At 39.6% G+C, this 105,329-nt stretch overlaps 3 protein-coding genes across 4 annotated transcripts; all 3 read right to left on the bottom strand.

The window, feature by feature from the left end:
- Positions 1-700: 700 nt before the first annotated feature.
- kcnk4b (potassium channel, subfamily K, member 4b) lies at positions 701-14,301 on the bottom strand. Its single transcript, XM_088321683.1, has 7 exons — positions 14,186-14,301; positions 13,724-13,991; positions 8,854-8,968; positions 6,987-7,147; positions 6,723-6,909; positions 2,607-2,749; positions 701-1,237 (listed from the first exon to the last, which is right to left on the bottom strand). Exons 2-7 carry the CDS (start codon positions 13,910-13,912, stop codon positions 701-703), a joined length of 1,332 nt encoding a protein of 443 aa, XP_088177809.1. The 5' UTR covers positions 13,913-13,991; positions 14,186-14,301.
- A 24,382-nt stretch (positions 14,302-38,683) lies between these two features.
- adss2l (adenylosuccinate synthase 2, like) lies at positions 38,684-58,720 on the bottom strand. The gene is made up of 13 exons (XM_088321406.1): positions 58,452-58,720; positions 54,293-54,395; positions 52,330-52,398; positions 51,274-51,324; positions 51,133-51,199; positions 50,930-51,037; positions 49,041-49,122; positions 46,183-46,309; positions 45,943-46,097; positions 41,916-42,040; positions 41,754-41,851; positions 40,630-40,779; positions 38,684-39,309 (listed from the first exon to the last, which is right to left on the bottom strand). Exons 1-13 carry the CDS (start codon positions 58,653-58,655, stop codon positions 39,257-39,259), a joined length of 1,392 nt encoding a protein of 463 aa, XP_088177532.1. The 5' UTR covers positions 58,656-58,720; the 3' UTR covers positions 38,684-39,256.
- A 19,724-nt stretch (positions 58,721-78,444) lies between these two features.
- Positions 78,445-104,423, bottom strand: kif4 (kinesin family member 4). Of its 2 annotated transcripts, XM_088320851.1 has the most exons (31): positions 104,311-104,423; positions 104,167-104,197; positions 101,940-102,088; positions 99,388-99,502; positions 99,109-99,299; positions 98,937-99,026; positions 98,664-98,830; positions 97,032-97,126; positions 96,798-96,917; positions 95,512-95,687; positions 95,341-95,402; positions 95,127-95,259; positions 94,972-95,021; positions 94,728-94,833; positions 93,480-93,581; positions 93,204-93,386; positions 92,946-93,049; positions 92,682-92,826; positions 91,760-91,870; positions 91,582-91,665; positions 91,350-91,463; positions 89,354-89,509; positions 89,176-89,273; positions 88,902-89,031; positions 87,463-87,633; positions 87,309-87,392; positions 87,111-87,179; positions 84,263-84,334; positions 82,397-82,522; positions 80,748-80,837; positions 78,445-78,987 (listed from the first exon to the last, which is right to left on the bottom strand). In XM_088320851.1, the coding sequence occupies exons 3-31, from the start codon at positions 102,060-102,062 to the stop codon at positions 78,772-78,774; spliced, it is 3,483 nt and encodes a 1,160-aa protein (XP_088176977.1). In that variant the 5' UTR covers positions 102,063-102,088; positions 104,167-104,197; positions 104,311-104,423; the 3' UTR covers positions 78,445-78,771. The 2 variants fall into 2 exon arrangements, with proteins under 2 accessions (XP_088176977.1, XP_088176976.1); XM_088320850.1 differs by having other exon boundaries at positions 104,167-104,332.
- Between the last annotated feature and the right edge of the window lie 906 nt (positions 104,424-105,329).

Here is a 105,329-nt window from a genome sequence, read left to right as displayed (position 1 = left end):
ATAGAAAGAAAGAAAGAACAACAAAGAGATATAGATATAAAGAAAAGATATAGAGCAAAAAAGATAGAAAGAAAGAAAAAAAGAAAGATGGAAAGAAAGTTAGAAAGAAAGAAAGAAAGAAAGAACAACAAATAAATAAAAAAATATAGAGAAAAAGAGACAGAAAGAAAGAAAAAAGAAAGAAAAACAAAGACATAGATATAGAGAAAAGATATAGAGAAAATGAGATAGAAAGAAAGAAAAGAAAAAAGAAAAAAAGAAAGAAAGATAGAAAGAACAACAAAGATATATATATATATATATAGAGAGAGAATAGATATAGAAAAAAAGAGATAGACAGAAAGAAAGAAAGAAAGAAGAAAGAAAGAAAGAACAACAAAGAGATACTGATATAAAGAAAAGAAAAAGAGAAAAAGAGACAAAAAGAAAGAAAGAACAACAAAGAGATATAGATATAAAGAAAAGAAAAAGAGAAAAAGAGATAGAATAAAAGAAAGAAAGAAAGAAAGAAAGATAGAAAGATAGAAAGATAGAAAGATAGAAAGATAGAAAGATAGATAGATAGAAAGATAGAAAGATAGAAAGATAGAAAGATAGAAAGATAGAAAGAAAGATAGAAAGAACAACAAAGAGATAAAAAGATATGGAAAGAAAGAAAGAAAGAATTATTGTGCTAATAAAAGGCTTAATATTTTCCCTTTTATGCCGAAGGCTCCTGTGGGATTTCCGGAACCGGGTCGGAGGTTCCGTTGTGCTGCTTCGCGTCAAAAGTGGAGGCTTTACGCCGATCCCTTCTGCGACTCCGGCGGCGCCGCCTCCGTTTGTGCGGTCGGACGGGTTGGGGACGGAATTTTTGGGGATCCGACCTCGTTTCTAGAGGAGCGCTGTGAGCGTCGGACGACTCGTCGATGTACGCTAAGTTCTCCCCGAAATAATCGAGAGGTTGAGAAAAGAGGGGATCGGGCTTTTCCTCCGGCTCGGACGCAGTGCTTTCGGACTCGGTTTCCGACTCGGTTTCCGACTCGGACGTATAAGAAGACTCGGTGTAAGATTCCGAGTCCGTTCGGTCCTGGTTAGGATCTTCCCCCTCGGGAGCCGGAACGGCGTGACCGCGCCCTCGCCGGCGCCGCCTGCGCCGGCGGCGCCTGAAGGGGTCATCGATTTTTCCCGAGATGCGAAAATCCATATTCTGGATGTTTTGCGTCCAGTCGGTGGCGTGGGCTCGCAATTCTTCCATCTGAGGAGAAAAAAAGAGTCGTCGATCAGCAAGGTTAATTGCTGGGATGCTACAGTGCCTTGCAAAAGTATTGGCCCCTGAAGGATTATATACATTTGACTATAAAGGATTTTATACGATTGAATACAAGTTACATTTATTGAGTGCAATGAAGATTTTTACCGAGTAGGCTATAGTTCAATGACAGGTCACGCTGATCCGAATGCGGAATGTTTTGTCTAGTTCTGTTAATAACAGGACTCTGACGTGGGACGGCATGCGATGTTTTGAGAGCAAGGCCCTGATGAAGAAACGCCCGATGTTGTTTTGGTTCATTACAGACATCGCGGCGCTCTTCTCCGAGGTGGTGGAGCCCAGGGGGCTTCATTGGCACGCCCATGGGAGGAGTCGAAGAGGGCTTTCCAGAAACTCAAACGACACTAATTCGACTAATTCGGCCATTTTCGATGGAGTACACTTTGTTAAAATAATCATGAAATTAAATCTGCCCCCGTGTGAAAATGTCGGCTTTCTCTTGTTCATCTTTTCCGTCAAGAAATGAGCGCGCATTGTTGGGTAAATGTAGCTTGTGTTTTGTTAATAGATTCAGATAACTAATTCGAACAATTTGGTAAACGATACATTTTAATATTAATTCCCAACACCCCCTAAGAACTTTTGGACGTAATGCCATATTTCAGGCTTCAAACTTTTAGATCAAATAAATTGAGGCGAGGTGGTGGAGCCCACGTGGGGGGTTTTCCTGATGCGCCCATGGGAGGAGCCGGCACGCCGGCTTGCAGAAAAAGGCGTGGGCCGGGAGAACTGCAGAAGATCGAGGGAGAAAAGAGAAAAAAGCTCGATGGAGACTCAAGCGACACTAATTCGGCTAATTCGACTAATTTGATGGAGTACACTCAGTTCCTTTGTTTAAGAAATGAAATCTGCCTCCGTGTGGAAATGCCGGTCTCTTGTCCATATTTTCCCAAAAAGAAACAAGCACGCATTGTTAGGACAGAATGGATGTTGTGTTTGGTCAATGGAGTCAGATAACTAATTCGAACAATTCGGTAAACGATACATTTTAATATTTTTATTTCCTAGCAAGGTCATAACTGAAAAATTAAGAAGTCAATCAGGGAACTTCTGGAGTCAATTGGCATGGCTGAGGGAACAGCAGGCCGATATTTTTACAACACCTACCTTTCTTTTTTTTTGCTGTGAATATAATATAACATTTTGACAAAACTTGGTTCCACTTTACAATTGTGTTGTTGATCCTTAGAAAATATTTTCAGTTTGAAAACTAAAATCCGGCAATTAAAAGTTCTCGGAAGGGGGGGGACACTTTGTTTAGGCACCGTAAAAAACGACTGTAAGTGAAAAAAACCTCTGCTCTGGTCTTCTTGGAGAGAACTCGGAGCCAGTTTCCGATCATTGACAGTATGGAGGCAAAGTAGGCCAGGCCCAGCAAGATCCAGAACCAAACCAAAGGCTTGTACCAGTGGTCGCTGCCTTCCAGGCCGGAATCCCCTTTTCAAAAGCAGGAAGAGAAACTTCAGATCAAATCAAATCGATATAAGTATAAGCCGCAGGCTTAAATGGCCACAAAAATTAATTTATTCGCGTCGGTTTTATTGTGATTGTTAACAACAAGATTAGAAAATATGGCACTCCAGATAAAAGGAGACTATCAGTTGTTATGACCATTAATCAGCCGGTTCGCGTAGAACACATCACTAAAGTCCATCACTGAAGGCTTGATTGTGAAATGCACGGCCTCCCACTGTTTATTGACAATGTAAACTATAACAGTACAAAAATAAAATTCACAATATTTTTTTAATGTCCTTCAAAGTCCAATTCATCTTCATATACGCCGGAGAGTTGTTCCCTTGTCGTATGTTTTAGGTTTTATTGATCTTTCAGGGTGTCCCTCATCGTGCTTTTTGGGGTTTAATTTCGCTTTTAGCACGTCCCTCATCGTGCAATTTTTTTGTTTTATTTATCTTTCAGGACGTCCCTCATTGTGCTTTTTTGTTGTATTTTCTTTCAGGACGTCCATCATAATGCGGTTTTTTTGTTTTATTTATCTTTCAGGACATCCCTAATCGTGCTTTTTTTGTTTTATTTTTCTAACAGGACGTCCCTCAACGTGCTTTTTTTGGTTTTCTTTTTCTTTTAGGATGTCCCTCATAGTGCATTTTTGTTTTATATACCTTTCAAGACGTCCCTCTTCATGATTTTTTTGTTTTATTTTTCTTTCAGGGCGTCTCTCATTGTGCAATTTTTTTGTTTTATTTACCTTTCAGGACGTCCTTCATCGTCCTTTTTTTTGGTTTTCTTTTTCTTTCAGGACATCCCACATCGTGCTTTTTAAAAAAAAATTCTTTCAGGATGTCCTCATCGTGTATTTTTTGCTTTCATTTATCTTTCAGGACGTCCCTCATCGTGCCCTTTTTTGTTTTATTTTCCTTTCAAGACGTCCCTCATCGTGCAATTTTTGTTTTTTAATCTTTCAGGATGTCCCTCGTCGTCCTTTTTGGGGTTTTCTTTTTCTTTGGGGACGTCCCTTATCGTGCATTTTTGTTTTATATATCTTTCAAGATGTCCCTCATTGTGCTTTTTTATTTTCTTTTTCTTTTAGGATGTCCCTCATCGTGCAATATTTGTATTTTTTATCTTTCAGGATGTCTCTCATTGTCCCTTTTTGGTTTCATTTTTCTTTCAAGACATCCCTCATCGTCCTTTTTGGGGTTTTCTTTTTCTTTCAGGACGTCCCTCATTGTGCTTTTTTGTTGTATTTTCTTTCAGGACGTCCATCATAGTGCGTTTTTTTTTGTTTTATTTATCTTTCAGGACATCCCTAATCGTGCTTTTTTGTTTTATTTACCTTTCAGGACGTCCCTCATCATCCTTTTTTTTGGGGTTTTCTTTTTCTTTCAGGACATCCCGCATCGTGCTTTTTTAAAAAAAAAAATCTTTCAGGATGTCCTCATCGTGTATTTTTTGCTTTCATTTATCTTTCAGGACGTCCCTCATCGTGCAATTTTTGTTTTTTAATCATTCAGGATGTCCCTCGTCGTCCTTTTTGGGGTTTTCTTTTTCTTTGGGGACGTCCCTTATCGTGCATTTTTGTTTTATATATCTTTCAAGATGTCCCTCATTGTGCTTTTTTATTTTCTTTTTCTTTTAGGATGTCCCTCATCGTGCAACATTTGTATTTTTTATCTTTCAGGATGTCCCTCATTGTCCCTTTTTGTTTTCATTTTTCTTTCAAGACATCCCTCATCGTCCTTTTTGGGGTTTTCTTTTTCTTTCAGGACGTCCCTCATTGTGCTTTTTTGTTGTATTTTCTTTCAGGACGTCCATCATAGTGCGTTTTTTTTTGTTTTATTTATCTTTCAGGACATCCCTAATCGTGCTTTTTTGTTTTATTTACCTTTCAGGACGTCCCTCATCATCCTTTTTTTTTTGGGTTTTCTTTTTCTTTCAGGACATCCCGCATCGTGCTTTTTTAAAAAAAAAATCTTTCAGGATGTCCTCATCGTGTATTTTTTGCTTTCATTTATCTTTCAGGACGTCCCTCATCGTGCCCTTTTTTGTTTTATTTTTCTTTCAAGACGTCCCTCATCGTGCAGTTTTTGTTTTTTAATCTTTCAGGATGTCCCTCGTCGTCCTTTTTGGGGTTTTCTTTTTCTTCGGGGACGTCCCATATCGTGCATTTTTGTTTTATATATCTTTAAAGATGTCCCTCATCGTGCTTTTTTATTTTCTTTTTCTTTTAGGACGTCCCTCATCGTGCAACATTTGTATTTTTTATCTTTCAGGATGTCCCTCATTGTCCCTTTTTGGTTTCATTTTTTCTTTCAAGACATCCCTCATCGTCCTTTTTAGGGTTTTCTTTTTCTTTCAGGACGTCCCTCATCGTGCTTTTTTGGTTTCTTTTATCTTTCCGGACGTCCCTCATTGTCCTTTTTTGGTTTAATTTTTCTTTCAGGACGTCCCCTTATCGTGCTTTTTTAGTTTTATTTGAATATCAGGACAAGGAATAAAGAGGTGCCACGCCCTTGCGCATAAACCATCAAGAATTACAGTATTTATCGTCAAACATCCGCACAAACAATTTGGATATTGTTACTAAAAATAGTGTAAGCAGTGTTCATTTTACCTGTGAAAAGTGATGGGTCCCAGGGACTCGCATGCTCAAAAATCTATGGGTCCCAACAGAGATCTATGGCTCCCCAAAATTTAGTGTTATCGCGGTTGAAATTGTAAATCGGCGACAAATGTATAATATGAATCTATATATTCATTCAGTTTTAATCATCACAGTTAATTGGTAATACAAAGCCGTTATCACTTCAGATTTTTCAGTTCACAATATTGTACACTATACAAAATAATATTGCTGAAATATTCATTTATTCTTGCAGTTTTAATCATCACAGTTAATTAGTAATAGAAAGAAGTTATCACTTCAAATTTTTCAGTTCATATATTCTTCACGGGACACGCCATAGTTGTAATGCCTTCTCAAGGTCCAATCCATTATCATCCTCCTCATAGCGTAACCAGGAATATAATTTAGTCCATTTTGGCAGAAAAGTCCTTTCCTTGCTTGGTGTATTCTTTTGTTTATTTTCTTTGGTCGAATCGTTCGCTTCAAAACACGTGTTTTCCTCGCCTTCGCGGTCTTCTGAAGAATTTCTCTGCCGTTTTTGTCGTGCCGGAATTATTGCCGTTGTTACCACTTTCTGTGTTCTGTGTCGACTTATTACCGACACTGAAGAAATTACCAATTTTTTGTTGATTTACACCTAATACCAACTGTTTTTTCGGAGGCATATTTCTCTTTCACTCAACAACCGCCACAACAATGACGTCATCTCGAAGCAACGAGATCTTGTTTGCCGAGATCGGCGCAAGACCAAAACAACAATGGCGGATGGCGGATTAGCCTGACGAAAAGTTTGGAGTGCGGTAAATCTTTGTTAAAAAAAAAAAAAAGAAGTAATCGGGTAATAATGACAATTTGGTGTCAAAAACGTTGCGTCCCGTTGACGCACGTTGATTTGACACAATGCGTCCCCAGCAAAAATGATGCGTCCAGGACGCAGGGACGCGGGCAAACGAGAACACTGCGTAGGTGTCTTGTTGGTTGAGAGATGTGGTTGGATTCAAGGTTTTGCGATAGTGGTTGGCGATATTTTGGACTTATTAACCATTGCGCAATTACGGTAATATACTACCGTAAATCCCTATAATACGCACCCTATGTTCGAGTTGTTTTTTAGGTAAAACAATGTGCTTTATAAACAAAATACAGTAATACAGTCAGCTGTTATATATTTTTTGGGACACACTGTATCAATGGTGTACTAACAGGTAGTATCAAAGGGTATCTCAAATTTCTCATATCTCGAATACCTCGTATGTGGAGTGGCAACTTTCTATAAACTTCTCGTCTGGAAAAAAAAAATCCGACCGTTCGAGCGGCGCTTACCAGCAACGTAATCCCCGAAGCCCACCGTCGTCAAGGTGATGACAACAAAGTACGCCGACTCCAACAGGGTCCAACCTTCCACCTTTTGGAAAACCAGAATGGGCACGGCCACAAACACGAGGCAGCCCAGGAGGATGGACAAGATGGCGGAAATCACCCGTACGATGGTTTGACTGATGCGCCATTTCTGCCAACGAATAAAAAAGAAGAGGTGGCGGGTCAAAGGAAACAGACGGGCAGAACCGGCACCGTTCGAGGTCCCACCAGGAAGAGCTTCTCGATTTTGGCCACCGTTTTCCTCAGCCCGGTACCCAAGTGGTCACCGACTCCTGCGAGGAGGATGCCGAAGAACGGAATTCCCACCAAGGCGTAGAAAATGCAAAATAGTTGACCACCTTTGGTTTTGGGGGAGATGTTGCCGAATCCTGAAGAAAACAGGATAGAATCACAGATGTTAGTGTTAGATTAGGCCTCTCATATATTAAATGGAAGACTTAAGCTGACCCGCTAGGTCGCCAGCCAGTTTTGGCTCTCTAAGTACATCTGGCTCAAAGCTAAATTAAGGGCCATGGTATTTATCTCTGAATTGTTTAAATTTTAGTATAATGGAAGCTGAAACGAAGTTGAACACGATTGGTTCCTTCCAAATGTATAGCCCAATTATACCAACAGACCCTGATTTGGCTGTATGTCTATGGAATCCTGTACATCAAAGCTTATTCCACAATGAATGTTCATTGTTGAGACTTTATGATGAAAACCCACAGAACAAACTGCAAACATCCGGCAACTACCTTTAAGGCTGTGATAAAGAATTTATTTCTGTGTTCCTTAGCCAAAGAAATGTGTCTTTATAAACATGTGAGTGTGACATCTGCCTTCTACCATTTCCTGGATATTTGATCAAGGGTAGTTATGAAAAATGCTGAATGATAAGTGACACGCTCGAGGACCTTTAAATGAAATGAAAATGAAATGATCTGCATTTATATAGCGCTTTTCAAGTCAATGACTTCCCAAAGCGCTTTACAATGTGCTCCACATTTCCCAATAGCGGCCTTGCAGCCATGTGCTTATTGGGGGTATCAGGGGTTCAGTGTCTTACCCAAGGACACTTCGACATGTAACACGGACGAGCCGGGATTCGAACTGGGATCCCTTGATCCCAAGACGAGCGCTCTACCTACTGATATCAAAAAATTGCTTTGCTAAAATGGAATGGTGGATAAATAATGACCACTCGAATTCCCAGACTTACAACTGTGACCACTTGGGGGACCGACCCCTTGTTGTGTATGTAGTAGGGTTGTAGTAGGATTCAGAGACAGGCACGGACAGTACATTCATAGAGTGTTTACTTAACTTCTTCCTCGGTAGTTCTCAAGCACATGTACAAGGCTGCACATTAGTATACAGCGACACCGCAGGAAGGGGAGTGTATTACATGACACCACACCCTTGATTAAAGAAGTCAAGGAATCTGTGAATTTTGATCCTCGTTTGCAGTATTTTGTGACATTTTTACAAAATAACTCTGCTTGCACCTTGTTTCAAAACCAATATTTATGACAAAAAACGGTTAAAATGAGCCTCAATGAAGTAACTGGGGGAGAGAGAATAATTTTAAGTGGTATATTTGTTGATATACGACACAGGCTCTTGCATTATTATTATTCCATCGATTTTATCAAATCATTAAGCGTCACATAATGAATTTTGTCTTAAACTATATGGTTTATACATTTTGCTTTCATGTCTCTTTGAGTCAAACAGGTTCCCGACCCCTGCGCTAGGTTGCTGTGACTGTCCTTGCTTGGAACCTTCCTATCTAAAAGCACTCTTATACATTATCCTGTTTAAACCAGTTAAGACCATTGTGTCACACACTGATAACTTTGTGAGGCTGAGTAGACCCCACCCTTCCCTTGCGTGGGTGGGCGGCCAAGACAATATAAGACAAGAGACTATTTTAGATAAGACAGACATCTTCCGCATCATGCTTAAAAAGGCTCCCCAGCTCTGTATTTAATCGTTCTGGCATCCTATAAAATGCAAAACAAGAATATGCAGTCTTCCGGTTGTAATTTCTAGTACAGTATCGGGTCCCCCCGTTTCGAAACGCCGTACGCACCGATTGTCGTGATGATTGTCCCGGAAAAAAAAAAGGCACTGGCCAGATTCCATTGGCTGACGAAGGTGGCGTTGCTGCTGGGGTCCACACCGGCACCGATGGCCTCTGCCACTTCCTTGCATGGGATTAAAAATTGACTTTAGAAACAAGTGAGCGTTAGGAAATCATAAAAGTTTGGGGTTGCCTTGGAAATTTATTTGTTTTTTTTCAATAATGACAACAAGAAAATAATCATAAATACACCCCGTAGATTGTTAACATAGTAAATGGCTATTTTAGCAGCAAATGTCTTTGAACTCCTGTACATTCCTGTAAAATAATGCTAATATCCCAAATCCAAGACGTACACGAAGAAAATTGAAATGCTGTTCTTGAAACATTTGGAGAATATGACCGCTTTTGGTCTATTTTGAAAGGTAAAACTCTGAAGTTTGGTTCCAAACTGTAAATAACCACTTCAAGTGCTACTAACATTGAGTAATCTGAGTTAGAACACATAGAAATAGAAAGTTTTTACTCTCGTCTGAATTTGTTTTGCAATTAATGCCTGCAGATGAGTGTAGCATGGGCATCTTAGCTGGAAAACAGGTGAGACAATACCTTGTAAAATTTGATCACAATCTGAAAAACTATACATTGTATTTCAAACATTTTCCTCAGGATAGGTATAGGCGTCTACAAAGGTGGCTATTTTGAGACGACCAGTTTACAGCATTAAAATCTTTGCAACTGTACATTTTACTTTGGCCATTTTTTAGACATTTTGAAAGAATTGTAAATGTTTGACTCCTCTTTCTGCATCTCTATCCCAATTGTGGACTCTAGCGCAAAACAATAGTGGTTAAAAATGAACGATGAATGAATGTTACACATGTTTAATTTGGGGTCTAATTTAAAAACACTATGTAATCTGCCGTATTGTTCTTTTCACAATTTAATTGGGCAACCAATAAGTCGATTATCCTTTGATTCAGTTACTCCTGGCTAAAGACATTCGTAGCCAAGGGAAACGATATCTGTTTTATCAACCAAGGCCTTTATAAGCTAATGCGGGCTGTGGACCATAAAAAAATGCCTGCAATTGGCCAAGAGCCGTGTCAAATCAAAAGGTCAGAGGCTAACGGCCATATTGGAAATACTCTTCTTACGAGTCTGATTATTTGTAAATGGAAATTATTTTGCGAAACAGACAGATTGCAAAAGAAACGTCCGAGGATGCAGAAAAGCTTTTAGGCGTTTTGTTTGTATCTGTCGGCATTATCGTGTGTTATTTGACTGAACGGTCCTGGATGTAAAAAGTCCATATTTGCAAAAAAATCATCTCATGAGCTGACTAAAAGGGGACATAATTTATAAGATATACCGGCTTTATAGTATTCGGGTATCTTGTTTCAGACTGATTGTGATGTTTCTGAGATAAGTACATTTTAAAATGGTTAGAGAAGCTATAAAACTGACTTTCCTTCTATCGAGTTGAGTATCTGATGCGTCACATTTGTGGGTGTGAGTGCCAGAAAAAAGAGAACTTTAGATAACCTGACAGTCTTTTCTTGCTTTAGGAAATTAAGGCGACAAATTACTAAGAAACCAAGATCTCCTACAACGGTGTGTACTACTCCCATCCAAGAACAGCACAGAGTAAAAAGAGAAGGGGGAGAAGTACATTAGAAACTGTAGTTTGAGAAATACACGCCTTACAGAACTTGAATTAGCAGTTTAAATATTATTTGGAAAGCACAAGCGTCAGCATCTTCAGTAAAGAGGCAATTCTGAGATTCTGTCCTTCAAACCAGACTGGCAAAGAAAAAGCCATATCTGAGACTGGCCAACAAGTGCAATAGATTAATATGGGCAAAAAACATAGACCTTGGACTAGTGATTCTTAAGTTTTCTTCGTCCCACTCCCTTCAGGCATTCTGTTATAATTTAGGTTATATTTAGAATAGAATAGAATATACCTTTATTGTCATTGTTACAAAATGGGTTGAACATATTGTGACAACGAATTTGGACGTGGCACTCCAGTATCACATTTTACAGTGAGGATAAAAGAAAACAAAGAAGATAAAGGAACAAAGAAGATGTTTGTATTGTCCTTGTTGCAGGCTTTGTTTTCCTCCGTAGGGGGGTGAGGGACAGACAGAGATGGCCGGATCTAACTGGATGTTTGATATTACTGTACACACGGTCCAGTGTTTTTTCCCCTGGTTGAATGAATCTGGTAAGTACGGTCCTTAAGCATGCCTGATTAAAGTCGCCGGCGACGATAAAAAATGCGTACACAAAGAAAATAACTGCCTGAAATGAATGAATAAATGAATGAATGAAGGAACTGAAAAAACAACATTGTCTAGGTGACCCAAAACCTCTGAATGGTAGTGTATTTCAATCAAAATTTGCAATACTATAGGCGCTCCCCTACTTACGACCATTCGACTTGCGTAAAACGGTACATACAAACATTTTTTTCGAAATGTCAAAAAATATCCGGACATCTCTGTAAGTTAGATTTTGTATTGTGTGCACAGGACATCACTGTAGTGCTTCTTTCTACCACTACCGGTATGTGGCGCTGTGAGAGCTCACCCCGCATCCATCTGGAAGTAAAAAAAAATCTGCTTCCTCTTCCTAGTTCGTGTGTAAACATACTATACTGTATCTCCAGCGCGCTAAGAACTTTGACATTTTTATTGTTTAATATCTCGTGCATCCATTCAAAATGGTTGGTGTAAAGTGTTAAGAAGAGGCGAGCCGTTTCATTTGAAATGAAAGTGGAATAAGAAAGCTTGATGCGGTTGAGAAAATAGTTGGATCGCTTTTTTTCGGCTACTTTCTACCATGGAGGAGGAAGTAGCCTAACTCTTGAGGCCCATCTTCTACAAGTAAGTTAAACTTCACTTTATTTAGCTTTATAGAGCACATTATTTTATGAAATGTTTTTTTTGTACAAAACAATACAGGTTACTCATACATGCCTTAAACATACTTATATAAGCCTTAAACATACAAGATATAGCACTGAAGCAACTTACAAACAAATTCAACTTACGAACGATCGTCCGGAATCTCGTTCGTAAGTAGGGCAGCATCTGTATAAGCGATTAAACAGAAAGCTTTGTCCATGTGGAATGATTCCTCCACATTAGCTGTGGCCATAAATCAAGTTGAGAGACCATCATGTTAGGAATCCTTTGGATCTATAACAGACCTGTTGATACCCTCGCAGCCCCCTCCATTTTTTTGAAACCCAATCGCGGACGACTATAGCGCTGAGTACGGCATTAAAGGAATTGCTTTCAACAGTTGCCGGCTTCACTCAACACTTCAACCGTTGTTAGCGATGGATCATGTAGAACACATAAGACGCTCATAAGGGCTCTTTCGAATATACATCAATCTAAAGCAATGACAGCAATAACGAGGCTAGCTTGCGTGTCGAGACTACAAATTAGCCAGTGCCCCTGAGACTTTCCATGTTACACTTCATGTGAGGCTCACCTCAGCGGAAATATATTGTTTTCATTCTATAAATGATTTGGTTTTAATGTGTAAATCACAATATAAGTATAACAATAATTCATATGTGTCGGCAGATAGTTTTACTCATTTTAAGAATGACTTCATTTACGATACTCATTTGTTTTCATATTTATTTTCAAATGTCTGTTTTTAAATCACAATTGTACCGCTGTGTGTTGGCCTGGAAAGGGATGGGCGGCACCAGGCTGTACTTGCCCAAGACACACCACAGGAAATGGTGCCCCTAGTGAGGTAAAGGGATCCAAGCAACCACCAATACCGATACACTCAGAGTTGTCATCGATACCCGTCCAACATACTGATACTGTTAATACATTAACAAAAGAAAGATAGATATCTCCATCCATCCATTATCGGCACCGCTTATCCTCAGTAGGGTTGCGGGGGTGCTGGAGCCCATCCCAGCTATCTTCGGGCAGTGGGCAGGGGACACAGAGACAGACAACTCACTCGCTCATTCACACCTAGGGACAATTTGGACTGGCCAATTAAACTGACATGCATGTTTTTGGAATCTGGGAGGAAATTGGAGTGCCCGGAGGAAACCCACACAGGCACGGAAGAAAATGCAAACTTCAATCTCTCTTTTTTTTGTTCTTTCACCCTCTCTCTTTTTCTTGGTCTTTTTCTTTTTTTCTGTCTTTTCACTGTCTTTTCTCACTCTCTCTCCCTTTGTCTTTTTGTCTCTTTCTTTCTCTTTCTTCTGTCTCTTTTTCTCTTTTTTCTCTTTTTGGCTATCTCAGTTTTTTACCTCTCTCCTTCTCTTTCTCTCTCTCTTATTTTTCATCTCTCTTTTCTGTCTCTCCTTTTCTTTCTCTCTCTATATCTCTTTCTCTTCATTTTCCCTTTCTCTCTTTCTCTTTGTCTCTTTGGCTTGTTCTCTCTGTCTTTCTCTCTCTTTCTTTTGTGTCTTTCTTTCTCTTTCTCTCTTTGGCTCTCTCTCTTTTCTCTCTTATTTTTTTGTTTTTTTCTTTGTTTGCCTCTCTCTCCCTCTCTTTCTCTCTTTTTTCTCTCTCTCTCATTCTGTCTCTTTGTTTTTCTTCCCCTTTTTCTTTCTTTCTCTTTAACAAATAATAAAGGGGCAGAGAAAATAAGCATCTGCTTCTGACTACCCCTTTTCGAACATGTTATGTAACATTATTTTGTCGTTGACTCATTGTTTTTGTCCTGTTTTTCTTTTAATGTTCTAAATAAAGTTTTCATTTAGTTCAAAAACCCAACAATTCGTGCCCAGCCAGTTTTTTTCCTAACACGAGGTCCCCTATCTAATCTGACTTCGATACCCCTGTTCTACCAGGAGAAAGGAGTCAAACGAGAAGATCTGCTGTACCTCAATGAGAGCCTGCAGGTTCTCAGGGCCCACGCATGTGAAGTTTATAAGGAACTCCTGACACGTCCCCTGGAGCTGCTTGTGCTTGCTTTCTTCTCGCGGTGCCTCCAAAGCCTGGAAAACCACAGCGCCCAGCACCAGGTAGAGCAGTACCCCCGTAAGGATGGCCAACAGGGTAGAGCAGCGCATGGCGGCGCTTCCGCCTATTTCGAACGACGGCGGCGGTTTGGCTCTGCCGGGGTCGGCGTCGGGGCGGCCCGGGTCCCAGCTGAAAACAGTCCCGGGAGACCAATCTGCTTATTAGCTCTTTTATCGCCAATCCGAGTTACCCGATGGACAGCCAATATAAAGGAAAAATGTAGAATCGATGCCTGACGCCGTCGATGGCAGTGAATTTGATATTGATTTTTGACATCTATAGCGGCCATTGCCGATGAAATACAACACTGGGTGCAGCCCAACCTGTTTTTGCGACCGCGCCGTCTCCTTTTCCAGTCTTTCTTTTCTCCGGGCCTAAGGATGGATTCCCTCGATCCGTAACCACTGGGCAGCCCATCCACATCACACTCAGTTGGAGGGGACACTAGAAACACACACACAAATGTTCTTCCATATTTTTTTAGTAGTGCATTAAATTCTCGCAAGTCTTACGTTTTCTGTCCGAGTTCAAGGTACATCTTTGTCAGTCCAAAAAGCGGACTGTACTCGTATTACTTTAAATATTAGATATTGTGTAAATTATAACTGTAACCATATCCTCCTTGTTTTATAACCTTATCTTCTCTGTTCCTTTATCTTCTTGTTTTTTTTTACCTCACTGTGAATGTGTGAAACTGGAGTGTCATGCCCAATTTTTTGTCACATTATGTTAACCCATTTTGTAACAATGACAATAAAGGTATATTCTATTCTATTCTAGTACTTGATGTTCTCGATATAGTCACTGAACTAAAACAATATTTTCAAACGCACAAAAAAGGCATTTTCACAATTACATTATCATAAAATAAAAAAAATTCAGAAAATTTGCAAATTTATTGATGTATTTGCAGATAATTCAGCAGAATTTAAGAACTTTTAAAATATATGAATATAATCCCCCCCCCCAAAAAAAAAATAATATTAGATAATTCTCCTCATTTTTAGGATTATTCTTCTCAACTTTTCTCAACAAATGACATAAGAATTTGAACAAATCCTGAAAATGAGCAAAACTGCTGATATCATTGCAGATGATCCTGAAAATGTCAAGGACAATTAAAAAAAATGTATATGATTCAACATATACTTTAGATAAATCTCCTTATTTTTACAATTATTTTTCTCAATTTCTCAATTAAGTCACTAAAATAAAAAATGTTCAGAATGAGGAAAATGTCCCAATTCTACATAATACAAATTAGGAAATTGGCAAAATTATTAATATCATAGAAGATAATTCTGAAAATTTTAAGAACTTTTGAAAAAAGACATATATTTTAAAATGCATACAATTAGATCATAATCTTCATTTTTAGGATTTTTTCTCAACTTCTCAATGTTTTTACTAAAACAAAAATGATTCTAAATTCGCCCAAAAATCACCATTGCAAATCATAAAATTGAAAATAATCAAAATTGATATCATTACGGATAATTCAGATTTGTTTTTCAACAGAATTCAATTCCAAACATAATAATGAGGCCTAAAAGGATTTTCGTTGTTGGTGCTGCTGTGTAGTATTTTGTCCGAAAGAGAAATTCTTGATTAATTGAAATCCGGCACGTCTTGTCACCTCTGATTTCCTGACTACTTGAATCAGCCAGAAGGCAAAAATACATAAGAATGGCCAAAGTCTCATTAATATTAAAAGCACATAAATACTGTTAATAGCATAAACAAGTATCATACTCCTATATCTACTTTTCACCTCTGCTGGTTTCCTAACTATTTGAGTCAACGAAGAGTCAAAAACAGGATTGGCCAACGTCTTATGAAGATTAAAAACACACAAATACTTTCAATAGCATAAACAGGTATCACACTGATACATCTACGTTTCACCTCTGCTTGTTTCCTGACTACTTGAGTCAGCTACAAGGCGAAAATACACAGGATTGGCCAAAGTCATATGGAGATTAATACACACAAATACTGATAATAGCATAAACAAGTATCACACTGATATATCTACTTTTCACCCCTACTGGTTTCCTGACTACATGAGTCATCTAGAAGGAAGAAAATACACAGTATTGGCCAAATTCTTATGAAGATTAAAATCACACAAATACTGTTAATAGCATAAACAAGTATCACACTGATATATCTACTTTTCACCTCTACTGGCTTCCTGACTACATGAGTCATCTTGAAGGAAGAAAATACACAGTATTGGCCAAATTCTTATAAAGAATCAAATCACACAAATACTGTAAATAGCATAAACAAGCATCACACAACAACATCTGCTTGTCACCTCTGATGGTTTCCTGGCTACTTGAGTCAGCTACAAGGCAAAAATACACAAGAATGGCCAAAGTCGTATGAAGATCAAAAGCACATAAATACTGTTAATACCATAAACAAGTATCACACTGCTACATCTACTTTTAACCTCTGCTGGTTTCCTGACTATTTGAGTCAGCTAGAAGGAAAAAATACACAGGGTTGGCCAAATCATTTTAAAGATTAAAAGCATACAAATTGTTTTAATAGCTTTAACAGGTATCACATTGATACATCTACTTGTCATCTCTGCTGGTTTCTTAACTATCTGAGTCAGCTAAAAGGCAAAAATACACAAGAATGGCCTAAGTATTATGAAGATTAAAAGCACATAAATACTGTTAATAGCATAAACAAGTATCACACTGCTATTTCTACTTTTCACCTCTGCTGGTTTCCTGACTACTTGAGTCAGCTAGGAGTAAAAAACGAACAGGATTGGCCAACGTCTTATGAAGATTAAAAACACACAAATACTTTTAATACTGCTATATCTACTTTTCACCTCTGCTGGTTTCCTGGTTACTTGAGTCAGCTAGGAGTCAAAAACAAACTGGATTAGCCAACATCTTATGAAGATCGAAAGCACATTAATATTGTTAATAGCATAAACAAGTATCATACTACTATATCTACTATTCACCTCTGCTTGTATCTTGACTACTTGAGTCAGCTAGGAGTCAAAAACAAACAGGATTGGCCAAAGACTTATAAAGATTAAAAACACACAAATACTTTTAACACTGCTATATCTACTTTTCACTTCTGCTGGTAGGAGGCAAAAATACACAGGAAAGGCCAGAGTGTTATGAGGATTAAAAGCACAGATCAGATACACTAAGCACCTAAAAAAGTTATTAGCGTAAACAAAAACATGCAGAGCATTATAGCAAAATAATACAAACGTATCACACTGCCACAGAGCTATTATAAAAACCCTTCCCACAGATGGCACGAGGACAGTCTGCAACTGCATTCCTTGACACGAAATAAAACTCCACCAGACAGAGGGAAGAAATCACAAAGGGGTTCATATTCTGTGCCAACGATACTGCAGATATTGCTGATGGAGCGAGCCACGGGGGTGTTGTAACCCCCTGTCCCACACTTGAGCTAAACCCAGCAAGTGCCCTGCCCAAAGTACGCCTACCTTGAAAATCCAAGAAAAGGAAGAAAGACTTGCAGTAGCCTGATGCTGCAATGAACTGATGAGGCGTTCACGTATGGGGAGGGGGTCTGTGTGTATGTGTGATGATGTGTGTGGAAGGAGGCTGGCTTTTGCGTTGGAGAAAATACTCAATCAAGCTGACGTTATGAGTCTGATGAGAGCAGAACGCAAGAGGAGGAAGAAAATAGAAACACACAATCTTGTGAAATAAACCTTGAGCCATGTGCTCACTTGTTATTTTTTATGTGTGGAATCGATCATGCCAGCTCAGCAGGGAGCTGGCTAATACCGCCTGACGGAATTGCTGCGGTCCTGTCTAACCTGATGCTTAAAGGTATTTCCAAACCTTTTCTTTTTTCAATCAGGGACAGAACATTTAGCGTTCCTCCTTAAAATGATACTGCAAACTCTTCCAAGCGCCGGTGGACTCGAGAAACTAAGTCTCAAAGTTGACACCTATGGCTTGTTTGCTGTACTGCTGTGTAGCCATTGAAGGAACACAACACCTTCAAAATAGTGAAGCCCATTAGCACAGCATGTGAGGCCAGCCACCAAACAGACAGCCATTGTGGTGAACAGCGATTGCATACCACTTGTTTCTACTCGGAGGAATTGGAACTTTGAGGATCTTGTGGCTGTTTTGTCCAGGTTGCGTGTTTTATAGGGTGATGAGAGCAGAAGGCAAGAGGAGGAAGAAAAAAGCAACACACAATCTTGTGAAATAAACCTTGAGCCATGTGGTCACTTGATATCTTTTTATGTTTGGGATCGATCAAGCCAGCTCAGCAGGGAGCTGGTTTATACCGCCTGACGGAATTGCTGCAATCCTGTTTAACCTGATGCTTTCAAAATGGTGAAGCCGATTAGCACAACATGTGAGGCCAGCCACCAAACAGACAGCCATTGTATTGAACAGCGATTGTTTCTGCTTGGAGGAATTGGAACTTTGCTAAGCCCGTCTCTGAGGGTCTTGTGACTGTTTTGTCCGGGTTGTGTGTTTCGACCTCCAAAAGCCGCCGTCATAGTGTGCATTCTTTGTTTACCCTTGCCTTTTTTCAGGTAGGCGATTGTGGCATTTCCTTTGTGGTTTTTGCCGCAAATAATTGTGAACTGCTATCTCCCTGTTGCAGCACGGCGAAGCAGTGGTTAGCGCGTGTGTGGCACAGTTCTGAGGTCATGAGATCAAATCTTCCTGTGTGGAGTTTGCATGTTCTCCCCGTGCTTGCATGGGTTTCCTCCGGGCACTCTTGTTTCCTCCCACATCCTAAAAACATGCATGTCAGGTTAATGGACTGGTCCATCCCTAGGTGTGAATGAGCGAGTGGTTATCTGTCTGTGTGCCCTGTGATTGGCCGTCAACCAGTTGAGACTGAACCCTGCCCACTGCCCAAAGATAGCTGGGATGGGCTCCAGCACCCCCGCGACCCTAGTGAGGTTACGCGGTACAGATGATGGATGGATAGATCCCTGTTGGCATCAACGCCGTGTTCCTTTATTTGTTTATACCCTGCCGGCTTTGCGTTTGTCGCCATAGTAGTTGGTGCTTTTCATTGTACGTTCCACGTTAGCGTGGCTGCTTATGACGTGTTTTGGGTTCAACCATCCATCCATTCATTATCTGCACTGCATATCCTCAGTAGAGTCACGGAGATGCTGGAGCCCAACCCAGCCATCTTCGGGCAGTGGGCAGGGGACACCCTGAACTGGTTGCCAGCCAGTCGCAGGGCACACAGGGACAGATAATTCACTCGCTCATTCACACCTAGGGACAATTTGGACAGGCCAATTAACCTCTCATGCATGTTTTTGGAATGTGGGAGGAAACCAGAGTGCCCGCAACCACTAGTGGGCCCCCCGAGAGTGGTTAACTTTTGAGTGTCCACTCAAAATATTTCAACAGAAATACAACAAAAATACTACACAATAACTACAAAACAAAATATCAAATATAGTGCTTAAAACAGGGACCTCATATAATATTTTGCTTTTATTCTGAAACTAAAAGATAGAAGAGAATTACTACAAAATACTTCTAGAGTAATACTATATTACAAAAAACTATTACAGAATTATTTATTAAAGAAATACTACAAAAAGACAACTACAGTAATATGACAAATGTACTACTATGTAAATACTACAAAAGATCTACAAAAATTCTACTAAAATACTGCTTTGGAAATACATCAATTATACCTCTACTGAAATACTAAAAAATATCAATACATAATACTGTACTGTAGAGAAATATTACTACAAAAATACTATTAGAGGAGGTTTACAATTGAAATACTGCAAATTACACTTATTGTGACTCTACAAAAATTATCCTATGGAAAAATCACAAAAAAACTACAAAAATAAAACTACAGTAACATTGTACTACGAAAACACTACAGAAATAAAACAGATATACAACAAACTTTCTTATATGGAAATACTACACAAAACAACAGAGATAGTACAAAAATACTAAAAAAACTACAGTAATACTATAAAAATACTATAATCCTAAAACTACCGTAATAATACAAAAATACTACAAATATACAAAAAAAAAAATCTACTTTCGAAATACAACAAAAGTACTACAGAAAGAAAATACTACTATGGAAATACTACATAAAAAATTACTCCATAAATACTAGAAAAATAGTTTAGAAAAAATACAGTAACAATGCAAAAAAACTACAGAACTCCAATTAAAATCCCACTTCAGAAATACTAAAACAAATCTAAAAGACAGTAATACTTCAAAGCTAAATAACAAACAAAGTGCCTAAAACAGGGACCTAATATACTATTTTGCTCTAATTGTGGTCGTTTTAAAGCAACTTGATGAAACTAATCTATTTTAAAAAAAGTATAACATGTCACATGTAGCCCCCCACTCCAAAGAGTTGCCCACCCCTGGAGTAGAACATGGTATGAGTTCTAGTATGGATGCAACTTATCAAGTAATAGGGGCCCCAAATCTAATTTTGCTTAGAGCCCCATGAAGGCTTGGGCCGGTTTTGCTTCTGATTGTAGAGTACTCTTGTCAGATGTGACAAAGTCATGGCCTGCAGGTTGAATGCAGCCTGCACAAAAATATGGTCCCCGAGAGCCTAAATGTCTGAGTCTCTTTATTTAACTACAAAGTACAACAGAATACAGTTTTGGTGGCGCCGTCTCAATTTGAATTTCGATTTCTCTTTATGTATATATTCCCTATACCGTACATACTCACATCTAAGGAGGAATTACAGCTATAGAATAAAACAGTAAAATCAAAGTGTTAGCTTGTATCAAAATACATGGTTGTGTGTAACCAGAAGAGAATGGTAGGGAGTTGGTAGGTGTTGTGGCTTAGACAGGAACAACAGACTAACAGGAAATCAATGAGGAAAACAAAATTCCAGTAAAACTGTGCAGAATCAGTGTCTGAAGTTAGCGGACAGCAGTGCAGACAACTCTGAAAAGTTGCCTGCCCAGCCAGAAAGTTGCCTGTCCCATTTTTCACAACTTGAAACGCAATAAGACGACTAATCGCAAAAAAAAATATTATTGCAAATTATTAAGGAATGATAATCAGTATATATAACAGAACAACAATTTAAATTTATTATAAATCTACTTCTAACATTCATTGCATGTATATGATATCGCTGTTTTTCATCTGCCATCGGTATGTACCTGTATTTACTCATCTTCTTTCATGCAATGTTTACGTTACGTCTTCTGCTACAAGCCACGTGAAGTCCTCTTTCCACGATGCTTTAAATGTACGTTTACGTTTTGTAGCGTCATAAATTTTGTTAGCTTCTTTTTGAATCTTTCTTCTGGGACAGAGGTTTTGGCTTGATTCCTAACCACTTTTTTTTCTTGTGTTCTCTGTCCACTTTGGAAAATGATATGCAAATGCACGACATTATACACTCGGGAAAGTCCGGAAGCACGAAGTTATTCAATGCAGGCTTCTGATCGGCTGCCGAGTATGCTTATTGCCAAACGAACCGAAATTCCAAAATTTCCAAACCGAACGAAGATTTTGAAATCGGAATAAAGCAAACATTTGATTTGAAAAAAATAAAAAAATAAAGACAAAATATATATATATATTTATTTTTTTTTAAAAGTTGTCGGCCACCCGGGCAGAGACGTTGTGTGCCCAACATAACAGATGCACGCCCCCGGCGTCCGGGCAGGCGTTATTTCAGTCACTGGCAGAATTATTTTTTTTTAATGTGTAATATCATGTTTGCGATAACCATGCCTGGATAAAAAAAAAGAAAACGTCTTGGACAGTAGCCAGAAATGGAATAAATGTTTGGGTGGTTTGAAGCCCAGGAACAAAATAGATATGGAGTGTCTCGGATAAGTGTTCATTTGCAAGCTCTCAAGATTGCACAGGTATAAAATATGAACCTGTGGATGCAGTTGGTGTGCACGTGTCAGAATTAATTTCCCTCTATATTCCTGCTTTGAGCCTTCGCTTGGAAAACACTGTTCTACTCGCGAACTCAAGAGCCAAGAAGAAATCAGCAGGTTTCGAGAGCGTCCTCCATTCAGGTCCCGGTGCTGTGGAATGCTCTGCCCTCTGAGATCTGCAACCTCAGTGGAACTGTTTCACTTTCGACTTAAAACACAATTATATTCTATATCTTATGAATGATGTTGACCTCAGGAAGCTGTAAACCAGACTGTTCTTGCTTTACAAATAAATGAAATGAAATGATCTGCATTTATATAGCGCTTTTCAAGTCAAGACTTCCCAAAGCGCTTTACAGTGTCATTCACATTTCCCAATAGCAGCCTTGTATTGCAGCCATGTAAGGCACTAACCTGCTTATTGGGGGCATTAGGGGTTCAGTGTCTTACCCAAGGACACTTCGTCATGTAACACGGAGGAGCCGGGATTCGAACTGCGATCTCTTGATCCCAAGACGAGCGCTCCACCTCCTGAGCCACTGCCGCCCCCAGTGGTAAATGTGACCTGACTTTCATTATGTGGCTATTTCAAGTACGTTTTAGGTCGGATTCTATGTGAGTAAATACGGTCAATAGTAACTAAACAGTAACTTTCGGAGTAAGGTGCTACATTTTGGTATCAGTAGTATTTGGGTAACTGAATTACTTTTTAAATAAAGTAACTAATTACATTTCTGGAATAGATCGCCCAACAATGGACGTGGGTCGGTGTCTCTTCCACCCGTTCGTCTCCATCGAAGTGAAATGTTGACACGTTGCTAACGGTGATTGATCTTGTGGTGTTTTGCAGTCACTTGCAGTAATGGACGCTATTTATCACAAAGGGTTTTGTTCAACCGACAGAAACAAAGGAAAAAGATCCGGGTTGGTGATGTCGTGGCACAAGAAAAAACATAATGGGGAAACAAAGGTGGTGTTTTGGTGTCGTGTAGAAATTCAGTAGTATTACTATCACCTCTATAGTCAAGTCAAGTCATATTTATTTGAATAGCCCTTTATCACAAGGAGTCTCAAAGGGCTGCACAGACCAGATTATTGCAAATTACAGACTATTATTACACCATCCCCTGATCTAAAACCTACATGAGGGAAAGGAAAACCTTAAAGCCTCAACATGAGGTAAATAAGGAAACCTTGGGAAGGGACCACACACGAGGTCATCCCCCTTCCAGGATGGCCAGGTTGCAATGGATGAAGCATTAACAAAAAATACATAGATATTGTGAACATGAAATATAAGTCTTTCATAAGCTATACAATATAAATGTGTTTTAAGCCTAGATTATTGCAAACCACAGACTATTATTACACCATCCCCTGATCTAAAACCTACATGATGGCAAGGAAAAACTCAAAAACCTCAACATGAGGTAAATGAAGAAACCTTGAGTAGGGACTGCATATGAGGTAATCCCCTTCCTATAATTGCTGTATGTGCAGAAAGTTTAGTTGTAACATTGGGGAACGAATTCCAAGTCTTGGAATTAGAAGTGTCTTCATTGTCATTGATTACAACACTCAAGTCAAATCAAGTTTATTTGTGACGCCCTTCATAACAAGAAGTCTTAAAGGTCTGTACAGACTACAGACTATTATTACACCATTCCCTGATCTAAAACCTACATGAGGGCAAGGAAAAACTCAAAAGCCTCAACATGAGGAAAATGAAGAAACCTTGGGAAAGGACCACACAGGAGGTTATCCTCCTTCCAAGATGACCAGGCTGCAATGGATGTTGCAATAACAAATAATACACAGCTACTGTCAACATGAAATATAGGTCATTTTTTAAGCTTAGATATAAACAAATCAGATTTAAAAAGAGAAAAATAAGTTAAAAAAGAAAGTCATTTTAGTGCTTTGAGAAGGTCTTAAGTTGTAAGCTTATGTTAACAATAGTGCAATGAAACTAACATTTAGCAGCAACAAAATTACCAGTAAGTCGGTATATAAAATCTGAATATCCGTTTTTCTATTAAAAAATATAATAAAATATACTGATATATATATACACACACACACACACACACATTATATATATATATATATATATATATATATATATATATATATATATATATATATATATATATATATATATATATATATATATATATATATATATATATATAATATATATATCGTATCGTCATAATTGTTTAAGTTTTTCAGTTATGTTCTCTATCTTTAAAATCATCACATCTGTATTTTATCCAAGATAATAATTCATAGCTATTTAATAATTACTTGCATATTCCAACGTTCTTAATTATTTTATCTAGTTTTATTCACTTGTCGCCACAATACATCCGTTTTCTAGTCTTTATACGGTCTCGACATTGTTCTACGTAGTTTTCTGATTTACTGTAGGGAGGGAGGCTTTGAGTCTTATTGAAGGGTTTATAGTTTAGCAGAATTTCAATATAAGGACAAAGGACATATATTAATTTGGAACTTGCACGGCGAACAAGAAAGGACTTCAAGATGCAAATTCCGATCTGTTCTAAAGCCCTCCCCCTGAGCCCTTCCTTTTTATTGAATCACCTACAGCAAAAAGCAGATCAGCCCTAAAGGGTGTGAAATCAAAAACAGCAACATGATTCGCCAATAATGAAAATGATGAAAACAGCGCATAATAGTCTAAATGAGGAGCCACAGTGTGGAATAACAGTCAAAAATAACAAACGTCCCCGGCATCCTTGACAAACTTCGTTGCAGGTGTCCGGTCGTAAAGAAAAAATTAACAATTCTGAACAAACATTGAAAGATGAACTCATCATTATCCCCTATTTGTGTCACAGAAACAAATGATTGAATAAGTAGTTTACTTTTCAATAACAAACGTTGAATGAATAACTAAAGTACGTGCAGGATTTAGCCTGGGCGAAAGACGTATAAAGCTGGTGCCATGGTAATTTTCCACTAACTTCAGTATCCTGCCCCTTTGATATATAAATCTAAAAAAATTCTAAAGAATACTATTTTTATCTGTAGTTTGGAATATCATGTTAATATATTTGCGCCACATCTGTGTTTTCCAATAACATCCACCTGATGGCACAAAATATCATCTGGAGTGAAATTGGATTGTGTTCTGAATCAGTAATGAAACACAGCAGCAAGATTATTTTAAACAGTACAGAAGTTAGTTGTAAAAAAAAAATAATAAAAATAATAATAATAATAATAATAATTAAGTGCAGCACGGCGGCGCAGTGGTTAGCGCTTGTGCGGCACAGTTCATTTCAGTGGAACCTCCTGCGTGGGTTCAAATCCAGCTCCAGACTTCCTGTGCGGAGTTTGTATGTTCTCCCCGTGCTTGCGTGGGTTTCCTCCGGGCCTCCCACGTTCCAAAAACATGCATTTCAGGTGAATTGGCCGTTCCAAATTGTCCCTAGGTGTGAATGAGCGAGCGAGTTGTCTGTCCCTGTGTGCCCTGCGATTGGCTGGCAACCAGTTCAGGGTGTCCCCTGCCCACTGCCCGATGATTGCTGGGATGGGCTCCAGCACCCCCGCGACCCTACTGAGGATAAGCGGTGCAGCTAATGAGATGAGATGAGATGAGAATAATTAAGTGCTTTTATTTGTTAAGCAAATAATTGAGCCTGTAAACAGGGTTTGTTCTTTGGTTTTAATGTACAATAGAGTATTCAATAAATATAAAAATGAGTTTTCTACCTTTGGGAACGCAACCCCTGGAAAAAACACGAGGGATTACTCTACTTTATTCATTATTAAATGTATTGTCATTATATTCTCACCGATTTTGTTCATTGGGCTGGAGGCTGTAGTCTGCCCACCCCTGAACAAGAGTCAAATCAATTGCCAGTCAGAAACCGCTGGGAATACAAATTGAGGTTTAAAGTCAGTGTAAAATGTATTTTTTTTTCCTATTAGGATGCCAATTTGAGGCCTGGTGAGAACAATAAAAATTGTGATAAAAATTCATATCGATGACAACAAAAAATTGCTTTGCAACCCGAATACAGCTGCTCGGTTATAAAACGTTACTTTGATGACTCTAGCCGGGCGTTGTACAATTGGATTTATGTCGTACACTCAATAGATCAAGCACGAGAAAACGTTTACTACAGATGGAATCTGAGTGTCGGTCTGTCTACAGTGTAGGGCGTGTTACGGGAAAAAAGCAATTAGTTACAGTTACTTCATTTAAATAGTAATTCAGTTCAGCAAGTTACTATTACCAAAAAGTAGAGCATTACTACAAATGACCGTATCTACTGGCATAGATGCCGACCCTCTTAAGCTGCTTTTAAATTCTGAACTCAGATACAGCACCTTCATCTTTTGGTCGCCATTGTTTTTCGGTGTACGGCTGTTTACCCACTGAATAAAACAAATAAAAGAAAATGTGTATACCTATCTGTGAAAGCAGTGAAGCCTTTGTATTTCTTAGCTTGTGCTAGCATAAGATCTTGCAAACACACACTTAGCCGAGACATTCCATATCCATATTGTCTATGGGCTTCAAACCGCAAGATATTTTTCTCTATTTCTGGGTACTGAACTGGATGGGTTTTTTCCAGGCGTGTATTGCCAAACTAATTTTACAGATAAAATGACCAAAATTCAGCACCTTTTTACGTAAATTCTGTGCTCACAGTTGTTCCATTAATTTTGCACATGTAAGCTGACCCCCAGATTTCAGTCTTTAGTTTTAAAGATAGAAATTTGACTTAGACGGTAGTATAAACCATAGAGAATGTCTCCATGAGGAGAAATTTACCGTCCTCCGTAACTGTATTCAGTTGTATTTTGTAGGTAAATGTAAAGACTTTTTAGAGATGTTACCCAACCAGAACGAGATATTTGTGTAACATCGTAAGTCAAGCAAGAGTACTCAACTATTAGAGGACAGTACAATTAATGGTCTGCATTTATAAAGTAGCGTAGTAATGCATAGAGTATAAACGATGGTGCCGTCAATCCATCCAGCCATTATCTACTACTTATCCCAGGTAGGGTCACGTGGGCAGCAGCCCTGGCAGGGAAGCCCAGACCTCCCTATCTCCAACCACTCCAACCAGCTATCTGACAGAATCCTGAGGAGTTCCTAGGCCATCCTTAGAGATGTAGTCCCTCCAGCATGTCCTGGGCCTCCTGCTGGTGAGACATACCCGGAACACCTCCCGAGGGAGGCGTCCAGGAAGCATCCTTATCAGATGCCCGAACCATCTCAGCTGGCTCCTCTCAATGCGAAGGAGCAGCAGCTATACAATAAGTCCCTCCTGGATGATTGAGCTTTTCACCCTGTCACTAAAGGAGAGTCCAGCCTGCGAGGAAAGTCATTTTAGCCGCTTGTATCAAAAACCTTGTTCTTTTGGTCATGACCCACAGCTCATGACCATATATAAGGGCCAGAACGTATATCCACCAGTTAATTGAGAGCTCTGCCTTTAGGCTTAGCTCCTTCTTCACCATGACGGACCAATACAGGGTCCGCATGACTGCAGACGGTGCATCTACCTATTAGTCATTCTCCCGTTCAATCCTACCCTTGCCGGTGAAGAAGACAGAGTTATTTGAACTTGGGGCAGGATTTCATCCCTGACCGAAAAGGGTATGGCACCATTTTCTGGCCGTGAACCATGGTCTCCAACTTGGCTGATCTCCATCCCAGCCGCTTCACATTCAGCTGCGGAACTCTCCAGTGAGAGCTAAAGATTCCGGCTAGAGGAAGCCAAAATGACCACATCATGTGCAAAAAGAGAGCGATGCAACGCTGAGGCTCCCTAACCAGAACCCTTCCACGCCATGGCTGAACCTAAAGATTCTGCCCATGAGAGTTCAAATCGGTCACAAAGGGCAGCCTTTGCGGAGTCCAGCTCCCACTGGAAAAGATCCAGATGTACTACAAACAATGCGGAACAAACTCCAAGACTGGTCCTACAGGGACTGACCAGCCCTGATGAGACTGTGCTGTACCCCATACTCCCGAAGCACACTCTGTTGGGCTCCCCGAGGACCACGGTTGAATGAATTCTCCAAGTACACAAAACACACGTAGACTGAATCAACAAACTTCAATGAAGCCTCAGCGACCTTTGTGAGGATATATAGCTGGCCCACTGATTCACAGCCTGGACAAAAACCACACTGCTCCCCCTGAATCCGAGATTTGACTTCCTGATGGACCTTCCTCCCCTATACAACTGAAAGGTGTTTACTAGGGAGGCTGAGAAGTGTGATTCCCCTGTAGTTGAAACACACTCTCGAAAGTGAAGTTGCAAAATGTTTTAATGACTCATTGAAGTATCCGTTATGGAGAAAAGTAATTGCATTCCAGGAACACGTCTTCATGCAGTGAAGCAGCATTAACCTTTGCAGGCAATCGGACGAGGTGAACTCAAACAGAAAATGAGCCTAATTAGATTAGAAGAAATGTTGCAGAAAAATAACACTTCAGCAGGAATATAATGTGGGAAAGGTCTCTTTACATAGAAAATCCCAAATGTAATGATTACAATACTTACTTCTCAACTTGTTAGCTTCAGTCGCTGCTGCTCAAAGTCAATCGAGGTTCAAAAACGAAGTGACGGGGCTCCAACAGCTGTGAAGATGTGCAGGAATAAAAACAGTCGAACGATTGAAGCGAAAACGTGTCGACATTTACTAAAGGACGTAAAATCGGAGACTGAGGGAGGCAGGCACTGACGAGCAATTACGAGCACTTTATTTTCAATTAAGACATCGGCTGCAGCGCTCTTCTTTGGCTCATTTTTGATGATGCAGACTTCTTGAGGCGGAAAATGGATTACTAAGCAAACGTCTGCATGTTTGCCCATTTAAGACAAGGTGCACTATAGAAACGCTGCAAATGGGAAGAAAAAACATTTTTCCATAGTATTGGCTTACAAAAGTGCAGTGACATGCAGTCACAGGAGGAAAGTTGAGGCTGTGCCTCATCTGTCATCATGAAATTGAGGGAAAATTATAGTTTGAATGTGTCTTTGTATCATTTTATGCTCAAAAGTACCTTAACAAAGCTAAAGATTATATCTAGGTGTTTGTCTTTTATTACAATTATATCAGCTTCCAAACTTTCCCCCTCAGATACGGATATGGTGCCTCACGGTCTTTCATCCTTCCGAGATGGCGCATGGCTGTCTCACCTCCATCAAATGTACCTCTCCTCCCTATCTATGCTTCCTTAGAAATACACCAACCGTAAATATTTAGCTTTTCTCTCTTCAGGAGGGCTAATATTTTATCTTCCAAGGTCATTTGAGCAGCTGGCCGGATACTTTCGTAACTAATTTATTATAATACCAGCATTATATCGTTCCATGTAATCATGTGATCTTCTTTAAGCCAATCAGATGTGTCGTTTTAACCCGTGTTTTGAATAAATGGGCTAGTAGTTATCGGATGTGTGCGATTCCTCTCGGAGACAGATCTGAGGGACAGCTCAGGTGGGATGCGCCTCAAATGAAAGGGCTACCCCACTCAATCTCAGACTCAGAGTGTTTCTTTTTTTTTTTTAATACATTTTTAGGTTTAAACCATGACAAATATATCAAATATCATATATTAAATGGTTGATGTCAGGATCATAGAGACACTGTGTAATATTTGACCACTAGATGTCGATATTTTCTGTAGTGTAACCGAAAGGAAGTGACCATAATCATCATTTTTCTTTCGTTTTTTCCCCCAGCCTTTCACAGGCTTTTTGATTTTTGAGGATAACCGTAGCAACAAGATGCCAAAAAAATATGTTGGCTCCCTTTAGGTGAGGCTCACATTATGTGAAATGAATGCAAATTTCTGGACCTACAACTATTTTTTAATGCAAGTTTATATGATATTTAGTGTACTTTGGCTTTTAGAATCAGAATCACCTTTTTTATAATAATCGTGTGGCTACAATGAAGTTAGAGTTTCACACCAGTTTGCAAAATGTACAAATAGAAAATATAATAGAAAACTATAAAAGTATTTACCTCTAATAGAAAGTTCAATACTGGGGATATTGCACTTAAAACTGTGTTCCACGTGTCCTATGAGTGCTTGTGGTTTAGTGTGTTGAAGCTATGTTTCCATTTGTTTGTCCGGGCCTTGTGGGATCCTAACCATCAGCCTGATGGTAACAGTTCGAAAAAGCGGTTCCTGGGGTTTAAGGAGTCCTTCAGGAAATTTTTAGCCCTGTTGCGGTAGCAGAGGCTAGCAATGTCCTCCAGGCTGGGGGCAGCCGATGATCTTTTAGGCCGTGTTTACGATCATCTATAGGGCTTCCTGTCTGCTGCAGAGCATCCTGCGTACCACGCTGTGATGTAGTACGATAGGATGCTCTTTATGGTGGCGCTGTAGAATTCACCTGCAGCTTCTCCTTTAGGTTGTTCCTCTTGATCACTGCCGCGGTGTTGGCCGACCAGGAGAGTTCCTCGGAGATCTGTACACCCAGGAATCGGATGGAGCAGAACCTTTCTACACTATCTCTGTTGTTGTGAAGCAGGGCTTGTTCTGCTCTGCCCTTCCGGAAGTCCAGGATTATCTCCTTCATTTTTGTGTTCAATCGGTTGTTCATTAAACACCACACCATCTTTTGACCTCATCCCTGTAGCCTGACTCATCTTCCAGTAAAATGAGTCAAGTCATGTTTATTTGTGACGCCCTCAATCACAAGGATTCTTAAATGGCTGCACAGACCACAGATTATTGCAAGCTACGGACTATTATTACACCATCCCCTGATCCAAAACCTAGATGAGGGAAAGGAAAACCTTAAAGCCTCAACATGAGGAAAATAAAGAAACCTTGAGAAGAGACCGCACATGACGTAATCCCCCTTCCAGACTGACCAGGCTGCAGCGGATGTTGCAATAACAAATAATACAGATATTCTCATCTCATCTCATCTCATTAGCTGCACCGCGTAGCCTCAGTAGAGTCACGGGGGTGCTGGAGCCCATCCCAGCAATCATCGGGCAGTGGGCAGGGGACACCCTGAACTGGTTGCCAGCCAATCGCAGGGCACACGGGGACAGACAACTCACTCGCTCATTCACACCTAGGGAAGATTTGGACCGGCCAATTCACCTGAAATGCATGTTTTTGGAATGTGGGAGGAAACCGGAGTGCCCGGAGGAAACCCACGCAAGCACGGGGAGAACATACAAACTCCGCACAGGAAGTCTGGAGCTGGATTTGAACCCACGCAGGAGGTTCCAAAGACATGAACTGTGCCGCACATGCGCTAACCACTGCGCCGCCGTGCTGCCCTAATACAGATATTGTCAATCTAAATTATAGGTTTTCCATATGCTATAGAATAGAAATGTGTTTCAAGCCTAGATTTAAACAGTTCCACTGAGGTCCACAGTGTGACAAGTTGGGTGCAGTAAGATGTATAGAGAGTGAAGAGAAGGGGACTCAATACAGGCCCTTGTGGAAAATCGGTGCTGAGTATAATGTTAGAGAACAACTGATTTCCATCCTTGAGCGATCATGGACAATCTGTTAGGAAGTCCTTTATCCACTGAAATATGGATGTGGAGAGGCCGACATACAGCAGTTTTTGCATTCAAATCATGGTTGTTTTTCTTTGGTGAAAAAAATATTCTTTACCAATAGGAGGCGCTAAATATACAATATCCCTTTAATACTAAAAAACAGGTACTTGGTACTTGCAACAACACACTTGAAAAAAAAAACATCTTTCTTTGCCCTCATGTTGTTTCCAGATCAGGGGATGGTGTAATAAGTATGAAATAATAGTCTGTGCAATAACCTATGCAGCCCTTTGAGACTATTTGTGATTAAGGGCTATACAAATAAAAATGACTTGACTAACTCATCATAAATGTACATACTTACGACCATTCGACTTACGTAAAACGGTAGATACGAACACTTTTTTCTGGATCTCGAAAATTATCCTGACATTGCTGTAAGTTAAATTTTGTGTCTCTGCGACCTTTTCTGAGTACAGGACCGTACTGTAGTGCTTCTTTCTGACGCTACCTGCGTGTGGTAGTGCTGTGAAAGGTCACCCAGCATCCATGTCATGAATGCTAACTCTGGTCACCTGGAGCAATCATGTGGGCGCCTTCTGATTGGCTGACGCTTCGTTCTTTAGCGCGCTGCGCCCAGACTTCTTCGGCAGAGTATTGCGATTGTAACTCTGTGTGACTCTCCTGATTGCCCGTTTCGTCAAGAACTCTATTTACCTGTTTCTGCCTGCCTCCGACCCAACCTGCTTCCGTCTCACGCTACGATCTTCTCTCCAGCCCCGGTAAACTCGACCTGCTTGACTTCCGCACTCCGATTGCCTACTCGATTCAAAGCTATCTTTCCGGCTCCGCTGCTGACGTCTGACAGTCATCACGTCTCCCGCAAGCCCTGAACGCTTCCCTAATAAAAAACTGAAACGAATGCTCTGGGGTTTCCTGGTCTGTTCTAGTCTCATGATAATCCATCCCGAAGAAATACGCTTCCTTTTCGTAGTTCGTGCGTAAACATTCTGTACTGTATCTCCAGCACACTAAGAACTTTTACGGTTTTATTCAGTGTTCTCGTTTGCCCGCGTCCCTGCGTCCTAGACGCATTATTTTTGCTGGGGACGCATCGTGTCAAATCAACGTGCGTCCCCAGAGCGCAACTTATTTGACACGAAATTGTCATTATAATTTTTTAACAAAGATTTACCGCACTCCAAACCTTTCGTAAGGCAGATCCGCCATTGTTGTTTTGGTCTCGCGGTTCGAGTTTTCGTCTGCACGCCGAGCTCCAGTTCGAGTTGTGTATTGAAAGTCCGTTTCTTTTTAGAGAACCGTCTTTTTCGGCTCAACTCATAAAAGAGAGCCGTCTCTTAAACGGCTCACTTGCTTTGATGCATTATATTACGAATGCTTATGATGTTTAAAGAAGTTAAAAAAAAAGGAAGTATAGAAGGAGAAAATGAAAAAAGACAGGTTTGTGGTGATCCCTTTTAATCAGTATATTACCAACAATAATTTAATGCAGAAAATTAATTAATAATTTAAATAAGAAAGTTTATTATTCTACTTAATTATATTTGCATGTATTTTTTCCTTCTACAGTGAACGTCCAAGCGACTTCATTTTTGAACCTTTTTTTATAACAAACCTCATTCATGTCGAGCAACTCAGGGTCTCACAACAAAATGTTCATTCACAATATATATGATATAAGGAAACACATGTACAATATAACATGTTTTTTGTTTTTTAGGGAAAATATGACACTAAATTTTGGGGACCCATAGATCTCTGTTGGGACCCATAGATTTTTGAGCATGCGAGTCCCCGGGACCCATCACTTTTCACAGGTAAAATGAACACTGTTTATTGATTAAAATCTCGTGTATCCATTCAATATGGTTGGTGTAAAGTGAAAAGAAAATCCAAGACGTTTCCTTTGAAAATTAAGTGGAATAAGAAAGCTTGATGCGGAAGAGAAAATGGATCGTTTTTTTTCGGCCACTTTTTACAACGGAGGAGGAAGTCGCCTAACTCTTGAAGCTCATCTTCCAAAAGTAAGATAAACTTAACTTTAGATAGATAATAATAATAATATAATAATTTCCTTGTATTGTCATTCTGTGTAACAATGTACACAGAACGAAATGTCGATTGCACCTGACCCGTTGTAGCGAGCCGAAGCAGCCGCAGCCAACAGAGGGCGCTGCCGACCACTTTTTAAGTCTTAGGAATGACTCGACCGGGGCGCGAACCACCGACCTCCCAGTCTCAAAGCGGGCGCCTTACCATCTAGGCTACTGAGCTGGTAGATAGATAGATACTTTATTTATCCCCGTAGGGAAATTCACACTCCAGCAGTCTACCCCGTTGTTTATTAACAGATTAACATGACGCCCTAGGGGTGCTTGTAGCGGAGTGGATGACGTCACGCCAGTCCAAAAGTTCGACATCCCTGCGGCAGATGGAAATCTTTTCTTTGTAAAAATCCAATACACCACCTCGTGTTAGCAAGTCCGCCTCCTCTCCGATTCCCCCCGGCTTTCGTGTCTCTGTATAGCAGCGTTGAAGCCGGATAGCTCCGGGTAGCTCCGGGTGGCTACACGTTAGCGTCCAGAATGCTAAACGTGAGCCATGTTTCCGCAAAACACAGCAACTGCGCTCCCTGTGCGCTTCGATGTTTTCCACCAGCACTCGATGATCTTATTTGGTCGTGAGTTCGCATTTACCATGATTACGGATGGTACCGAAGACTTATAACGCCGCTAGCCGCTTCGCTAGCTCCGGCTCTTCTTCCACGATAGGCCCCTTCATCACGCCGGCACGAGAATTCTTCAGGGCAAGGAGTTGAAATTCCTTGAATACACGCATTTTTGTGCGCTAAAACCCATGTCCCATAGGATAGAAGTAATCCATAGTGTAGTTGTCAAAACGGGAAGAAAAAACACCGAAGATAGGAGAAGACAATAAAACAATAGGGCAGCGCTTTATATATTTTTATAGAGCAAATTATTTTATGAAATGTTTATTTTTTAGTAAAAAACGATACTTCTTACTTATACAAACCTTAAACATACTTATATAAACCTTAAACATACAAAATATAGCACTGAAGCAACTTACTAACAAATTCAACTTACGATCGTCCAGATTTCGTTCGTAAGTAGGGCAGCGTCTGTACTGTAGGGTAATCAAAATTCGAAAGAACCAAACTTAACTGAATTAATACATATAAAAATGGAAAATATCAGAAGCCAAGCCAAAAAGTTAGTCAAGATTGTAGATTTTTGAAGATTGAAAAATAGGCTTATAGTGTAATCCCTGTAATACGGTTTACTTATTACGCTTTTACTACTTCGTGGATGTGTATTGTGCATTGGCTGAACAGTCTCCAGGTTTATTATTATTTAAAGTTGCAGTTGTTTTTATTTTAAAGAAATGATTAAAAAAACGTTTGTACAATACTTTTATTTGTTGAACAAATGCTTGAGCCTGTAAAAATGGTTTGTTCTTTGGTTTCAATGTCTGAGAGTACCATATTTTCTAGACTAAAATACGCACCTAAAAAAACCCAAACTAGCCATAAATTTAAGAGCGCCATATAACCCGGTACGCGTTACAGAGTGGAAAATACGGGGGATAAAATTTGAAATGCATAGTCACAATAAAATGACACTGTATATGGTAAGTGTTCTGCCTTTGAGAAACACAAAGTGGTCTCTGAGTACCCTTTGTGGTTAACATGTTAATTTTTTCTATGGGGGTCCTCATAATCTGGTGTGCCTCATAGTGCTGAAAGTACAAAATTTAGTTGTATAACAATTGAAGAAAAAATTATACATTTATTTGTACTTATCTATCACAGGTTCTTTTTTGAATGTAACTCACCCGATCAATGATTACCGTATTGAAAATGTTTGTTTGGCTAGATGGAGAAAAATATTCCCTTAGTGAAGCAATTAAGAACTATGAGTACTTTCCTCTGAAATATTTCATGTAAGACTACTGTATTAGCACAGAAAACAGGCGAATGGGCGGGCGGAGTCTCTGTTACATTAGAAGGACTACATTACACCTCGAAATCGATCTCCCGAGGAAACCACTCTACAGTTTAATCTAATTCCTCCGACCACCGAAAAGCTTTTACTCACAGAAAGGTTTTAAGAGTAAAGAATACCGAAAGGCGAAATAATTTTCATTTCTTGAAAGCAAGGAACCGAATGGAATGATTAGAATGAGCCACTCAATTTGTTTTGAATCATTTGAACCAAATGAAATTAGTTTTAAATGTTTCAGTTTCAATTTAGGGAGATGATCGATCCAAAATATTGATATTATCCATACTAAGCAAGTACCGGTACTTGGATTGAATTGATTTTATTGTCCTGGGATCGATACTTCACTCCTCCACAAATTCCCTCAAAACACTGCTTTTATATTTAAATAGTGCAGCTCTTCTCTCTTTCACACACACAGTGTCCTCGAAAGCTCTCCGAGTTTAAGCCTTAATGTGTGACTGACAGGTACACTTCTAGCACTTCTCCCAACCTGGACTGCTGCATCCTGCCAGCCAGGCAGAAGAGAGACCCAAATGTGCCCACATGTTCCAGAAGCTAAAAATGACATGGGCAAACGGGATGCACAACTTTTTTTCAAACTACGGAAAACGTAGTGTGCTAAAGTGGACTCCTACTGTGGCAACACTACACCTTTACATAAACACACAACAACACCTCACATTGCAGAGGGCAAATAACCTGCAACCAAAAATGTAAACATGTCGCTGTTTCTGAACAAACTCCTGTAGATCCCTTGTTACTATGGCGTCGTTGAGAGACAATTTTTGTTCTCCGCATGACAGTTATTCAGTATTTGTATTTTTTTGGGGGGGGTTTGGCTCTTAGCTTTTGTTCGGGAACAGTTGTAAAAGAAACGTTTCTAAACATTACTAATACTACTACAGTATTACTACGATACATTAGTACTATGACAGAATTAATTTTTATACTGCTCAAGTTTGCGATGCAGTTATTTAAACAATTATGAACCAATTCGAGGTGGTAAAGGTTCATTTGTTCAATGAACTTAGCATTGCCAAGCAGAATGTTGTGTATCAGATCGGTATCTATCGATACTGCCCTGTATCTACTTGGATCGGATCGATACCAAAATTCCCAGTATTGCCGACCCCTAATGTTCACCTACACTGAAAAAACACATGGATGAAGCAGAAATTAACTTGGACCAATCCATCACCTCCACTTTAATTTCATCCAATAGTTTAAGTGTCTTTCTACAAACCCACAAACAGGGGCTATGCAATCAATTTTTGGGGGTTGTAGTTTTGTACTAGACACTATTGTTGTGGTCGTTTGAGATTAAAAAGATATCAGGGCCCTTTATGTAAGAGTTCTTAGTCCAACACTATAGTGTGACCTTATTTTTCAGTTCTGAAAGAGACATTGTAATAAGTGCAAACTTGTAAATGTATGTACTTGTAAAAAATATATATTGATTTGAATAATAAGCAATAATACATCAAACATAAAACATGCTTTCCTTTAATACTCATAGTTCGAGAAATTTGTATTTTGAATAATATGGACCTAAGCATGTTTCCACGGGCACCCACAACAAAGCTAGGCGAATAATTTTTTGCTTTTTGGTCTTCTTGAGTCTCCATAGTTTGTATTTTTCCTTTTGCTTGTTAGCCTTGTCTTATTGCTAACACTACACCAGGGGTAGGGAGCCATATATGGCTCTTTTCATGAGTACGTATGGCTCCGAAATAAAATGTAACTATTGCACATCTCTCTGTGGCGTTCCAAAGTCAAGTGATTTCATCCCGATTTTGGTCCACATAAAGCCGAAGCAACTTAATGCAGAAGTTCGATAAAAAAAACATTCAAACTGATAAATAAAAACGCTGGCAAACGAATTTGATTAGGTGAGCAGTACAGGTGGGCGGATCCCTGCACAGCGCAAGGCACTTCCTTCTCTCTCTCGCTCAGTGCAGTCTACACCGAAAGTGAATATGACCATATGCTTATAGTTTGCAATCATTTGTGACATTTTTACAAAAGAACTTTGCATGCACATTGTTTTGAAATCGTTATCAAGGACAAATTTCATGGAAAAAAAATCACCTCAACACTCTTAACTAAAGGTGGAAGACAAATTGTCAATGGCATATTTACATTGATTTGGGACACAGGATTTGGCATTATTATCATTTCATACATTTGATTCAATCATCAAATGACACACAGTGAAATAAAATTAGCTTTTTTCTAGAGAGCGTGTTTGGCAGTTTTTTCAATTTTGTCTGAAATTATATGATGGTTATCTCAATTTCTTTTTAAAAAAAATTTGCTTTTATGGCTCTTTGGGTCAAAAAGGTTCCTGACCCCTGCACTACACAATACATCTAATGGTCAAATATTACACAGTGTCCCTTTAAGACGCTAGGGGGAATTACCCAACGTTTAGATGCTTTAAAACATAAAAAAAAATCATGTCGAACAATTTGATCCCAAACTGAGTTTGTCTTTGGAAAAAAAAATATGCCAACTTCTTGGGGGAACTCATTATACACATTTTTTTTTTTTAAGCCAACAGTTTAAAGCAGGGGTAGGAAAAACTACAGCCTGTAGGCTAATCGTAAACAACGAACGAAATTGGTGAAAACATGACAACATATAATGGTGAACAAAGTACCTTGGTCCATTTCCTGTGGTGTTTCTTGGCCAAATAGAGCCTGGTGGCACCCATCCCTCCCAGGTTGTGTCTCCAATGTTCTTTTGAATTTCAACTAAAAAAATATTACTAAAGAAACACAACAGTAATGATGCATAAATTACTACAAAACTATATATTAAATTAAGTGCGTAAGTACAGGGACCTAATATATTATTTTGCTTTTATTTCGAAAAGAAAAATCACTAGAAAAATACTACTACAGTAATACTACAAAAACATTTATGGACATACTCCAAAACAGTAAAATTACTACAGAACTAAATCCTGCCTAAATACCTTGTATCAGCTTTCATTAAAAATAAAACTACTACAGTATATTATAATACACAAAATATTATAGAAATACAAACATACTACAACAGTATAACTATAAAACAGTAATACTGCAAAAATACAACAGTAATGACATAAAATCCCTACAAACCTAATATCTAATTATGGGCTTAGAAAAAGGGACATAATATATTTTGCTTTCATTCTGAAAATAAAAACACTACAGGAATACTAGTACTTATAACAGAGACTTAGTTTGTGGCTTTTTCTAAGCATTTTAAAACCAATATGATGGGGCAACCTTAAAAACAAATATAAAAAGAAATAAACATGCAGACATCTACATCTACGTCATATTTATTCATAGATGAACACAACTGCATAGGTTTACAGGACCGACCCCCTAGGCCACATTTCTGAATACATCGTGGCCCGTGACTCCAAGTTTGCCCACCCATAGTGTAGAACGTTACATCAAAATCATTTTGTAAAAATGTTAAGTGTCACAACCCATTTTTAATGAAATTTTCATTTTATCCAACAATCACTGTTACAACAACAAACACATTAATAAATCAAGCTATAGTTCTCATTTGAAGTGATTGTATTCATGTCCATTGTGTCCCGAGTTAAAAGGGACTATTAAAAACACAGTGAATGTGTAATCATTGTTAGGTGGTAAATAGACAAAGCTTTATAAGCATGAAAATAAAAAGACATGTTCATCACCGGAAAAAAAATTAGGCACACGTTAAACATGCCATTTTACAGCTTTAAAACGCTTAAAGATCATTTGTGAAGATTTTGAGGAGGGGATTACTGCAAGGCGGAAACATTTGAAAAAGATCCTTGCTGGTGAAGTCTTCCTGTGACGATAAAAGTTGAAATCCAAGACGATGGCAACGTGTCGCTGATCAGTACAATTTGATCATGCTCTCCCTGCTTTTGCCCACTCCGACCCACTTCACTGAAACGAGAGAGACATAAAGGTTATTTTTCAACTAACGACTATTCTAATACAGCATTTGCACACATTTGTAATGGCTAAATTACAGCGCTATTTAAGCACTTTCAACCAATTTTTCAACTTCTCCAGTAACCGGCATCTTTGTCTCTTCACCTGCTCTCTTGGACGCAAACCATAAGGGTTTATGGCACTTCACATAAACACGCCATATGAACTAATGCCAGCTGGCGTTACTCACGAGGGAAAAAGAAATGCAAGCCACTAGAGCAGGCATATCGGGATCAATTTTAAGCAGACTTGATTTATGTTTCTTCATTTAATGTGTGGTCTATTGAGTCAAACTGACAGAGAATGTTGCAACAATTCCAAGCATTTACAAGCACATCACTGAAAATTCTAGTGCATTTAAACCTAGGAAACACTACATTAAAATTCAAACATTTTAAACGATTTCTAGCACCTGTACACAGGATGGTTGGCCCATTATAACTATTATTATTTAGATTATTTTTTTTTTAGATCCAAATTTATAATGGAGTTGATTTAAATTAATAAATAAACCCGTCCATTTTTTGGGGACAGGAAAATAATAAATAAAAATCAAGTCAACATTTTTGTCTGTGTTAAGCAAGAACAAGCTCATTAGCATCCATGGAACAGTAAATAAAACAAATTCAGTGGTCAACTAAAAATTCTAACAAAAGTACTTAATAAAAGTACAGTTTGAACTCAAACTGTATTAACAACGGATGTTTGTCCCTATTCCAAGTTGTAGACATGGACAGTGAGATATAACCTGGACTCAGACCAGGTATAACATCATCATAAAGATCAATGTTAATCAGCTCTATTTTATAACAAAATATACTCATATGCATGTTATCAAAACCATATCAGCGTGAATGTTACCTGAATCTTGAAACTTGAGGCAAGTCAGACTCTTGAGTCCAACGTGCTTTCCCCTTTAGATGTTTGTTCATCACAGAGATACGGCAATGATACGCAAGGCCTGCTTTGCAAACTTAGCAAGTAGTCTTTGTATTGGCCATATCAAGGCTAAAATGCAACCAGACCTTGGGAGTTTGGTACGGGTACTTGATGATGAAACTCTTATTTATGTATGTTACCCCTCAAGACAGAGATGCTATTGCGCATGAGCGACTCTCAGAAGGGATTATAATTATGTATGATGCGCCACTCTGTTGAAAAAAACTTGTCTGCCGGTGAATTGTCAATTAGAGACTAATTCTGTCACCCATTTTGATCAACATCAGCGACTAAACCTTGCAGCCCTAGCGCCAACGTTGATTTTCCACAAACCTGGCACTTGCAGGAAGTCCTCGATGAAGCGGATGTAGTCTTGGGCCTGCGGTGGCAGGTCTGTAAAGCTTCGAGCTGCCTCGGTGCTCTGGCGCCAGCCGGGGAAGCTCTTGTATTCCACCGTGACACGGGTGAGGACATCCATGTTTGCTGCAATGTAAACACGTTTTGTAGGGTGATGCCCTTGCTACCGGTACGGTACAACGCCTCCAGCTACAGTCAATGCCAAGAAACCCCTTCTCTTGGATTATTGGAGTACCTACATCCATCTTTCAAGGCCCCTGAGGGACAGCTTAAAAATGCATACTAGCTGTCCACGAGTGTGCATCTGAACAACGACGTTCTAGTTCCCATCAGCCCGTGTGTATTGCTTTATAACAGCAAACACGGGATACATTAATGCATTGAATAGTCAGTCGATAAATCTCGCTGACATTGTAACAGGAATCGAACCAGAGTACTGGTGGTGAGAGCTGTGGCACTTTACCAATAGACCACACAGATGACATTCGAAATGCCTTTTCGACCATTTCTCATTATCACACTTTTTTACTTACATACAGATTTGTGTGGTGCATTCCGATAAGTTTAACAGTCGACACATGTTCACCTGTACATCAATAACCTTGACGCTTAATATGAATGGTGTATATACTGCATATATGTAGGTAAAAGAGTAGTATTTTGTTCTTTTCTTCATTCCTTAACATTTGTTGGTGAAGAAATGGAGAGACTGTATTACCTGTCAGAGTGCGCCATGCAAATCATTATTTCTGGCACCATGGGCAATATTAGTGTCATAATGTTATAACCTCCAATGCCTTTTCATATGTCAACTGTACCGCTGGTGGTCAAGTGTCATTGCGCTCAACACCACTACTTTGGTTGCACAACTATGGTAATACCAAAAGAAAACTCATAAGGTAACACATACCTATAATTACGGTGTTACCATTTTCTGCGGTACATAAAGCACACAAAGTTATATGGCGCACTTATAAATTTCAGCTGCGCCTTGTATCCCAGAAGATATGGTAATTTTGATTTCTAACAGAATAAAAATGGACACCAATCCAATTTTTAGATTACTCCTCAGGCTAAATCAAAACGGGTTCGTCACTTACCTGGGAAACTCGGCAGAGGTTCCCCATCCACGTTATAGGCCACGCCCACTTTGATTTCAGGCAAGGTATCCAAAATGTCCAGCTTGGTGAGGGCTATCCTGTAAAAGTAAGGCCTTCAGTTCCCTGGCGACAAGAAAGACGAAATGGTGACGTTTCTCTTACGCAGAAAAGCCGTTGACCATGTGAGCGTATCGGACCAGCATCAAGTCCAACCAGCCGCAGCGTCGCTTTCGGCCCGTCGTCACGCCGACCTCGTGACCCCGCGATTGCAACAAGGCCCCTGTCTCCTGGAAGATCGGAAAACTTGATCACAACAATTCGGCTTTATTTGGCAAAATGACTGTAAAATCCGGACTAAAGTGCAAACCTGATTAAAATCCTCAATCTCAAATTTTAAAATGGAAACTATTTTTTGTACAAGCTTCCTCGGATTTTAAGCCGCGGGCTTAAGCCTTGCACAGACTGCGAATGCGGAACTTGGTATGGATGCCCATGGCTGCAGAACGCCAACAGTGCCAAACCCCGCACACCTAAACCAGTTTTCAGCTATACTGCAGGTTGTTGTACATTGAGTGTTTTTGGATCTTGTGACCCTTCAAGATGGAGACTACAGGAGCGCTCACGAAAACTAGAACATATTTTCTGCTACACAGAAAGAAAACGCAAACGAGGGCTGCTTCGCTTAAAATGTGAGCCCTATATTTCTAGACGACAGCGCCAGGATTACAATACTGGAGGTCGACCCATAACCGGGCGGGCCTGTTATCGGCACGATATTTGGGAATTTGACAGATATCGGTATATATTTCATATATGTCTTCATTAATTTGACCGGACAATTGAATATATTTAAAACTGGGTTAGAGGAACAGGCGAGAGCTTTGCTTTGAAACAGTCATTCTCCTCACTCACTCCTCCTCTCCCCCCACCCCTACCTCCACGGAAACTGTAAAAAGTTTCAGGGAGCTATTAAAAGTTTTATTTAAATTTATAACAAATGTTTGTTTCATTTTGCATTATTAAAAAACTTTTACGCCTAATTTCAAACTTTTACAGCAAATGAACATCAGCTCCAAAGATCGGCTATCGGCCTACTCTCAATACCAATAGTCGGTATTTTTGGAGAGACCGTCGTTGGGCGTCGCCCCCAAAAATCCGCGGAAAAGAGATATGGCGAAAAGGGAAACGCGCTTTATTGCATTCGGGACACGTTCAAAGTTCCAGACGTTCAACATTGGCTTTTATAGTGTCCTCAAATAAAGTTAAGATATCTAGTGAAGATTGTCCGCCCCGGCTCCATCAGAATATCAGCTTGTGACCTCTTGCAACAACGTCATCCCACGACCTTCACCAGATGCCTACATATTTATCATTAGTTATTATCCACATTCCACAACAGTATCGGCCCTGAAAAAGCCATATCAGACGATCCATAAACTGTGGAGACTAGTGACAGATGGCAACACAGATGTGTTTTTGTGCTGTTGCCACAGTACTGGACAAAATCGCATTCTCTTGTCATCGTTCCTCGAGGATGAAAGGAAACTTAAAAGTCCTGACATGGACTCTGAAAAAACAGTGGGGGATGTGTAGTGTTTTTGATAAATAACTTCCACTTCTGTTCAATTCAGATGTATAAATTTAAGAGATGTTTTGTGGGTGAAACAGTTGAAATACTGTAAGTTAGTGGTGAATATTGAAAAAAGTACCGTCAAACCCCCCATTTTGCTCGTTACATATTGTATAAATAAAAGTGGCAAAAACAGACTACTTTCTCTTCTAGACGCCACTTTGAAATTGTTTTCAGACATCATGGTTGTGTTTTGTATTTCGAATGCATGTTTCGTGAAAATGGCAGCTCTCTGTTTTCCTGGGTGCCGCGCACACAAAATTGATTAAACATGTTGGATAATAGAGGTCATTGGCAACACCTTCCTCCAAGAAGTGCCCCTCGCACACATGATTGATTTACAATAACGGAAGTCGAGATCAATAACACAATTTAATTGGACCTATGTGAACTACTCATTCATTATAATGGTCTTATGATGCCAGGCAAAAGGTTTTTCCCGCCACAAAAAATATCCATAATTGTCTATGTGACAATGAGAGTCATATGTTTAAGTACACTGTAAGATAAATACCGTATTTTCCGCACTATATGGCGCACCATGTTATAAGGCGCACCTTCAATGAATGATATATTTTAAAACTTATGCCATACATAAGACGCACCCCATTATAAGGCGCTATAAGTGCATGCTGGTTTAAGATCAGGTAATTGTGCAATTTTGTAATTGTAATCCTGTGCAGTCCTTCGAGACATTTTTGGGATTAAGGGCTATTTACGGTAAATAAATGTGACGACTTGACTACAGTAGAGAATGTAGTTACTTTATGCAACCTCTAGATGTTGCCACGCTCAAGGGAATGTCAACAAAATATTCAAAAAGGTCAAACTTTATTAACAAACAAGCTTTCCACAACTCCATTCACTCCCAAAATAAATAAACAGCCGTTTTATTATTTTCTCTGAGGTAAAGCATTTTCGTGACACATCTTTGAACAACATCGACATATCATTTTATTTTTTGTCCATTTAGTCAACACGCAAAGAAAAAAACGTCTGATACTGTTATTTTAAATGAAACGTTAGTGCAATCGCAATAAAGTGACACTCGTAATGTGCAAAAACAACGAGTGCAAAGCAATAACATAATAACTGTAAAATGTAAAACGTAAACACACAAAAGAAAAACAAAGATCACTCTATAAGCTCCTCATCGACGAATCCCTCGAATTCTTCTTCTGCTGTGTTCGAATTGACCATATCTCAGTGAATGGGCCATCCAACACGTCCGGTGTTTTTGTGCCAGCGCTGTTGCCTTCATACGTATAGTTATCGTACTGACACTTCTGCTTGCCGCTCTTTGTTGAACAACCCACTGTTCAAGTGTCTCCTCTAACTCTGGCCATCTTGCTTTATTGCCACGGAAACTTTGTTGAGTTTTCCTTACTTGGCGGAGCTTATCTTCATCCTTTCTCCACTTCCGTACCATCGATTCATTTAAGTTTAACTCTCTCGCTGCCGCTCTATTGCCGTGTTGTGCTGCGTGACTGATCGCTTTGAGTTTAAACTCGGCGTTGTACGCGTGTCTCTTAACAGGAGCCATTTTTTATACAAATGCACGTATGAAAGAGAATCTCGCTCTCTCTCTCTCTCTCTCTCTCGCTCTCTCTCTCTCTCTGTCAAACGTGACATTCTGAATAATTCTGCGTTTGTTTAAGGTAAATTGTGCTTTACATCTTCACCAGTCAAAACCCTGGATTCAGACAAATACTGTATTTGTTGAATATGAATTAAGCAGTTTAATGGGGTAGCCATTTTGCCACTTAGTAAACAAATACAACACGAGCCCCGGCAACTACCAATCGTTTAATATTTCCCAGTATGCACAGCGCGAAAAATGGAGTCGGCGGCTGTTTCTCGTAGTTGCGAGACCTTGCGAATTTAATATTGAGCCATATATAAGGCGCACTGTGTTATAAGGCGCATGGTCAGCTTTTGAAAAAAAACAAGACTTTTAGGTGCGCCTTATAGTGCGGAAAATACGGTAACTAAAATAAATGATCAATCAAAGATGATTTGTCAAAAGCACAACCAACATATTTTTTTTTTTAAATAATCGAGTATCGAAAATTCCGGACTACAAGCCACTACTTTTTTTGTTACATTTAAAACACATCAATAGAAAATAAATTCCATTATATTCTACTATTCTAAACATTGCAAGTGACAAATTTATTGTAATTGTAACACGTGTGTAATGCACAACAAAGTTAACATACCTCTCTGGTACTGTGGTTAATGAAATAAAACCCTTTGCCTTTTCATATGTCATTTACACTGCTATTCCAAGAAGTGAGATTTGGTGCTTTCTTGCGACCCGGGTTCCAATCTTGTTTCAACTAAACTGTACACCCAGACATGAGTTATTTTTAGGCAAACAAAAGTGTGTGTCAAAATGCTTTCGGGTATTATTCAGGGGGCAGGACCGGGCTGTAGTTTAGGGACCACTGCTTAGAGATGATAAATGCCTGTGTGCAACATTTACCGCCATCTAGTGGCAAAATAGATAACTCCTAAACCGTCACCTCCTGACTCACACCATAAAGTGTCATGACTTACGTTATCCTGCTCCGTGGGGAAGGCGCCGACTCCCACCCGAGTGGTGTACGCCTTGACAACGCCGTAGACTCTGCCGACATGCAATGGCGGCACGCCCAGACCGGTGCACACTCCTCCCACAGTGCAGTTGGATGACGTCACAAAGGGATACGTTCCTGGAAGGGGACATATTATCTATCAGCGCCCCTAAAACATCTATTGGTCAGCACCAATGAAATACCCAACCCTATTGGAGCTCACCAAAGTCAATGTCCAACAGGGCGGCGTTGGCCCCCTCCACCAAGATTTTCTTACTGGGCCCGGTGAGAGCTTTGTGCATAAAGTAAACACCATCTGTCACTAGAGGGCGCAATCGCTCTGCATATCCCTGGAAAGATTGAGGCAAATACAAGTCAATCTAGAAACTTTGTATAGCGGTTACTCTATTTTGAAAATTTGCATAAATACAGTGAAATTCAGCCTATAAACCACAACTTTTTTTCCAAAGCTTTTAACCCAGCGGCTTATGCAATGATTCAGCTTATTTATGCATTTTTTCCTCAAACAGCGATTGGAGCAGTAATGGTAAGAGTGGAACAGGTGCAGGGTTGGGTAGGGTTACTTTATCTGGATTACTTTCAGTTACTTTTGGAATACTCCAATACCAAATATGCTAATAAAAGACAAAAGAAGCTAAATATGAATAAAATTACTAAATTTTGTGCAGGCTTGGGGAGTAACGGAATACATGGAACGGCAAAAATGATGTTGGAAAGCTGTTTGGATTTATTTTCATTTTGTTTCTGTCACATTTTATGTTAGTTTTGCCGGAGATCAAAGCCAGGAGAGAAAGCTTACCACGTGTTGTGAGTCATAATTGTATTTAGTCATAATTTTATTCATATTTAGTTTTTTTTTTTATCTGGAGGGACGAAAGCATGACCAACTTAGGTGCCGAGGTGCCTAAGTTGTTTGGGTGTTTGGGCAATTGGGTTGGCCATAGTCCAAAAATGTTTGTGTGTGTTTTTTTGCTATTTTTTCCCCTTTTATTTTCTTTGTTATTGTATGTGTTGTCTTGCTGTCGGTCACCCCTCTTGAGGGATATGACTAAGGTAGATAGATAGAATAGTTTCTTTTGTCTTTTATTAGCATTTTTGGTATTGGAGTAATCCAAAAGTAATTGAAAGTAATCCAGTTAAAGTAACCCTACCCAACCCTGAACAGGTGGAATATAATTTTAATGCAACTTCGTGCATGAATAAAACCAGCATGAACAGACCCTCATCATGGAAAAGGTGTTAATCAAAGTAGAGGGCTAACTACCATATTGTGAATAATTTCACGAGTTTTAGATTTGTAAACAGAAATAATGTAGGGAAACAAACGGATTACAAGAGGCAACGTCCAACGAAGCAGAAATGTTTTAGGTGGATTCTTATACATCTGTACCCATTATCGTGTTTTGAATAATTATTATACATGGTTGGATTCTATGGATTGTCCTTGATGTAACAAAGCCATTTTCGCGGACATTCAAAGACGTTGAAAACCAGGGTATACAATCGTGAGTTTGGCTTTAATGTTTCCGGGTATCTTGTTTCAGACTGATCATGATGTTTATTTATTTTTATATATTTTAAATGGTCATCATATCTAAAATCCTAAGAGTTGGAGCTTTCCACTGATACGTGCCATGTTGTATTTCAGTGACTGGGGGGCCGGCGGAACGTTAAGAGGTTAGGGTACCATATATTGATAAAACTCTTCCTGTGTACCGTTATAAATATCCCATGTTTCAATGTGGGCACATGCGGCTTATAATCAGGTGCGCCTTATGGTCCGAATCTTACAGTAAATAAATTAATTCCAGAGCTGCAGAGTGCACCTAATTAAAAGCCGCATGCTCAAGTTCGTTTGCTAAACGCCAACAACGCCGTGCCCTCCGCATACCGGACTTCATCCTTTTCAGTTTTGCACGGAGTTGCTTACATTACGTTTTTGGATCATGTGACCATTCAAGATGGCAATTACAAAGACAAGCCCATATCTACTACTGCGTGTAAAGAAAACACAAATGCGGGCCGCGTAACGAAGAATGTCAGCCCTATAACTCTAGACAATAGCACCAGGGCAACCACACTGTGGAGAATAGTGCCTGATAGCGCAAACACAAACGTGGACGTCGTTTTTGTGTTGGTATTGGTGGTTGTCGCAGTAAGAGACAAAATTGCATTTGCTTGTTATTGTTCCTCTGGGATTAAAGGATTTTTTGTAACCTGACATTGATGCCGATGACACAGAAGTATAGCCGATTTTGGAAAGATAACTTCCACTCCTGTTCAATTTGGATGTATAAAGTGAAGATATGAATTGTGGGTGAAAAGCTGAAATATTATGAGTGCTCTGTATATATATATATATATATATATATATATATATATATACACTCAACAAAATACTGTCAAATCTAGTTTTGCTCCTTTTATACACTATATTAATTATGTTGGTAAAAACAAACTAATTTCTACTAAAAAGCTGTCATATTTCCGACATCACCGCTGTGTTTTGTATGTAGAGCGCATGCATCGTGGATAAGAGAAGCTTGCCATTTTCCTCTCAGTCTCCACACAAAAAAAAAAAAAAAAAAAGGAAAGAAAAAGCTGAATTGTATTTGAAGCCGCATGTGGGAACATATTGGCTTGGAGAGGTATGGGCGCCACCAAGATGTACTTACCCAAAATGGAGATAATTTTGATCATTTCATTTGTTATTTTGAAAAGCATGTTAAAAATATAGTAAAAGCCAACATTACAGCAAAACTATAAACCAAATTGTTGGACCAGTTTTACTTCCTGAGCTACGGTGACCAAAATTCATACGGGCAGATTCTGCCAATTTAAGCTAAAAACTAAAAATTGTGCATTGTATCTTGGCTCGAAAAAGGTTTAGAAACACTGCCCTGGGTTTTCCTAAGTTGTCCAGAAACTATGAAAATATACAATATAATATACCACACAAACTTTAAATATCAATGTGCCCGTATAAAGTTAAAAAATCATCATTTTGAAATGTAAAATGAGACAACAACATAACTTCGTGCAAGTTACATGACAACTCACCTTCAACTGCTCCAGTTCACCCTCAATGTCCACATTTAGGTTTGGATACATTGCCAGGAAATGCTCTGCCAACTTGCGGAACCTAAAATAATAACAATGAAATTAACAATCCAGAGGGTTCAAACTAATTTTAATGCAGGAAAATTTTAACAAAGAAGGTACAGCACAAACTACATATGGAAGCGTAGATATTCTGTGTCCCTTAGTTTAATCCCGGCCGCCTTCAAGTTTAATCGCCATAGCTGCTTTTCGTTTTTCGTTCCTGGTTAGCCTGGCTGCCTACTGCGTGTTTTTTTGGGCCAGCCAGCCTTGCATTTTTACGCCGAGACTGCGTCCACCTTTTTTGATCGTTTCCTCTTAGTCCCCGATTGGAGGCCCTCCGAGTGTTGTTTTTGCCAGTTGGCCCTTTTTTGGCTGCTCACCCTTTGTTGTACCATTACTACATCCACTTGCAACACAACCCCGAGTCTTGATTCTTTACACGTGACGTCACATTGACTTTGTAACAGAATTAGATCCAAGATGGATGGCAGAAGCCCCCTAGTGGTCGGCACTTGAATTAAGATTTGAAACAAATATCAATAACGACAAAAGAATATAACCGCCACTTTTTAAGATGGTGATTTAATGCTGCGCGGTGAGAAAGGTTGTACACACGATTTTGAATTGTATCCCTTTAGACAAAAGGCGCGATGTTAATATGCAAATAAACCGAAGGGACTCATTTTATTCCGAGGCGCAACACGGGCAGTGCTGAAGTTTTCCAGGATTTGCAGCAAACATTTAAAAGGGTGCATTTCATGTATTTCTGAACAATTCTGAAAATAATAAGATAGCTACAGCTAACTAGCTATGTTAGCGTCTTATTGTTGCCATTTCTTACTACGTAACTGGGCTGCTTTCATTGCAATTAGCCAGGGATTCAAAACATTAATCTTTTAAATATCACAAACTAATGTGCTCTACCAATCAAGCTTATTACGCCAAAATAAACTGCCAAATTATCAACGGAGAAAATGAGAGACGAACGTTATGTAGAGAAAACGTCATTTCGCGAAAGTAAATATGTTCAACGTGCTCAAAAGTAGTATCAATACAAGGTGGGAAAACCTCTGTGCCTTACTGCTCAATTACATTCTCCAAAAATGTAGATACTGAGTCGAGTTTGTGCAAGGGGAATGCCAGGGATGCATTCGTTGGCAAAACGAAGCACAGTAACGCGTAACAGCTACAAAAAACTTGTAACCATCCAGACTTTTAGAATTTTTTAGATCAGCACTGGTGTTCGGGGGTACTTCGTTCACAATATAGTGGTACAGATGGTGTGGACTGAAACAGCTAGACTGGATGATTAATTTAGATGTGTGAATATTTTAGAAGAAAGACTGTACTAGCTAGCATTGCTAATTCTGTCCGCGGCTTCTCGAAATAGCGGCCTTTGTGCTTTACGACAAGGTGAGCCACCTCAACTGACAGCTGCACAATATTCGTTTATTATTCATTGACAATGGTGTTGATTAGTATAGCCGTTTTTGTTGTTGTGTAACGTTTACTGCACTCGTCCACTGTCCATCATGTTGTCGGCACGTGTGTGCAAAGGGTCAATATTCTCCATAAAGACGAACAAACTTCGCAACTTCAACTTGTTAACAAGTACAATAATATAACGCCTGGCTTGCAAACAAGCTGGTGCTACTCTGATGACGTCACAGCTCAGGACGACAAAGACAAGACAGGCTGTCTTCAAAATGCATTATGTTGGAAAATAATTGGAATATAATGAAATAAACATAGAGGTTTTATACAAAATAAATTGTACCATTTCCTCATTTAGCATTTTAAGGAATTTGGTAATATCTTTAAAAAAAGAGAAGCTGACGAAAACTCACTTGTCCTCAAAGACTTTGAAATCTGAGACAAGGTCACAGATACGTAGGCCATTTCGAGCCGCTTTGGAGGAGTAGGCGGGGCCGATTCCCTTTTTGGTTGTTCCCAAGCTGCAGAAAAAAATAAAAATAAAGGTTCATAAAATCTGAAATCCATTAGAAGACTCAATACACAATAAGCACTTCAGGATAAGGTGCAATGTTACTTTTTCCCTTCTTGCTGCTGCCGCTGTTGCTCCTGGATGCCGTCTGTTGCCTGATGGAAGTTGAACACTAGAAAAAGAACAAAGGAATCAACAACACACTCCACGTACAAAAAAGGAGCAGAGACAGAAAAACAATCTCACCAATGTGTGCGCGGTCAGAAATCTTAAGTCTGCTTTCCCACCCTTGTAATCCTGCATGAAATGGAACCATAACCATGATTCAGCTGGTAGAGTTACACAATTAACCAAAATCGAATTGATATCGTCATGTAACGTAGTGCTATAGTGTACCCGCAAAACACCGAGTTTTTTCTTTAAAGATTTGTAGTTCCAGTTTGTTACTTAAATGGTGGAATGTGTGGCCAACAAGAATTGTCACATTTCACGGTTTAACAGTTTAAAAAGGCACTAGCCGATTTAGACGAGGCAAAGTTTGTGCGACGTGTGTGCACGGCTTTAATAGGCTGGGGTTAGCTCTCAGTCAAAGAGCCGGGCACACACCTTGTCACAATTGCGTAAGCCCGGAGCTGTAGCTCGTCACGTCGATAATGAATGGATCGATTAAATCGGATTTTGAAGAGAGTCCAAGGAGCACAAAGAAAAGCTGATTACCAGGGGGTAACCTCTGGATTTTTAACATGTCCGGCAATTGACTGTGGCAGCATAGGAAGGGAAAGCTAACAATTAGACTAACAACTCTTAAACCACCACTGCCACCAGAGCCAGATCCATTACCCATGAAACGGACGACTTGGAGCTTCTACTCGTGGAAAACTGCTACATTTGTGACTCTTGCATTTTAATCATCAAAAAAACCTTGCATAAGTCGCGGTAACCCAACACTTGCCGCTCTCTAAATTGCTTTCTTACTCTAAAAGGAGAAGAAGCCCTCCAATTTCGTCTTCCTTTTGTATAATGACAACCACAACCATTTATTCAACTGCAATTCCGTTTTTATTTGTAGATCCACGGTTGTTATTTTGTTAGTCGTATACTCTCAGTCTCTATGGACGTTATCTCGAGGTGTGTCTGCATGCCACTATGTTTAAATTCTCCCCAAAAAGAAAACAAGCACAGAAATGCACTTTTCTTTTGAGATTGAAAACTGCATCGAAATTACGATACAAGTCTGAAAAATTGCATCCAAGTATTTTTCTGATATCGTACAGCCCTTGTCATTGATGTGATTTTTATTACCTTTTCCTTTTTTCAGGTTGGATTCCGCCTCCGCAAAAAGCCCAGGGAGGTGGATGACAACTCCATTGCCTGCAGAAATAAAGGTTGTTGTTTTTTTTAAATTAAATTATTGCAATGGCGAAAAAGTCGAGAAGTTATTTTACAGGCAGTTCTGTGATTTTCTCTTTAGTATACGGGTCATTCGAGAATAGAATCCCCTTTATTGTCATTGAAAATGTAGAGAACATTGTAACGACATTAGACATAGCACTCCAGGATAAACAAGATAAACACATAATAAAGACGGGAAAAAGAAGGATGAACGATAATCAGGATGAATAGGGACACATATTTACAGGAGACTGACCTAAGTTGTGAGTGCAATTATCTTTTGTAATTATAGTGCAACAAAAAAGTGCATCGTGACAAAAGTGCAATGAAAAGTAGTGCAACAACATTTGGCGGCTACATAATTCCCAAATGAGTCAACAAATAAAATATAAATTTTAATCTTTTCTAATAAATACAACCGGCAAGATATATATTCAGTGTTTCTACAGCTTAAGGTAAAGTTAAATTCAAAAAGTTTTAATTGCTTTTTGAGATTAAATTTAAAACCAACCTGACAAAAAAAATCCCACATGAATTACAAGCAATTTTAAACAAATTATATAAATATATACAATTATTTTAAATAAAATCTGGGTATAGTTGAAAATTCGGAAAAACATTGCAGTCTTAACTTTTTTGTTGGCTTCTCACCAGTGTGCGGTGACTTTGTTAACTTTGCATTAAACAAATAAACCTTAAAGACTTTAAAAAATAGACTAAAGACATTTTAATGCCAATCAATGACTTATTTTTAGAAAAATACATTTAATGCATTTTAAGACTTTTAAATGATCGGCAGGAAGCAGATATATTATGCACTCATTTAGGGTTGTGATGGCCCTAAGAGCATGTTAGTCCCTGTTTTGATGGACCTGTAGTGCCTAGCAAAAAAAAGGTGTCGGCCATGGTGAGTCGAGTCCTTTATGATGTTGTCGGCGGCCAATGATTTTTCTCGGTTGTATTGATTACCCTTGCTTGAAGCAAGGTTTTGGGTGCTCTAAGGAGAGTGATTAGCAACAAAAGTATAAGTATGGATGTTATGAGGGGACTGTATGAGAGTGTAATTGTGCCGACTGTGTTGTATGGTGCAGAGAATTGGAGCCTGAACACTGATTTGAGAAGGAAATTAAATGTTTTTGAGATGGAAGATTTTGAGGAGTATATTAGGAGTGACAAGATTGGATAGATTAAGAAATGAAATTTTGAGAGTGAACTGGAGTAGTAGTGGAACTGAGCATGCGTGTGGATAAGAGAGTACTCGGTTGGTTTGGACACATGGAGAGGATGTATGCACATGGAGAGGATGGATGAGGAGTGAATGTTGAAGAGGATCCACAGAGCAGAAGTAAATGGAAGGAGACCAAGACGAAGGCCGCGATTGAGGTGGATGGATGGTGTTATGAGTGCACTGCAGGAAAGAGGTCTAAATATAATGGAAGCTAGAGCTCTTGTTGGTGATAGAAAGGAGTGGAGAGGTGTTGTGTAAGGATAGTGGGATGTTTGGACGCGTTCTAATGGATGGGCAGGGCACCCGTATGATACGGCAAGGGTAAACCAGTGAAAGCTGTCGGGCCCTGGTGTTGAACAGAAGAGTGTGTTGTGTCACCCTGACCCGAATGACATGGCCGCTTTCTTGTGTCCCGTTTCATTTGGAGGGACGAAAGCATGACCAACTTGGGTGCCAAGGTGCTTAATTTGTTTAACATGCACATTTTTGCAATGCAGTTGAACACTTAACACATAGGAAAGTTTGTATTTATTACCCGATTGTGAGCCCAAAACAGTATTAGAATAAATACATTTTATGATTTCATGAATTGTTTGTACTTTCTTTATCTTCAAAAGGGAATAAAATAAAAAGGCAATACCTTACCTATAAAGGAGGTGGCTTTCTTATTGAGGACACCACTTGGAAGCAAATGGAAGTCGTACTCCACTGAGTCCACAACCACTGTGTGGCCTGCATTGTTGCCACCCTGTGAAAAAAAAAAAAAACACAGTTTAATGAACAATTAAATAAAGGTTCTCTGCTTGGCGGATTTTGACAATCGCAGGTCTATTTTGGAACACTACCCCAGCAAGAAATGGGGGATTACTGGACAGGTTCCAGCAGTTTCTACACTTCCTGAAAGTCCTCAAGAGGGATAACCTAGACGGGATGCTGCTACTGGTCTTCTCATTCATCGAGAACCTGCTGACATACTACTTAGGCGGACAGAGGAAGTATGCAGAGGACAGTGCCGATTTTAAGCACTTTATAAGAAAAGCCAATTTCCAATTTAAAGAGAAAAATGAATGTGAATGGTGTATATTGCAGATCCACAAATGTATCAGTGTTTTATCAAGTCCTCAAATATGTCCGCAATCTTCACATATATTTTTCAGGTGCACAAATATATACGCCATATACATATGCAATTTCTAATCTTGCATGTGCGTTTAACTAGAAACGAAGTTTAGATCTTGTGTAAATCACGAGTATATTTGGATCTGAACAATACATATGTAAATATTTTGGATAAATATTTGGAGACCCGAAGAGAGAAGATTCTCCCATTGTGAAGATTCAGATTCAGATCTACTTTATTGTCATTCTAGTACACGTGTATACAGAACGAAATGTCGATACATCTGACCCGCACAGTTTCCTCGAATGTACAGATATAAGTAAAAGTTGTATTGTATTACGGCTACGTATAGTATTTTACCATACCATAGTGCCGATAGTGCAAGAGGAGTAGCTAACCAGATGTGCAAAATGGGCATTCAGGTTAACAAGTCAGGTAAACAGTAACATTAACACTGTAACAGTAACGCTGTAAGTACAATAGTGCAGAGAGCAAATGTGCAAGGAGTGGCAAGCTATAAAGAACTGCCAGTAGTGCAAAAAGTCAGATTAGCAGCCGTTAAGATTTAGGTTAACTATATGTTAGATTGACCATTTAACAGTCTAATGGCCAGGGGGACTAGACTACTGCGGAACCTGGTGGTCCTGCACCGCACACTGCAGTACCTCTTCCCAGAGGCTAGCAGAGTGAACAGTCCATGATGGGGGTGAGAGGGGTCCCCGATAATGTTCTTAGCATGGGATAGGCAGCGCTTCTGGCCAATGTCCTGAATGGAGGGAAGTGTAGTCCCGATTATTTTCTCTGCTGTCCTCGTTACCCTCCTCACACTACCCCAGTCGGTAGCGCTGCAGCCTCCACACCACACAGAGATACAGCTGGTCAGGATACTCTCTATGGTGCCCCTGTAGAATGTGATGAGGGAGGGTGGGGGCAGGTGGGCTCTCCTCATCCTCCGCAGGAAGTACAGGCGCTGCTGTGCCCTCTTAACCAGTGATGCAGTGTTCACGGACCAGGTGAGTTTGTTTGTAATGTGCACCCCTAGGAACTTGATACTGCTGACAACCTCCACAGCCTTGTTGTTGATGCAAAGTGGGGCATGGTTGGGCTGGTTTTTCCTGAAGTCGACAATGATCTCTTTAGTTTTGTCAACATTCAGGACCAGGCTGTTGTCCCTGCACCAGGCCACCAACTGCTCCACCTCCTCTCTGTAGGCCAGGTCGTAGTCGTCCCTGATGAGGCCCACCACTGTTGTGTCGTCAGCATACTTCACGATGTGGTTTGTGGCGGACCTAGGGACGCAGTCGTGTGTCATCAAGGTGAACAGCAAGGGGCTCAGGACACAGCCTTGGGGGGAGCCCGTGCTGAGGTAGATGACATCTGAGATGTTCTGACCTATCCGCACTGATTGGGGTCTGTCACTGAGGAAGTCCAGCAGCCAGTTCCGCAGGGGGGTGTTGAAACCCAGGAGTCTCATTTTGTCTACCAGATGTTGTGGGATGATGGTTTTTAATGCTGAACTGAAGTCCAGGAACAGCATCCGCACATGGGTGTTCTTCTCCTCTAGGTGTGTCAGGCTCAGGTGAAGCGCAGAGGAGATGGCATCCCTGGTGGAGCGGTTTGTCCGGTAGGCAAACTGAAAGGGGTCGAATGAGGAGGGGAGACTGGAGGTGATGTGCTCTTTAACCAGTCTCTCAAAGCACTTCATTATGATAGGAGTCAGTGCAACGGGCCGGTAATCGTTGAATGATAAGATCTGGGGTTTCTTTGGCACAGGGATGATGTTGGCAATTTTGAAGCATGATGGTACTTTGGCTTGGTCTAGCGAGGTGTTGAAAATGTCTGTTAGTACACAAGCCAGCTGATCGGCGCACTCCCTAAGTACCCGCCCCGGAATGTTGTCCGGGCCTGGAGCCTTCCTTGTGTTGACCCCTCTCAGGGTCTTTCTCACGTCGGTTGAGTCCAGGTGGAGTGCCCTTTCGTCCTGATTTGGAACCGCTTTCGCTGCAGTGGTGCCGTTTTGTGCCTCGAACCTTCCAAAGAATTTGTTGAGGTCATTCAGAAAGTCCATGCTAGTGTCCTGCACTGGGGCGGTGGTTGGCTTGTATTTGGTAATGGCCTGAATGCCTTTCCACATATCCCTGGTGTTGGTTTTATTGAGGAAACGTTCCTGGATCAAGAGTTGGATCACTTTCTTGCAAACTTTACAGCACCCAGTTTATGGATTTGTTCCACATTGTTTTTTTTCTCCTTTCAAGCCTTTGTTCGTTGAAACCACCACTGCCAGGCACCTTGGTCTTATCCACCTCCACTCTCAGGCAAGACGGTAGTGTGTGATGACTCTTCACATGACAACGCCATTCAAACTAACGCCAGCTGCCGTTAAGCATGAGGGGGAAAAGAAATGCAAGGGCAAATCGATGCAACCAGCAGGAAGTAGGTCATTTGTGAACAGACTTGTTTTATTTTTCTTCATTTAATGCATAAACTATCGAGTCAGACTGCTATCATTTTCAAACATTTATAAACACTTCACCCGTAATTTAAGCATTTAAGGATCTCGAAGAACCAGGACGAACCCTGAAAGCTGCACAGCATACCATCACCTGCCTCTCCCCTTCCTGAAGGACATCTACTCCACTGAGTGCCTCAGCAGAGCCCAAAACCTCATCAAAGACAGGTTACATCTAGGGCTGCAACGGCTTATTAAATAAAATGATTAAATTGATTATTGAAAGCATTGACAACTAATTAGATAATTGATTCGTTGTATGGGCAGCACAGCGGCGCAGTGGTTAGCGCGTACGCGGCACAGTTCTAAAGTCTTGGGAACCTCCTCTGTGGGTTCAAATCCAGCTACCGGATTTCCTGTGCGGAGTCTGTATGTTCTCCCCGTGCTTGCGTGGGTTTCCTCCGGGCACTCCGGTTTCCTCCCACATTCCAAAAACATGCATTTCAGGTGAATTGGCCGGTCCAAATTGTCCCTAGGTGTGAATGAGCGAGTGAGTTGTCTGTCCCCGTGTGCCCTGCGATTGGCTGGCAACCAGTTCAGGGTGTCCCCTGCCCACTGATTGCTGGGATGGGCTCCAGCACCCCGCAACCCTACTGAGGATAAGCGGTGCAGCTAATGAGATAAGATGTACAATATAACATGTTAAACTACATTAACACGTTTGAAAAAAAATATGGTGTAAGATTTTTTTTTGTATTTTGTAAGGGAAAATGCGACAGTTTGTAAGGGCATGGAGCCCTGGAGCTTGACAGGTATGATAATGGCAATTCGTTCATTTGTCATCTAGTTTTGAAGTTGCGTTCTCGCAGGGTCCCTGAACGTCGCATTCCACCCTCTGCCGACAGCACAAACAGCGTGCAGTGTTACATAACGTCACAAAACTCATAACAAGGAGCGGAACTAATGGTTACATTTGGTAACGATTGATTGGCTTCTCTTGTAACACACCCCCCTAAAGCATGGCAGCTTAGGAGCCACATTCGAACACATGGTAGCAGACGAGGCTAATAAGCTAGCGCAACATCCGGGCTTCTGAACGCGGACGGGAATATTTAACCAATTCTCGTCTGAAACGACCTTAGCAGTTTACAGGTGATATCAAAGTTCAAATATAAATGTATATGTTTTTCTAATTTCGTGTGAAAGAAAATGTAGACTATGAACGGGGTCAGTACCTGACACCTGCACACAATATCCGCATCCATTGCGAGCAAGTCCACAACTTTGCCTTTGCCCTCGTCTCCCCATTGAGCTCCAAGGACCACGGTGACTTTGTTGGCAGGCTCCTTCGGGTTACGCAGCACGATGTTGGCTGTGGCATTTTCTCGCAGCCGCTTAAGTACCGGCTCCCCGTTTTCTCGACCGTTAACTTGGGCCATGTCGCCGCTTACCTTATCTTGTCAACCGGAATTGCGTTTTGCCGCGTTTCGTGACAGGAAGCTCTTGTCTGCCGCTAGATGGCACTGCCAATCTTCTGGCGCAGCTAGCGGCTCCGTTAATGGGATACGTGAACACGTCTGCCATATTGGTTGTGTCAAATCTCGTAAACTCGTGAAAATCTTAACTACATGGTGTTTCAAAATACTTGGTCACATTTGAAATCCCCATAACCCTTACCTATGAATGGTTTTAAGATAGAAGGTGTGTCATTTTAAAGGTAGTTATATTGAGTTTTTTTGTAAAGCTACTGTTGGGAATTAATATCAAAATGTACCGTTTACCAAATTGTTCGAATTAGTTATCTGACTCCATTAACCAAACACAACCATTGCTGTTAAAAATGTTGACAAAAATTGTTCAAACGTCATATTGTTGGAAAATGATCTCATTTCATTAGCTGCAACGCTTATCCTCAGTAGGGTCGCGGGGGTGCTGGAGCCCATCCCAGGAATCATCAGGCAGTGGGCAGGGGACACCCTGAACTGGTTGCCAGCCAATCGCAGGGCACACAGGGACAGACAACTCGCTCACTCATTCACACCTAGGGAAAATTTGGACGGGCCAATCCACCTGAATTGCATGTCTTTGGAATGTGGGGGGAGTGCCCGGAGGAAACCCACGCAAGCACGGGGAGAACATACAAACTCCGCACAGTAAGTCCGGTAGCTGGATTTGAACCCACACAGGAGGTTCTCAAGACCTTAGAACTGTGCCGCACACGCGCTAACCACTGCGCCGCCGTGCTGCCTGTTAGAAAATGATATAACGAAATTGAGAATATGCTTAATTGCTGTTAAAAGTGTCGAGAAAAATCGTTCAAACCTCACATTGTTTATTTGCTATTAAAAGTGTCAATAAAATTGTTCAAACCATAACCACTTAATCATTAATTTGGCAATCAAGTTTGGGTCTGGTGTTGTTCATTACATCTAAAATGCAAGAAGCGTTTATAGGAGTAGTTACCACTCAACGAGTGGCCTTTCCGCCATTAACTTGTCCTATCAGTAGCACTGTTGTCAATCGTATAAAATCCTTTATTGTCAAATGTATAAAATCCTTTTCTACCGATTTTTAAAATTTATTTTCAAACCCAATAATGGCATTTACCCCACCAGAAAAGATGTATATTGTAGTGTGCTTGAAATTGCAAAACCGGAATCATGCACTGTTGTTTAACATGCATTTCGCCCAAAAATCAGAAAGGAGCCACCAGAGAGGAAGTCAGATGACATGGACAGTCATGGATCGGACAGTCTTTGGAGAATTAGGACGATCTCATGTCCTGGCCACCCAGATCTCCAGATCTCACTCTATGTGATTTCTTTTTGTGGGCAATTGTGAATGGATTAGTCTATGTGCCCCCTATTCCAAGAGATGTGAAAGAGGCGAAGGGACGGATAACAGAAGCGGTTGCAACCATCGCTGATGCAATACTGGGACGCGTTTGGCAAGAATTTCACAATGGTAAATGGACTCCATTTTATTTATCTCTACTCAAGTCACTGAAGAACTCCCAATCCGCTTTACAATGTACTTCACACTTACCCATTCACAAGCTGATAGGGAGTCAGCCATACAAGGGGGATAGTCATTTTTGACTTCATATGACAATCGTTCGTGTGTGCGAGAGATAGTGGGATACATGTTGAGACATGGACTGCATTCTTAATTTTAGATATCATATACATTCTGTATGCATTAAAATAAGGTAAATTTACTAAGTACATTACATCACAGCAAGTTGAAAAACATCAATGACACTGCAGCTTATTTCTTTCAGCTCTTGTGAAAATTAATTTATCTATTCTTCAATATAAATCAAAATTCTATCACCATCTTGAGACTTGAAATGTATCATTGTATTGAATGAATGAATGAATGAATGAAAACTTTTATTTCGAACATTAAAATAGAGACAGGACAAAAACAATGAGTCAACAACAAAATAATGTCACATAACATGTTCGAAAAGGGGTAGTCAGAAGCAGATGCTTAATTTTCCTAACCCTTTATCTTCCCTATTAAACACATTTTACAAATTCTCCTTTCCTCTTATGTCTAATATAACAAAATCTCATGGATATACTTATTACATAGGTCAGATATCAATAATTATAATTATTACAATAATCACATATTTTTATACACTAATCATCGTAGTACCCATCCCTCAACGTGATAATGCGCCTAGTTACCAAATGTCACTGCGGCACCAATGATAATAACAACAATAAAAATAAGCATAATATTTATAATAACAGTTCTGATATAATACAGTAATAGCAACAAGAACAACAAGTTAACCATAGTTTTAAACGCAGTATTTCCAATCTTCCTCATATCCCATTTTCTTCCTCCCTGTATTTTGCCAGTAATGCTTTTTTGTATTTAAATTTGAACACATGGATAGTTGGACATTGTTTGATCTCCTCTTGTAAATTATTCCAAAGTTTGACTCCACACACAGACACACACACACTTTTCCTGGTTGTTCTCACCTTTGGGATTTTGAATATACTACAGCCCCTCAAGTTATAATTTCCCTCTTTCCGAGTGAATAATTTTTGTATGTTTTCTGGCACTATGTTTTTGGTGACCTTAAATAACAGTGAAAAATTGTATTAAATCATCCAATTTTAATAATTTGGACTGCATGAATAAATTATTGGTATGATCCCGATATCCTACCCTGTGTATGGTTCTTATTGCGCGTTTTTGAAGGATAAAAAGGGGCTGTTGTGAACTTTTGTAATTATTGCACCAGACTTCTGCACAATATGTTAAATATGGCAGAACTAGAGAACAATATAATAAATACAATGCATTATAATTTAAAATAAATTTGGCTTTATTAATTATTAAAATGCTGTTAGATACCTTAGTTTGTATGTGTGTCTCATCTCATCTCATCTCATCAGCTGCACCGCTTATCCTCAGTAGGGTCGCGGGGATGCTGGAGCCCATCCCAGCAATCATCGGGCAGTGGGCAGGGGACACCCTGAACTGGTTGCCAGCCAATCCCAGGGCACAAGATGACAGACAACTCACTCGCTCAGTCACACCTAGGGACAATTTGGACCGGCCAATTCACCTGAAATGCATGTCTTTGGAATGTGGGAGGAAACCGGAGTGCCCGGAGGAAACCCACGCAAGCACGGGGAGAACATACAAACTCCGCACAGTAAGGCCGATAGCTGGATTTGAACCCACACAGGAGGTTCCCACGACCTCAGAACTGTGCTGCACACGCGCTAACCACTGCGCCGCTGTGCTGCCCTCTGATATGTGTTTTCCAACTTAATTTATTGTCTAAAAACGTAATTTCTGATACAATGTCTATTACAACACCATCCATTTTTACTTCTAAATCTTGATTTGCCTTACAATTACCAAAGAATATTATTTTGGTTTTATTTAAATTTAAAGATAATTTATTTATATCCATCTATACTTTTAGGTTAATTAGTTCACGATTAATACAGGTTACCAAATCAATATAGTTATCATTCATCATTGTATTGACAATTACCCCATATGCTTTCCAAATAGGTAAGGACAAAGGACGACGAAAAACATTGTCGTCAATGCTACTATGTAGCTGGCTAGCTAGCCTGTAGTTGGAGCATGACTCTAGTTTGGAATCTCCATTTAAGGTGAAAGGAGGTTCCAAATCAAAAATTGGAGGATCTGACCAACAAGAACTTAGTTTTTGAAGCTCAATTTATATTTACTGGATACCGGTACTCAAAAATAATAGTGTGTCTGTTTAGTCTAAGGCAGGGGTGTCAAACTCATTTTAACCCGGGGGCCATACAATAGAACAAACATTCTCTCGGGGGCCGGAGTAGAAGATTAAAGAGAAAGAAAAAGAGGGATAAAGAAATAAGAGAAATAGGGAGGGAAAAGGAGAGAGGGCGGGACAAAGAAAGAAAAAGAGAGAGAGGGAGAGAGCGTGAGAAACAAAAGATAAAAAGTCATGAGAGGGGGGGAAAAGAAAGGGAGAGGAAGAAAGAAATCCAAAGAGAAATAGAAAGACCGAAGGAGAGAAAAGAGAAAAGAAAGCGTGAAGGGTATGAAGAGAAAAGAGAGAAAAGGAAAAAAAGAAGTTAGAGCAAAAGAGGTTAAAAGACACAAGAGAAAGAAAGAGACAAAGAGCAACAAAGGAAGAGAAAAAGAGAGACACAAAGAGTGAAAGAGACAGAGAGTGGGAGAAAAGGGGTGAGAGAGAGAGAGAGAGAGAGAGAGAGAGAGAGAGAGAAATAAATACAAGTACAGTGTCTTTGTGAGAGGCACCTGGCTTTGGCAACATCAAGTGGACATATTTCAACCTGTCTCGCGGGCCGGATTCAATCCCTTAGCGGGCCTGATCTGGCCTGCGGGCCGCCTGTTTGACACCTGTGGTCTAAGGATAAATATATGAAAGACCTTGAAATCGAAAAATACAAGTGGAAATTGTGAAACCCAGTCAATGCAGAATATTTACATGTACGAATACTACTTGTCATTCACTGGATCAGCTGCACTGGCGAAATCATAGCGTCATCACCATCCTTCCCAAGCTTTTGGTGCACCATGAATTCGCTGATAGAAAGTCACACAACCACGCCACTCCAAACAGTGGTGCATTCATAAAAGTGAAAGCTTTTTGCTAAAAAAAAACTTGGTGAAACAGTGGAGTGACTACATTATGTCTTGTTACGGTACTTCCGACAAACTTTTTTTGTTTTGCCTTAAAATTATTGGAGGGTGGGTAAAATGTTGAGTTGTGGGTCTCATCTACTGCGTCCATTAGCAAAATGTACTATACAACTGCCACTGTGTACACACCAATATTATATATCCTTTATATATTTAATGTTTTTTTATACTTTTCCAAATGTTTACCTTTTTAATTTGTTTGAGTTGTAATTGAATTGCAATTCTCCATGGCCTCATGTGCGGTCCCTTCTCAGGGTTTCTTCATTTTCCTCATGTTGAAGTTTTTGAGTTTTTCCTTGCCCTCGTGTAGGTTTTAGATCAGAGGATGGTGTCATAATAGTCTGTGGTTTGCAATAATCTGTGTTCTGTGCAGCCCTTTGAGACCCTTTGTGATTAAGGGCGTCACAAATAAACATGACTTGACTTGACTTGAATTGCGCTAAAAAGTGAAGCCCTCCAATTTGGCTGTTGGCCTCCTATCTCTATGTTTTTCAATTTTTTTCTCCATTTTCTCTATTTCTCTCTCTCTGTCTCTCTCTTCTTTCCTCTCTCTACTTTTTCTTTTTCTCTCACTCTTTCTCGAACTTTATCGCTCTCTTGCTATTGTTCATTCTTATTCTCTCTAACTCTTATAATCTTTCTCTCTATTTCTCTCTCTGCCTGCTTCCCTTTCTCCTTCCCTCTCTCTTTCACTTTTTCCCCATCTCTCCTTCTTTATCTCTTTACCTTATGGGATGATGTAATAATAGTGTTGTTTGCAATAATCTGTGGTCTGTGCAGCACTTTGAGACTCTTTGTGATTAAGGGTGTCACAAATAAACATGACTTGACTTATTTTGTGTTTTTTTTTTACCAAAAAAAGAGCCTTTCATCGGTCACAAAGAAAATAACGTAATATTATTGCCACACAATTTAATTTTAACAAAGACATGAAAGCAACAAGTGATGCTATGCGTGTTGTACGGGATTACGCTTTATACACTCGAAAACAACCGTACCAGAGATGATCAAGATGCTGTATCGAAGTCCAATCAGGAAGCTTCTCCTGCTACTGGTAACCATGGGAACCAGTACAGTTTCATGTGGGGGAACAAACACCTACCCATTACGAGCCTGGAGAGGGATGAGCGCCGCCAGGCTGTACTTCCCCAGATACAACATAGGAAGTGGCGCCTCTACGACCCTGGTGGTCAAGGGATTCGGGATTCATGAACCGAATGCAGTATCATAATAAAGCTGTACTTTATAATGTTTTTTTTTATTCCTACAAATAACTTCTGTAATCTTAAATTAATATGTTTAAAATAATCTTGCTTGTTTCTGGACACAACTTTTTTTCTTCAGGTGATATTTTTGTAGCCATCATATAGATGCTTTGGGACACTGCTTTTACCTTCCTTTAGCTTGCTGAGAAGTCCAACTTTGTTGGTGATAGAAAGCGTCTTCCTCTGCATTTAAGTGATTTTGTGGGTCCATAGTATGTTGTTGACATGATGGCTTTTAGAGAAACAAAATTGAAAGATTTGTGCGTAGATAATTTAGGTTCATCAACCTGTCTTACGAATGTAGACTGCAACTTTATTGACACCCAGGCAGAAGATTGGGCCTAAAAAATCCAGCTTGACCCGACCTGGTCCCGCGCATATCAAAGCCCGTCCAGCCCGAGCCCAACGAGATTAAATTGGTTTGCAGGAGCGTGCCCAAAGCAAACCTGAAATTTTACCTTTTATTTGTAAAGACTCAGGAGAAGGAGAGATTAGTTACAATAAAGCCTGTCTTTTCTAACAAAATCTAAGTTGAACAAGTCTGTATAAACATTTACAGTGGAACCTCGGTTTTCGAACGCCTCTCAGTTCGAACAAATCGGTTCTCGAACAAAAATTTCAAGAAATTCTTGCTTCGCTTTTCGTTCAAAAAATCGGAGTTCGAACGCCGGTACGCTAGGGTGCCATGCTAAGCGGCGTACGGGTGTAGATCGTGTAGATTTCCCCCACCCCTCGTGAAGAACTGTTATCACGTGCGCGCGCACTTCTTTTCGCTTTCGCTTTTAATATCGGTGAACGGAGTGTTTTAGCCCCTAACTATGCCTCCGAAGAAGGTCGGTGCAAGCAGCAAAGTTGCTACAGGTGAAAAAAGAAGAGTAGTGCGTACAACTATTGCATTTAAGAAAGAAATAATAGCAAAATATGAAGAAGGTGTGCAAGTTTCCCTTCTTTCGAGGGAATAGAGCATGGCTTCTGCAGACCACCACAAAGGTAAGAAATCCTATTCATAATTCTTTTCTTTATCCTTTAACCGCTCACCACTTTTTGTGGAGACCCGGGTGCTAGAGGACGTGTAAACGACCTAATTTTTTTATTTTTACACGTTCATGTTAGCGTAATCTTTCGTACGGAAAATTACGCTAACGCGAACTTACGATTAGCCTGGGTTAGCTTCATGTTTACGTTCATGGTTAAGCGTTCAGGGTGTTGGAACGGATTAAAACGATTTTACATTACTTTTAATGGGAAAAACGATTTCGGTGATCGAACAAATCGGTTTTCGAACAGGGTTCTGGAACGGATTATGGTCGAGAACCGAGGTTCCACTGTACTTCTTACACATTTACCCTGGAGTGCCATGTCTAATCTCATTGCATACAATGTTTCACTACGTTGACCATCGAGACAATTCAATCAAATTTTATGTTTATGTGTCTGCAGAGGTTGCATTAACTGACAGATTTTAAGGTAGAAGGGAACATTTTAAGGCTGGCCATCTTTTTGACGGGTTGAAAATTGAGCCATAAACCACAGAAGCAGTACATCCTTAATAGTCTTGAGTGGCGCTTCGAGAGATACAGGCAAGAGAGACATGGCGCATGAACAATACCAGGTGGATCATCCATCCATCCGTCCATCCATTATCTGCACCGCTCATCCTCAGTAGGGTCGCGGGGGTGCTGGACCCCATCTCAACTATCTTCGGGCAGTGGGCAGAGGACACCCTGAACTGGTTGCCAGCCAGACGCAGGGTACACAGAGACAGACAATTCACCCGCTCATTCACACCTAGGGACAATTTGGACGGGCTAATTAACCTAATATGCATTTCTTTGGAATGTGGGAGGAAACCGGAGTGCCCGGAAGAATCCCATGCAAGCACGGGGAGAACATGCAAACTCCACACACGAAGGTTAGATCTCATAACCTCAGATCTGTGCCGCACACGCGGTATACACTGCACCGCCGTGCTGCCACTTTTTAAAAAAAAAGCAGTGAGAGAGAAGCCTGGCTTGGCCTAATTCAAACGCAATTATTGACATTTTAGACCTGACACGGCCCGGGCTTAAGGTCTTACTTTTAACAGACAGGCACAGACAGAAAAGGGGTAGGGTGACTGTTCAACCAATCAGAGTGCAGAACAGAATGCATGATGAAAATTTGCAAAGCAGCAAAACCATGCAAACTAAACCGCGATACTGTAATTTTTTAACGTGTTGTGGCTCATTGTTCTCATCTGCTTCTCTCAGCATTGTCTTGCTGCCTGAGTTAAGACACCCCTGTTATACAGTAAATGATCAGAGAGGGATATGATAACATAACTTTATTGAGAATTCTTCAACAAGCAAACAGGACAAAATGTTATCAACTGTCCAAGCAGCTCTACAAAGTTGGATGCAGATAGATGACAAACTACTCGGAGTTCTGGAGGACCAACCCAGCAGTGGCCTACAGAAATGACAGGCAGATGTTATCACCACTGGCTGTCAATTCGTAGGTCATTACCTAGCGCCTCATGACTTTTTTTTTTGAAACAACGCTGCTCCATCTTGTTAGAGTAGACTTAGCATATGTTGGATAGAAGACTTGAGCTGACACACTGCATTGCTGAGACCTTCCTTGCTTGGTGTGTTCCTACCTAAAAACACTCTTGCACAAATTTTCCAGGCTGAACTAGTTAAGACCATATACACTTACATTGGTACCAGGTAGAGGTTGAGCAGTATAAACAGTATAAAACTGGGCACTATCTTAGATAAGACAGACTTCTTTTGCATCATGCTGAAAAAAAGCTCAAAAGCTGTATATTCAATCTTTCTGGCATCGAGTAAACATTTAACCAAGAATATGCAGTCTGATGACTTTTATTTCTATTATCCCAAGCTGAAGGTTAGGCAGAACCTTCCAATCCAGTCCTCTATCGTCGTGCGTGGCAACTTTCTGCAAGTAACAGCACCTCCACTGGAACTCCATCCAGCATCCACATGGAGTTGCTGTTACATCCAGCCTAGCACCAAACCAGCACAGGACCTAGGAATTAGAGGAGGGCGGTACTGGGAATCTTGGCATCATTCTGAGTATTTAAGTACCTGGTGTTATTGATCCATACCCAATCCGACACCGATACTTTTAACTTGGAAATGTCATCATGATTAAATACACCACCTCAGTCAATGTGTATGACGTTATTTCTGTCTCTTGAGAAGAGAGTTCAATGCAGTCGGCAAACAAACAAAAAAAAAGTCGAAGCAGGATAAGGAGTCAGTTCATTTCCGAAATCCTCAGGAGATTGTTGAACTTTTCCTTTTTGTTTATAAATATATAAATATATAAAATAATAAAATATATAAGTCAGTCATGCAAATAGAGTGTCAATTGTCTCTTGTTTGCTCTGATGCCATAGTGACCACCGTGCGAACTTTTTTCATTTGTTTGTGTAAGTTTACGGAATTGCCACAGTAGCATCTGGTGTTTTCTGTAGTTGAAAGAAAAATCTTCATGCACTGCGCTCCACTTCCTGTTTGACTATCATTTTTAAGCTTCTTGTAGGCTAGGGGTCAAAGATTTGGCTTTTTCCTTTGCCTGGCAGGCAGAATGCAACAGTAGGCCATGCAGGGATAGGTGCTAAAAGTGTGCCTGTCGGTCACAAAGTTGGGCATAAAGTTAGGGAGTGGCTGATGCCGCTGGGTGAGAAAGAGAAGGACTGCTCTGTCTACATAGAAGAGCAGCGGTGGAGTGAAGGACAATAGTATTGATCCGATCCAGATACTTGCTTAATATCGATAAAATTGATATTTGGACTGATTCGCCTACCCGCTACCAGGAATCAAAGATCGGCGAGGACAAATCTCCCATCCACTAGCGTTAGGTGACTTTGACCTGTTCATTTCCGCCCCCCTGTTTTACTGCCTCAAATAGTCAAATGTTGAGCCAGTGACAGGGGCCAAAGGGCCGAAACTCGGATAGATAAAGCACATTTTATGGCGGGCAATCATGAGGACGCCTGTCAATATATGAAAATCCGGGCGTGGCTAAACTTAGTACTGCGTGGACTCACACTTCCTGCTCAAGTTGATGTTTGCCTGCATGATTCATTTTCTTCCATTGGAAAATCTGCGATTCGTTTTTGAGCTCGCTGTAAAACTGTTGAAAAAAATGGAACAATCTTTAAATATATTGTTCTTGTCGCTAGCTACAGTTCTGCTTTAGGATGACATGGGTTTCAAAAACTTAAAAATATGAGGACAAAATGTCTTTCCTATTAAAAAAAAAAATCTCTTTTTCTTTTCTGCAAAACAGTTTTTTATTGTATGTTTTCTTTTTCCATTTTTCTACTTCTCAAAGGGACGTGTTTATCATTTGACCACTAGATGCCGCTGTATTGCGGTGTGTAATCCATAACGGGTCCTAAAAAGCACATGAGGCCCAACTATGGAGAACGCACCATTTTACCCAGCCTTTTTTAAGTTTATGTGTACCCATTGCTGCAAGATGTCGGACAATTATGTCAGTTCCCTCCAGATGAACCTCGTGTTGTGTGATATAAATACGATTTGAGTATTTAAAAAAAACATGCTTGTTTACATGATAGTTTGTGTATTTTTGCTTATTATTTGGGTCAATATTGTTTTTTTTTTCAATGAATGTAGTATTCTTTACAACAAGGAGATGCTAGGTAATATACGCCATCCCTTTAAGAAAAGCTGTTCCATCATGTATTGTTTATTTTTAGGGGGGCGCTAAATCACCATGTATTTGCCTGTACTATCAATATTTTTCCTTTCTGCTTGCAGCTTCTTACTGGACCACATCTGTAATCGTTTTTGTATGCTTTTAATATTTCACAAATGCAAAAGAGATCTCATAGGATGCCAGTTTGATATTTTGACTATTATTGTCCCCTATTCCTTATTTTGACTATCGGCCAATCAGCTCACTGCTCTTTGATTCCCACGTCCCTTCGGGTTAATCTGTTATTTTGTAACCTTGAAGATTTCAATGGAGGACTTTAGGACAGGATGGAACTGTTCAAAATCCATTGGTGTCTCCTCTCCTTACTCTGAATGTCTGCTAAACTTTCAACTTAACAGTCTGCTTTAAAAAGAACATTGAAAATATACATTTCTCCCCAAGTTTACCATACTTTTGGGGAAGTTGCGCAATAAAAGAAGAACGTAGTAAACTAATACATATTTATTTGCATGTATGACAATCTTTTGACATTAAAACGTGGTCGATGTTATCATGCACACTCTGTTAATGCGTGAAACACAATCTGTCTTCAGAATATACCAGAAAAACAAACAAAACAGGTGCTGGTCTACAACTAAAAGTGGCAACCTTTTACCAAAACTAACACGATAGTTGGAGCGGTTTATTCCCACACTAAGACTCGCTTCAAAATAAAGCAGCCGTAGATTAAAATACTAGTATGAGTCAAATTTTGTTCCTGGTTGTGGCTTGAATTTGAAAAAAAAAACAAAACAACAAAAAACACTAGAACGTTTAAAAAACAAACAAACAGGAAGTGTTTTAAAAAGAAAAAAAACGTCAGTGTACAGAAGAAAAACTTGAAACCACAACGGAGTCAAAACAAAATGGAATCCTACAATTTTCATTTGAATACCAAACATAATACGTGTGAAGAAAACATTTGAAATGTGTCCGAAATCTCGATGGACTTCAATTTGAGTCTCACTCACCTCAAAGAGTCTCATGAGGCCGATACAAAATTGCAGCATGTGGCCCGACAATGACGCATCGGCTGCAAAAACAACACAAATACAAATTAAAACAAAGAAGAAGACAAAGGAGCCCGATATGTGAGCTCACGATGGACGAGGGGCGGTAGAGAAGAAGTGACAACTGCTGCCGATCTCTCCTCAAAGAAAATCATGACACGCAGGCTGAGCTGCCAGTTTAAGAGATCAAGAAAGGTTAATCATTACTCTAGCTGTCAATATTTAACAGGCCCCGTGCCCTGCCCCTCTCCGACATCCTGATTCCACACTGACTGGCACTGGGAAGGGCCAGGCCGAGAAAATTTGAATTGAGATTTTTTTTTAAAACTGTATTTACCGTACTTTCCGGACTATATAGCGCACCTAAAAACCCTCAAATTGTCCAACAATGCAAAATTGTCTCTTATTATGCGATCTGGTGGGCCTTTTAAACCAGAGAACATGGCTAATACAATTGGAAATGCATCGTTAGGATTAAAGGATACTGGACGTGTTAACTGTTGCGCCTTTGAGAAACATATAGTGTTCTTCGAATGCCCTCTTGTGGTTAACAGTGTTAAGTTTAAACTTTAATAGTCACTTAAAATAAGGAGAGCCGGGAGAGGGACCTTCAGATAAGAGAATTCCATCCGTCCTGTCCTGAGCCCCCCTCATCTTCAAAGTTAAAAAAAACACATCAGCCCCCAAGGGGTGTGGAAATCAGAGAACAGCAACATGATTGGCCAGTGGCGATAATGATGTAATAGTCAAAAAAAAGCATAAGAGTGGAAAATAATAGTTAAAATAAGAACTGGCATTCTATGAAATCTCCTTTGCAAACAAGTCAAGTCGCATTTATTCGTACAGCCCTTAATCACAAGATATCACAAAGGACTGCAAAGGATTACAATGACACCATCCCCTGATCTTAAACCAACATGCGGGCAAGGAAAAACTCAAAACCTCAGCACGAGGAAAATAAGAAACCTTGAGAAGGGGCCTCACAAGCGGTAATCCCTGTTCCAGGATGACCAGGGAGGAATAGATTCAGCATTGGGTAACAGCACAAAAACAAAGTGAACATCAATAAAAGAAAACAGAAAAAAAATTATCATAAGTGTTAATAGTTTGTTGCCAAAATTAATTCAGTGGTTAAACCAGATGTCAAAATGCTAATTTATGTCCTATAAAACAAATTAATTTAATCTAAATGTATGTTTTTATTCATTATGCAACCCTAGCTCTTACTGTAGTTTTATATCATGCGCCTGTAGCCCAGTGTGCCTTATATATATAAAAAATATTTTACAAATTGTGTTTTTAAAGGTGCGCCTTATAATCAGGTGTGCCTTATAGTCCAGAAAAACAGTATTATTATATTTCATCTTCTGGGGAAAACCTTATTTTTATAGGTGCCATATGGGCACCTCGGCAGCGCAGTGGTTAGCGCGTGTGCGGCACAGTTCTGAGGTCATGTGATCAAACTTTCTTGTGTGGAGTTTGCATGTTCTCGTCGTCCTTGCATTAAAAAAAAACATGCATGTCAGGTTGATTGGCGGGTCCAAATTGTCCCAAGGTGTGAATGAGCGAGTGAGTTGTCTGTCTGTGTGCCCTGCGACTGGCTGGCAACCAGTTCAGGTTGTCCCCTGCCTGAAGATACCTGGGATGGGCTCCAGCACCCCTGTGACCCTACTGAGGATAAGCCGTGCAGACAATGGATGGATGGATGTCGTATTTCTTCACTAGAAAAACAAATTGGAAAAAAAATAATTCAAACTTCACTGTTACAATAGTTTTCATTTCCTTTGCCTTATAGTCCGGTGCGCTTAATATGTAAAGGAATACTCCTACAAATAAATATTATTAAAGGCACACCTTGTAATCATCTGTGTAGTTTCATCTATCTGTGCCACGACTTTGAATCTTGTTAGATTACCACATACTAGGAAGTAAAAAACTGCAAATAATAAAGTTATACACCGGGTAGTGTAATTAAAATCCTTTTTTTATCAATCCTCGAAACCTCAGAATGACATAAACATGCTAGCTGTAAGATGACTCACTTTTTTATAGATGTAAGGAGTGTTAGCTGTTAATATTAAACATCTTAAATAAGCACATGAAATATATGAGAGTCAACAGATGATGCGGCAGTTTAAAGTCCCCGAGGTATTCAAAACGAAACAAATCTCAAAGCAGGAAGACCGTTTTCTGCTGTGGGATGTTCTCAGCCTTTCATGACTAAAAAATAGTAGCTTAAAGTGTAAAATTTGGAGGAGGGTTAGTTTTTAAAATGGGCCATGTGTAATATTTAGTGCCTCCTAGGGGTACAAAATACTCCAATCCAGTAATTGGGTTCGTTAAAGCAAACAAGCAAAAAATGTGCAGTTTTTTTAGAGAGCTATCTGGCTACTTTTTTTTTTTAGCTTTGTGGCTAGCGCTCTTCGTACATTTTTAGCTATTTAGCAAGTTATCTACCTACCTTTAAACATTTTTTGCATGCTATTGAGCTAACATTTGATATTGTTTTACGATTTTAGCTAGCTATCTGTCTACCTTTTTTAGCTTTGTGGCTATCTATCTTCGTGCATTTTTAGCTATTTAGCAAGTTATCTACCTAGCTTTTAACATTTTTTGCTTGCTATTGAGCTAACATTTCATTTTGTTTTACGATTTTAGCTAGCTATCTGGCTACCTATTTTAGCTTTGTGGCTATCTATCTTCGTACATTTTTAGCTATTTAGTAGATAGATAGAGATAGATAGATAGATAGATAGATACTTTATTCATCCCCGAAGGGAAATTCACTTTTCCAGCAGCATCCCTAAGCTGAGAACAATCGAAAATAACTGAGAACAATCGAAAATAACACGGGAGCTGCTGGAGTGGCTGCCATTCGTGACGGCGCCGGAGAAACGATTCAATTTGAATCATGTACAAACAAACAAACAATTGAATCATGTACAACAAACAAACAAAATATAGTAAGCTATCTACCTAGTTTTTAACATTTTTCGCATGCTATCGAGCTAACATTTGATATTTTTTTTTACTTTTTTTAGTTAGCTACCTAGCTCCAATTTAGTTTTTTACATGAGTATGAACTTTACATTACAATATTATCATTTATATTTGGCATTTGGATTCTATGTAAACCAAGTTCACATTTAATTTTTCCATATTTTGCTTCACATATTTCCGTTCCTGCAAAAATATTTTATACAGCTGATGTTATATTTTACCAGTTATTTTGTTGTTGTGCTTTTTGTGAAAAGGGCTATACAAATAAATAGGACTTGACTAGTTAGTTACAGTTAATTCAGTGGTTACTTCATTTAAAAAGTAATTCTGTTACTCCTGAGATTACAGATACCTCTAAGTAGCGTGTTACTCTGAAAATAATTATCTAAATACAAATGATCCTGTATACTTGCGTAAAAGCCGATCACCTTAAACTGCTCATAGGGACAGTGTTTAATATGTAGGGCCTACTAGTGGTACAAAAGAACATTCAGCCAATTAAAAAAAAACACATTGATTTGAACACTGGGTAGAAATACATTAACTATCTTAAAAAGATATATATAGGATGAGATATTTGTATTTCTTTTTCACAATATAATGTATAATAACCCCAGTTTTCACAGCAGAGACACTTGACAATGACATAATATTTGGAGAAAAGGATTCATAAAATGTTTTATAAAATTTTTAAAAGTGACATTGGATAATTTCTCACGGCACACAGTGGTTGAAAATCACTGCTCTAGGGGGAGGTGACATGACGGACCCTAACAAGTAACGTATACACTGTAGGGAGAATATCTCCATGAGGAGAATTACAGCATCCTCATACTCTAAGCTTGAGACTGCCACACAGTACCTGTATTTCAGTTTTAGGACCACATTGAGCATTCTGAGTTAGGTAGTAATAGTGAGAAATCAAAGGACACTACTTAATCTACTTTTAAGTGGCAGAGTACCTTCTTATAGGTTGTAATGCGCCTTGGTAGCACATAAGTACCAAAACTTCATGTTCCTACGGCTTTTTCAGCTAACATCAAAAACAAAGGTTGCAACTAAAAACGGAGTCAAAAGCGTACAAAATGTTGACTTTTTAAATCCTATTTACACATTTTTGCAACTATTCATTCATATACTCCCGTTATCTTATCAGGAAGTTGAAGGCACAGCCCTGCTGGAGTACAGAGTCCAACGCCTTGAAGACAGGTAATATGTGCTCAGCAATAATGTGTGATGCTGATAAATCACAAGCTTTCACCTTTGGATTGATGGTCATCATTTCAAGCGCAATTTACAAAAGATAACAACATTAACCTCCTAAACTGGTCACACGTGTCACGCGTCTTAAAGACTTCATTTTTCCAAACGCTGTTTTGTCAATCACGGGTCCGAGACTCCCTATTGGTGTGTGAGTGTGTGTGTGAACGGGTAAGTGTAAAGCACATTGTAAAGCGCTTTGGGAGGTCTTCATTGACTTGAAAAGCGCTGTATAAATGCAGACCTTTTACCATTTACCTCTCAGATATGACACACTATGTTAGATATGGTGAAATAACATCTGAGCCCTTTACATGTTACCTGTGGTGTTCCGCAGGGTTCAGTACTTGGCCCCCTTCTTTTCAGCATTTACATGCTTCCAATAGGTGATATTATTCGCAAGTATAATATCAGTTTCCATTGCTATGCAGATGACACTCAACTATATCTTTGATGGAGGAATCTGCATCACTAAACTGTGGAAAGCTGGAGGCCTGCCTCACTGAGATAAAAGAATGGATGTCACTCAACTTTTTGCGCCTTAACTCTGAAAAGAATGAAATGTTAGTTATTAGTCCATCTAAGTGCCGTGACTTGTTCTCAAAAACTGCTCTTAATATTGACAAATGTAATATCACCATCAAATTTAGGTGTCATATTTGACCCCTATCTGTCCTTGAAACACACGTTAAAATTATTACTAGAACACCTTGTTTGCAATAACCGGTGATCTGTGCAGCCTTTTGAGACTCTTTGTGATTAAGGCCTATACAAAAACAAACATGACTTGACTTTTAAAGGGCATTTATGTAGCCTTTGGTGCATTGCAGTGATTTTAAATACCACATACCAGCCAATTGCTCCTCTTATTAATCATTGGTGGTGTGTCGTTTGCCAACTAAACGCGTCATCTTTTGTATTTTAGGTTTATTTTTTTGTTTGTTGATGGAACATCCACTGCAGCCTGGTCATCATGGAAGAGGGATTACCTCATGTGCAGTCCCTTCTCAATGTTTCATTTTCCTAATGTTTTAGATCAGGGGATGGTGTAATAATAGTCTGTAGTTTGCCATAGTCTGTGCAGCCCTTTGAGACTCCCTGTGATTAAGGGTTATACAAATAATCGCGACTTGACTCAACTCCTGGAAGTGAAAGAAGGATGCTGGCTCCCCACCAATCATTAGCTGGTTCCCTTCAAGACTTTTTTCTTTGAGTTTGTTTAAAATACATATTTTTTAACGGATTCTGATAGTGATTAAAACGGCTCTATGATGCAAGGAACAAAGTAACAAACAAAAGCAGATCATAAAACAAATCAAATCCAAACAAAAACAAATCTGACAATATCCAAACTTGCGCTGAAGACCGGAAATAAAGATGTATTTGACCCAACATGGTTTGCTGTCTGAGCAGTCATTATAAAGGCCTGTATTAATGAGGGACATGTATGTGGACATTGGGCGCAGGTGTGTCTTTCTTTACATTGGTTTGGCACCTTCTGGGGGATGTTGGCGTGCCAGGGCCTGACATGAGCGACAGGAGCCGGCTCCCCGCCAATCAAGAGTTTGTTCTCTTTGATACCCTTTTTCCCTCTCCTGTGATTGGTCAATATGCATTATTCTCTTAATTTCCATGTTGTTGACTTTAAATATGTTGAATATATAATGTGTGTCACGATTAGCTTTTTTCTTAAATGCAAAGTTAATTCTTGTACCTCAAAATGTATTTGTTGTTGGACTGAAAAGTCCATCTTTAATTGACACTTTGTGTCGTCGTGTGTTTTTCAGAATTTGAATGTTACTTGACTTTAAATTTGCTTAGTATTAGAAATTTCAAAGTGTAAATGAGTTAGAAGTTCACAGAAGAGTGAAAAAAAACAATACTCATATTATACAGTAGAATAATGGTTGGTTCCCTAAACCACTAGGCATACAGGGGCACCATTTCCTGTGGTGGTCCTTGGGCAAGTACAGCCTGGTGGCACCCATCCCTCTCCAGGCAAACATATGTTTCCATCCAGTCTCGAACCAGGGTTTAATGTTACCAATAATAATGCAATACATTGATGAAAGAGACAAATCCTCTTTTTCTCTAGGTTTTTTTTCACCTTGCCTTGATTCTTATTTTACTTTTTTCTTCTTTTATTTTCAATTTCCCGAGCTTTTTACTTATTTTTTCCCTTTAGTCTTTTTAATTTTCCCCCTTTATGTGGTTTAATGCATAACGTTGCATGGCTGGTAAAATATGGATGAAAGCAACAAATACAATTTTAAGTTACTTGGGAACTAGAAGTCAAATCTTCCTTTGTGGAGTTTGCATGTTCTCCCCGTGTTGCCTGGGTTTCCTCCAGGCACTCCGGTTTCCTCCCATGTTCCAAAACATGCATGTCAGGTTAGTTGGCCAGTTCAAATGGTCCCTTAGGTTGACTGAGTGAGTGAGTTGTCTGTCCGTGTGCCCTGCGACTGGCTGGTAACCAGTTCAGGGTGTCCCCTGCCCACTGCCCGAAATCGGCTGGGATGGGCTCCAGCACCCCTGTGACCCTACTGAGGATAAGCAGTGAAGATAATGAGCCAAACATAAACAGCCGGTTTTCTAAAAACAGGCAGAATTCCGATCACTATTAATGGTTGCATAATCTCCTTATTAAGCAACAAAAAATTCTTACAAACACAACACACCCATTTTCTCACAGCAAGACATATTTTGGCTCACTTAGAGGGGGCTTTACTGATAATCCTTCACCTTGCTGCTAAACAAAATCCTCATAAAAGCTTGCTTGTGAAAAAAGAAGGAACATTTTGGTCACATGGAGTCTCCACAGATTGCATTTTCATTTAATTAGTGCTTGTTTTCGGTTGCACTACACACAGGGATGTGATTGAGGTGAGGAGAAAAAGTCTGAAACCTAGCCGGGAGTTTTGGGGCCCTCAGGCCCCCCGGGAGGGTCCAGGGCAGAGCCCAGTGGGGGCTCCCGAAGCTCCTGGGTTTTAAACAATTTATTTGTCCAAAACCATGCTTGAATTAATAATTTAAGTAACATCTTTAGAAGATTTAAATAACAAAATAATTTGCCCACATACCTGATTTTTTTTTGTTAATACTGCAAGGTCAGTTCAAATGCAGTTCAGACTACAGCTTGTGCAACAATGCGGCCAATCTATGCAGTTTTTCTAACGGCCGCCAGGATGCGCCAGAGCAATAACGGTAAGAGTGAGACAGTTGGATTTTTAATTTGTCTGCTACGCAAGTGAAAAAGTCTCATCACCACTTATCCTCTGTAGGGTCGCGGGGTGCTGGAGCCCATCACAGCAATCATCGGGCAGTGGGCAGGGGACACCCTGAACTGGTTGCCAGCCAATCGCAGGGCACGCAGGGACAGACTACTCGCTCGCTCATTCACACCTAGGGACAATTTGGACCGGCCAATCCAGCTGAAATGCATGTCTTTGGAATGTGGGAGGAAACCGGAGTGCCTAGAGGAAACCCACGCAAGCACGGGGAGAACATACAAACTCCGCACAGTAAGTCTGGTAGCTGGATTTGAACCCACACAAGACCTTAGAACTGTGCCGCACACGCGCTAACCACTGCGTCGCCGTGCTGCCCCCCAAGTGAAAAAGTCGGAATTCCGACTATAGTCGGAAAAATCACAATCCTGTACACAATACAGCGACAGCTGGTGGTCAAATATTGCACAGCGTCCCTTTTTATGCAAAATAAAAATAGGACACATTTAGGCTGAAAAGAACTAAGAGTGACAATAATGAACCCTTTGACTTTTATTAAACTTGTTACAATAAAACAATCAGTTTCATTAAAGTATTCAGGAAAACAAGAAATCCACTCTATGTTTTAAAATCCTCATTACATGACATTCTTAAAAGTGCAGCTTTGTCAAGTATTTAACTCTTCAATTGAACTTTGACGGTTAGACAAGGAAAAAAAAATTAGTTACCCTAAAATATACCCCCCAAAATAGTCTACTTCATTTCTTAAACTAAAGTTTAAAAAAAAGAAAAAGAAAAAAAGCATTGTGCAATTTCTCAAGGGTCCAAAAAAGGACACCTGTCACATAAAAGGACGACCAAGATTCACTGAAAAGCAGAAGCTTCCTCTCTGATGGGAGTGCACCCCGAGAAAAAACTGTTCTGGAAACTCGTCAAGGGACGCTTCTTTTTCTTGAGGATTTTTGGGGTAAGTGGTTCTTCTTCCAGATCCGGGCTCTGGTCTTCCTTTAGAAAAGTAGGCTTGCGTGCGAGTCTCAGTTCCGGGGTGGACGGGATCATGTCTCCGATTTCATCGAGCACCTGAAAGAAAAACAATGATTTGTTTGAGTGTAAGAATTGTCTTCATTCAAGTGTGTAGATCAGAGGCGGGCAAACCTTTGGAGTAGGGGGCCACATTCGGTTCAAAAATTTGGCTAGGGGCCTAGGCCTGGAGATAGTTTCATTTTCCTTGTTTGCATTTCTTTATAAATATACACGCAGATGTCATATTCCCTTTCTTTTTTTTTTAAATTAATTAGTAATGAAACGCTCAGGATTACATGATATATTAGGTCCCCGTTTTGAAGCACTAAATTTTAATATTTATGTTTTGGTAGTATTTTCATATTTCTATAGCGTTTCCATATTCGTATTTCTGTGTTACATGGCTGTTGCTGTGGTATTTCTTTTCAAAATCAAAGCATATGTTATATACATTTATTATACACACACTACACCATCACACACACACTACAAACTACACCCACACACCACATGACTATAAAGGCGCACCTGATTATAAGCCGCACCCAGTCCATTTTCAAGGAAAAAAACCTTTTTGGACATACATAAGCCTCACCTGACTATAAGCTGCATGTGTCTATTTTGAAACATGAGATATTTACAAAGACTGTACACGGAAAGAATTTGAATAATATACGGTACGTTAACCCCTTAATGTTCCTACGGTGGGCCGCTGGACCTTTGATAAACAAATACGTGTCTGTATGATGTCACCAATCACTGAAATACGCCATGCTACATATTACACTTGGGATTCAAGATGTAATGACCATTTCAAAATATTGCTTTTTCAGAAGAAAAATCACTATCAGTCTATAACAAGATACCTGAAAACTATAGTGGCCGGTGTAACTCACATTCAACTTTTTTGAATGTCCGCGAAAATGGCTTTGTCCAAGGACAATCCATAAAATCGAACCATGTAAAATATTGACTCCAAAACACACGGTAATGCCGACAGATAAATAGGAATCCGCCTTAAACATGTCTGCTTCGTTGGACATTGCTTCTTGTAATTAGTTTGTTTCTCCACATCATTTCAGTTTACAAATATAAGACTCGTAAAATGATTCCCAATATGATCGTTAACCCCTCCCTTTCGATTAACACCTTTTCCATGATGAGGGCCGCATCGTTGCATAAGCCGCAGGGTTGAAAGCTTGGGGAAAAGTCTGAAATTTACGGTGTATATCTACCTAATATATTTTTTGAAAAACTCGGAACAAAGTAAAAATAAAAAGTCAAAGTTTTACTATCAACATGCACGATACTCTTGTGGTTCAAAACCCATAGTCTTTTTAAGGATGGCAAGCAGTAAAGAAAATTGAAAAACAATGTTCTTTTATTATTATTTTATCATGATAATTACTACACTATTTGAAGAAAGTTGTGCAAAGAATGCTTTTTCAGTGTAAAATAATGTGTCGTCCATGTCATTTTAAATAAACTTATCTCCCAATTTTTTTCTGAAGGAAAACAAAACATGACCATTCCCCCCAAAAGTGGATTTGGAGATTCAGTTTTTTTACATGGATGCAACAATAGATCTAATATTGACAGTTTAAGAGAATAAAAACACTTAACATAACTCTTGAATTAATCATTGAGAGACAATGTATAAAATGAACAAACAAAAAACAATTTCTGACATTAGTCGTAAAACCGTAACCATTTTTGTTCGGCGGGCCAGCTTTAAAAACCTGATGGGTTGCATGTGGCCCGCAGGCCTCCGTTTGCCCACCCCATCTATCTAGACGATCGAGACAAGAATCACTAACCTTACGAGTTGTTGAGAGGGATGGCGGCTTGAAGAATGTTGTTTCGAAACTGCTCGAGTCTCCTGAAAAATTTTCACTCAGGCTTTCATCCTGGAGGGAAAAAAAAATAAAAATCAATTATCTACTCATTCACTGCCATTGACGAGTAGATACGTCAAAATTATACTTGATTTTAACTGGGCTGGCCAAACAATCATACAATAATTTATTTCCTGAATGAAAAGAAAAATTAGGACTTCAACAAGCACTTTACACAGATCTCAAGCGTGTTTCAACCCTTGAAAACTCAACGTTAGGACTCAAGCATTTAAGGTTTTCAAGTACCTGTACAAACCCTGCTTTGTAGTATTTTTCTTTTATTATTGGGGTTGTATTTCTGTAATAATCCTGTCGTAATAGTTCTGCACAGACGCTCCCCTACTTACGACCAGTCGACTTACGTAAAACAGTAGATACAAAAAAAAATTCGGGATGTCAAAAAACATCTGGACATTGCTGTAAGTTAATTTTGTATTGTGTGCACCTTTTTTCGAGTACAGGACGTTACTGTAGTGCTTCTTTCCGCCGCTACCGGCGTGTTTAGGCACTGTGAGAGGTCACCCAGCGTCTACCTGGAAGAAGAAATCCGCTTCCTCTTCCTAGTTTGTGTGTAAACATGCTACGTGTACTGTATCTCTAGCGCGCTAAGAACTTTGAGTTTTTATTGTTTGATATCTGGTGCATCTGTTCAATATGGTTGGTGTAAAGTGTAAAGAAGAGGCGAGCCGTTTCTTTTGAAATCAAAGTGGAATTTGAAAGCTTGATGCGGTTGAGAAAATGGTCGGAACAATTTTTTTCGTCCACTTCTTACAAAGGAGGAGGACCTCTCGAAACACATCTTCCAAAAGTAAGTTAAACTTAACTTTATTTATCTTTATAGAGCATATTATTTTATGAAATGTTTGTTTTTTTAAGTACAAAACAACAGAGCTTACTAATACAAGCCGTAAACATAATTACATGAACCTTAAACACACAAATATAGCACTGAAGTAACTTACAAACAAATTCAATTTACCAACGATCGTCCGGAACTTGTACGTAGGTTGGGCAGCGTCTGAAATAGTGTTTTTGTATTATAGTATTACTGTAGAGATATTTTTTTAGTATTTCTATGATATTTTTTTCATTAAAGAATGACAGCAAAATAATATATTAGGTCCCTGTTTCTAGGCACAAAATTTGTTATTTAGCTATGTAGCAATTCAGCAGCGGTATTTTTGTTGTAGACATACAAAAGGGATAAAAGGGCCTTTAAATTTTTTTTATGAGTATTACTTTATTTACTATTATATGGTTGGTTGTATCTCTTAACCATTTCCTGTGGTGTGTCTTGGGCAAGTTCAGCCTGGTGGTGCCCCTCCTCCTCCAACATATGCTTCCACCTGGTCTCGAACCGGGGGCGTTTTGCGTTTTAGGCAAATATGCCAACCACTGCACTCAGGAAACATTTACTATTATATACATTTTGATCATTTCCATTTGGCGGGCCGGATGAAAAGCTTGACAAACTGGATTTGGCCCGCCAGCTTCAGTTTGCCCAACCCTTCCGGTATTACGGTTTTGTGTTGCAATGTTTTGCATATTATCATCCATCAAGGGTGCCCTACCTCTGCCATGACACGGTCCTCAGCGTTTTGACAGTTCTCGTGGTCACACTCGCAGTCCTGACTGCACGTCCTTTTCACTTTGCGGCAGCGACAGCGATTGCTTTTACAGCCGCCTTTGCAGGAACACTAGACCCCAAAGAAATATATCAAATATATATAAAAAAACATATTGATGACAACCTTACCACATTGAAATGCAATGGTAACATCCCAGTCACAATTTTAAACACATGCAGTCTTGCAGGTTTCATACACCTTTTAATGGCCAAATTCAAACACCTTAAGCTTTTACAAGGCTGATTTTACAATTTCTCCGGTACCATTAAAAGAAGAAATCAGTTGTAAATCATGTATTTTGCAGAGCCACAAATATGTTTGTGATTTACAAATGCAATTTTTAATCTTGCGTGTGCATTTATTAGGACATATGATATTTAAATCGTCAGCAAATATATTTGTTTTTCAGAGAAGTTTCTCTCCCTATAGGTATTAGGTCAAAAGGAGTAATATGTAGCTTACATTTTCTGTTGCTGGAACTTCTCCCCACACAAAATGGTTCCAATTTACCACCAGGAAACGCTATATTAAGTTTTTGCATTGTCCAAAATGGATCCTTGTACTAATACACATTTCATAGTGCCCTGATAGGGGCGGCATGCACCGCCTGCCCTCTTGGTGGCAGCCCGTAGGGGACAGTGCCCTACAGACCAATGACAGTTGCAGTTAATTGCAAGGGAATAAATAAATGGACTAGATTTATTTAACACTTTTCAAGTCACTGAAGACCTCCAAAAGGGCTTTACAATGTACTTCACACGTACCCATTCACACACACACCAATAGCTGAGTCAGCCATGCAAGGCGCCTACCTGCTTATAGGTCACGGGCTGCAACAACTAATCAATCAAATTGATTAAAGTCAATCAAATTAATTAAAATTGATATTTTAAATCTTTGGACACGAATTGGATCCTCTATTTGTTGTATTTAGTGTTTATTGAGCCACCAAGTATGTTGAATCTAAGCAAATAAGAATGCATACTATTCAGTTGTGATGCTGTGAGTTAGAGTACTGCTTTGGTCCTGCAGAGAGCTCCAAGAGTGTTTTTATAAAGTTAGCTTACATTTGATTTAATCATAAATATTGAACATTGCATCATAACCAAAATAATTGGCATTATGTTTCAACTTTGTAGTGTTTGACTGTTTCATCATGAAACAAAGTTGACAATTTTCAAGGGGAACAGACAGTGCTGTAGAAATAGAGAAAAAAAAAAATAAACAAAAATAAAATAAAATTAGTAAAGAGAAAAATAATAATGAATATGTTTAACTCCAAACAATGGGGAGGATTCTTGAGCATATATCATATTTGTTAATTGTCACGTTTATTGACAAAAACTTTTTTATTGTTTTATATAACAGAATACTCTATTGTTTTGTGCCCTATTTTTCTACCCGTCCAAAACTTCAATATTTGAATAAAGAGAAGGAAATCAAAAATGTCTGAGAAATCAGTTTTATCGATTAATCGGGAAAAACAAACTGATCAACTGATTCATCAATTATGAAATTAATCGTGAGTTGCAGCCCTAATTAGGTGTTCAGTGTTTTGCCTAGGATACTTAGAAATGCAATGGCATAGCTAAGCCACCAGAAATCAGTGTGAGCATCCATCTTTAAGCAGACTTACAGGGAAACATAACAACAATATCAAGCATTTGCAATCGCATCATCCAAATTTCAAGCACTTTTCAACCCTTTGAAAACCCAGCATTAAAATTCAAGCATTTTCAAGCGCCATTACGAACCCGGAGTGTAATGCGACGCCTCTTTTTTTAAGCATGTAATAAAGTCAGTTCTTACCCCTGTTGTTGTCCGCTTCCTTGAGGTTCTGCGTATCTTTTCTGGTTGACAGTCATTCTTTTCTTCAACATCCTGTGAAGGCAACAAAATGTAAATCTTCAAGATCATAAAAATCCCTTCATGATTATTGTTAATTAATTGTGATCCCCCTGTGCAGTGCAGGATTCCCCTGTACTTTTTTTGAGGGGGTGGTGGGGGGATTAGTCAGTGATAGTGTTGGGAATAAATAACGCTGCTACCTAACGGCGTATTTTTTCAGTAACTGGGTACAGACGCTGCCCTACTTACAAACGAGACGATCATTGGTAAGTTGAATTTTTTCGTAAGTAATATACGAGTGCAGTGCTATATTTTGTATCTCATCTCATCTCATCAGCCGTACCGCTTATCCTTATTAGGGTCGCGGAGGGGCTGGAGCCCATCCCAGCCATCTCCGGGCAGTGGGCAGGGGACACCCTGAACTGGTTGCCAGCCAATCGCAGGGCACACAGGGACAGACAACTCATTCGCTCATTCACACTTAGGGACAATTTGGACCGGCCAATTCACCTGAAATGCATGTTTTTGGAACGTGGGAGGGAACTGGAGTGCCCGGAGGAAACCCACGCAAGCACGGGGAGAACATACAAACTCCGCACAGGAAGTCTGGAGCTGGATTTGAACCCACGACAGGTTCCCATGACATGAACTGTGCTGCACAAGCGCTAACCACTGCGCCGCCGTGCTGCCCCATTTTTTTGTATGTTTAAGGTTTATATAAGTATGTTTAAGGCTTGTATAAGTAACCTGTATTGTTTTGTACTAAAAAAAGTAATATTTAACTTACTTTTGGAAGATGGACTTCAAAAGTTAGGCAACTTCCTCCTATAAAGTGGTATAAAGTGGGCAAAAAAAAGAAAAAGCGATCGAACCATTTTGTCAACCGCATCAAGCTTTTTTATTCCACTTTCATTTCAAAAGAATTGGCTCGCCTCTTCTTTACACTTAACACCAACCATATTTAATTTCCCCCCCTAAGTTGCGCTACGGAGCCTTCACTCTGAAAATGCTGGTCTACTGGTGATCCCAAGAGCCAAGTAGAGATCCGCAGGTGCTGTGGAATGGTCTTCCCCCTGAGATTCGATCTGCAACCTCAGTGGAACTGCTTAAATCTAGGCTTAAAACACACTTCTATTCTATAGCTCAGTGTTTTTTTGAGCATGTTTTTTTTTACATTGGAAAAATTTTGCGGCACACCGCTAACCAAAAATGTTATAAAACGACACTGAACACTATGTTTAATTACAATATCATTTATAATACCCCCAGTTTTTACAGCACAGACACTTGACAATGACATAATATTTGCAGAAAATGATTCACAAAATGTTTTATAAAATTTTGAATTTTAGAAAGTGACATTGGATTATTTCTCACGGCACACCTGACGATCTCTCACGGCACACGAGTGTGTCACGGCACAGTGGTTGAAAATCACAGCTATAACTTATGAATGACCTATTTTTCATGTTGACAATATCTGTGTATTATTTGTTATTGCAACATCCATTGCAGCGTGGTTATCCTGGAAGGGGGATTACTTCATGTGCAGTCCCTTCAGTCCCCCAAGGTTTCTTCATTTTCCTTATGTTGAGGTTTTTGAGTGTTTCCTTGCCCTCACGTGGGTTTTAGATCAGGGGATAGTGTAATAATAGTCTGTGGTTTGCAATAATCTGTGGTCTGTGCAGCTCTTTGAGACTCCTTGTGATTAAGGGTGTTACAAATAGACATGACTTGACAAGTGATATTTTTCCCCTACTTATGTCATTCATAATAAATTCATGGTAATATGTGGATTAAATAAAAACAACCTGAAGAGCCAGTTGGGAGCCAAGCCGAAAAAAACGATTCTATAAAAATAGTCGGAATTCCCAACTAGGTCAAAACAGACCAAAACAGAGATTTAATGTATTAAATTCAATTTGTATTGTTCACTTCTGTTTGTTATTTTATTATATTGTTTATTATTTATTTTTGTTGTACTTCAAGTGTGGGATAAATCTGTTGCTGGTGAGGTGGAATAAACATTACAAGATTCTATAACACAACTACCTATCTGTTGTTCTCTACTCAACTGACTCGAATACTGCTCAGAAAATTACAAACTATTAACATACAAAAACCTTTTAAAGCAATGAAGTTACTTTCCCTTGTAACCTGTTACTTTTACTAGAGTAACTCAGTTACTAACGCAGATACTTTTTAGAAGAAGTAGTAAGTAATGATAACTAATTACTTTTCTAAAGAAATATGCCCAACACTGGTCAGTGATATATAAAATAAAGCTTGGGTTTCATGCACCAGGATTAGGAAATTGCGAAACACCGAGCGTGGTGCCCATGGGCACCAGAGTGCCCCCAAAGGACGTCTGAAGTGCCTGTTCTGAAACCAGTCCCCCAAAATGAGTCATTGAGATTTTCAAGTAAAATTTTTAGTTGTTGTCTGAGTCTATTTAACCATACGTTCAATAATCAGGTAATAACATAGTAATAACATAAGTTCTTATTTAAGAAATGCATATCAAACTGGGTGCTCTTTGCGCGAATTAATAACGAAAAGTACATCTCAGCTTGAAAAATGTTGAAGACCCCTGCACTACACAATAAAGCGACATCTAGTGGGCAAATATTACACAGTGTCCCTTTAAAGAATATATTTTGTTTGGGTTTGAAATGCATTTCTTGGTTATTGGATGGATAGGATGCTATTGGTATCAGAATCAGGTAGAGTTGAGTAGCAATTGAACATCCCTATCATGCATGAACCTCTACACAAAGTTCTGGTGAAGACAAATATGAAAAATGCTTACCAGTGTGGTCTCAATCACTTTGTTGGAGCTCTTCTGACAAATAAGCTGCAGTATCTTGAGCTTTTCATCCTAAGGAGGTGAAACATTCAGGAAAACCAGTGGAATGTCATAATAAATTCCAGGTGGTAATAATAATATCATTGATGATAACAACAACAGGACTCCAAGATTTGGGGAAAACAAGGTATGGGGACTAGCCTGCTCTTGGAGACGTGCCAGCAGCTCCTTCTCCTTAGTGGTGTCGGCTTCTTTATTTTGAATCTCATGTAGGAGCCGCTGGACCTGTGGAGAACCCAGTACAGTAGACGTTAAGGTCTAGAAAAATAGGGTGGATGAATTAAGAAATAAGTACTTTTTCCTGATGTCGTTGCTCCATTTCTACGAGATCTTTCTGGTGCTCAATGTCCATGGAGGACATTAAACCTCGCTCCTCAAGTAGAAGTTTATTCAAATCTTGTATGGCGGCCGTCTCATTCGTCAGGTCACTCTTCAGCTTGGCTGCTAATGTCTTTGCCGACACCAGCTGAGGTAGAACATTGATTTGATAAGATTCATATTCATTTGTCAATTGCTGATCAATGACATTTCATAATAAAGACATTTCAAGTCAAATATTCTGTGTACAATGTGCGAGTAATGTTAACCATCAACGCGTTAATATGTGCTGCTGACTGAAAAAAACCAAAACATTGTATGCAATGGGAATCAAACCAGAGTAGTGGCAGTGGGGGCGCAGACACATTACGAGGAACAGATGGCACACGAAATAGCATTAGAGCTTATTCCATTACCACACTTTACCCACGGTGCCACAACACTGATTTGCATAGTGCATTCTGACAGGTTAAACAGTCTCTGCACACTCATCTGTGCGTCAAAGCTTGCAAGGTATTTTCCAGAAACACGGTTTTCTCCAACCGCTAACATTCATTGGTGAAGAATTGGAGAGACCGTTTAACCTAAGCGAATGTACTCTGCAAAACAGTGTTCCTTACACCGTGAGTAAAAATGGTCTGATAATGAGAAGCTCTGATGCCTTGTCGTATGTCATTTGTATCACTGGTGGTTTAACGTTGAAGTGTTGCCACGCTCACCACAAATACATTAAGTTTGATTTCCCATTGCTTGCATCCATCCATCCATTATCTGCACCACTTATCCTCAGTAGGGTCACGGGGGTGCTGGAGCCCATCCCAGCTATCTTCGGGCAGTGGGCAGGGAACACCCTGAACTGGTTTGCCAGCCAGTCACAGGGCACACAGGGACAGACAATTCACTCGCTCATTCACACCTAGGGACAATTTGGACCGGCCAATTAAAATGACATGCATGTTTTTGGAATGTGGGAGGAAACCGGAGTCCCCGAAGGAAACCCATGCAAGCACGGGGAGAATGTGCAAACTCCACACAGGAAGGTTTGATCTCATGAACTCAGAACTGTGCCGCACGCGCGCTAACCACTGCTCCACCGTGCTGCCCCCGTTGCTTACAATGTTTCGCAATTCAGGTCAGTAATCATTATCAATTTGATTAATAATTGCTCAAATACGGTAATATACAGTAAAAACTAATGCATACCTCAAATTACTGAATGGCTTTCCTATCATATCCGTCGTATTCTGCGCTATATAATGTGCACCGGGTTAGAAGGCACTTTCAAATTTCTGCCCGAACTGTGGTATACAAGTGTGCCTTATAATCCGGAAAAATACGGTAATTCCAAAAGAAAGCCTAATGCGTTTCATTTACAAAGACAGATTTTTTTCCCCACTGACAAACAACAAAACTTACCTCAGTCATTAGGATCCTCACGGCAATCTTTGCATCGACGATGCTCGTGAGCCCATCTATTCGTTGCTTTACACGACCCTCAGCATCGGCAGCAAGAACTTTCTGCTGCAGGTCTGTTATCTGGGCGTTTCTGTTCACACGATTAACGGAATTTTGTTCATAAAAGCGCAGCTAAATGGCATCATATCATAAATCCAAAGCGTTTAAAAGTAGGCGTAATCTCAGACTGATCCAATTAATAAAATTTACACAAGTTTAAATTCTTCTGACCAACCTGAGTTCCATTTCTGTTTTCAAGTTTTCCAGCTGTTTAGTCAAAGGTGTTTCCAGCCCACCCTGACTCTCCAACTCAGAAAGCAGCAGCGTCCGACGCTTGATTTCGGACAATAACACGAGAGTTAAATTTCAGACAAAATAACGAAATGCAACCAAGTAAACGGACATCAACTGACCCGGATTTTGGTGGGCATTTGCTCCCCGGCATCGATCTGTTGCTTTAGTTGAGTTATATCCTGAGCCAAGCCTTTCCTTTCCTCCAGAAGGTCGTTGAGGTGACGACGGGCCTCCTCGATGCTGACCATAACTTCTACCTCGCTGAGGAACAAATTCTGTTCACAGAAAAACATATGGTAAATAAAGCTTACATAGCACATAAATAAGTACAAATCGGGAAAGCTTACCAAGGGCACTTCGTTACAACTTTTTTTTTAAATAGCAATACAGTGGGCTCTCTATAAAAGAGCTACTCTAGTTATGAGAAATTTGAGATGTCTTTTGGGCAAAAATACATTCCAAGTCATGAGAATTTCCAGGCGCTATAGCTAGCATGTGCATGTCCCGCCATAAAAACCTGAACCCGCGGTCTTGTGTTTTTTTAAAACACATAGCATACGCATAAACAGTTTCTCATGCTCCCACACTCTACCGTAACCACGCAAACACCTGTTAGCAGCCACCAACTTCTTCCATGGTAGGAAATCTTAACAAACTTGCATTTTATTCGGTTAATGACATCTTATTTACCTTGTAACTGATTTTTAAGTTGAATTATGATTTTTATGCTTTTCTACTGATAAACAAGATGTGTTTTATAGTTATATAGGGTCAACTTGGATGATTTTGGGAGGCCAGGAACAGATTAGTTGGTTTCCAGTCATTTCTTATGGGGAACACTCGTTTGATTGAGAAATTCTAGGTTCAAGTTTAATCCGGGAACGAATTAACCTCAGGGCAGCTGCAGTAACAAATCTGCTACAGTGACAAATGGCCCCTTATGAAAGGTGCTATACAAATTTGGATTTTTCGCTAGCTGGCGCCATCTTCTGGCTTAAGTTATCATTGCAGTCTATGCCAAACTCCTTGTGTGGCTCAAGCAAGTACATGCTTTCCTTAGACACGCTCGGATAAATTCTAACCTTTTCATCTTTTTGGGGATTGGACAGTATTTGAAAAAGGCCATTTCTTACTTTCATCATTTCCACACTACACAAAAAAAAACATCGTAGGGACGAGCATGAAATTGCTTTCCACCCCTCTCTCTAAGGGTCCGTTCACCTTTAAAATGGCCAAATTCCAGCACTTTTAACAGAGTTTCAAAGCAAATTTTAAGATCTCTTCAGTACGATTAAAAAAAAATTTAATAAATAAAAATCCAGTGTGTATCATGTATTTTGCAGGGCCACAAATATATCTGATTTACAAATGCATTTTTTTAATATTGTGTGTGCATCTATCAAGGAATATGAATTTTAGATCTCAAGTAAATCGCAGACATATTGATTTTGAGACAAATCTCTTCTCAAATCGATGTCGTGTTGTACATGCACCTGTCCCGTAGGGACGATAATGCTCCATAGGACAATAACATATGAACTAATGCCAGCTGCAGTTAATCACAAGGGATGAAGAAATGTAATGGCAGAGCGAAGCCACCTTAGAATAGCGTCGGCGTCATTTTGTCGAGAAACATGGCAACAATTTTACGCATCTACAAGGACTTTACCCAAATTTCAAGAATATTTCAACCTTCAAGTTCAAGGAATTTCAAGCACAAGTACAAACCCTGCCCCCCTTATGTCTTGCGTGTCATGAACGGCGTTGCTAAAAAGTGAGGAAAAAAGCAGATAGGCTTGGTGGGAGATATACATTATAAAGGCTCTTTGAACTCAGTTGGGTATTCTTAAAAAATATTTTACTTTTTTAACACTTTACGGACACCTCATATGACGCGCCCAACCTTTAATCTCATGTCTTATAAAAAGGTGGCAGCAACATGCCACATGAAATTAAACAGCATTGATGAACAAACCTACAGCAACTGCATGAACAAAGAAAAGGTCTACATGACATCCAGTATGTGCAGGTATTGAGCAACTTGTATAGCGAAGTGATTTCGGCAACCTTAATACTTAAAGATCTCCAATAGCGCTCAAACTTGAGCAAAATTACCTTTATTCTTGTAGAAGCAACTTCCTTTCCTCGGTTCTGCGAATCTTTGCGCTTCTCAGCCACTTCACTTCTCTTCTGCAGAGCGAGTTTCAGTCGCTTATTTGCTGCATTAACCTGTAGAGGTCAAACCCTTTGTTGCAGTTATAAAAATAACAGGGCACGCAAACTTGTTTTGTGCAAGTCTCGCATCAAAATATAAAGTACGGTGAGTGAGTGAAACACAAAACGTCACCTCTTCCGTTTTGCGACGGAGCATATTGGCCTGTTTCTGGAAACCCCTCTCAAGTTTGAGCAACTCGTACTGACGTTTCCGATCCTGTAAGAAAAAAAATGAAAACATTAACACATTTTTAAAACCAGCAGCAAAGAACACGATCAAGAGGTGACTGTGTCAAGCTCATACGCTGTACCTTTTCTTTCAGTTGTAGCACCTCATGGTCCTTATTTCTCTTCCACAGACGAAATTTATCGGAGTCCTCCCTCATTTGCCTCATGAGCTGTGTCCGCTGGGTCTTCATCATCTGGAAGAACAAGCTACATTGTTCAGTTCAAAAACTTAAGAATCTATGATTCATACAGACGCTCCCCTACCTACGAACATTAGCGTTATGAAAAACGGCAGATACGAACGTTTTTTCTGGGACGTCGAAAAATATTCGGACATTGCTGTAAGTTAGATTTTACACCATTTTCCGAGTGCAGGATGGTACTGTAGTGCTTCTTTCCGCCAATACCAGCATGTGGCGCCGTGAAAGCTCGCCTAGCTTCCACCAGCTTCCTTTTCCTTTTGCGGCTTCAGTTCATGTGTAAAGATATCTCTTTGACATTTTTATAGTTAAATATGCACCCATTCAATATGGTTGGTGTAAAGTGTAAAGAAGAGGCGAGCCGCTTCATTTGAAATGAAAGTGGAATAAAAAAGCTTGATGCGGTTGAGAAAACAGTTGGATCGTTTTTTTTCGGCCACTTTCTACCACGGAGGAGGAAGTAGCCTGACTCTTGAAGCCCATCTTCCAGAAGTAAGTTAAACTTCACTTTATTCATCTTTATAGAGCATATTATTTTATTAAATTTTTATTTTCAGTACAAAACAATAAAGGCTACCTATACAAGCCTTAAACATGCTTATATAAACCCTAAAAATTAATTCCATACAAAATATAGCTCTGAAGCAACTTACAAACAAATTCAACCTATGAACGATCGTGCGGAACCTATCTCGTTCGTAAGTAGGGGAGCGTCTGTATTTATTACCATTATATATATATATATATATATACATATATTACACTGTATATACACATACAAAACCAGCAAAATATGTCCTTTTACCTGTATATCCTGCATGAGTTTGGTGACTTTCTGAACTGAAGACTCTTTGAGTTTCAGCATTTTGGACTGTTCAATTAACTTTTTCTTCATGTCAACCAGCTGGCCTTCGAGCTCCTGCAGTCTCTTTCTGCGTTGTTCACTCACCCTACAGGAGAAGCATGCAACTCAGATGTCAGTAAAAGTGTGGGTTCTTTTGAAGATTAAAGAAGTGAAAAGATAATGCTTCTAGATAAGTAAGCCCAAAGGCTAATTTGCAAAACGTACTTGGCATGGTTGGCGTCCTTTTTTGCAGACTCAAGTGCTACGACAAGCTCCACTTTCTCCTTTTGCAAAGCATTGACTGCTATCTGCAGCTCTTGTACATTTTTCTATGGGATTTAAGTAGAAAGTCAAATTATAAAGTGAATATGAAAAGCATATACAGTCCGTTTACCACTAAAATCAGGCCTGTGATTGAAGGTCAAAAACAGAATGACAGCACTACAAGATATACTTGTTCACTATGCGAAGAATTTGTTTCACCTCTTGCTCTGATTGCACAGACTGTAGCTGGCTATCATTTTGACACATCTTCTGGATCAAGGCCTCTTTCCAAGTCAAGGCTTTGTTGAGCTCGATCAGCTCCTTGGATAGTTGGGCCTGTTGCAGTGCATGCTGGGCTGCAAAGCAATCTGTGGAGTCCTTGTCAGCACTTGTATTGGTTTCCTGATGTGAAATCAAAGTATCATAAAAATGAATTAAAAAAAAACAAAAAACAGGAACAAAGTAAGAATAAAAAAAATCATTACTGCTGCTTACAGACTCATCTGCTGCACTTGCATTGCCATTTCCCTCTTCATCTGGGGCATCCATCCCTGCATCCATAATATCGATGGAAGCAGCAATACCCATGCTCTCGCGCTAGGAAAAATAAATTTGCGTGAAACACAGTGCTCAAACGGATTTAAACAGGCCGGCGGGATAATGCTGAGACGCAGAAGAGAAAAATGAGCAGCATCACATCAAGCTACGGCATACTGTTTTAAATATGTCCACTGGATCACGCCAAAGCCAGACGCCACTCCCATGGCAAACAACCTACTATAGCTGTGTTTGCTGACTACCTTTATCAACCAGTAATACTTGAGGTAACAACCATCCCAATGTTATTTTACCTCAAATAAAAATCGCAGACGTGCTTTGTTAAGGCAATAAAATTGCACTCGCGTGTGCTGCATGGGCATCTTTAATAAGCGCAACATTTGCTACTTAACTATGCTTTGCATTCCCAGCAATTGGAAATGATAGATGAGCACCTGGATTTAAAAAATCCAAAATATTATCTGGTTGTCTTTGCAGAACTTTAAAGAGGCTTCAGCGCTTTTCTATAATAGATATTAAATCTAACAGTAAAGTTTCCAAATTCATGTCAACACTTAAATAAAAAAGAAATAATTCGAGCATTAATAAAAGCAATTATTTGCACATAAGTGTTTGTGTGCCATTTGTCACTTTCCAGTTTCGCCAATTTAAATGACTTGTAGTGAAAATGAGGTTGGTTGTTGTTTGGAGTTTGCATTTGTTAAAAAAAACTGTTGAGAAACACTACAAAGGTTTAACGGCGGGCTGCGTATTGAGGTGTCCTTACAGAGAAAGTTAAATATTTTCTCAATAAAGTATGTGTTAAAAATGCCCAACTGAGTTACTTTGCCGCCATCTCGTGGCCTAAAGTCATGATTGCAGCCTTAGGTTTTCAAATGTCACACACCAACCTTTAAATCTTAGCAAAGGAAAAAAACAACCTCTATTATTGTTTTAATCAAATTTTAAAACCCTGAAATATAATTTGCAAGCCCCCGAAAGACCCCGGCACTCCAGAAAAAAAACACACTTTTTATGCCATAAGTTTACTAGTCCAGGTCCCCTAAGAGTGTGGCGAAAATGAGTCAGTCACCCCTGCACTTAAGAAATAACGTTTGTGTTCTTTTTTAACGTAAAGTATGCAGGATTTCTGATTCATCACTTGTGGGAAAAAACAAAACAAAGAGCGACAATAAATTATGATACCTTCAGCTCTGAAACGATTTCTTGCAGGTTCCTTATGATCTCAACATTTTCGTTTATATCCTGATCCTCAAGCGTCTCCAATATTTTTTCGAGATTGATTCTGCAACTGTAGAAAAAAAAAGATCCATGAGAAATAATGATCAAAATGCTTCCCAAAACATGCAACACTTTACTCTTAAAAATGTCAATTCTGCTAAAAAAAAAAAAAAAAAAGTTTGAAAGTAAAGGAGAAAGTAACCCTTACGTTGTGTAATGCTGGAGTTTGCTTTGCAGTCTCTCATTCCTTTGCTCAATCTACAACAAACCGTGAGCAACCGTTAACATTGAATGAAAATGCAATGCCATCAGAATTTCCCCCAAAACGAACCTTCGAAGACCACTTTTGTTTCGCCCACTTACCGTAATGATCTTCTCAAACATGTGAGTGGTTTGGGATAAAGTCTCACTCAGTTCCTTGGTCAATTTTATATTCTCGTTTTTCAGACTGCGGTTCTGCTCCAGCAACTCCTTCATGTTCTCGTCAGACTCAGGCCTTATGAAGGGCGGAGGGACAAGCTTAGTCGACATCATATTTTGAAAAGTTATGTCCGTTATGACTTGATTCTTTGCTTACCCGGAGAGCACTGGTGCCAGACCTCCACGGGCACTAACAAGCATCAGCTGCAACTCTTGAACCTGTGAATAGAAATGTTGGTATCTTCTCTGCACAATATCTACCAAATCGCTCATTGAATTTCCAGGGTGTCCCATGATCTAGTTCACCATGTTTGTTGCTTGCATGCACCTGTTTCTTTAATCTGTTCATTTCTGCTACTCCAGGATCAACGTTCACAATAGGCTTGTTTTTTATTTTCCGAGCCCGGTCGGCATATCGCAGTGTGTTGATGGTCTCTTCCAAATTTGAGTCTGCAGGACTGACACATGCGATCATAAGGGTGTGACTGTTGCCTCCAAGGGAATCTGTTAAAGGCACAAAAAATACTGGAGTTTAATCATATGTATGGTTTATGGTCTCAGAGGCTACAGTAAAGGAAAAAAACACTAAAGATGTTTGTTTTGGATTCAAAATAAGCCAACTCAAATATTTTACTTGCTGGTTGAAAAGTCAAAACAGACTAAGAAATGAAATAAAAGTACAATTGCATTATTATTTCCAGGGGTGCACTGAAATGAAAATTTGGGTCTGTGGGCAAAAATGCTTAACCTTCGACAGAGAAACAAACAGCAACTCTGGAATAAATTAAATGATGGGTCTTTATTTTGCCTTGACTTGTTGAAAAGAACTGCGCGCGCCCTAGTGGCTGTTTTAACATTCATCTCATTCCTACATGTGAGACAATAATTACAAAAAGATGATGGTTTCTCACATCAAGGACCTCAATTCTGCTTCAGCTTCATACATTTTAAGGCATTTAAGACACCAAGCTGACATTTGGCAAAGATTTGTTTTTAAGGGATACAGTATTTAAAACAGGGTTCGTACACCTTTTTCGTTGCCAAATTGAAGCACCTTTTAAGCACTTTCAAAGCCAATTTTCCAATTTCTCTCGTATCCAGAATCGTGGTCTCTCTGCCTGTCCCCTTAGGCGCGGGGCAAGATGACTTTTCTCATGACAACGATATACAAACTGATGTCAGTCGCCGTTAGTCACAAGGGAAGAAGAAATGCGATGGCAAACCAAAGCCACAGGGACAAGCGTGTTAGCGTCATTTTTTAGGACACTTGGGTTTATTTTTCTTCAACTAAAGCATTGTCTATCAAGTCAGACTGCCGGGAAACATGGCAACAATTTCAAGCACTCACAAGCACTCACCCAAAGTGTAAGCACTTTAAACTTTGAAAACACAATAATAAAATTAAATAACTTTTAAGGATTTTAAGCACCCATAACAGTGTTAATAAGAAGTTGATTAATTGCTAAAATGTAGTATTTTTAATTGTGAAAAAAAATTATGAGCCCTACTGTTCAGGTTACTTAAGGAATATTTTATATTATTGTAGGTATGTGACTATTCTTGAAAAGGGAGTAGTTCCTCTGACGGTGGGCTGAAAAACAAATCAGAGCCTACCCTGTAACAAACGGGTTAGCTTGGAGTCTCTGTAAGGGACATGGGTAGTTTTCTTGCTTTCATCCCCCAAGGCGCTGATCACATTACCCAAAGCCAAAAGGCCTCGATTGATGCTGATGCCTGAGGATGAAAAAGGTTATTGAGGAAACCGAGAAGACAGCACTTTTAATCTGCCACCTACAACCTCACATAAATGTCTAATTGAAGGTCGCATGTGGTAGATTTAGAACGTACCTTCTTTCAAACGATCTCCCTCTGCTTTGGTTTTTTTCTGCCTCTCTGAACCGGCCAGATCCACAAGGTGCAGTTTAGAAACAACAGACTCAACTCTGAAAATAACATCAAATACAACAGTGGAAATAGTTACATCAAATTGTATTGGTTACATTTGGCAAAGTAATGACAGTTTTGAAGGCTAAGACATTTTCCTGAACAAAGTTTAAGAAAAAAAAATGGATCAAAGCAAAACTGGAGCTGCCGGTATCCTTCTACAAAGCCAAAGTCAAGTCAAGTTTATTCGAGAGCATTCTGGCATACAGTGTGGTATGCTGGGAGCACGGCAGGAGGCGGAATACACACAGACACAGAGTAATAAACACAGCCCAGAAAATCATTGGCTGCTCTCTGCAAGGATGTTGCTGGCTTGCAATACCACAACAGAGCTAACAACATTATAAAATGGTAAATGGTCTGCATTTATATAGCGCTTTTCAAGTAAATGAAGACCTCCCAAAGCGCTTTAGAATGTGCTTCACACTTACTCGTTCACACAAACACTCACACACCAATAGGGAGTCAGCCATGCAAGGCGCCGACCTGCTTATTGGGGGCATCAGGGATTCAGTGTCTTGCCCAAGGACACTTCGACATATAACACGCAGGAGCCGGAAATCGAACCTGCAACCTCACTCTACACCCCAACCACCACCTCTTTGAACAGTGTTCCTCTGGTAGGCACTACATATTCCTTAAAACAAGGACTAACAAGTTCAGAGACAGTTTCCTCCCATGGGCCATCACCACCCAAAACCAGTGCGCAAGATAAAACGGGGTTCGTACACCACTTTCAGTGACTTTTCAGGGCTAATCTCCCATTTTTCCCAGAACCATTTAAAGAAACAATCCGGAGTGAATCATATTTTCAAAGCCACAAATATATTTACAATTTACATACGTGATTTTTAATTTTGCATGTGCATTTATCGAGACGTATGTTTTGGATCTTGCGTGAATCGCAAATATTTGTTTTTGAAACATATACCTCACCATAAGGATGTTGGGTAAAATGACAGTAATATTTACAGATAGCTTACATTTTCAGTTGCAGAAAGTTCTTCCCATTACAATTTACCATTGGTAAACGCTACCGTAATTTTTTGCATGGCAAAAAATAATGTCCATATTTGATATGCAATCCTTGCGGGAATACATATTTCATCGTGCCTGTTTAGGTGTTGCATGCACCTGTCCTACTGGCCGCAACCTGTAGAGGGTGATGACGTTTATATGAAAATGCCATAAAAACGAATGCCAACTGCCGTTTATCACGAGGGAATGGGAAATGCTATGGCAAAGCGAAGCCACCGGAGAGCCGTCTTGGCATCCTTTCTAAGCAGACTTGTTGGTAAACATGGTAAACATGGTAATTATTTCAAGCACTTTACCAAAACATTCAAGCACAAAATTAAAATTCAAGCATTTACAAGGATTTCAAGCACCCATACGAACTTTGTTCACTTTCATTCAAAGCAGATGCATCACGTCAATGACATAAAGTGACTATTGGCGCAGCTGAAATCCCACTATCAAAACAGAATCAGAGCTGAGAAAATAGATCTGTATAAAAGTGGCACCAACAACACTCACTTATCTTTGCCTTTGCGTTGCTCCAGTGTGATGGTAAAAATGGCGTGCGAGCGCGAGGAGACTGCGTTCATTGCGGTGGAGCCAACTGTCCGATTGGAGTTGCCAAGCACCAGGCAGCTAACCACCTCTTCGGCAGAGACCACACACTTCTCGGTTAAACCTACAATCTGGAAACGCAGTGAATAAATGACTTTCACAACAACGAAAGCACCTAGAAAACATGCTCAGCCACTACAAGCTTGTGTCTTTCAATCCAGGGCGTCCAAAATTTACCTTTATGCCTTCTTTGGGGTCTTCCCTAATATTCATTGGAAGAGCATCTTTAGTAGTACGCAATAGATCGAGAACATCTTCGTTGTAGAGCTGTAAATTAAAGATGGGAAAGAATAACTTCCACTCTTCCTCTATGTCAAAGAAACATTTGTGACAAAAATAGTCAGACTACCTCAAGATATGACACAGCCATGCTGAATTCAGCGTCTGTGTTATTTTCCTTCTGTTCAAAGATCCAGCTGATGACACGTGGAATAACGCCAACGGAGGAATCATTCTCTTGAGATGTTGTGTATGCTCCACCCATAGAGAAAGTCTTTCCAGACCCCGTTTGTCCATATGCAAGGACAGTGGTGTTGTAACCTAAAAAAAAAAAAGTATATATAAACCACTTTTTGGCTGATTTGGTTACTTTCTGTATGAATTACATGTTTCTGACATCTGCAGATACCTTTAAAGAAGCCATGCATTAAAGGGGACACAGCAGTGTTGAAGACCTCCTCCTGTTCTACGGTGGGGTCAAAGGCATAGTCATACGTAAACGCTTTCTCTGGCCCGACTACTACCTGAAAAGAAAAAGAAAATTTACAGTTATTGCATGTTACGGATTAAAAATTCCCCAAATCATCTTATTTTTGGCTTGAAAAAAGTATGGATTTGCTGATGTTTATGCGGTTCTCCGTAATATCAGGTTTTCTTTGAGACGAAATAAAATAAGTGGTCCAAGAAGTTGAAGTGTACAGAGAAAAGATAAATCAAACACTCTGCATACAAACGCTACCCTACTTACGAACGAGATAGGTTCCGGACGATCGCAAGTTGAATTGGTTTGTAAGTTGCTTCAGTGCTATATTTTGTATGTTTAAGGTTGATATAAGTATGTTTAAGGCCTGTATAAGTATCCTGTATTGTTTTGTACTAAAAAAAAATAAACATTTCATAAAAGTATATAATCCATAAAGATAAATAAAGTCGAGTTCAACTAGTTTTGGAAGATGTGCTTCAAGAGATCCTCCTCCGTGGTAAAAAAGTGGTCGAAAAAAAGCGTTCCGACCATTTTCTCAACCGCATCAAGCTTTCTTATTCCACTTTCATTTCAAAAGAAATGGCTCGCCTCTTCTCTACACTTTACACCAACCATATTGAATGGATGCACCAGATATCAAACAATAAAAAGTCAAAGTTCTTGGTGCGCTAGAGATACAGTACACGTAGCATGTTTACACACGAACTAGGAAGAGGAAGCGGATTTCTTCTTCCGGATGGACGCTGGGTGACCTCTCACAGTGCCTAAACACGCCGGTAGCGGCAGAAAGTAGCACTACAGTAACGTCCTGTACTCGAAAAAAGGTGCACACAATACAAAATTAACTTACAGCAATGTCCAGATATTTTTTGACATCCCGAATTTTTTTTCGTATCTACCGTTTTACGTAAGTCGACTGGTCGTAAGTAGGGGAGATACAGTATAGAATGTTTACACCAAACTAGGAAGAGTAAGCGGATTCCTTCTTTGGGGTGGATGCTGGGTGACCTCTCACAGCGCCACACGTCGCTAGCGGCGGAAAGAAGCACGACAGTAATGTCCTGTACTCGGAAAAAGGTGCGCACAATACAAAATCTAACATAGAGCAATGTCCGGATATTTTTTAACATCCCGAAAAAAAGGTTCGTATCTACCGTTTTTCATAAGTCGAATGGTAGTAAATAGGAGAGCGTCTGTATATTGTATACCAGAACTAACTCTTCGAAGCGGTTTCTTCTTCAGGGCCATCACCACCCTAAATAAGCACTCTAGACCGTAAAAAGAAAATATATATCTTGCCTATGGATACAAAAACTGTATTAATAGGTTTTCTTAACTCTTATTTTGGGAAATGTCATTAGACAATTTTCGTGGCACTATTGTCCTGATGCACAACTAAGGCCAGCTCATATGCAAAGCCTTTTGATTTTCTTGCCTTTTCATTCTGATATTCAAAAGAGGAATAAAAAACAAAAACAAATAAATTTCATGTTTATCCTATTCTCGTCGTCAACAACAACAGCAGCAGCTAAAAATAATTTCAGAACGGATACAGAGAATTCGTATATGGAAAAGTATTTTCTTGCGACATTTAAGAGTGCCATTTTTCAGTTGAAATTAGTTCTTCGATACTCTTATTACATAAAAATAACTGCAAGCAACTAAGTAGTGATCCTTAATAACTGTATTAGTAAGTCAACATTTTCAATACAAAAACGGGTATCGGTTGATAAATTCTTGATTTTCGGAGTTTTAAAGAAAAATGTGTATTTTGTAATTTGCCATAAAGTAAACTAGTAAACTACAGAAGATTCTTAGTACTTGGTCATTCTGAAGTTCTAATAATTGTGCATTGTAAAGGTAGTGAAATGAAAAGCAGTGCAATAACATTTAGCAGGAAATAATTCCCAAATAAGTCGCAAGATATAATTTTTCTAGGAAGGCTACAATCTACCCTTTAGAGGTCGACTGCCGACGCTACATGGGGCAGTCAGCCACACGCCTCGTGAAGGATGCAGGAGTGACAGGAGGAAAATTGAAAAGGGTAATAAAAGACCTGGCAGAGGAGGCTCAAAAGAGCAGCTTTTGGCTCTGGCTGACGAAAGGGGATAGGAACTGAGGAAAGAACACCTAAACCCCAAGATCAGCTGAAAAACAAGGGGGTGGGTGCCATCTTCCAGCTTCAAGGGGTGGCAGGGATACATCCTAGTCTCTACTCCGCCACCCGGAGATGTTAGAGTGATTAAATGGAGCGAAATGTTTACGGTTGGTGGTTCCTAGGTGACGACCCCGCAGCTGAGCCATGGGCACCGGAGGAGGTGCGACAGGCAGCAATACCAAGCAGGAAAAAACAACTACCTGTACCTTGTTTACAGTTATGCGCGCTTGTTTATAGTGGTGATGGCCCTAGGGAAGAAACTGTGTCCAAGTCTGTTAGTTATTGTTTTAAGGGACTTAAAAAAACTTCAAATACAGACCTGTGGTTCTCCTGGCACAAAGTTAAGACAACACTGACATCCCTCGTTGATTTCCTTTGGCACCAGAGGACGACAGCGCAAGGCGACTTGCACTGCAATCTGCTTTGCATCGTCAGCGGCCATTATGTACAATCACGTCTCAATAATTTCTGAGAACACACAACAGAAAGGTACATCATGTCATATTTGATAACAAGATGGCACTGTACAGTCTAACGGAACCCCTGCCAAATGAGCACGACATAGCAGCAAGATGCCAGACAAACGAGGGTGCAAATACTAGGTTCCGCTATGTAAAAGGAATGCAAATTTCTCAACCTATGGATTTTTATAAAAGTTAACAATGGTATGATAGTTTGTGTATTTCTGCTCATTATTCAAATCAATGTTTTTATTTACTGAATGAAGGTTTGTACAACTAGGAGGCACGAAAAATAAACTCCCCACTTTTATTTCAGTTTTTCTGGGCAAGGGAATGATAAAACACAAGTCTAAATAAACAACTACAATATTGCATAAACTTATAATAGTGGTTCTCAACTGATCTGACATCAGGAACCAGCATACCACTGTATTTTGTAATGCAATTGAAAAAGAGTGCTACAAAGCACAAGGAAGAATACAAACAGCAAAGACTCAAAGTGAACAAAATGCACCGTAATTCTCATATTTTTATCCAGCTTCTCACACGGTTTTAGTTTTTGGGTGAACCAATACAAATCAAGACAGCTCTATCTTTGTGCTTCATGTTATGTAAAATAAATACAGATTTCTTGACTCGTGGGTATTTTTTTTTTAAAAGGGTGTTTATATAATAGTTCATATTTATATCCGCTTATTACTCAAATCAATACTGTTTTTTATTTAAGAAGTTTTTTAACCTTTAGGAAGCACTAAATAATACACAATGCCCCATTATGAACCACAAAAGGAGGGCACTTGGGGCGGGGCGATACTGGGTACTTTGAAAGTAATCCAATCCTAATAAACACATTGCAGTATCGATCAATACAGATTTGAAACCAATACTTTTTGCATGAAAGTGTCATGTATAATGAATAATTGAACCTATCCCGCCTTAAAACTATTAAAGGCAATAAAAGTGTTTAATTTTCTATTAAGTAACTACATTGCACAATATATAGAAAATAAAGTCAGTAATGCAAATAATGTGTCACTACGTTTTTATTGGCTCTGTTTCCATACTGACACTGAATTTAAAGGTTTTCTTCAGGAACAGCAACACGTTTACATTTTTGGTTGCAGCTTGTTGCTCTCTGGGGTGCGAAGTTTTTTGTGTTTGTGAAAATGAGTGGTGTTGCCTAAGTAGCAGATCGACTGACCACAAAAATGACGCCTGGCATTGCTCTTTTTGCAGTTAGAAAAAAAAAACACAGAGGGGTGAGCTTCCTGTTTGCCTCTGTCATCTTTAGCTTCCAGTAGGGGTGCGCACATACATTTGAACCACTCTTCTGCTTGACAGGCAGGATGAAGCAGTAGGCCAGGTAAAGGGTTGATAAGTGTGACTGATAGTCACACACTCAGACATAAACTTAAGAGTTTCTGAAGGCGCTGTGTGAGAGAAAAGGGCTGCGCTATATCTACATAAACGCAATGTTTTGAGGGAATTGGTGGAAGAGTGAAGCATCAATCCCTGGACAATAGTATCTATCAATCAAATTTACTTCGTATCGATAATATCAATATTTGGATTGATCCGCCCACTCATAGAAGCTCAATAAATTGTGTTTCTTTGGACTAGGAAATCTTAATCTTGGTTTTGACCTCATTTAAGGACAATTTATGTACCTTATTAACAGCTTACATTGAAGTGAAATTAAAAACGTTTTTTGTACCGATCCAGAAAAGTCCTTTAAAGTTAAATAAAACATAATTTAGGGGATTTTTAACATCACATTGGGGGTCATTTTCACACGAAGAAAATAGGGTGGTTAAAAATTTCGGATCATTTTGAACTAAAACCATCACAAAAACGCATAATTACTTTTTAGGGTTTGTCGGACGAAACAATGAAATGATCGTCAACAAAATACACAGACAGTATTAAGCGTGAAGGCAAAAAGATACATTATACTTTTGACTCGACTTAGATTGTATTATACAAAAAAATGCATATTTTGAAGTCAAATGTCCTCCATGTTCGAGAGAATAGAAAAAAAGAACTAACGGCTGGTGCTGCGAGCAGATCGAGGCAAGGTTGTCTTACCTCTTTGTCTAAAATCGCCCAAATGAAGAGTCTTAAGTTCGCACAATCGTCAATCGTAGAGAAAAACGATGAAGTCGAATTAAAAATCACTGAAATATAATACGTTAAAAAATCTATTTCTTTACCGTAGACTAGAATTCTTACCGGGGATTTTCAAGCATTTAGCTCCGCCTATAAAATCCCGCCTCTTCCTTTTATTTTTCTTCTTCGCGTTCAACTGCGGTTAGCATCCATGACTGTGGTCTATTACCGCCCCCCATCCCATCATTACGCATGTTTGTCTTGATCTCGCTCCGCTTCTATTTTGTTGAGAGACGAGGCGGAAGCGCTAGATTTGAATCATGGGCGTAACCGGTCCGTTTTTGGGGGTGCTCAAGCACCTCCAAATTCAACCCAAGCACCCCCCAAAATTATATTATTAAAAAATATATATATACGTCCTTGATAATATGATGAAAAAGTTTAGACAGTATAATTTAAAAAGTGAACGACGCAGTTTAGGATACACTCCGATGCCTTGAAATGGTTCCGTCCATTTGATTTCTAGCACTGCTCTCGCCCTCTCGACGCTCCTTTTTGGCATAGAGTCCGTCTGCTCCGGTGTATTAGTGACATTCCCGAACAGAGTTGAAATATCATAAACCACTCTAAAGGGAAAATTACTTTTTTAACCAGCCAGACGTTCTTGGTGGTCAGCACCCACAAAACTCTGAATCTAAAATCACACCTGATTTTAACTAATTTAATTTGACTCTAAAAATAAAACATAATCAAACTTGTATGACGATTTATTTTTTATGGAATTGTATCCCTAACTATATGTTCTTTACTTTTGTGTCACATTAAAGGCTCAAAGGCTCTTTGCTTTTTGTACATTTTTGTTTCTCTATTCAAATTATTTGTGTATGTCAAGTCAAGTCAAGTCATGTTTATTTGTATAGCACTTAAAGAGTCTCAAAGGGCTGCACAGATTATTGCAAGCCACAGACTATTATTACACCATCTCCTGGTCTAAAACCTACACGAGGGCAAGGAAAAACTCAAAAACCTCAACATAAGTAAAATGAAGTAACCTTGAGAAGGGACCGCAAATGAGGTAATCCCCCTTCCAGGATGACCAGGCTGCAATGGATGTTGTAATAACAAATAATACACAAATATTG

Source organism: Urocampus carinirostris, chromosome 17 (genome assembly GCF_059441175.1).
Source record: "Urocampus carinirostris isolate Australia breed hairy pipefish chromosome 17, RoL_Ucar_1.0, whole genome shotgun sequence".
Classification (NCBI taxonomy): domain Eukaryota; kingdom Metazoa; phylum Chordata; class Actinopteri; order Syngnathiformes; family Syngnathidae; genus Urocampus; species Urocampus carinirostris.
The sequence above is the reverse complement of the archived record's forward strand: the minus strand, read 5'-3'. Positions and strand labels throughout refer to the sequence as shown.

Coding starts and splice junctions, on each gene's coding strand:
- kif4 (XM_088320851.1), bottom strand. CDS start 102,062: ATGGCCGCTGACGATGCAAAGCAGATTGCAGTGCAAGTCGCCTTGCGC. Junction 89,032..89,175: donor AAAACAGAAATGGAACTCAG/GTTGGTCAGAAG, acceptor TCGTGTGAACAG/AAACGCCCAGATAACAGACC. Junction 87,393..87,462: donor AGCAACGACATCAGGAAAAA/GTACTTATTTCT, acceptor GGTTCTCCACAG/GTCCAGCGGCTCCTACATGA.
- adss2l (XM_088321406.1), bottom strand. CDS start 58,655: ATGGCCCAAGTTAACGGTCGAGAAAACGGGGAGCCGGTACTTAAGCGG. Junction 49,123..50,929: donor TTCAAAGTCTTTGAGGACAA/GTGAGTTTTCGT, acceptor TTATTATTTTAG/GTTCCGCAAGTTGGCAGAGC. Junction 42,041..45,942: donor TCCCCACGGAGCAGGATAAC/GTAAGTCATGAC, acceptor CCGATCTTCCAG/GAGACAGGGGCCTTGTTGCA.
- kcnk4b (XM_088321683.1), bottom strand. CDS start 13,912: ATGCGCTGCTCTACCCTGTTGGCCATCCTTACGGGGGTACTGCTCTAC. Junction 7,148..8,853: donor GACAATCATCACGACAATCG/GTGCGTACGGCG, acceptor TGTTTTCTTCAG/GATTCGGCAACATCTCCCCC. Junction 1,238..2,606: donor CCAAGAAGACCAGAGCAGAG/GTTTTTTTCACT, acceptor TTTTCTCCTCAG/ATGGAAGAATTGCGAGCCCA.